The 144179-nt window shown below is 36.8% G+C and overlaps 9 protein-coding genes, 1 long non-coding RNA gene and 6 pseudogenes across 14 annotated transcripts; 7 read left to right on the top strand and 9 right to left on the bottom strand.

Annotated features, from left to right (window-relative positions):
• Positions 1-15218: 15218 nt before the first annotated feature.
• LOC143541175 (uncharacterized) lies at positions 15219-15677 on the bottom strand. Its single transcript, XM_077034064.1, has one exon. It carries the CDS (start codon positions 15675-15677, stop codon positions 15219-15221), a length of 459 nt encoding a protein of 152 aa, XP_076890179.1.
• Positions 15678-17205: 1528 nt separating this feature from the next.
• LOC143541136 (membrin-11-like) lies at positions 17206-19143 on the bottom strand. The gene is made up of 4 exons (XM_077034034.1): positions 18861-19143; positions 17861-17981; positions 17616-17765; positions 17206-17529 (listed from the first exon to the last, which is right to left on the bottom strand). Exons 1-4 carry the CDS (start codon positions 19094-19096, stop codon positions 17368-17370), a joined length of 669 nt encoding a protein of 222 aa, XP_076890149.1. The 5' UTR covers positions 19097-19143; the 3' UTR covers positions 17206-17367.
• Positions 19144-19905: 762 nt separating this feature from the next.
• LOC143541135 (gibberellin 2-beta-dioxygenase 1-like) lies at positions 19906-25452 on the bottom strand (annotated as a pseudogene).
• A 1641-nt stretch (positions 25453-27093) lies between these two features.
• On the bottom strand, positions 27094-29445 carry LOC143541138 (uncharacterized). The gene is made up of 3 exons (XR_013136705.1): positions 29427-29445; positions 29264-29325; positions 27094-28553 (listed from the first exon to the last, which is right to left on the bottom strand). It is a non-coding gene; the product is annotated as an uncharacterized LOC143541138 (long non-coding RNA).
• A 2992-nt stretch (positions 29446-32437) lies between these two features.
• Positions 32438-37514, bottom strand: LOC143541161 (protein RRP6-like 2; annotated as a pseudogene). The gene is made up of 14 exons (XR_013136712.1): positions 36638-37514; positions 36348-36503; positions 36014-36172; positions 35839-35922; positions 35663-35742; positions 35447-35497; positions 35238-35346; positions 35071-35153; positions 34105-34150; positions 33937-34024; positions 33682-33851; positions 33409-33555; positions 33219-33320; positions 32438-33153 (listed from the first exon to the last, which is right to left on the bottom strand). The product of XR_013136712.1 is annotated as a protein RRP6-like 2 (transcript).
• Positions 37515-42917: 5403 nt separating this feature from the next.
• LOC143541139 (protein VAPYRIN pseudogene) lies at positions 42918-44786 on the top strand (annotated as a pseudogene).
• A 4478-nt stretch (positions 44787-49264) lies between these two features.
• On the bottom strand, positions 49265-50074 carry LOC143541177 (transcription factor DICHOTOMA-like). Its single transcript, XM_077034065.1, has one exon. It carries the CDS (start codon positions 50072-50074, stop codon positions 49265-49267), a length of 810 nt encoding a protein of 269 aa, XP_076890180.1.
• A 3986-nt stretch (positions 50075-54060) lies between these two features.
• Positions 54061-57443, top strand: LOC143541140 (binding partner of ACD11 1-like). The gene is made up of 7 exons (XM_077034035.1): positions 54061-54208; positions 54295-54388; positions 56217-56288; positions 56372-56434; positions 56519-56859; positions 56930-57053; positions 57163-57443. The coding sequence occupies exons 1-7, from the start codon at positions 54099-54101 to the stop codon at positions 57181-57183; spliced, it is 825 nt and encodes a 274-aa protein (XP_076890150.1). The 5' UTR covers positions 54061-54098; the 3' UTR covers positions 57184-57443.
• A 1574-nt stretch (positions 57444-59017) lies between these two features.
• Positions 59018-62235, top strand: LOC143541178 (LRR receptor-like serine/threonine-protein kinase EFR; annotated as a pseudogene). Its single transcript, XR_013136717.1, has 2 exons — positions 59018-61676; positions 61757-62235. The product of XR_013136717.1 is annotated as an LRR receptor-like serine/threonine-protein kinase EFR (transcript).
• A 1875-nt stretch (positions 62236-64110) lies between these two features.
• Positions 64111-67242, top strand: LOC143541162 (receptor kinase-like protein Xa21). Its single transcript, XM_077034055.1, has 2 exons — positions 64111-66781; positions 66866-67242. The coding sequence occupies exons 1-2, from the start codon at positions 64138-64140 to the stop codon at positions 67240-67242; spliced, it is 3021 nt and encodes a 1006-aa protein (XP_076890170.1). The 5' UTR covers positions 64111-64137.
• Positions 67243-71496: 4254 nt separating this feature from the next.
• On the top strand, positions 71497-75534 carry LOC143541164 (uncharacterized). Its single transcript, XM_077034056.1, has 8 exons — positions 71497-71725; positions 71804-72008; positions 72793-72883; positions 72972-73117; positions 73222-73570; positions 73652-73834; positions 73897-74098; positions 74704-75534. The coding sequence occupies exons 1-8, from the start codon at positions 71497-71499 to the stop codon at positions 75189-75191; spliced, it is 1893 nt and encodes a 630-aa protein (XP_076890171.1). The 3' UTR covers positions 75192-75534.
• A 6583-nt stretch (positions 75535-82117) lies between these two features.
• On the top strand, positions 82118-86164 carry LOC143541163 (uncharacterized; annotated as a pseudogene). The gene is made up of 8 exons (XR_013136713.1): positions 82118-82413; positions 82509-82870; positions 82946-83091; positions 84018-84261; positions 84363-84467; positions 84551-84733; positions 84811-85012; positions 85590-86164. The product of XR_013136713.1 is annotated as an uncharacterized LOC143541163 (transcript).
• A 63-nt stretch (positions 86165-86227) lies between these two features.
• LOC143541141 (universal stress protein A-like protein) lies at positions 86228-88913 on the bottom strand. The gene is made up of 4 exons (XM_077034036.1): positions 88624-88913; positions 87588-87691; positions 86547-86665; positions 86228-86457 (listed from the first exon to the last, which is right to left on the bottom strand). The coding sequence occupies exons 1-4, from the start codon at positions 88805-88807 to the stop codon at positions 86367-86369; spliced, it is 498 nt and encodes a 165-aa protein (XP_076890151.1). The 5' UTR covers positions 88808-88913; the 3' UTR covers positions 86228-86366.
• Positions 88914-90318: 1405 nt separating this feature from the next.
• Positions 90319-99307, top strand: LOC143541165 (ubiquitin C-terminal hydrolase 12-like). 2 transcript variants are annotated; one of them, XM_077034057.1, is made up of 32 exons: positions 90319-90549; positions 90769-90886; positions 91342-91474; positions 91579-91736; positions 92647-92912; positions 92987-93205; positions 93321-93429; positions 94122-94237; positions 94318-94416; positions 94524-94633; positions 95299-95373; positions 95458-95536; positions 95622-95768; positions 95875-95955; positions 96054-96173; positions 96252-96374; positions 96478-96555; positions 96640-96728; positions 96805-96913; positions 97002-97070; positions 97160-97264; positions 97348-97403; positions 97495-97672; positions 97768-97869; positions 97992-98063; positions 98149-98214; positions 98284-98349; positions 98429-98515; positions 98605-98721; positions 98803-98877; positions 98959-99045; positions 99124-99307. In XM_077034057.1, exons 1-32 carry the CDS (start codon positions 90520-90522, stop codon positions 99163-99165), a joined length of 3381 nt encoding a protein of 1126 aa, XP_076890172.1. In that variant the 5' UTR covers positions 90319-90519; the 3' UTR covers positions 99166-99307. The 2 variants fall into 2 exon arrangements, 1 of the variants encoding a protein (XP_076890172.1); XR_013136714.1 differs by lacking the exons at positions 98959-99045; positions 99124-99307 and having other exon boundaries at positions 90320-90549; positions 98284-98353; positions 98803-98875.
• A 978-nt stretch (positions 99308-100285) lies between these two features.
• On the bottom strand, positions 100286-103472 carry LOC143541166 (putative glutamate carboxypeptidase AMP1). The gene is made up of 10 exons (XM_077034058.1): positions 102389-103472; positions 102007-102249; positions 101776-101928; positions 101635-101706; positions 101466-101553; positions 101298-101381; positions 101125-101213; positions 100931-101044; positions 100710-100844; positions 100286-100634 (listed from the first exon to the last, which is right to left on the bottom strand). The coding sequence occupies exons 1-10, from the start codon at positions 103424-103426 to the stop codon at positions 100476-100478; spliced, it is 2175 nt and encodes a 724-aa protein (XP_076890173.1). The 5' UTR covers positions 103427-103472; the 3' UTR covers positions 100286-100475.
• A 15899-nt stretch (positions 103473-119371) lies between these two features.
• On the bottom strand, positions 119372-129789 carry LOC143541179 (receptor kinase-like protein Xa21; annotated as a pseudogene).
• Between the last annotated feature and the right edge of the window lie 14390 nt (positions 129790-144179).

Raw genomic sequence — 144179 nt, forward strand, 5'->3', positions numbered from 1 at the left:
TCCTGGGTAGGGGAACGATTGCCCAATTTAATGCTGTACCGTCGCCAGCGCACGGCGCATTGGGGTTCCCTACACCAACAGGTGCAACATTTGTTTATCGCGATCATTTGTGCGCAGTGACAAGTACGCCGCGGGAAGGGAGAATGAAACTTCCAATGGCGGATAATGCGCCAGAGAAGTGGATTTTAAACCCAAAATTCCCAGAGCAAACGGTCACAATTGGCGCTACCATTTCAGACGAAACGAGATTGAGAATGAAAAGGTTGCTCGCAAAATACACGTCGGTCTTCGCGTGGCAACACTCCGATATGACTGGGGTCCCGCGAGACTTGGTGCAACATTCTCTTAACACGTTCAAGTCGGTGGAGCCAATTGCTCAGAAAAAGAGAATCATGGGGGATGAAAAGGCGACGGCCATGAATGAGCAAGTTGAGGACCTGTTGCGCGCAAACATCATCCGCCCGATTCGATACCAGACGTGGGTAGCCAATCCTGTGATGGTAAAGAAAAGCAACGGGTCATGGAGGATGTGTATTGACTTCAAGGACCTCAACAAAGCATGTCCGAAGACTGTTACCCCCTCCCAAACATCGACGCAAAGGTGGACTCCGTGGCGCCATTCAAGCTCAAATGTTTCCTGGATGCCTACAAAGGCTATCACCAGATTCAAATGGCACCACAAGACGAAGACAAGACGGCCTTCAGAACCGACAAGGGTGTTTTTTGTTACACAAAAATGCCCTTTGGTTTAAAGAATGCGGGCGCCACTTATCAGAGACTTATGGATTCGGTTTTCAGTGACCAAATCGGAAGAAATCTAGAAGTCTACGTTGATGATTTGGTTATCAAGAGCAGGGAGGAGAGACAAATGCTCAAAGACATCGAGGAAACTCTTCAGCGCTTAACGGAAGTTAACATGAAGCTCAACCCGAACAAATGTACTTTCGGCGCGGAAGAGGGGAAATTTCTTGGTGTAATGGTCACTAAGGATGGTTTCAAGGTGAACCCTGAAAAGGTGGAAGCCATCCTTGACATGCCTTCACCATCCACCATGAAAGAGGTTCAGAACCTGAATGGTAGGTTGGTGTCAATCAACAGGTTCCTAGCGAACCACGCCAGCAAATCTACACCATTCGTTAACACTTTGAGGAACTGCTTGAAGAAGAGCCAATTCAAGTGGACACCTGAGGCTGAGCAAGCTTTCAGTGAGATAAAAGAATGTCTCATAAAGCTGCCCGCGCTCACAGCTCCACTTCCTGGCGAAACCCTTACATTGTACTTGTCAGCTGGAGACCGCGCCATCGGCGCAGTATTATTGGTGGATCGCAAGGGGATCCAAACGCCAATATACTATGTGAGTCGGGTGCTGACAGACCCTGAGACGCGCTATTCCATCATGGAAAAGTTAGTTTTGTCACTAACACACGCGTCGCGCAAGCTTCATAGATACTTCAATGGTCATCCTATTGAAGTTCTGACAGGTTACAACATCCAGCAAGTCTTGCGACGCCCCGCGCTCTCCGGAAGGCTGACAAAGTGGGCGCTGGAATTAGGTGAACACACGATCACCTATAAGCCCCGTCCAGCAATAAATGGTCAAGTTTTAGCGGATTTCATCACGGAAATCCCAGAGGGAAAGATTGAAGAAGCTCAGCGCGAGGTAGACCCTCCGCGAGCAAATGATGAAGAAGATGTTTGGAGGCTATTCACTGATGGAGCCTCCAACAGCGAAGGGTCAGGCGCAGGCCTCAAACTGGTGGACCCTGATAATCATGAATATACTTATGCTATTAGGTTGGACTTCAAGAGTACCAACAATGAGGCTGAGTATGAAGCCCTGCTGGCTGGTCTGCGCATTGCGCGCAAGTTTGGAGTTAAAAGGCTAGAGGCCCATGTTGATTCTTACTTGGTAGCTGCACAGGTCAATGGCCTTTATGATGCCAAGGAGAACACCATGCCTCTATATCTAGAGCAGGCAAAAAAGCTCGTTGAGCAGTTTGACTTCTTCAAAATCATACATATCTCGCGCAGCGAAAACAAGTCCGCTGACGCGTTGAGTAAGATGGCATCAACTAATTTTGATCACTTTGGCAAAGATGTCAGGGTGGAAGTGATGAGCAACCCGTCAGTGCAAACGCAATCTGTCCTTGTAATTCATACAACCCCTTCATCCTGGATAACTCCAATAATGGAATTCCTGAAGGAGGGGAAGTTACCGGACGATCGCGCACAGGCGAGAAAGATAAGACACAAGGCGCAGAACTATGAACTACTTGATGGTACATTATATCGACGCTCTTATCTTGGACCGCTCATGAAATGCCTGGATGCTGAAGAAGCAAGCTACGTGATTAGGGAGATTCACGAAGGAATCTGCGGAATACACGCTGGCCCGCGCATGGTGGTTGCCAAGGCAATGAGCTCAGGCTACTATTGGCCAAGCATGTACTTGGATGCGCTAAAAGAAATACAAAAATGCAAGGCATGTCAGAGCTACGCGCCAAACACCATGCGGCCAAAGAACAACTTGATTCCAGTAACCTCCGCATGGCCTTTCCACAAATGGGCCATTGATATTGTGGGGCCCCTGCCGCAAGCGCAAGGGCGAGTGAAATTTTTGGTAGTGGCAATAGACTATTTCACAAAATGGGTTGAGGCCAAGCCACTAGCAAAAATCACAGCAGATGCGATGAAGCAATTTATCTGGAGCCACATCATTTGCCGTTTTGGCCTTCCTATGGAAATTGTGAGCGACAATGGCAAACAATTCACTGACAGGAAGATATCCAGCTGGCTAAAAGAATTGCACATCAACCAAATCTTCACTTCGGTCTACCACCCTCAGGGGAATGGCCAAGTGGAGCGCGCGAATCAAAGTTTGTTAAATGGGCTGAAGAAAAGGTTGGAGGGAGAATCCCATTCTTGGGTCGAAGAGTTACCTAATGTCCTGTGGGCGCACAGGACATTAAGCAAAACTAGCAATGGCGAATCCCCGTTCAGCCTAACCTATGGGACAGAGGCTATGATCCCAGCAGAAATTGGATGCCCATCCCATAGGGTACTCATGATGAGCAAGACTGATAACGAGCGCGAAAGAAGATTGGACCTTAACTTGCTTGAAGGGCGCAGAGAAGCGGCTATCATCAATGAAGCCAAATACAAGAAAAAGCTGGAAAAATATTATAATCAGCGCGTTAAAGAGTGCCACTTCAAGAAAAATGATTTTGTCCTTCGAAATAATGAAGCTAGCCGCGCAATACCCCCAGGAAAAATGTCCCCCAATTGGGAAGGACCTTATCAAATCTCAGAAGAATTGGGGAAAGGCGCGTACACTTTAAAAGATTTGAATGGAAAAAAGATACCGCGCGCGTGGAACGCAGCACAGCTTAGAAAATGCTTCATGTAAAAATTCAAATATGTAATCAAGGCTTTTAAGCCATCATGAATGATGATTCGCGCTATCTTTCAATATTTGTTCTATTACCTTTGCATACATGTTTCACACTTTCTTTATTAATTTGGAGCAATATGACAACACTATATTGACTTCAAAAACAAAATAAAACGAAGTAAAACATACATGCGCGAGCCTTAGCTCAAACGCGTTAACGAGTCTTAACTCTAAAACGTCAGGGCCTTAGCCCAAACCTACGAGCCTTAGCTCAAACACGTTAACGAGTCTTAACTCTAAAAACGTCAGGGCCTTAGCCCAAAACAAAGAGCCTTAGCTCAAAACACTCACAAACATCCATCTTACATCCCGCGCAGCCTGATCATAAAAATCCCTAAACACAACTAAGGCAAAGTACATGCCAAATCATAGTTGTTAAGGTCTCAGGTCGAGGTCGCGCGCGGAATAAAAGTGGATATCTGAGCCACACATGCTGACATGTAAAGGCTAAAACTCATATAAAAAACGCGCGACAACGACGCGCAAAAAAGGAGTAGTTAAAAGTCATCGCGCATGTCAGCATAAACAAGATACTGCGAAACCACTTACAAAATAGGACTATGGTTAAGTAAATAATTTCCTTACAACCTTGTTCTTATTTTAACGTGCAAGCATATCTTATATCTATACAAGCAAACATGAAGAGATGAATGGAAATGCGCAAGATGTGAAAAAGGGAAAACAAATTTCATTCCATAGCATTGAAATTTACAAGTGTGATGAGTTACAAATTACAAGTATAACAAAAAGCAAAAAAAAAAATTAGAAAGATGAAGGGCTTCTCAAGTCTCCACGTCGACGTCAGCCACTTCATCACCCTCATCATCTCCCGCAGCATCTGGCGCGGCCCGCTCCTCATCTCCGAACTGACCATAGTCAAGTTCTTCCTCCTCAATGGAGTCTTCTATCACGACGGTGTCAGGAGCAGATTCCTTCGCCGCGCCAGAGCCACTGGCAGGGGCAACATCCCCCGCGCCACCATCATCGCCACCAGCCCCCTCGCATTCATCGAGCAACTTCTTTAGCGCGCCGAGGTCGGGCTGGTCAGCAAGCGCAGCTATCTGCAAATCATTAGAAAAGGATTGAGTACAAAAAACTTGGAAAATTAATCAAGAAAAATTCATTAAGGTCAAGGTACCTGCACAAGGATGGGGATGGGAGTATTCATATACTTCTCCCCCACCGCGGCCATGTCCGCGCAGGCCGCGTCGCTCTTGTAAGGGTACTCGGATGGGTTCTTCTTCAACATCCCATATTCATACCCATCCGTAAACCCTTCAGCTCGACCCACAAGGCGCGTGGCAGCATTGCAGTCCATCACAAGGGCCTGAAACTCGGCAGAATATTTCATCGCCAAAGCGCAACGAGTCATGCCCTGTGACACCAGCCATTGGCGATCCTGCGCGAGGCCAGCAACAGACGTCTCGAGGGCAGGAACCTGGGAGTTTAATAACTCAACAGTTTCCTTGGTCTTTTTTAGCTCCTCTTTATCAGACGCTGCTGCCGCCAAAATTTTTTCTTTCTCCGCCTGCGCAGCATCAAGTGCTTCCTGGCTAGACGCTGCCGTCGCCAAGGCCTCATCTCTATCGGCCTGCGCGGCCGCCAACTCCTTCTTCAGGCGCGCAACCTCACTCTCCAGTGATGATTTCTCAGTGATACTCTGGACGATAGCTTGGTCACGCGCCTCAGCCTGCTGTTCCAAGACACGCACTCTCCGCGCGTACTTGGCAACTTCGGCCTCCGCCACCTGCTGCTTCTCCCGCGCAGCTTGGAGCTCATGCCCGCGCTTAATAAAGGCGGTGTTGGCACTTGCTCGGTTTTCGCTGAGCTCCGCCTGGAGTTTCTCAGCTCGTGCGCGAGCATCAGAAAGGTTCCAGGCAGCCACCTTAGCCTCTTGCTGGGCTGCCACAAGAGCATCGCGTACTTTAATATAATCACGATGAAGCTCTTGGGAGGCAGCAAAGAAAGCTGACCCAGCGAAAATGTGATCGTTGAGCAAGTCAGCGCGGGTGCGCTCCTCCTGATACCTCCTTTCAGTAGGAGGCACGGCATGAGCCCAGAAGTCCTCGCATACGCCCATGGATTGGAAGGAACTGTCTTCATTAATATTCCATCTCGGGCGGTAAACGTGGTCACCTTCCTGCAAAACACAAGAAATGTTCTAAGTCATAAAACATACTTATATGGAGGTACGCGCAGCGGAGCAACAAATTAAAACATACCTGCGGGGATGAAGCAGAAAAGTCAGCGCCAGCCCCACCAGAAGTCTGCGCTGCGAAGTCTTGTGGCATCGCAGGGCTGGCGCGGTCTCCCAAGGAGTCTTCAGCTTGAGCCCCCTCATCCTCCTCATCTTCTTCAATAGGCCTCTTCTCCTGCGACCTGGAGGGCTCCAAACCAGCCTCGCGGAGAGGGCTGCGCGTAGGAGGAGGCGAGGGAGGTCTCGACGCCGCCAATTCGGCGCGCAATACGGCTTCCTGCTCCTTTGTAATCCCAATAAGGGGAGACTCAGCACTAGCAGGAGCAGGACCAGAACCAGCGGCGCCGGCAACGGCGCCAGGAGTGTCACCAGCAGCTTGTACGCCAGCTACAACTCCTATGAACAAATCAACAACAAAAAAGGGTTTATGATTTGATCAAAACAAAAAATTCAGAAGACAATGGCGCAAAACATACCTTCGCGCAATTCTGTTCGCGCGTTGAACATCGCCATAAAGTTCATTCTACCCTTTTCTGAGGGTAGAACAGGGGACTTAGAAGCAGCCCCCGGCGCAGCCTCAGCACCTTGTTGCGCCTGAAGCTGATCTGCTACCGTCGCCGGTCCTGCAAACATTCAAATGCGAAAAGATGTAATAAAAGTTCAATCAGAATTATGGGTAAGCAAAGTATACCTTTCGCAGGCGCGACACTGCTTCTCTCTTCAGCCGCGCGAAGGGAGGAGGTCACGCCACCATACCTCAAATGGACAGGAGGTCTGCCCACTTTCACAGGCAGGGAAGCTAAAGAAACCTTGGTGGTAAACACCTGGGTTTCCTCAGGTCCCTTCGTTTGAGCATGGGGATGAGCGACAGGGGTGTCGTCTTTCTTCTGTTTCTTACTGCCCCCTGCGCCAGATTTCCCCTTAGCTTTGCGCTTTAGTAGGGGCGCCTCCTCTTCCTCCTCCTCCTCTTCCGCGAGCTCCAGCTCGTAGTTTTCGAGCGCATCTGCAAATACAAGCAACAGAACTGTTAATAAACTTTGGTATTCTAAAGGAATAAGCATAAGTGCGAAGGCTTACCAGGCGCGTCGCTATCAAAGTCAAATTCCAGATCCACAGGGATGAACATGTCATCAAAGCGATCTGGGAAGCCCACCTCCCCAGCGCCAAGCGCGACGGAGCCACCCTCCACTTGATCATCATAAGCGGCGTGGATATAATCCTTGGTGACTGCGCAAAAACAAGTCAAGTGATATCAGCAAAAAGAATTATGTTCGCGCAGAAAAAGAAATAAAGCAATGAAATAAACTTACACAACCCGTCGACTTGGATAACGGGCTCAAGCGCGCTGTCGGCCCACAGCTTACTCATGCCGACCCCCACCAGCGCCTCCTCGTGAATTTTCTTGGCGGGGGATGGTTCGGCGGTCAGTTTCTTAACCCAGGCGCCGGTTGGGTTCTTAATAACATCCGCATCCGCGGGCGCAGAATCGATCGCGCGCATCGTCATGCGGATGGGGATTACACCAGCCCTGATGTAGAAGAACCTCTCAGACCAGTCATGAAGGCTCTTGAATGACACGGTGCTGCACTTAACCTTCTGACTGCGAGGAATAAAGGAGATCCAAGAATCTTGGATCTTGGGCTTGTAAAAAAATTGAAAGCGCCGAGGGGTGGGCTCCTCGCGCTGTGATTTGCACATGAACTCGAAATGAGTCATGCGCACAAGTCCAAACGGATGGACTTGGGATATATGAATCCCGAAAAACCGTAACACCGCGCCTACAAACCTTGTCATCGGAAGACGAAGGTTGCAGTGGGTGAAAAAATGGGTGTACAATGAAATATAGCCGGGAGGCGGGTCCGCCGCCGTTTGCCCGGCCACAGGCAACATGCAGCCAAACACAGGGAGAAAACCCTGTGACGAGATGAGGCTGTCGAGATCGGCCTGCCTCAATTTGCAGGGGATTTCATTCCACCTTTTCGTGGCCTTGGTCCTCCCTACTTCCTCCGATGTGGTCTCAACAACCCTCTTCCCCTTGCCCTTTTGCTTCAATGTCGACATCACCACAGATTTCACACGGCGTCTTCGAGAGGCAATAGAGGTGATTGAGGGGTTAGAGGAGTCTGAACTATCAGACATACAACTGCAGCAACAGATAATCGAAGATTCGAAACGATGAATACACTCAAATCAGAATATGAAAGGCAGAAATTCGAAAATTAGCAACAATGAAGATGAAGATAAAATTTTTTTCCTAAGGGCCTGCTTTTATAAGCCCAGGAGAGAGAAAAGTGGCAACTGATCGGATTTCACGCGCCCCCACTCGCAGGTGTAAGCCAACGAGGGCGCGGCACGTGTCCTTAACACTGTTGAGGGGACATAAAAACGTAACGGACCTGCCACGGAGCAAAGACGCGCCCCCACTCGCAGGTGCAAACCAATGAGAGCGCGACACGTGTTCCAGACAGCTGTGCGAGGGGACATGAAAGGCAACTGTAGCACCTCGAGCACACGAAACGTCTGACACGTTTACGGCGCACGACACGACCAACCAACCACGTGTTTGGACCCTTCGTTTCAACCAAATGGATAGAACTTCGCGCAACGATGGAAACAACCAAGAAAACGACAAAACCCCATTAAAAAGACCAAATCAGTAAGTCTAATATCTATCTTACCGCGCTAGCGCGAGATAAGACACACATTAGACTGGGGGGGCTTGAAGAGGTATGTACCCGCCTCAACACCGACCAAGGCGGGTCAACCCACAAGATAAAGACATTATGAAGGCACAAAGCCAAAACCTATGCGCATGGCGCATACAAAACATGCTCAGGCATCATATGCTCAGGCACACATATGCTCGCGCATCACATATGCGCGCGGCGCATCGGCGCGCGGCGCATATCACATGCTCGTGCATATCACATCTGCCCAGGCACACATATGCTCGCGCATCACATATGCGCGCGGCGCATCAGCGCGCGGCGCATATCACATGCTCTTGCATATCACATCTGCGCATGAAATATCTGCGCGTGAGAATAAAGAGAAGACCTCGCGCATCCTCAGGATTGGCGCATATCACACATGCACATAATCGACCTCGTCCTTATCCAAATCAGGATTAGGGCAACCTTGATTGTGCACGTCAGACAACCTTCCAGAAGGCATCTTTTTAAGGAGTGAGAATATGCTGATGTTGACAGCTGCCAAATGAAAGGTCGACAACTCAGCATGACACATGTGCTACCACGTGATTACAACCAACGAGAAAGCGCCAGGTGTCCCAGAGGACACGTGGCGCAGTGCGATTGGAGGAGGCCAACGAGGTTGAGCCTAATCAGTGGAAACCCTAGCACTATAAATACAGCATCAACTCCACTTTGATGGACACATTCATACTCAATCATTGACAGTTACAGGCAGTGATATCACATTCAATCATATTGAATTACATTCACTCACAGTCAGTTACATACAAAAACACAATCACATAATCATACAGAGTAACATACAGTATTCAGCTATTAAGCAATACCCTCCAAATTCCTTTACTCACACATTATTGTCTTCTCCTACACATACTTATTCTCACGCCGGAGGGTTACCCCAAAGAGGACCCCTCTGTCCCTTTCTGAGGGGTAAGTTAACGGCGTTGTTCATTTTGTAGGTGGAAGAACACAGATCCAGAAGAACCATCAGTGAAATAGTACAATCAAAACCCGAGGAAAGTAGATCTGCTGCCAGCGAGTAGATCCACGTTTCTTCAGTATATATAAAGTTTGATATTCCAGTTATACTCATCGATAGTTATGCAGTTGGTGGCATAGTGGCAAAAATAAAGTCTCTTAATCACTTAAAGGTCTTGGTTCGAGTTTCATGAAGTTAAAGAAGTTTAATGTAAAAATAATAATAACTGTTAATAATCTAAACAATGTGCGTATGAATTTAAAGAGAAAAGATAAAATAAGAGGTTTGATTTTCCTAAGAAGGCTAAAAAGGAGGGTATTTTTGTCTAATACATTAATATTGAAAATCCACTTGATTTAATTTTAAAAATCCACTTAATTAAAACCCACTTAAATTTTCACTATCTCCTACAACCACCACCGCCCACCTTGCTTTAAAAGTCTTCGAAAATTTCGCCAGAAAATAAAACACTATGAAAAACACAATGAAAAAGACACAATGTAAAAAACACAATGAAAAAAACACTAAGAAAATAAAAACACAATGAAAACACAATTAAATAACACAATGTAAATAACACAATACAAAAACACACTATGAAAAAATAAAACACAATTGTATAACACAATTTTGTAAAACACAATTATGGTAAAACACACTTTGTAAAAACCCATGAATTTTATTTTATTTTTATAAAACTATATGATACTCATATAAAAGATAAAAAACACTCGTTTTTATGGTGAAATTGTTTTGAAAAAAAATGTCATATAAAAAAGTTATGGACGTTTTAAAATGATGGGGGAATTTGACATATGCCTTGCATGTGGAGAGAGAAAGTCAACAAATGTGTTATCCCTATTATGCCATTACCCTTGTTTTACACTTGATGATCTAATCTCAACCATTCAATTCTCAAATGAATGAACAATATTATTTCCTATCCTTCATAGAAAAACTAATCTTCTTATTATAACTCAACCCTGAATTTAAATACACATAAATTTCTCAATAATCATCCATGGGTGTCCCAAATTCTTTCAGATATATTAGATTATCTTTAACTTTCCATCCAATTTTATTTGCCGATACTTCTATTGTAAACTTACCTATTGAGAATCACCAAATTTTCTATTTTACTCTTATTGTTATTTTTAGATTACAAGTTTCATAAGTCCGTTTAAACCGTATAATGAAAAATAAAATCAAAACAGTTCACTAAATAAAATTTGTAAAAAAATGTATATGTTGGAACAGTTGGATTGCCAGTATTATTTATAGCAAGAGATAAGCACATTAGATGTTTATCACACAACTAAGGTATTTTGTTTTTTAACTTGATATATTATTTTATTTTAGAAAAGATGAAGCACTCAACAAGCATTTTAAGTATTGATTTAATATCATTGAGTTACTTACAACTTGGGGAAAGAATGTTTTGAAAATTTAAGCTGCTATTAAAAACAGTTTATTAACTAAAATTTGTACTACATACAAAATGTACAATCACAATGTTATTGGATTTACAATATTATTTATAGCAAGAGAAAAACAAGACATCAATGCTTACCATACAAGTCATGCGTCTTTTGTTTTTAATTATAACTAGATTTTTTTCCGCGCGCGTTGCGCAGCGAATTCTGTTTTGTGTTGCATGTTAAGCGATATCGGTTTAGCTTGCAACAATACTGTTATGAAACCAACATATCGTATAGCAACCAAACATACATTTGAATTGGAAATATAAAAACGAATGTTGTTATTGATTAAAATAACACCAATACTAATAATGCCAGTTTTTTTAACGGTGGTTTCCCATGCATGAACTTTATGAAGGATGTAACTAAATTATCAAGAATATGCAAAATAACCTAAGTTGTAAAAAACCTTAAAAAAATAAAATCCGAAGTTTCGAACAAAACTAAGCCAAAAATGTGTGGTTTCTAATTTAACCAACCCTCGTCAATCCATTCAACCGATTCACTTCATTGGTTTAACTAATAATCTTTTAGAATATATATATACCAAAAATAAAAACTTAAAACATTTCAATAAGTACCTCCAGCACCACATAACAAATTCAAAACATTGTAGGAGCCTCGAACTTGAGTCCAACCCAGCAGCACAAACTTTAACCATCTTTGTTCTGCCACTCCACCAAAAAGTCAACTTGCTTCTATTTACTTCCTTAGAAAATATATACAGACATGGTAGTTAAAATATTCCAAAAAAAATAGCTGTGGCGCCAACAGTCATATTTACTCTATAAAATAATATAGATTAGATAATTTAACTTTAATATATTTTCTTTTTGTTTAAAGGCACTCAATTAGTATTGAAATACGTTAATTAATTAACTATCTGGCAACTAAGAATAAGAAGTATTATATATCATTTAAGTTGCTTACAACTTGGGTAAAGAATGTTCTGAAATTAAAGCTACTACATAAGTATTAATATTATTGATTTCAAATCTTAAATTCTTTCTAAAGCTATTTATTTATTAGGAGTTCAACTACTTTTAACAATTTAAAAATGTGTTTGGGATTCCTTATTTTACTTTCTTATGACTTATATAAGTTAAAATTGTAACTTATAACTAATATACTCACAAAATCTAACTTTCTCAAACACCTTATAACTTATAACCTGTAACTTTTAAACTATAAGGAATCCCAAACCCCCTAAGTATCTTAATAAGAGATAAAGTAAGAACATAAACGAACTTTGTGAGTGTTCACCCCATAATCATTTTGGATATTTTGTAATATAATCTAGTTTAATGCAATCAAAAGAAATGATAATTACATTGAATGATAACCTACTACAAACGGCATCCACATCTTTTTTTTTTCATCATTCTAAGTGTATCGAAATTCACTTTTGGTTGTGACGGTAATGAATTTGAAAACATTAAAAAAGGAGAAAAAATGTACGATAAAAACAAAGCCCAATTAGTTATCGAGCCTGAGCGCGAGCCTCGTATAGTCGTATGGGAAACTCATTTAGACTTGTCAAGCCTTAACGAGCATAGTATATTTTTAAATTTTACCTCTTTTAGACTTCTAAGTATTAAGTTGCACCGCACAGCTGAGCTAGAGCGGCGTTGAGCCATGCTTTGGCTTGTTTAAGGTTTTTCTCAAAATAAATAAAAGTAACTAAAACCGTATATAAATTAAATAATAAATAATAAACGATCCAAGCCCGAGCTTGAAAAAAAAACTCACGATCTGAGCTTGAGCGGCGTTGAGCCAAGCTTTGACCTCCTTTTGTAAAGCTCAATCGAGCCGAGCACAACCCTCATAAGTTAAAACGAGCCGAGAGCGAGCCTAGTTGAGTTCGGGCTCAGCTCGTTTACACTTCTAGTTCTATCTATTAATTTCACGTTGTACAACTGAGCATGAGCACCACACGAGCTTGAGCTCGAGCTTTAGAAGCTTGAGCTCTTAAAAGTCATATACATTCCTAATGAAATTACCAGATCAAACTTCACTCTCTTAATAGTCTAAGGACATGCATCTAAATGTAAAAAATTACAACTAGATTTCAAGTAAATGAAACCCTAATTTGAGTATGATACAGTTATATTGAATTCTGATATCAAATTATGATCGATTACTAACTATGATCCACATATACTTCAATTTAGTAATGAATATCAAATTAATCGATGATAAGATGAAATGTGAAGTGCATACATACCAAGTGCAACTAGAGCAAAGTGAGATCCAAAGGAAACCGTAAACAACGCATCAAAATCATTCCTTCACACCCTTAGTTTTTTTTCCATTCTATTACCTCTTTCATCCAATTTTCTCAACACCACCACCACCTACCCTCCACAACCGGTACATGACCACCACCATCACCGTCACCACCTGACCATCACAGACGTTGCCACCACCACTATCACCACCACTACTATTGATCACAACCACCGCTGTCAATGTCATTACCATCTTTTTTTTTGGTAAATTTTGATTAATTTGAGGTATGGTATTTTTGTCATTTGTATTTCAATCTCGCATATTTTCGTGTCTACCAAACAAAAAAAAAGTAATGATTTATTCAATCCCATAAATTAACCAAGCGAAACAATGAAATAGTAATTATCAATTTCATTCCTTCACCACCCCCTCCCCCCTGCCCCGGTTCTATTTAGTTCTCACACTTATTCTATTAACCCATATTAAACAAACCCTTAAGATTTTGGTTTCATAGAATCATAGGGTATAAGACAAACCGATTATATGATTTTGTAACGCTGTTATATGTCCTTAAGTTTTTAGTGTGTTGTAATGATTTGAATTATTTTTATGATTATTATTATTATTTTTTTGCAATAGTTTGTTCAGAGACAAAAATCGTAACAAGAATCAAAATCAAACCTTAGCAAACTTTTCATAAACAATATTCCGAGAACTTGAGAAATTCTTTTGTTTATTAAACGAACCAATTAACACAAACAAGCTCTCATTTATTCATTTATATTCATGAACGTTGGATAAATTATTTATGATAGCTTTACCAATATATTTGTATCTAAATGTTACCTCAAATGAGACATCTAAACATTACCAAAACTCAAAAGATACATGAATGAACGTGAAAATAGAAAACCTTCATTACATGTAAATATAATGGTTTTGGACCGCAAATTAATGACCCGACATTATGATAAATTTTCAAGCTTACCAACGTTTTCAAAACGTCTTAAAGAGTTCTATAAACTGAGTTGATCCGAGACAGATTGTTAGAATATTGTAACATCTGATACCCAAAATGTATTTAGAGAACTTGAGTAACTTCAACTACTGTATGTGCACAAATGATGATATTGTACTCTCTTTGCCTTGAAAGGTCCTTGAATGTGACATTATTAGAAATTAACATAATTCGTATGATGTGTTACAATATAATCTTTGATACAATTTTTCACTCCAATTGTAAAAGTTTTATAATTATTATTTAGTGATTTTATCATATTCGTGATCATTGAATAGAAGAAGCACTTAACCTTTGGATGACATAACGATTATAAGCCACGTAAAATACAATTATTTTTCACACACAAAAGGAGGAAGTACATAGGAATAAGAAGTCAAGTGAAACTGAACAAACAGACATCGACCACTTTTTTTTACAACCTCACTCGTTTTATCTTCATGCATCGGTAATCAATCGCAAACTTACACTCAAAACACTTATATATCATACTGTGCTGCAATTCCCAAAAACACATAACACATTGACCATCACTCTCGGTCCCTTGAACAAATGAGAGAGGATGTGGGTGACCACGAATCTTATGAATGCTCCCGAACTTGACATTTAAATACCAATAAATGCTATTATTATATCGGGAATAGGTTTCTGTTTCACAACAAAGTATCAAAGGAGCACAATTAGAATGCACCGATTGAGTACATTCATCACAATGATAGAAAGCAGAATGAGGGTTCAATTCATTCTCACAAATTTCACAAAAGTATTCACTCTTATGATTTTCAATTGGGAGGTAACTCAGCTTCATGGGATGTTTGTCATAAGCATGTCTAATTGTCTCTGGCAACAACAAAGCGCATTCCGGATGTATATATACATCACAAATGCAGCAACTAAAACTCAACGGAGGTAAACGTGGAAGATATTCAAAAGGTTTGAGACACATAATACACTTATATTTCGGTAAACCCCCCTTAACTATTGAAAGAAGATGACCAGGGTGAGATTCATGCGTGATTTTGTTGGGTATAAGCCCACAAGTGACATCAACGTAGTAAAGACATTCATCACAACCATACGCATATCCATTGCAAGGTAAGTGACAAACAAAACAATTAAATATGCTGCCAAATACACCTGGGATATTTGACATTAGAATGAGGGTATGTTGTGAGTGACCTGGGTGGTGTGCACTTCTGTTGGAAGTAGAGTACACCATTCATGAGGAGCAAAGTTGCAACTCTCATTTTCATTGGCCCCACACTTGTAAAATGGCATCTCCGTGATAAGTAAACAATTATAGCATGTCCAACCGGATCTATTCGGTATGAGGGTGAGAAGATGAGAATGTGATCTGTGTTTTAATATTTTAGGGAGCTCTGCACAAAACTTATGAAGAGAATAATCACATGAATCATCTATACATTTATAGTAGTACCTATAATACTCATTGATTGGTTGGTTGCACCGCTTACATGGACATACAAACTCATTTTGTGCAACCGCAACCTTCTCCTCTTCCTCCACCTCCTCATCAGATTCTTCAGCGTCTTCATTCTTTACCTGCAAATCAATGAGCTTTAGCGGATGCTGGTGTTCAATTACCTTCATCGTGTTTGTTTATATTTCTCTTGCATGTGGAATGTTGGACTCGTGTGTTATTTATAACAAAGAAAAACATCTACTTTATTCTTTGTACCTATTAGTTATTCAAATCATAAATTAAGCACAAAAATCTCCACCGAAAAAATGATAAATAAATATCTATACACTGTAGTCTACTTTGTCCTTGGTTTTCTTCATAAATTTCCTTGCTTGTAATAATTTAGAAATCATGTTTTTCCATTTCAAGATCTGAACTGTTCTTGTATATGCAAAATTTCACATTCAATTTCTCAATAATCATCCATGGGAGTCCTGAATTCTTTCAGATATTATCTTTAACTTTCTATATTGTTACTTATTATCAATTGAAGATCACCGATTTTTCTATTTAACTGTTACATGGAAAAAACAGTTCACTAAATAAAATTTGTATGAAATGTATTTTGTTGGATTCCCAATATTATTGATAGCAAGAGATATACAACTAACGTGTTTTTTTTCTAACTTGGTATATTCTTTTATTTTAAAATAGATGAAGCACTCAACAAGCATTGTAATTTAATATCATTGAGTTACTTACAATTTAAGGAAAGAATGTTATAAATATTAAAGCTACTACTGAAAACAGTTTATTATCTAAGTTGTACTAAATACACCTGGTACAAAATGTACTTTATTGGATTCACAATCCTATAGCAAGTGAAAAACAAGTCATTAGATGTTTATCATACAAGGCATGTCTCTTTTGTTTGTTTTTAAGTGTTTAAAATATGTTGATTAGTTAAATATATGCCAATCCCTTAACTTGTAAACAAGTCATTTATGCGCCTAAGAATAAGAAGTATTAAATATTAGTGAGTTAATTACTTACAACTGGGGGAAAGAATGTTATGAAAATTAAAGCTACTGTTAATTGGTTTCAAATCTTACATTCTTTCTAAAGCTATTTATTTATTAAGAGATCAACAACTCAACAATTTAAAATTTACATTTATAAGTATCTTATTATGTTATTATATGATGTGACTTGTTAATCAGAGATAAAGTAAGAACATAAACCAACCTTGTATATATCTATTAGGAGTTATGGGCTACATGCTGGGCTACGTAACCAAACAATGTGCATACCGAGCGTTGGCTGGTTCAGGTATGGGTTAGAACAGGTTTTAAGCAATATGAGTTCGCAATGAAACGGATTCAAAGTAAAATGAATTCGGGTCAAAACATATTCTAAGCAAAATGACTTCGGGTCACTAGGGGCCTTTTTAAAGAAGCATCTTAGCCGTACCAAAAACCAGTGATCTTATAAACAAAAATGTAGTGTAACCGGTCCGACCAATCCAACCGATTTGATTCATCATTTCTATAAATTATAGTCGGCTGTTTGACCCTGACCTTTTCATTATAACTAGTCGATTTAGCAAGTAGCAATACAAAATGATTTAGCAAGCAAGATGGTTTTCCTAAGTTTTCTTAAAAAATCAAATTAAAAGGTATTAAAAACTCATCTATTAGCTTTTTACTTGAAACCAAAGCATCAAAAGTCTAAACCCTCTAAATCATCCAATCACCCTCATCCAGTGATGATTTACCAAGCCATGTCAGCAAGGACAACAAAATCCCCATCATAACGAATTCACGACTTCAATATTAACCCGAAGTACAACAAAAGACTGTTTCAACAATTAGAAAGATATCATCGAACCCACCTCAAGAAAACAATTACTACGATTAATGTAAGAATCATGCCTGCATATTTGATCCACTGATCAACTCGATTGCGCCTCTCAATGATCCTTAATACTGAATTCGATAGCCCGAGTGTGTTGAGTACATCCAACGCTTTCCTTTGAGCTCCCTGCACAAATGTAAATTAGAATGAAGAAACACAGACTCAACATCTATAACTATGCTACAACTATTTGAATATTGAACTAGAAAAACCTTTAAGTGTTCTCTTTGTTCAGAATACTTAGCAAGAATTGTGGTTCCAGTTGCAGTTGCTTCTTCCAACATTCTTGAAGAGTTACGTGCAGACTCCATTGCTTGTGCTTCCTCATCAAAAATCCTCAAGATATGAGATGATTCACCGTTCTAAACCAAAGTTTTTTCATAATTGTAATTAGTAATTCTGTATATAAGAAACTAAATTAGTCTGACACAACAATGAATTTAATTTATTTACATACAGTTCTTCCGAGCAATTCTGCCCTCTCTTGTGCTTCTTGCATCCTTCTTTGCTGCCTCTGCATATACCGATCTAAACTTTCTCTCAACGAATCAGCTTCTTCCTCTACTTGCTCCACTTTTCTGACAAATTTCTTCATCTTATCAATATGTTGTCAAAGCTTAAATTGCAATAAAAAACTTTGATAGCTCATACCCGGTGTGCACGGTTCGCTGTGTCGGTTTTGGGCTAAAACCAAAACTTCGGTTTTTGAGTTATTGAACACCGTTCGGTTTGGGTTCGGTTTCAGTTTTTTTGGTTTTGCCATTTTAGTTTGAAAATTTTGGGCAAAAAAAATGTCCCAAAATAATGAATTTGGGCCTAGATGATTTTGTTACTTAATACCAGATAAATATACATTTGGGCTAAAAATGTTTGAATTACATATTTATTTAATTCTAATTTATAAGTAAAAATTGAAAATCTATAAATTCGGTTTGGTTTGGTTTTTTTTATTACATAAAAAAACAAAACCAAACCGTAAGTTCGGTTTTAAAAAGTATGAAACCAAATCATCGGCTTTGGTTTCGGTTTCTCCTGTTTCGGACACGTGTTTTCGGCTTCACGCACACCCCTAGATTTCATAGTTGTCATTAATTTGTGTTTCAATCATATTCTTCCCTAGAGTGTAAATTTTAATTCCAAAGCCCTAATTCACAGTTCCTGTTCGTTCCGAGTACGAATTCCCGATCACCACAACTGATTATGGAAGTTGAATTTTGGCACAGATATCTAATTCACAGTTTCAAAGCCCTAACTTACACTTCCTCTACGTTCTAAGCACAAATTTTATGCAATTAGGGTTACAGATCACCACAATTAAGTAATTAACCAAACAAGCTTAAATTCTAACTCAAACATCTTATCCTATACAAATCATACTAACCTAACAGTCCTAACACAACGAATTCACGCTAATTTCGGCTAATTGTGCATTAAATTCAAACTCAATCAAAACGAACCTCTTCCACAGATCACGCTGAGGTTTTAACGCGACGGATCGCCAGATCGCGTCCATCTCGGAACATAGGGTTTGGATTTGACCGATGTCTCGCCGGACGGAAACTGAGATCTCCGGCGAGTCCACGGCGGCGGCCAGACGCTCCAGCCGTTCCAGATCATCTCTGGTTTTCAATAGCAGCCGCCGTGATCGTTGATACAGGTCCGATAGCGTTGTTCCTCCGCCTTCAACCGCCATTGATGACGTACAAGAAGCTTAAAACTGATTAAGAGAGATGAGAATATTATTATTGTTTGACTTTGTTCTTTTTAATAAAGACAGTTTAGATCCTTATATTTTGGCCTTTGTCATACTTTCGAGACTTATTATTGTAGGATTCAAATCCGTTGCTCCCAGGTTTGACATATTTGTTGATCAGTATCCTTTATGGTCAGTTACATTGTATGCTCGATATTTCGAGCTGTCGAATTTACGCTACCTCTTTTTTGTTTTTGTTTTGAATGTCCTCAAGTACCATTGCGCGCTTGTCTTTTAGTTAGATTGTTCCTCAATGTTTTAGCTAGGGTTTTTCATTTTAAACTGCTTTGTCGGTCTTTTGGTCATGATCCGTCATTGATTATATTCTGACACTTTTTTGGTTAGCTAAGAATGGCAATTGGTTTACGTTTTAGAAATCCCAACTTGATACCTCATTGATTTCCTTAACTGTAATCATTGTTGGTGTATGGAAAGACTCTTTTCTTATGGGTATCCAACTCTATCACTCTTGCTTCTAGAATGTTGTTGAAACTTCGTTCGTCGACTTCTAGGGTTCATCGATCCCCTTTCACGAGCAGTTTCTTGTGTTTTCAGCATAATCCATAGCACCATCTTGCCCGATGATTCCTCAGGTGCGTGAGCAATATCCAACAGTACATATGGCTTGGTTGTTGTACCTGGGAGACAGACGAGTTCTGTAAGGGGAGTCTCGAAATCTATTTTAAGAGACCCGTGTTAACCATGGTATCTTAGCCGCAATCATCGACATGTATCTTGCTTGTTTTCTAGGCAAGAACGAAGTCGAAGAAACTGTTAAAGTTTTACATGCTTCAAATATTCTTGTTGATAAGCTTATAAGTTTATATTACTTATTATTTGTTTTGTATATGCTTTTATAGTAGTCTATTTCTCAAAGAATAACGAGATTATCGTTATTACTAATTTTCTATTATGTACTTTAATAAAAGGTGAACCAACTTCATGCATTACGTTTCTCGAACGAGTCAAAAGAAATAATAAATAACCGAAGACTAAGACCTTAAGACACAATTATTTTTTTCAAACAAAACAAGTCTATCATCAGATAATCTTGAGTTGAATGCAGATTTCTTGTACTCAAACCACGTGAACTCCTTATACAAACTGTCTTCCTCTCCTTGCATAAGTGATGGCATTGGTGCTATCTTCTCACTCATTGGTGGTCCGCCAAAATATATCACTGACACCCTACTCTTTCTACCGTTTGCCATCACCCTATGCTTCACACTCTTAAATCTTCCATTGGTCATCACCTACATGTTCAAAACAATCATTTTCTTATAATTGACTTAATAATATAACCATTTATCATATAACCCACATGAAAAAAAAAATCAATTTGTGAAATCTCTTGTACATGAGAGGTAATTTATATTTAAACAATTAATGGATATTAATGCATAGTAAGCATTTGAATCCCTAATCCAACATCTTGTGTAACTGGTTAATGTGTTGCTAAACAAACATGAAACGTACGCCGGCCAACCTATTTAGGTACACCAATGCATATCACTTATGATGGTAGCGGGCTAGCGGATGAACCGTATTACCAATCTCGTTTTGCTTTAGCACTAGTGATTATAACGGTGTACCTAATTGATATTATTGAATCTAAGCGGTAATGGTGTAGCAAATGACGGATCTAAAAATTTTACTAATTGGGACAAAAGGTTGGTAAAAAAGATTGTGTTTTTCGTCTTTATTTAAAGTCCCATTTTGTTTAATAAGTACGGTAATTTGTTATTGCAAGTCATGATCATCTGGTAAGATTAATTGAATCAACAAAACTAAATTTGAAAGATGGTTTTTTCATTTTACAAACCTTTCCATTAGCACGTAGAATAAAAGCAAATGTTGTGTGTTGAATAAAACACGAATAATAAATGATTTTGACACTTAAATGCATTATAAAAATCGACATGAAATTCATGTCGCTAGTGCAAAAAATTGGATTGTAAAATTTGAGTTGAGCCCAAGTGATCGATGAACAATACCATCTTTTGTTGAATTTAAAGTTAGCGACTTGAGGATAAAATTAGGAACCCTAGTTTTGAATATAAATAAAAACAAATTATCTATTAATATTCTATATTTTCATCATTTATTTCATTATATAATTTTAATTAGTTGCAAGTCATTTTACTATTTATACCATGTTTCAATTAAATTGAACTAAATTATATAATTTTCATGTTTATAATTTTCATCATTTTTTATCACCTTATATAAAGTGTCAATATAGATCGTTATCGGTCACTAGGTGATAGTTTTCATTATTAAACTATCACCTAGTGATCGATAACAATCTATATTTACATTTTAACCAATAATAATCCTAACATTCATATTGTTGTCAAGATCAATCCCAGTAGCATAATGATCGTAGATTTGACACTTAGTTACATTTAATTTGTTGTCAATTTCACTAGCACATTTCTCCATTTCGTTCATAATCATTATTTGAGAGATTGAGTGAAAATCAAGTATAATTCTATGAAAATGATGCTACTGGGATTGTTTTTGTCAACAAAAATGAAAATGGCTATCATTAATCAAAGTGTAAGTATGAATTATCATCAACTAATGTGATAGCTTGGATTACTAAAAACTAATTAATTTCCTTGTTATTGTTATTATTAGGAAAATTGGATTTTAATAATCCCAACTTAATGCAGTTGGCTGATAATAATCCCAACTTTGAAAATAGCTGTCACTGGTCCCAACTTTCACACTATTTATTTTCATTGGACCTCCGTTAAAAAAAACTTAACGACATTATGTTTTTTTTCCAAATTTCAAACTGATATTTTAGGGCTTTTAATCGGAATGAGAATACGAGTCGATTGATGTAAAACTTACTTCCAAACGGTGGTCCAAACGACTAAAGGAAGCTTCAATTTCGGTGTTTAAACTTTAATTAACAAAAATCAAGTTGTTTGAAGCGTCGTTTCGAGTTAAGTTTTACATCAATCGACTCGTATTCTCATTCCGATCAAAAGCCCTAAAATATCAGTTTGAAATTTGGAAAAAAACATAACGTCGTTAAGTTTTTTTTAACGGAGGTCCAATGAAAATAAATAGTGTGAAAGTTGGGACCAGTGACAGCTACTTTCAAAGTTGAGATTATTATCAGTCAACTGCATTAAGTTGGGATTATTAAAATCCAATTTTCCTTATTATTAAGACTTTGATCATCGTTCAGAAAAAGTTTTCGTTACGATCAAAATTTGGAAGTTGAAAAGCTATTATTAAAATGGCAAAAACAAATATATCAAATCAAATTATTAAGTTGTGTCCTTGCCCTTTATGAGTGATTGTTAAATATACTTTTTTTTAAATATTAAAACAAAAGGTATAAAAAGTGTCAATGTTGATTGATGTAAGTTTTAACCATATTGCTAGTGTCCATTTATTTATTAGGCTGAGGGGTGTGGAGCGTGACAGGGGGCGCGTGAGCTCATCCGGGGCGCGAGCACCACACCACCGAGGCGCGAGAGGGGCGCGAGCGCTGAAAAAGAGGCAGGCGCAAGAGGGGTAGCGGCTGGGAATACGCGTGAAGGAGTCTTGGGTTGCGTAAATAGAGCCGTTGGGCTCATAATGTTTATTAAAAAAAAAATTTTTTTTCTCTATATAAACAACTATATCACATAACACACCCAAAACCAATATCACATACCAATATCACATACCACACCCAAAACCCAAAATCACGCCATCTTCGAAACCTTTTTTTAAAAACATGGCTGGAAATTGGTACCCAAACCTAGATTCAGATTACAGTTACGACGATTTATGGTCGGCACCGGACCAACCGATGTTTTATTCGGGGTCGCAACAATCATCCGGCTTTCAACCATCCAACATACAACCGTCTCCTAACTTTGTTGTTCCGGATACACAAGAACCAAAAGGTGAAGCTGCGGGACAAAGAAGACGCGTCCACCGGAAAAAACAAGTTGCAACGGACGGGTCGGGTTCGGCTTCGACTGGAAGGACGAAACGGAAAACCACTCCGTGGTCATCGGATGAGAAGGAAGCCCTGTGTCGGGCTTGGATAGTCATTTCTGAGGATCGGCGTTGCGGTAATTGTTTTAACGTTTTTAAAAATGATTTTTAATAAAAAAGTTAAATAAAAAAGTTAAATGACTTACAAATTTATTTATGCATTTTGCAGCGGACTACCAAAAGAGCAAGGTCTTTTGGACAAAGGTTAGGGAGACGTTCTATTCGCTCGTTGGGAGTACAGAGCGGAACGCCGATATGATTTCGGGTCGGTGGACCGAAATCAGAAAATTTGTCGGCTTGTTTACTAATCTGTTCAACAGGAACGCCGGTCGTATGAGACCAAGTGGCAGTGACGATTTGGTGGTTTATAATTTCACTGTCGAAGAGTGGAAGCAGGAGTGCCTGCGGAGGTATGGGACGGTGAAGACGTGGGACGATGTAAAGGTGTGGGAGAGGTTGAGAAGGTGTTCTAAGTGGGTTGAGCTGGTGGCGCCGGACCTTGATGCGGAAGTAGGGCCGAAACGGACTAAAACTAGTTCGTCTGGAGCGTATAGCACTTCCGCCGGGTCGGATTGCCGGGTTGGATTCGACCTAAACGTTGCGGGGGAGGAAACGTCTTCACCGCCGAGGAGGCGGCCATTGGGAAGGGACGCCAGGGGGAAAAAACCGGCTGAGGGGGAAGCCGTAAACATCACCGATCTTGTTGAATCCCTCAATAAATTCAACAAAACCATGGAGATGGTCTCTAATGACAAAAAGGAAAAAAAAAAGAATGAGAGATTTGGACTTCCTTACAAGAGACTTCAGTAACCTAAATCCGGTCGACCAAATGCTGATGGAAAAACAAAAGGAACGTATCCGGAAGAGGTTGATCGAAGAAGACCAAGCCGAAGAATAAGAATAATGTTTTTTTTAGTACTTTAATTTTTTTTTTAGATATTAATGTGTTTTTTTAATTAATGTGTGTTTTTTTAAATAATTTATGAGTTTTTTTAATAATACGTTTTCTTAATACATTTATAAAAAAATAAAAAAACAACCGCTCGCGCCGCCTCTCGCGCCCCTCCACACCATGTCCCGGGGCGCGAGCACCACAACCAACACCCATCTTATCAAGTTTCTCTCTCTGCCACACGTCACAATATTATTGGCTGGAGCCCCCACTCGCGCCCCCCACACCCCTCAGCCTTACCTATGACTATAGTATATGCCAACCAACAAATTCTATATACCAACACATCTATATCAATATATCATGCAATAAACTTGTACGTTTTTAATTACCCAATTAATACCTGCAAACAATTGCCCACAATGAAGAACAAAGATTTAGAATCAGGTGGAACCGACACCCAGCTTCCATCTCTCAACGAGATCTCAAGCCCGGAATCCGGATATGTTGTTTGATCGCAAAACGGATACAATTTGCGGGTCTGTGTGCTCTCCAAACCCGACCACTTTTTTGGCCATTTGTTTCATTTTGAAGCTCTAGGCACGGAGGGTAGTGGTTTATCCGGAAAAAAGAGTCGCTCTGTTCATCCTTTAATAGTTTACTAAACACGTTTCTTGGTTGTAGTTTCATTTCATCTGCCAATAATTCAAGAATTTCGCACGTCATTGCCTTCACTGATGTTACATAATCATTCACAGCGTCCCTGTAAGGCTGTAATATAACATAACATAACATAACATAACATGTATAGACAACCAGCTAACAAAATGTAATAAATAACACATCAATACTCTATGCATGTGTAGATGGCCTTCAAAAGATTATGGTATTAATGCAAAACAAAACTCGAAGGTTATAATCATTGAATGACTATAGTAAAAACGGTATCAAGGTGTGTATGTAAATATTTATAATGTTGTAGACGTAAAAGTAGGTTTACAAGATGCATGCGTTTTATAACATAATAAAAACTACGTTAAATACTACGTATATAATTATAATTAATCTAGAGTAAGTTCTTACTGGATGTTTGGGTACGTGTATGGATTCGGGTTTCGCGTTGAGAAGAAGGTATTCGACGCAACCCACGTCCCCATTTCTACCAATGTTTTTGTTTCCGTAACCAAGCGGGTTGGGTGGCCCGAACTTTTCCTTAACGGAAGCAGAAGAACTGAAGAACTTAACAGCTTCTGATTCGAGTTTGTTTATAAACTTTAACGAAATCTTGACATGCCTTAACAATGTGGTGTTGTGATTCAGGTTTTGATAGGTCAATGAGAGGGATATGATCTGATTTCACAAGAAACTGTTGGATCAGAGGTTCTGATGCAGCCACCATAGTTGAATCTTGATAAAGAGTGAACTTTTGAAAGCAAATTAAATATTTGTTTTTTTTTTCTTTTTTTTTCCAAATTCAAGAATTGGGTTGAAGAATGAAGGGAGAAGATGGGTTCATTTATAAAGCCATATATACAAACTTGATACCTGCCCCAATGATGAGGCTTGGGTTTTTCCAATAGAGACTCAAGTTCGATCTTTACATGTGATACTTTGGATTATAGGTGCATAAATCTGATTTATCTAATACTCGGTTTCGGGTATATAACCGGGTCCCGGTATGACCAGGTAATGAACAATTAGGTATTGGCCATACCCGTGTCTGGTTCGGGTCCTGGTATAGTCTCTAAACACCATATCCTATGCACCGGGTTCGTTTCGGGCATCTAACCAGGTATTCAAAAACCGGATATTTGAATACTTTATCCGGGGCATGAACAAAAAACCCTATTTTTGGGTTTTTTTCGAGTATAAATTGGGTTTTATAAAAGAGCTGACTTTTTTTTTTGGGTAGTTTTCATGTATTTTTCGGGTAATTTCGGGTATAAATTGGGTATTTCAAACCCCAGTTTTGGGTATTGGAAAACCCAGTTCCGGGTATGGAACCAGTTCCAGGTTTCGGGTATTACCGTGTACAAATCGGGTCCGATTTTAGGTACAGGTTTTGCAACTAAAATGTATACTCTATTCGTAGCCTACGAGTATAAAAAAACCGGTTCCGTGTTTTTTTTTCTTCCAGTTTTTGGTTTGGGCTTTTTGCTCCTCTACTTTGGGTGGATATTGGCAATGAAAGATTTGAGTTAGGTCTTGTGAGATTGTTAGTTTGAATCCCGAGCTCACCTGGGTTTTAGTTCCACCATGTGTTACGTCAGAGAGCTCTACACTTGTGGTGGCATGACGACTGTCACGTGGCAGCCAATTGTATGGTTTCTTAGAGAAACACTCAAGCCAAACTCTGAATCCAGTGTAGATTTGATTAAGACGTACAATATAGTCTGATTATGACACAAATACTCTCAAAATTAAAGTATGACACAAGAATCTTATGAAAAGAATTATACAAACTTGAAATGGCAATTGTGGTTGTCTGTTTAGGAGAGAGAAAGATGGTCAGATTTAGTGAAAGAGATTTGATGCCAAAAGTTACCCAAAATAGGAAACCAACGAGGAGCTAAAAAAGTAAAAAGAGAAGATAGTCAAATTTGGCTTTATCATTTAGGGCACAAATAGTTAAAACGAATAATAAATAATACTAATAGTGAGCATGGTTAAAAGTCAAAACCTATGGTGTGACAAAGCACCATGAAAGGTGTAGATTTTGTTTTGTTTATCAAATTGTGTTCATTTTCAAACTGTATGCATAAAAAGGTATACGAGGTAGGAAAAACGAGTATATCACAAAATCTTATACTTGTCTTATAGTCGTGAAATAATTTTAAGAGTTATTGCTAATTATCCTATACACAGGGTTCACTTCCATTATCATTCATAGGTGTACAAATTAAAGTCTATGTTGAAGTTATTAAAATATTTCATTCACTACACTGTTGAAATTGGTAAGTGGGCCGTGCTTTTAAAATTACTTGTTGATATTAAATATTAAAGTCAGTGTGTATGATTCCACTAGTAGGTAACCCGCGCGATGCGGCGGTAATGACATTTTCCCTGGTCGGCAATTCTTCTATCGGTATGAGCGGTAATTGTTCAATGTTGACCTCGTATTAATATATCAAATAACGGTTTTGTTAGACGGTTTGATTCTCCCATGTGCAAAAGATTTGTTAAAATCATTATCGGCCTTCTGCGAGCCATAAGCAGTCATGAAGAATTGCCTCGAACTTTTTTATGAAAGTTTTTACTTCAATGTAACATCCAAAATCGCTTATAACCATGAGACATCACCCTTCCCTTTTTGGGACGAATGAAGGGTGGATGCACCCTTTGATATCACTATGTGATTGAGAAAACAAGTCAAACTGTGTGTTTTAAAGATGAAGTCAAACGTGCTTTTAAAAATAATGTCAAACAACATTTCATAAAGGTAAAGTCAAACCAGTATGCTTTAATGGTGATATCCAAAACATGCCATTCTCAATTTACCCCTGAATAAAAAAATTTGAACAGTGATACAAAACAGACTGTAATATCAATTCTTGCTGGTGCAATTTAAAATTTACCAAAATACCAATTATGCCCCTGAATTCAAAATGCATGTCAGTATTGCTTATAACCATAAAATGTATTCAAAAAATTTGTTGTTTACAACCATATAGCATTCAAAAAACCACCACTATAACAATTAAACAAAAGAGAACAAAAATAGAAACTTTGAAGCACTCTAACCATTCCATGGCATTCAATGTGAGTTGTGACCTTTCCCCTTGAATATACCACAACTGGCATTGCTTCCAACTCTAACATTTTGCCATCATTTTGCCACAACCGATTGCCACAATAAGGCAACCGGTGGTTGCCTAATTCTTCGACTAACCAGCCACTATCACGATTTGCAAGCATCCACAGCCCCATAACAGCCCTTGATCGCACCTTGATCATCCCCAATGGTGTCTTACGAACCCATGGTTTACCTCGATTCTGCCCCAAAACTAAAATCATTAAACCTGCCGTCCCGGTCTGTTTGGCAGCCCAAAACCACATTTATTAGGTATCAATGATCATCAAGTTGAGCCCCAAAGTGCCTCCTACGCAACTACCAAACATCTTGAATCACTGTTGTCCGTACGCCATGTAGTTGATCTACAAATTGCTGAGAATGCATGTCGATGCTGCATCGTTTGTTGTCTATATCAGCACCGCATGATCCTTGACTTATCACTTCAATCCTTCTATGTTTTAGTCCCGATCAAATGCTCTTATTATCGCCGCCTTGCTACCAAGTACAGCCGTTGTAAACAGTTTTCTGTTCGGACTCCATCCGTTGCTTTCATTGCTCTGCACTTCAACGGGTTTGTAAATGGCTTTGTTTCAAAAATTGCCTCATAAGGGTATCTCTGAATCGATCTTAATCTTAATCCATTTTGGAAGCAAATATGCCACCAAAAAACATACAACGTCTGGATCTATGTCGTCCTGCCAAACAACCTGCAATGTCAAACCAAGATAAAAAAAAATAACAATAGAAAATTCAGTTTTTGTGTCGGTTGTTGTCTCAAACTGAGCCAAAACAAAAAATTCTGTTTATGAGTTTTTGGAAACCTTTTGGTTTCGTTTTTCGGTTTGTGTTCGATTAGTTTCGGTTCTGATTTACCATTTGGGCCATACAAAATAGCCTTGGATAATGAGTTTGGGTTGGAATCCCTTTATTAACTAACTATTTAAATAACTGATAAAAGAATCCCAAACAAAAAATAGAGCTAAACCAAACCGAAATAGCCTAACCCAAACAAATATATTTATTTCATGACGCTAGATAAAAACGCTTTTAGTTTGGCTTCCTCTTTAGCTGCTGAATAGGCCAAAATCACACAAAGGTAATAGAACGAAATTAACTCAAATTGTATTTTAATGCACAACATAAACAAATTGTGTGAGATTAACTTAACTTATATGAAGTTCTAAGGATTTATGTAGCAAGCATGAGACAATCTGATCACTGAAGAGTAAAATAAGATCAATTACTAACCACAAAATCAACACTATTGTTTTATCGCAGTGACATAGCTTGTTATTATAACAATTTGGAATAGAAGTTAAAATATCACGAAAATTACCAAGTAGTATGAAAATGAAAACTTAATTTACCCTAACTGAACATACATAATGAACGATTAATAACCATAGAAATTACATACCGTTGGTAAACTCTCCTTTCTTGAGATGGGCAGCTTTAACTCTCCTAGTTAATTCCAAGTGTCTGTTGATACGAAATTACAGCAAATAACGATGAATTGATCCAGTAGCAAACAACTTAACAGTTGTAATAAATCAATCAGGAACAGGCCCTAAAAGTCAAACCTTGAGAGACAAATGCCGAATTTGATTCTAACTAAATTCAACTACAAAATCATTAATTTCACAATTCAACAACAAAGTCAGATAGAATTAGTTTACATATGAGTGAAGAAATCTTAGAGATGAACATAATCCATCTCTGTAGTGGTGAGGATAGGAGCGTCAGAAGAAAGAACCACCAGAACACGATGACGGTGGGAGAGATTAATAAGGAATTGGTTATGGGAGGAGTTTCATAACTTACTTAATTATTATTATTATTATCTAACTGTTATTCATTTATTATTATTATTATAGACTTAAACCTTTGATTATTATTACTGTTGAACTTGGATTTCCTCTGTATTGTTTTATATATATGTACTTTAGAGCTGAGGGTCTTTCTGAAAGTCACCTCTTTATCCCTTTGGATAGAGGTACGGTGTGCCTACATCCCACCCTTCCCAGACCCTACCTATAGCTTTGCTGTTGATGGTACTTTACTGGGTATGATTGATTGATTGATGTTATTCATTTATTATGTTTTTTAAAAAATTGTATTTTTTCTGCTTTAAAGACTTGTAAATAGATGCAGCTTCGACTTGTACTTTACAAACAGTATCTAAGTTTTGAATGAAATTTATATCAAAACGTAGATAAAAATAAGAACGTTGCAACGGCATGTTTGAATTTTTTTAAAAACACAATGTACTCAAAGATATAAAAGAAATAGTAAAAAATATAGATTTGAGGAATATATTGAGAAAGATGAAGGGTGGAAAAGTAAACATTGCTCAAATATACAAAAAAGAAATCAAAGATGAAGGGCATAAAATGTAATTATATATTACCAAAATCATGTTACTTATAATGGTTTTGTTTAAAAGACCTTTTTAACCCTTGAAATTCAAAATTTCATGCAAAAGGAGTTTCACTTTTAGCAACAAGTTAGGTATCTCTTAAAATTTAAAAGATCCTTTAGTTGTGCTTTATATATATAGTAGAGATATGGGGTGTTCTTAGCACACACGTTGCATTCTCTATTTCATTTTCTAACTTTAAATTGTGTACAGTAAATCATATTTTTCCTTACCATTTGAATCTGTATCTAACTTTTAAGATTTTTCTATGGTGAATCATTACATAATAATATGCTATTAACATCTCTAAAGTTAATTGATTGTATCTTAAACATTTTAGTTTGTACCTTAAAACATAGAACAAAAAGAAATAATAATAATAATAATAATAATAATGAAAAATGGATTTTAGATAATTTAAACTATTGATAAATAACAGTGTCATTGTCAACTAACGAAATGTTTGCTACGGCCACATCTTTTAGAATATTTGTTCCCAATGATTCGCGACTAACAGAATTCTAACGTTGTTAGTCGCCAATAGTTGGAAAAACGTTTTTTGGCCGAAAAACTCTTTTTTTGTTGGAAAACTCAAACTTTTCGTCATAGCCCTCTTTGTAACCTTCGATCGAACATTTAGTAACTTTCTTTTATTAAAAGCCACAATTATTGAGGTCATCTAAACTCTGGAACCACCGTCGGAGTCAGTCGGTGGGGTTCAAGTGGTGGTGGTTGGCTAGTGGTGAGTCAGTCGGTGGTGGTTGTTGGATGGTGGTGAGTAAGTAGGTGGTTGTTGGTGGTGGTAGTGTTCAAGTGGTGGTCAGCGGTGGTGTTCAGATTAAGTTTTCTGGCAAAAAAAGAGTTTTCTGACGAAAATTGATTTTTCCATGGCCAATTGCGACTAACGACGTTAGGAAATCGTTAGTCGAGGATCGTTGGGTGCAAATATATTAAAAAATGAGACCATCAGCAAACATTTCGTTAGTTAGGGTGTTATTTTTCAATACTCAATAGTCGAGATTATTTAAATTCAATTTTCTTAATAATAATAATCATAATAATGAAGTATATAAATAAATTATAGATGGATATAACGTGAAAGGTTAAAAAGACTTTAATGGTAAGAAATATCCGAGCTTCACTAAGAAGAAAGCTAAGATGCTTCACGTTATTACCTTGGTGACTATCTGGTGCTTATAAATAGCAAGAAATGCTTTAGTATTTGACAGAAAATCGGTTATAAGATTTGATGGAGAAGATTAAAATGCCTGGCTTCTTGAGTGTAATTTTTTTTTGGTTTTGGTTCTGGGTATATGGTTTAGCAACTTGCTAGGTGTTCTTTATATAAATAAATAAATAAAATGTTTGTTGTTAGTTTAAAAAGAAATAATTAATGATGATGTAATGCTTTAGCAACCTTCTAGGTTTTATTTTATAAGTAAAATGTTTGTTGGTCTTTTAAAAAAAATAATTAATAGTGTGCTCTAGAGAAAAGGTCTCACTACTTGAAAGACAGTGGAGAATCAATAACATATACAAATCAACCAGTCTTTAAAAGGTATCGGTGTGTTGAAAGAATATATCGACATTTTTAATGAGGATATGCATTGAATGAATACATGAAAATTGATTCCATAAACAATAAAGTCGATTGAATATTTTTCAGTGGGCACTATTTTTTGGTGTTTAGATACCTATCACTCAATTATAAAGTTTTGGACCGTGTTGGGTTAGTTTATTGATTTTTTTGAATTGGACTGGGAAAATTTAATGTATTTAAATGGTTATTAAACAACATAATTAAAGAGAAAAAAAATTAACCTTTAAAGAGAACTCGAAAGTCATATACTCGGTCTATAGCAGACCTCAAATCACGTTCAGTTAAAAGACGGTTAACCGTGCATTTGTAGGGGATTCTTTCCATACTAATACATTAAAAAGCCGTCAAGAATAAAAGCATACATGGTGTCTGGTAAAATTATATATTATGTAAGGTCGATATAAGTTGGTTAAAGATGGGTCAATTTTATTTAGGTGTTTGTTGCCTCAATAATAAAAAACAAACTTTTAAAAGTATACGATTTCTTAAAAAGAATAATATTATCTTTAAACATTTGTATCAATGGATTAAATTGAAGTCATGAAAATTATTGGTTCCTGATTCAAGATAAAATTCCATTGAAACATATTTAAGACAATTTTGATTTTTTTTCCTGATATTAAAGTTCTTAAACAGCTAGTTCCTACACATAAACATGGCGCCACCCCTTCACCGGAAAGTTGAACTCCGGTTACCTGTCGCTGGAAAAGCCTGCCGCCGCTTACCCAACTGAAAATCACCACTCCTTTCACCACCAACCGATTCCTTCCGACCACCACCACCGCCCTTTTCCCCATCCGACCCGTCTTCCCCGAACCGCACTTCATTCGTAGCCGCTGCATAGTCAAAACGGTTTCACCTCCACGAGCCCGCCTGACCCACCATCCTCTGCCCCCGGGTTTGACACTTTCGTCTCGTTAGCAGTTTCTACACACTTCTGGGAGCTTGATGAAAGACCCGACGGCAGAACGGCCCCCTCGTTTCCATCCATTTCTTCATCGGAACAATCGGAATCGGAATCCAACAATATCACATTGTTTTCACCTTCCGTTTTCCGCTCACTACCCTCATCATTTCCCGGTTTTTCCTCTTCCTCCTCGATATCAGAATCAGAATCCAGCTTAATAACATCGGTTACCGGTTCAGAAGCCAGGGGCAAAACCGGAATTTCTCGAGGTGCAGAGGGTCTTTCTTTCACAACAGGATGTGAAACCTCGGTTTTATCAGCGAAAGAACGGAATGGGAGTGACACAGAAGATTTGATCTGTTCAACCTTAGTCTCCTCGGTTGCCTATTAACAAACGTAGATTTAGCAAAATGACTAAAATACCCTTCAGGCAAAAACAAAGTTCCCACCTTTGATTCAAAATCGAACTTTCTCTTTCCTGCTGTGTTTCCAAACATGGCTCCAAATGCACGACTCGGTTTCTTTTGCACCTCGATGCTTACTCTCGAACCCTGCATATGAAAATAAAATCATTTTACTTGAAAGAATCTTTAGTTTTGTATAAATTGAAAGAACACAAGCTAATAAGTAATAACATACAGAAGATCCATCTAATTTATGGCTTTGATTCGCACCAACGATAAAGTTTCCGACTTCCTTCTCAAACGAGTCATCTTCTACAGCATTACTATTACTTTCACCTGCAACTTCTTCACCGTTATTAAGTTTAGCATTTCTTGCAGCCATCTGCACAGTTTACATGATATTTAAACTAAAGTTCACATCTTTATCTCGGGTTTTGCTTCTTTGTCTTTATCTCGGGTTTTAAAAGATTAAAACCTCGTAACAAAATTATAATTTAAGAAACTTCACCATTTCAATGTGTTCTTCCTTCAATTTCTTGGAAACGGGTTCAAATGCAACCGCGTTCTGCATTGAATGCCTAATTATACTAACAACCGCGCCAAGGTTTCGCTCGATGTACGAGAGCCTCGACTTCAATACGTGGCGTAACTTTCCGGGTGTTACTGGCATTTGCTTTGCTTATAAAATTGACAGATTAATAAACTAGTTAATATTAAAATTTTAACAAAAGAAAGAAACAGATAAAAAGAATGGCCGAATTACCAATTTCGATAAGAACTTTGTTTGGCAATATATAACCAGTACTTTCGTCTTCTGAACGAACAATACCGTCTCTCCACTCACAAAGTCCCTGCATTTGTCAGAAATAAATCCTTAAAAATAATATTTTTAGTATCTTTACAAAGAAAGAAAAAAAAAGAAATAGCTTACTGCAACAATTGCAAGTTGCTGGCCACTGAGATCAGCAGCATGCAACCTAAAACAGCAACAATAACAAAAATTATATATATAATTATAGGAGGTTAAACGTACCCCCCTCCCGTGCTAACCATACCCCCCCCAAAAAAAAAAAAAAAGAACTTTCATTTCCCCTTAACATTTGTAATTGACATGTTAGTCCATCTTATTTTATAATTCTCTCAAATATCAAATAAAAAACTATTAAGTTTTTTTTTTTTGTTTTACAGTTTTTTATATATTTTGTTATTGATTTTATTATTTTATTTCTTTAAGATCTTATTAAAAGTTTGTTTACATGTATTAAAAAGTTTTGTATGTTTTCTCTAGCTAGTTTTTTCTTTTTTTTTATAAAATGTATTCAAAACAATTTGATTTTTTTTGTTAGGTTTGGATACATGAGATTAATGTTACTTAGAGAAAAGAGTCAAATTTATGTTATTTAACCTTTTTATTTATAAAATAATATGATTTTTTATAAAAGAATGTAAACTATCTCTTAATTTAAAAAAAAACGCTCTCCAAAAAGATTAAAACGAGTATAGAAAAAAAAGTATTTTTTTAAAACAAGAGTTGTTTTTTTAGATAGAAAAAAACGTTTTTCTAAGTAAGAAAAAATATATTTTTATTAAAGGCTTTTTACATATACATAAAATGATAAATAGAAAAAAAAATTGTTACATAAAAATAGAAAAAAAAATGCTTTTATAAAAATAATAAAAGATAACAAAATGACAAAAGAAACAACAAAAAGGTCTAAATCGTATTAATGTAAAACTTGAGAGAGGGGGTATGTTCAGTAAAAATGGATGGGAGGGGGTACGTTTAGCAGCACCCATAATTATAATGAGTGTCATTTATAAAATACTTTCAAATTTGGAATCTATAAATGTATCACAAATCAAGTTGTAAAATTTGAAAATCATAAAAACAATCTACCTGTAAATGCTTAGATATGAGTTCTTGGTCATAAGTTCTTTCTGATAGAGTTGCATGCATAGATTGTAACTGCGCTGGTATACCTGAAACCAACAATTTAAAATAAAATAACGAGCCGAGAATTTCAATTGTTTTTATTAAATTATACAAAAATGAAGTTTAATTACCTCAACAAGTGGTTCTTCAGTGCAGTCGGGGTCTTTTGGTAATGAAAGCAACCTTCTTTTCATAACATCATATATATACAAAAGATAATGTGTGTCTTCTCTGGCATATCTATTAAAATATAAAAAAGACGCACACATAAATAATTTTTTTATAAAAAAGAATATGTAATAAAAGGAAAAAGGATAACTTTGTAACAAACAAGTGCTACCTCAGCATTTCTTTAGTCAACGGCCGCAGTCGCCAATCGGCATTTTGGTATCTGCGAAAAACAAAAAAAAATCAATAAGAAAACATAAATTACAGAGTATCTTATCACGTCCTTTTCACTAATGACAATTAATATTTTTCCGTTAAGTCCAGTCATGTGTGTGGCGCATGAGGGCATTTTGGTCAGTTTATTCGCAACTGGACCAGAAAGACGTACTCCTTATTTGCAGCGACATCACAAAAGTGTCTCAATAGATACTCTAGCGAATTCCTCTCCAGCTTTAACACCCTTGACGCCTGTAAAATATCAAAATCACTCACATAAAATTAAATCCAAAAAATAAATAAACAAATAAACGAATGAAGCATACTGAAAATGAGATGAAAGATAACCTGTCCGGTATCAAACATGTTGCAAACATATATACCAAAGTCACGTTGCAGCCATATAATATCCCGATCAGCTCCATGCAAAACCTGATTAATAATAATATTACAGTGTTATTAATTTATAAAAGAGTTGAAAATTGTATACAATATTTGCTTCAACCAAGAAGCGAATAATAACCTTTCTTTTGGTAGGATCCTTGAAAACCTCTCGTAGATGCGGGCCGATTTGAGCTCGTAGTTTCAATGTGTCCACAATAAAATCTTCTGTTCTCGTAGATATTTGCATCAAGCACGTTAACCCTTGAAACGATCTATATTGATTGTGCTCCAAATCAACCTAAACAGCCCAGATACTAGTATAAACCATATGTACAATAATCATAAGACGAAGACATTAATCAAGAAAACCGATATCAAGAAAATTACGTAACTACCCTTCTATTAATCTAACTCTAAAGGTTTTTAGTATATTGTTTATTCACAAGAACATAAAACTTAATATAAAAGAATACCGCAAATTCATTCGCATCACGCAATTTAGCAGCTAACTCCTTCAAGTCCTTTACATCTTGTACAAGCTTGAAAGACGTACTTTCAACCGGAGACGGTTTTTCCGGCTCTACATCACTAACCGTCCTATCAATAAAATCCATAACCGAAAGTTTCTCCTACATAAACACAAGACGTCAATCCTGTTATTAAATTTCCACTAATAATCATACATAAAGTAAAAAATGTGCTTCTATAACCGAACCAAAACTAGAAACAAATCAATAACACAATAAACCGAACTCGAACTCACCAACGGATGAATAAACCTGGACCCATCCTCACTCCGCTGCAACGAAACATGTTCAAACGGCTGATTATCATTATTCACCAGTATCTTATACACATCCTGCGGCCTCCGTATCGACGCTACATGAAACGGAACCTTCGCCTTCGGCGTCCCCACCACATTCCCATCTCACAAAACAACTTTAACCGACGACGAATCACCCAACTTATTATCATTAACTAACCCTTTCTGAAACCCATCATCACTACCTACATTCTTAACCACAACCCCTTTCACCTCTTCCTTATTCCTTAATTTCATTAACTCGTCAACCGAAGCATCAAATCTTTCAAACAACTCATCATTAAAGTTAACCAACCAATCAAAAACTCCATCATTATCACCAAAATTAAGTAAATTCACCTGATTTTTGCCGCAAACTTGCTCGGCGGACGATGCGATCGATTCGAGTAACGATTCGGAGGATTTAGCTAATTCCTGAACTGGGTTTTTGAATTCGTCGAAATTGAAGTAGAAGTGAAAGTCTTTATTGCATGGGATGGTGTTTGAAGGGTTTGATAGGTTTGAAATTGAATTGGCGAAATTAGGGGTTTTGGTGGGTGATGTGAATTGCTTCAAGGCGTTTGATTTGCGAGATGGGTTTTGTAATTGGGGGTCTCGGGTGACCCGTGGATCCATTATTGGAGAGTTGATTGTGGGAATTTGATTATGGCATTGAAACAGGGGTTTTAGGGTTTAGGAGGTGTTTGGAATAATTGGGTGTTTTTACATATAGCAGGTTTTTAGTTAATTAGGGTAGGTGAGGAAGAACGGTGAGTGAATGAAAGAAAGATCTTTGTTTTTACACTTGGTAATTTAATATTAGTGAGTTAATGTACATTAATTACAGTAATAATTAATGGTTATTACCTATCTTAATCTTTATAATTACTTTAAAAATCATTATATTTCTATCTCATATTCAATTAAATAATATTTTATTACTTTTAGTATTAGAGTTAACCAATTCAACAATATTAAAAATAATATGGGCAAACTTTGTTTTCCCAAAATTACAAAAAATCAATACATTTTCTCCCTTAACTCTGTAATTTACAGTCACAATCACTCAAAACTTCATCCTATAACTTGCAAACTTTTCTCACATACTTTTAGAGGATAGGATGAGAATGCTCTTTTAAGACATAATTACATAAATTATAATTACATAAATTCTTCTTTATGTTTGCTCATAATTTCACTCATGGCCTTTTATCTTTAAAATTGATATGTTTTATCTCTTACGTTCGCAAATTCAACAACATTCAACATTTTTATCCCTTACGTTTACAAATTCAACAACATTTAACATTTAGCCATAACCCATATAGTTTTTCTCATTAAGTCAAGTCATATGAATTGCACATGAGGGCACATTAGTCATTTTATATATTTTAAAATAATAATTTAAACTAACCCATATAGTTTTTCTCATTAAGTCAAGTCTCTCTCTCTCTCTTGTTGGCAAGATGCCTTCAAGTCACCAGAGAACAATCATGAACTCGATCTCACAGTCTGATGCTGTATGATTGAGCATGACAAGAATAACAATAGTAAAATGGTTTCGTCGGAAAATCCATTCATTGTCGGACCAACAGCTCGGGATTTGTAACTACGTTGGTTGGTCATCCTTTTATGCTCACCCACTGTTCCACATAGAGTCTATCGCCGCCGCTATAGTTGTAGCGGTGAAACCCTAAATCGTTCCCTCCGTTGCCGCTATCTCTATCGTAAGTTGGTCGACTTGGCACTCAACCCTAGCCAGAGAAGCCATCTGTTGTGTCTGGTAAACCCACAAGCAAGATTGAACTCAGATCCTACATCACCTTGATTTGGGATTGTTGGTTTGAATGAAATCTCTATCATAAGTGATGTATTTACTAATAAAAAAATAAAAAAATGTTGATTTTATTGTCGTTTTAGTTATTTATGAACATATAATATAAATGTTAAAAGGATATTATTAGAATATTTATTGAAAGTTGAATGACGTAATTAAGCTAAAATTGAAAGTTGAGTGACCTATGTGAGACACATTGAAAGTTGAGTGACCTAATTGATAAAAAAATATAAAGCTGAGTAACCTGATTGAGACAAAATAAAATACGAGTGACTTAATTGGAAAAACTTAAAACTTTATTACTATTCTATATAGTTGTCCCAAAGAAGAATGATAAAATAAAGGTAAAATTTCCAAAATAGGTATTTTCAAAAAAACAAGTTTCAAGTTTTAGGTATAATTTGTAAAAAATTATAGAAATAGATATTTTAAACTAGTCATGACGATTAGATTCTCGGTGTCAACTGGTCTGGACGACCGATAATTTACAAAACTCCGTGACGACTAGTAGTTTACAAAACTGGTCGTGACGACTATTTTAGGCTAAGAAAATATCATGGACAAGTATTTTGAAGCACTAAACTTGTCGGGACGACTATTTTAGGTAAAAAAAATAGTCTGGCGAGTTTTTATGAATTCTTTTTGTATTTTTTATAATATTATAGTAATTTTATTCATAATTAATTTTTCTTTTATAATTTTTAAATTATAAAGTTTTACTAAAATCCAAATACACCATTAAGACGTGTTTTTTTATCTACGTGCCGACATAAATTTTATTCAAAACCGAGCAGGTAAAAAGACCTTGATATAAATTTGACATGTTCAGTTTTGAATAAATTTTATGTCCGCACATAGATAAAAAAAAAAAGCATGTCCCAATACTCTAGTATATAAACTTTTTCATTTTGTAATATACGTGTTTCCTATGGCATCAGAACGAAACTTGTAGTTCTTTAAAGGAATCTTAACTTTTAACGCATTAAATGCTAGTTAGAGGTCAGTGAAATGACAGATTCGGTACTCATATTTATAATAATGCACATATCTATCATTGATGCGCATATCTTCCAGGCATGGTAAATCTTTTGGTTATACGTAGGCTTCTTTTGTGTAATTAAACCTAGTAATGTTATAAATAATCTTTTTTCTGGTTTTGTAACATACATGTTTTCCGTGAAATTGGAGGAAAACTTGTAGTTCTTTAAAGGAATCTTAACTTGCAATATATTAAAAATTAGTTAAAATCTTGTTTCGCATTGGTGCCGTCTATATCCTAAGGAATAAGAGTTTGATGTTCATCATGAGGCATTATGTGGATTTAACATGCGTAGTTACGAGCTATTTTGTCATTCTAGTCTTGGCTATGTGGGTGGTAAAGACTTTTGTCTTTTGTGAAGAATATCAGAGTTCAAATTCTGATATTAAAGTATAACCATAGGAAGTAGATGAACGCGTGAGTTCTTAATAAGAGAAGCAAGGAGTCCTTTTAAAACTTTGTTTGATATTATTTAACTATTTATTTGTTGGTTCCAACCCAACAAATCTTAATATTCTTTTATTCCTCTTGTGTTGCTTGTTGAAGCGGGAGAAAGGAAAAAATCAATGTTAGTTTATTAGCACAATAACGATATTTTAACAACTTCAACTAAAATATTAATAATTAAGTCAGTTCTATTAAATACATTCCGAAACCCTTTTTAGCAGGCTAATGACAACATAACAAATTGTATAAACAAGTTCAACCAGCTGCTTAGCTCGTTTATGACACACAAAACATGTTTAATTATAATGCTAAATAGGTTGATATGTTAACATGGCACACTTATGATCCATTTATAATCATGTTAATTATGTCTAACAATTACTAATCGTGTTTAGTGAATTACATAAAATAATCGTGTTTAAAGCATCGTTAATTCATCTTATTGAACTGACTATATAATCATGTTAAACGTATTGTGAGTTGTTATTTGGGTCATTGAACTGGTTACCTTTAATTGTGTCAATCTTTGTTTAAGGCACCTATTAAAATGTCCGAGTTACTGTTTAAAATAATGGCACGTTTAGTTAAGCGTGACGTGTTTGGGTGTTCACTAGTCGTTTTAAGCTCGCCGTATATGATCCACACGACGCGTTTTGTCAGTTCTACCAAGTTACTAGGTGTTTATTCATTAATATTGACTACCAAGTTACCATGATCCAACACCCACAAGAACAACATGACAGCCGGAATTTATATCTGACTCTTTAACTGATTAAACTAATTAGTAGATGACATCTTGATCCAGCTAATATGCTTACTCCACACATATAATAAAAAAATGTATCATGGAATATATGGAACACAACAAGGTATAATGGAATATACGTCTTTTATAAGACTAGTAATATATATGTATATGGTTTCAACAGATCTATGCTTATATCTTATGTAACAAGATTTTATTTTTTACATTGTTTCAAACTTATTTGAGTAAACATTTACAAGGATATGTGAAAATTTTCTACTTTTTTATTTCATTTTAAATTATATAAAATGTTTAAACAACTTCAACTACACCTTTCAAAATCAAATTACAAAATAAATTACTGGCTACCCTCTAATTTGCATATGCTTATAAATAAGTTTCAAATATACCTTAGACTGATGTATTTGGCTGTTAATGAAATAATGTCACACCATTACAATTGTCTCACTATTATACCATACTAACTCCTTTTTTTTTTTATAAAACAAATCATAAATTATTTTTTAGATGGTGTTGTTGAATCATATTATAAGTGTGAGGTAGAACCAATAAATAAACTAATCCTTTCTTTTGTGTACCCTATTATCAAATACCTAGATGGTTCCTTTGGGTACTAATACTTTAATGGAAAAGCATCAATATAGACATGTTTTTATTTCTTGAACAATTTTTGTTCAAATAAGCATTAGGGTATGTTTGGTTGAAATGAATGGAATGAAGGGGAATTGGAATGAGAGAAGAATGGAATGGACAAAGGAATGAAATGAATCTTATCATTTATTTGTCTTGTTTGGTTAATATATGAGAATGAAATGAATAATTAATTTATGTTGTTTGGTATCCGAAAATTTTTTTAGGAATGAAATAGAAATAATAAAAATATTCCTATCCCAATGTATATATATTTTTACAAAAAAAAAAATGAAATGGTGACGGTGGTGGTAGCTCTGGAGATGAAAATGGCGGTGGCGGTGGCGGTGGCGACGGTGGTGGTGGCGGTCAGGCCACGGGGGTGGTGGTTGTGGTGGTGGTGGTCAAGCGATGATAGCATTAGTAGTGATGGCGGTGGTAGGGTGGTGGTGACAGTGTGGCCAGGCAGTGATAATGGTGGTGGTGGTTATGGTCGGGTGGCGACGGTGACAATGGTTGCCGTGGTTATGGCGACGATGGTGGCGGTGGTAGATTTGGTGGTAAGGTCGTGATGGCGACGGTGGCGGTCAGGTGGTGGTGGCGGCGACGGTGGTGGCGACGGAGGTGGTGGTGGTGACGGTGGCGGTGGTGGTCAGATGATGGTGGTGGCTATGGTAGTGGTGGTGGTGGTGGCGGTGGCGGTGGTGGTTAGATGATGGCGTTGTTGAGAAAGTTGGTTGAATGAGGAATGGAATGAAAAAAAAAGAAGGGGTGGGAAGGAATGGTTTTGACGGAATGAGATTTCATGTGTAATGGATGATTTCATTCCATTGTGCAACCAGACACCTCTTATTTCATTCCCACGTAATAAATCATTCCATTACGCCTGTCATTACTGCATAACAAACGCTACCTTAGTTTTTACATTTACTTAAATCGGTAATTTAAAACAACCATTCAGACGATGACAAATAAGCAGAGACGGCTTCTTCACAACCCACATTTCAATAAGACACCCATAATTTAGCTAGCCCCTTTATATCCCACAAGGCACAAGCTGGTAATCCTACTCCTCACAGCCAATTGAACAAATGTAAAAGTCGATGTTACTTGTCTCCTTCACATCCCACACTCCAGTAATCCAGCTCCAGCCCACACGCCAAAAACCCGGTTCCTCTACAACCCGCTTAAAAATCAATGCCTATTTAAGCAAAAATTGTTAACACAACAAAAAATGATTTACCCTCTCTTTAAACATTAACTTAACTATGAGGATGAAGTGGGAACTATTTAGTTTAATAGTCAAATCCAAAAGAATTACACTTTTAACCTTTAAATCACATTTAATTAAGTTTAATACTCAAACACATATCTTTTTGTCATCCATAATTTTTATCCTCACCATGAACAAAGGTTATATCATCTTATACTAGAAACTAATAAAAGAATTACCACTTTTTATAAAGTAAGGTTTAAAGTGACATAAAAAGCATCTTCAGTTGAAAAACGGTTGGTGAGTACAACAAATAACAAACACAATGATGCCAAATGTGGTTTTTAAATCCTATGTAGACTTTTGTATAGTTTTAAGACTCAAAACACTCCATGATAATGACATAGAAGAACAAGTACAAACTACCAGCTTTGTTGTCTTTGAAGTTATACAAGTTGAAATTATTTAAATAGACTTAGTCCCATAGTTATTCACTCCACCAATTGGCAAATCTTTGTAATCGCCGGCGGTCGTTTAAACGTTCTTCTATAAATACCACAATCCAACTTAGTTAATGGTTCACTAGATCATGGACAGGTTGATCAGTTTAGAGCCGTCAAATGTAGTCGTTATACGGATCGAACATGGTCAGAAGTGTTATGGTGAGTTGACTTTGAAGAATGTTATATACACTATGCCTGTGGCTTTTCGGTTGCAGCCTGTGAACAAAGATCGTTACACGGTTAAACCGCAGTCGGGGATTATATCTCCTTTGACTGCTTTGACTGTTGAGATTGTTTATACCTTCAAAGTTCAGGTGTTCCAAGGTCAGTTCCTTATTGTGATGACTCTTTCTTGTTGCATAGTGTTGTGGTCCCCGGTGCGGCGGTTAAGAACCCGTCGTCGACCCATGATTCGGTCCCGAATGATTGGTTTGCTGCTAGGAAGAAGCAAGTGTTTGTTGATAGTGGTATTAAGGTTATGTATGTTGGCTAAGTGGTGATGGCTAGTCTTATAAAGAATGGATCCATGGATGAAATAAGAGATGTGCTAGAGAAAAGTGATCCTAGTTGGCGAGCGGTTGACTCCGTTGACGACGAAGGTCAAACGTTACTCCACTTGGCGATTAGTCAAAGTCGAGCCGACCAGGTTCAGTTACTACTTGAATTTGAACCCGATATAGAGGCTCGTAACCGGTTAGGTATGAGCCCACTCGAGGCTGCATCAGCCTTGGGTGAAGGTTTGATTGTGGAGCTTTTACTGGCTCATCGAGCCAGTACAGATAGGTCAGAGTCATCCACATGGGCCCCAGTTCATTTAGCAGCTCATGGGGGCCATGTGGATGTTCTGAGGCTCCTTTTACTTAAAGGAGCTGACGTGAACATGCTTAGTAAAGACGGGAATACCGCTTTACACCTGGCGGTGGAGGAGCAGAGACGCGACTGCTGCCGCCTGCTATTAGCTAGTGGCGCACGGACGGATATCCGTAACGCCCACGATTATGATACTCCGTTGCATATAGCCACGACTCTCGGAGACGATTACATGGTCAAACTTTTACTCCAAAAGGGGGCTTACAAAGAAATCCGAAACCAATCGGGTAAAACCGCGTATGATATCGCGGTTGACCGGGGACACACGAAGCTTCTCGACACACTCGGGCTCGGTGACAAGTTATGCCTAGCTGCAAGAAAAGGTGAAGTTAAAACCATTAGAAGGATTCTGGAAAGCGGAGCTGCGGTCAAATGGCTTGACCAACACGGATGGACCGTATTGCATCGGGCCTCGTTCAAGGGCCGGGCCGATGCGGTCCGGTTTTTAATAGAAAAAGGAGTTGACATTAATGCAAGAGATGAAGATGGTTATACACCCTTGCATTGTGCTGTGGAATCTGGACATTTGGAAGTACTTGAACTATTGGTTAAAAAGGGTGCTGACGTGGAAGCGAGAACCAATAAGGGCACGACACCTATGCAGATCACGGAGTCGTTGAATTACTCGGGCATCAAAAGAGTTCTTGTTCAAGGTGGTGCCAGCAAAGATGAGTTCACTCAGATTAAGTATAAAGCACCAGCGTTTGCGCGTAAAAGTGGTGGTAAATCGGATAAGAAGAAGACTCGAGCGAAAGCGCTTCGCAGTAGCTTTGATCAGTCTTCTAACCAGTTGGTTGCATTATGAAAACTATAAAATTACTTTTATGTTTTTGATGATTGATGGATTTGTTTTTTTGAATAGAAGAAACTCATTTAATGTGTTAGTTTTAATATGAGCATAAAGAATGATTATTATATGTTAATATTCTTGATCTTTGTTTGTAATATGGGGAACTGATCTCTCCATTAAGGGTATTGTTTGCAGCATGTATACATGTTATGTGCCTTCGGAAGTTTAAAGGGTTTGTTTTGCATACGCTAAATGCAACAATGTTTGCTATGAAAGTGTGTTAGGTCTTTTAATAGGTTTGACTCATTTAACAAAAACAATTATGAAATTAACTGACTTTGGCTTGGCAATGGTGTTTTAAAGTTTTAAATAATGAAATTGCAAAATCCTTAAAATTATCTTAAGTTAATCGAATCGAAGCACACGCTTCTAAAGTTTTAAGATTTGGAGGCATATTAATTGTCTTTGGAGAAGACAGACTATTCCAAGCCATCACTAAAAGAAGCGAAATATTATCTATTCGGTGATTTTATTTCCATAATATTAATTGTCATTTTAGTTTACATGTTAAAAGTGTAATTGTAGATTTTTTTTTCACGTGAAGATGGGATCGTGATAATAAATCACAAGTTACTTTCTGGAAGCATTTGTAAAATGGCCCAAACGAGGTTTAAAGGCCCACTAAATCTTGGAGTTTTCAACTTTAAAGAGTGTATTCAGTTGATGTGTTTATCTCGTTAATTATTTGGTTTGAACTTTTTAATTCGTTTATTTTTTGTTTTCTAGTCAATTTAACTGAACTGAATTTGTTAATTTTGTTTTGTTCTTTAGTATAAGTCGCTAAACTCGTTCAACTAGTTGAAATGATTATTGATTTTGTTTGACTGTTTATTCATTTTTATTAATTACATGACTTGAATACTATTGAAAAGCTATACTTAATATGATATTCGATGTGTTAAACTATTGTTTTTATATAATTACTAGGTTATAAACCCGTGTATTACACGGGCTTGAAAAATTAAATCTCATTCATTACCTTATTATATAATTACGGTTATTCAAGTTGCATAATCATGTACAAAAAACACATAAACTCTTGAAAAGTCATAAGAGCTTAAATATGTAAAAAAAATTGCTTCTAATTATATTGTTGTGTTAGTTTCAACATATGTTTCTGCAGAACTAACAGTTACAAGAGTTTTTTACCAAAGAATTCAAATTGAGAATTTAATGATATTAAATTATTAACCTTCCATAACCAACAAAAAATAAACTTGTGTAGCTTACTTCATGTTTTTTTTCTAATTCATGCCTTAGGTTATAAAATTAGAGGCAAAAACAACTGTATATTTGATAATATTGGCGAAGAAAGTGTAACACTAATAAAGTTATAGACATTTTATCACAGTTTTTTTCGGTTTCAGGCTTGCATTCTATTAACATATATTACTCAATTTTAACAATATACAAGAAATTAAACAGTTATAGCGAGTTTTATATTTGTGTGTAACTGTAAAAAAGTGTAAAGAAAACATGTTCGAAACCAAAAGTAATACTTTTCTTAAAATTAACCAATCTGAACCTAACTTGTACCGATCAAACCAATTCTTATGTGTTGCACCAACTGATACGACCCGTCATTTTTACCAGTTATAAGAGAACACAAGTAGCAAATTTGACTCATTCACTTAGGTCAAATACAAGTTGAACTTGCCCGAAGTGTTCCAAGTCATATTAAAAGTGGATCTGTTTCAAATGAAACTTGTTGTGACCCATTACGTAAATCAGGGTAAAAAAACTGTTGCAAATATTTTATTCACAACAAATAAGTATCTCACTGAAAACTAAACCATCATTTTCTCCCACATATCAAACAATTTTGAGATTCTTTTATAAAATATAGAACGCATAAAAATCATAATAATAAACAACCAACTTAAAACAAAACAGATTAGTATTTTGAACACCCTACTCATGATTTACTCCTTATAATGATTTTATATAAAATCGGTTTGCAACAACCATAATTATAGCCATGTTCCTATAATTTATATTAGTTAAGTATACTTTATGACCTTAACTTGTATGATTATTTTTTTTAAATGAGTGTTGTGCTTATAACAAACAACACGATTTCATCACCATCAGGATACTCTTCCGAGAAGATATGAATTTTTCTTTATAAATATAAATGGATATCATCAAGGAAATAAAATTCATCATGACATCAGTGTATTTTAGGGATCAAAACAACTTATCTTCTATATCAGTTTGGCTCGAAACTCCAGTTGATGCAAGTTTATGACAATGAATAAGCACAATAAATTTCACTATTAGTTAACATATAATCGTTAATGTGACAATAAACCCATCAGCTCACCTTCGCCGGAAACCGCCGCTACAGTCGCCGGAACAACTGAACAGTCGCCGGAATCTTCACTTTTGAGCTGATGTGGTTTACTGATAAAAATCGGACTTCCCGACCTGTGATCTAAGATCTTTTCGGTGAAAAACTTCATTTATATGTCAGGAATACTTGGTTAAAATTTGAGACCGATCCGACGGCTAGATATCCAGGAATCTTTGTGTCTTTGTGGGTGTTTTACTCAAAAACGGGAATTGGGTTAAGTGTGTGTTTTGATGGTGGAGGCTATGGTGTGGAGATGTATGAAAATGGAAAGGATTAAGGTTTTAAGGGTATTTATACTCCCTTAAGCCCATGGACCTTAGGCACATCTTTTCTTTTTGGTCCATAATTAATTCCATCTAATTAGCCTACTTATCCTTCCATCTTTATTAATTTATTTCTCTACTAACTTAAGTAACTTTTACATCTTAGATAAATAATGGATTAATTATTTATTATTAGAAATTTCGGAATGTTACAACTAGACTGTGCTACTACACGACTGACACACTTATTGTTGTGTGAAACTTGTTTGGTATTTCTCGTTTTAAAATTTTTGTTTTTTTAATTATTTAGGGAAAAATTAAAATATAAAGGGAGACAAAAATTAGAAGTGTGATAAGAATTTGTGACAAAAAAAACCTCTAAAAATTTAAAAAAAAAGTCATAACTCAAAATATAAATAATAAAAAAAAAAACTAAAATGTTCCCCCGTCGTTATCGTTTAAGAAAAACGATGAAATGACACAATGCCAAGAAAAAAGACACAACAACGAAAATAAACAAAAAAACACGATGATAAATAAAAAAAGTTGCAATATATCGCAAAATATAACACAATTCCGAACAAAATATAACACAGTGTTTAGTAATATAAAACGATATCAAGAAAAAAAGACACAATATTAAGAAAAAAAAAGACACAGTGGCATAAATAAACTCAAAACACAATAATAAATAAAATGACAATGATTTTTTTCCTCAACATTGTTTTTTTTAGAACTAGGAATACGGTAGAAATTTTTTTGTATTTTTACAGTTTTCGCTGTTTTATTAAATTTTTAGTCACAGTTTTTTTTAATTAATTTTCCATTATATTTTTTGAGGGTTTTTTTTTTCTAAAAAGTCATTCTCATTCTTATTTTTTTTCTCCCTGGCCGGCCCTAGGGGGCTCGGTGGTCGACATCCCCCGACCCGACACCCCGCCATGCTTGATTTTTTTTATAAGTTTATGTATTTTTATGAAAAACGATATATATATTTAATGCTCAAACTGAATTATACAGTAGCTTGGTCTAGTGGCAAAGGGGTATAACTACTAAAAGGTTATGAGTTCTAATATCATTTAAGACATGTTTATTTGTTTAAGCCTATTTTTATACAAATGTTTTTACGCAACTCAAATCATAACCAGGTAAACCCAATTTAAATTAAAGTGTATAAATCTAACAAAATATTTTTTTTACTTAAGGCTCAAAACATTTTTCGTATTCTAGCCAAAAAAAATTTCAAATCTCGAAGACGGCCCTGCTCCCTTTATAAAATAACCTAACTCAACTATTTAATGTATATAGCTTCACACATCGATGAAGTGCCTTTGAAGTTTGAAAAGTCGTTTTCATTAAACCTTTTAGCCTTATGTGATTAATTATTGTTTCTGTATGCATGTATACTTTAATTTGAAAGTCATTTAATACACGAGCCAAATGGGAGAGAAGACAAGTTTGCATCGTAAACACGTGTTTTTAAGATCCAACAATTTTTTACTACGTTGGGCTAAATAACCATTTTTTAAATCATTACAAACGTACAAGTTACAACAAAGTTGGTTAATATATATATATTTCACACATTATAGCTAGGCTTACATATTTTAACTCCCATAAAATTAATATTCTTTGTGAAGATCACAGTCTCCGGTGCATGCAGGATGATAATCAGAACCACCTAATGATTTTGTCACTCAACGTACATTCTGTTATCCAAAACAAATATATATAACAAAGATCACTGTGAACAATAGATATCTGTATAATTTAATATTTAAAGTAATTAATATAACTACGTACCTTTTGCTTGTAAACTAATGCAAATTTAGTAAACTTGTGTACTTGATTTGGGAGCTCAAAGACTGATCACTAGTCCCAAGTCCATTGTAATTACCACAAAAGCTTGATGGTGTTTCTAGGTTTTGACTTACCGAAGAGTTGATAACTTGCTTTTTAGTTAGCAGTTTTTCTTTTGTCCGGTCTCTAGCTCTTTGTCTAGCCTCAGCCCTTGAGCTTTTGACAGACTTGTGTTTTTGTTTCTTGTTTTGTCTTTCTTCTTCATCTGATGATCTTGTCATGAGAATCTCTTCAAACACTTGACAATCATCACCAAGAGATGAGCAGTGTTTGATTTCTTGAAGCAACTCTTTAATTGCGGCACCGGACTTGGTAAAGAGCCAATCTAGGGTTTTGCTTGCTTTGTCAAAACCTAGCAAATCTTGAAGACAAAAGAACTTTCTTCCAACATCCATGGACATTCTCACCCTCCCATCTCTAGGCCCTTGAGCCGTCTCGATCTTTCTACGGCTATATTTCTTCGTGTTTGTCACTTTGTTGACATACGGATGAATTACTGACTCTAAGAGTCCACTCTGGTCATCGTTCAAACTTTGTAACCCTAATCCTTGACCAATAATATCGTCTCTGACGGCCGGAGGAATTAGATCAGGAGTGTTGGTTTTCTGAAAAAAACAATCTCCGTTGACAAACTGGTTGTTAATATTACTATGGTGGTGATGGTTCAAGTGAATAATACCATCGTTATCGAGTTCAAAGAAATAGCTAGAAGGAGAAAATGCATGGGTGGATGAAGGAAGTTGTTGAAAAATGTTTGCAGAAAACATGGAATATTTATTTGGACAAATTAAATTGGAAAGAAAAAAAAATACGTTTGGCAATAGGTTCATTAATTCATGTAAAGAAAGTTCGAATATGAAGAATGCATATGAATTCCCTTTTATGGAATTGGTATAAACTTTGTATTTCCCAAAAAAATGATGTAAAAATGTACCGTGTACTATGGTATCATAGGTCATTGTACAAATAAAGCACGTACTTCATAATTGTCTCATTTCGTACGTTGTTAACAGTGAAAAATTAACCTTCTCTGACGATGAAGACATACAAGAAGATCTGAGTTTCATTTGCTGATCGACTTAATCAATATCTACATTGGGCAGTGAATGAATGTCCTTATGTCAATGTCCCCCATACCACCTTATCCAACCTTCAACCAAAACCTCTATGGCACCATCCTCTTTCAATCCCCCCTCTCTCGCCAAGCAGCTAACAACGTCCAACCACCACCACCAACGCTATACCCTTGCAACCCAATCAAGCCGGTGTCGAGGGTGAGGGACGCCAATGCCCTCACCAAAACATTTAGTCTAAGAGAATATATACTACGATGACTATGATTTCAAATTCTTTTAGCGTAGCTTGTGTGAGGCCTTGTTAAATGTTAGATAGAATCTTTCATTTTATCGTAGGGTGTGAGTTAAATGAATGTGAAAATCTTTAATCGTAGGAAGAATATTCTCACAAATTTTTTTTTCATACACGTATTAGTATAATAGGTTAGAAACATGCGTAAGTCTATACTATATATAATGTGGCAGTGAAGGGTAAATTAAGACGGTAGTTTTAAGAGATTTACAAATTTTAAAGCAAATGGTACAAGAATAAAGAAGAACAAAGTATTCTTTCTAACATAAAACCACGTGCATTCCATTTTTTTTCAAAATATTTACAACATTTATCCCTTAACTTTAATTAATTTTTGTAAAATTAAAGAATAGTTACAATTTTAATCCTTCATCTTTTATGCATATATTCTTTATATTTTCACTTTTAACCCAAATTCACCCGTGATTTTTAAACGGTCATAACTTTTTCGTACGTTAATAATTTTTTTTAGAAATTACACCATAAAAACGAGCATTTAATTATCTATAATTTGAGTATGATATTGTTATAGTTTTTTTTTCAGTTAAAAATAACATTTTACGTATATGTATTTGTGGTTCGGTTTTGATGGTTTTAAATTAAACTGTGAGTCAAACTGTTATTAAGGCTTTTGTCATCGAAAATTAAAACCGGACCGTTGAAAATTTAACTCAGCAAAACCAAACCATTAGCAATGGTTAGGTTCCGGTTTCGTTTGTACTTCGATACTAAATTGAGTTTAAAATAAGAATTATTAATCTACCTATACCAATAAACGGTTTAAAACGGAACACTGAACACCCATAACTCTATTACGTGATTATCAATGTTTGTGTTCCCCGCTGCATCGCGCGGGCATTCGTCTAGTTATATATATATATATATATATAGTGTGTAATAATTATCTCATAAATTACTAAAAAGTTTCAAAACTCTCATGCAATAATTATATTATTTCTTTCTTTCAAAACTAATATTGTGTAGAAAACTCTCCGACCCAAAACTTAGTGGGAGGGAAGGGCGGTGTAGGTGTAGCAGACGTTTTACACCCAAAACATAGCCACAACGTTGCCACGACGGATGTCAGCATAATTATGTGTCCAATTATCAACAGAACCTTTCAAAACAAGAAAAACAGAACTTTTGTTCCAACAAATGTCAAAAGATCAATATATTTATTTACCATGATAATGACCTTTCATATCAAAAGATCAATATATTTATTTACCATGATAATGACCTTTCATATCAAAAGATCAATATATTTATTTACCATAATAATGACCTTTGATAACTAAGTAGTGCATGCACATTTATTTACTTTAATAATACTTAATCCCAGTAATCATTTTACAAAACTATTGTAAAAAGCTGAAACCCCAATAAAATTTCTAGTGACTTTTATAATTTACAGAAGTGTTTCTTGTTTTGTACTATTCTCATTAAAATTTTCAAAAACTTTTATTTTAATTTATTTAAAAAATACTTTATTAATTTCTTTTAAAACGATTCTTTTGGACCTTTCAAAAAATTGTTTTAAGTAATCTTAACTATTAAATATTGGCAAATAAAAGTTTACACTGACAGTATGGCTGATGACGGTCTCAATTTTTAACATATTTATTCTTAACGGTGTGCGACTAACAGAATCCGAACGCTGCTAGTTGTAAATCGCCGGAAAATGTTTTTGGTTGGAAAACTCATTTTTTTTTTGCCAAAAAACTCAATCTAAACACCACTACCACTAACTGACTCACCGCCAATGACACCAAGTAACCCGCCACCACTTGACCCTCACCAATTGACATTGATGGTGGTTCTAGGGTTTCAAAGACCTCAATAATTGAGGTTTTTTACTAGAAAAATATCTATATAGGCTCGGTCTAAGGTTAAAAAAAGGTCTGAGAAGAAAATGTTGAGTTTATGGCAAAAATTGTGATTTTTCGGGGGAAAAGCGTTTTTTTTGTCAGCATGTAACTAACGCCATTAAGAGTCTGTTAGTCACAGACCGTTAAGAACAAATATATTAGAAAATAGGAACGTCGTTAGTGTTGCCGTTTGTTGGGACTGTCATGAGATTAAACTCAAGTAGGTTAAAAATATGACTATTTAATAAATGTGTATGTGATTTTATTTTAACAAAATAATAGTAAAGTAGTCATTTCAAATAAAAAAACAAAAAAATAATACTTTAGTTAAATAAAGGTACAATGGTCATGCATTAAGTTAATTTTAATGAAATGGGTAAATATGTAATATATATAGTTTAAGTCAGGAAAATATGTAACTGTTTTAAGGAGTTAGTTAAATATATAATAATTACTAGCTTTTGAACTTGTGTGTTACACGATATTTGTCAATTGATAAAAAATAAGGTCCGTTATTTCAATTATGATTCTCAAAATACTTATGAATTAATTTAATGTAGTCTTGATGGAAAAAACACACAAGGTAAAGTACCATGTTTTTGGAAACTTCAAATGTTGATTTGCAAGAAATTTAAAAACTTGGTCAAACTCTAGGTATGAAAATGACCATTAATTCAATAATGAATTAAATTTGGGATGTGATTCTCATACACCACCCCCGTATGTCTATACGGCTCGTATAGGCCTTATAGGGCACGAATGACTGACAAGTGGACAAAAAAAAACCAGCTTTTTGCAGCATATACGACCGTATAGACCTATACGAGTCGTATATGTATTAAATGACTCGTATTGCTCCCTGGCAAACCATAAAACCTATACGGTCGTATAGGACTATACGACCGTATATAAATTCATTTGCAGAAACATTCATTGCCTTTTGACCACTATTAATCCCTGCCGAAAAACGACTATACGAGCATATACGAGCCGTATAGTGCTATACGACCCGTATAGACAAATTTTCAGTGGTGCTATACAACACATGAAAGGGTCGAAAAGAAGAACGTTTATAATTGCTAAAAAAATATGATGCAAGTCAGATAATATATCAAAATTTTTTTTTTAAAAATTTATATACGATCCGTATAGGGCTATACTAGGCACTATAAACATCAGACACAAACTGACACGATTCAAGTGCTATAAGACCGTATAGCCCTATACGAGCCGTATATGACAAAAAATGGTGTGTGAGGATCATAGGTGGTGTGGAAGGATCCTAAGCCTTAAATTTACTTTATGTTATAACCCACTTTAGAATGAAGGGGCATATTGTAAGATAGAGAAAAGGACAGGGACTAAATAGATAAATTCTGAAAGCAACGTATGAACAAGAATCATGGTGGTGCCTTGAAAGTTTTACAAACCCTAAATTATTATTACAATAATAATAATAATAATAATTGGGGAAAAGTTGAAATATAATAATGCAATTCATCAATTCTTCATCATCATCATCATCATCATCTTGACAATTCATCTATTGATTACAATGCAGACGAGAACAGTACACGTGGCGCATCTATCAGATCTAGCTACCGAAGGAGAAATTCACGAGTTCTTCTCGTTTTCCGGCGATATCGAGCACGTTGAGATTTGCAGGTTCGTAACGTTTAATTAACAACGGTTTAAATTGATTTTAGTTATTATACTCTTATTATAATACAGGTTGTTAATTGTTGTTGCAGTAGTGATTCAGGAAGACATAATAATATTAATAATAAGACTGCATTTGTGACGTTTAAAGATCCTAGGGCTCTTGAAATTGCGTTATTGCTATCGGTAATCCTTTCATTCGGTTACTATTTCCGGAATAATAGATATTAAATTAGTGTGGTATCGATTTCATAGGGGTGTAAACGACCAGAGGTTGAACTCAACTTGTTTTAGCTACATAGAGCTCGTCTCATTTCGAGCTCTAGTTCTAAAGCTTGAGCTTGGCTTGTGAGTAGTGTTTCAAGCTCGTGCTCGGCTCGTTTATAGTTTATGAATTAGGGATTGATTTCTTTTTAGAACCACTTTGAGTTTTATAAACTTGAAAGAAGTCAACGTAACAATTCTTTTTTTTTATACATATGTAATATGTAAGTTTAAGTAACGTAAAAAACATTACAGTATTTTTTACACACCGAATCGACTTTTTACACATGTGTAATTAACATTTAAACTTGTGTAATAATCAGAAATCTTTATTCTCTCATCTGATTCATTTTTTAATTAAATTTAATCCCAGCCACATATTCTACACTTATTTAATTAAATGTGTGGTCCATATTGAATTCTTGAAATTCTTGCAACTCATCATGTTCTCAAAATATCCTTCCCCTATGAATTAGATTATATATATATGTGTGTGTGTGTGTGTATTAATAATTTAATATATTAAATAATATATATTCTGGTGTATTTTTCATAATTTGTTATATACTAATTAACAAATAAATATGCATTAAAACCTTAAATAAATATAATATAAACAATTGGCTCGTTTAGGCCTGTGAGTCGGCTTGAGCTCGATAAGTGAAGCTCCGGCTCGGGCTTGTTTATTAAACAAGCTTATGTGTTGGCTTGATTTCAGGTACGAGCTCGTTTAAGCTCAGCTCGATCCGAGTAGCTTTTTTACACCCTTACAATTTTGAAAATTAAAATGTTCTTTTGATTGTGAAATTTAAAGGAGAGATCTTTACTGAAATTGTTTTCCTCGTTTATTTTAGAAAGTTGCTTTGAAGTTTTATGATCGGGTTATATTCGTTTTATGCATGATTTTAAACTTACTAAAAAATACATATTGTTATTTCTTCGAAATCTTGAATTTCCAACAGTTCCATGCCAGTTTTGTAACTAGTCAACTACTCAAGTCAACAAACTACGATTACAGAGTTGTGGCTGCGTAATTATGCCACTTTACCAAGTGGAGACTCTAAACTCTTGGCTCCTACTTTGGAAGACATGAGTACAAGTCCAAAATTACAATAAAAGAATTAACAGAACTCGCGCTGTGTTTTTAACTTTTTGTTTATCATCCTTTTGTTTGTCTTTATGCTGGATGATACCACACGTTTTGTTTGGTTATTAATTGTAATTTGTTTATCCATATTACCACTAATAAGCTGGCTTGGTATTTATTTAAACACCTTTTGGTCATGCACTCCTGCTTTTACATGTCTAGCCAACTTCAAGCAGTTGAATTTTAGTTGAATTGTATTTGATATTTTTCTGTCATCCATACACTATTATTTGTCTTATAATATTATTTCCTCAATTTTGTCAATTTCTTTGCTCTTTCTTCATTAATATTTTTAGTTTTTAACTAAGATAATCGGTTGAATTCTTTGTTTAAATGTGACATTTCTACCAACACGATTCTATTGCGATAAGCACTAAAAAAGATAAGACGACTTATTTTGTCCCCCTCTTCTTTTGCTGATAGGACACATGCGTTATTATTTTGATTATTTAGTATCTTGACTTTAAAAGAAAGCGAGCATATATTGTAGAGGTTAACTTGCGCATAAAGTGGTAGCTATAATTATTGTCATTTATATAAACAGACGTATAGCATTCTCTTTCATGAGTATTGGAACTTATATATTTTATACATATTTTGCAGGGAGCAACCATAGTGGATCAGATTGTTACTATCACTCCCGCTGAAAATTACGTGCCAAAGCCTGAGTTTTGTGTACGGTTATCTGTTTTTTAACGGGATGTATAAATCTATTTTCTTGTATGCTATTGTAACTTATGTTATAATGCCACTTGCAGGAAGTTCATGAAGTAGATAATGCTGTAAGCGTGACTCCCGATAACTCTCCATCGTCTACAGAGGTAATACCTATATGCTACAATGCCTTCATGTTATAGAGTTTAATGTCACGAAGATATAGTTTATTAATTATATACGTTAAGCAGGCCTATAATACTTCACCTCGTACCGGAAGAGTGTACATAACTAAAGCACAAGACGTTGTTTCAAATGTTCTTGCAAAAGGTTCAGCAATTAAGCAAGATGCAATGAATAAAGCTAAAGCATTTGATGAGAAGCATCAATTAAGAGCCAATGCATCTGCCAGAGTAAATTCTTTTGACAAAAGAGTAAGGCTTTCAGAGAAGTTTAATGTCGGGGTCTCGGTTGTAAATCAAAAGGTTAAATCCATGGATCAAAAGCTTCAAGTTTCAGATAAAACAATGGCTGCATTAATGGCAGCCGAGAGGAAACTAAACGATACCGGATCAGCTGTCAAATCAAGCAGGTGTGTTTTCTTCACTCTCTAAAAACTTTCTAAGTTACATGTTCAATCTGCTCATCGTGGACGTGTTTAGGTATGTGACAGCTGGCACAGCTTGGTTGAATGGAGCTTTTGGTAAAGTGGCAAAGGCTGGGCAAGTTGCGGGAACAAAAACTAGACAAAAGTGGAACATGGCGGTTTCGAATTTATCTGCAAAGGTGTGTATATTCCTCTAAATAAGTAAAGCATAATAACATATAATAAGTTTTGTATTTAATAACCTGGGTGATGCATACATTGAATTTGCAAATATTATTTGGTTTGCAGGATTCACCGATTGCTGCGTAAGCAGAGTTTATAGACAGCTGCATTCTTATTGATTTTATGGGGTCTCAATTATCAGAATGATAATTGAGATATACAATTAGATATTTTGAAAGCATGGTGTGTGACATTCTCTTGTGTAGTATATGTTTCTAGTGTGTTTATAATTCATTTATTAGTTAATTGTTGCTGTAAATTTTCAAGTAATGATGTGATGTCTGTTTTAAAATCTAGGATGTGTGCGTGTGTGTACGTTTTTTTAACAGATTGTCTAATAATCATATTTATTATTATTTTTAAAATTTGATGTTTGATTTGATTCAGTATTGGATTGGGGTTACTTCCAGTAATTGTGAAAATGGAGCAAATTGTAACTTCTGTTTCCATTTTGTTTGCAAATGTTTAATCTTTTTGTTTACTTTTGAGCTTTAATATCATGTTTCTACTTTGTTTTGTTTATATTTGTATATAAACAACTAGCTCACAAGCAATGAACCGGAATAAAACTAGGCTTGGAATTTGGCTTGTAACATATATTCATATTGAGTTACTTAATCCTTAATGAAAATTTTTCACGGTAACTTTTCTGATATCATAACCTTTCACTATTATAATTTGTTTCATACATTTTGTGTATATTTCTAGGAAACTGTTGTGAAATTTCTCATGTGTATTATGCATGATTTTAATTATATATTTATCATTATATCAACCACTCATAACTATACCGTATAATTTACAAAACTCAATCACATAATTGTGGGGCATGAGCTGAGAAGCACGTACATTCCCTATCCACATCTATATAATTACATTAAAAGTCACTTCATTTTCTCTATAATTTTCAATTAAATAATATTTTTTATACATATATCATTACTTTTTATATCTCCTCTACTCACAGCTACTTTCATATACTATTAAAAAAAAATTATATGGTGTGAACAGTGTATCCGCAAATTTACCAATGAACAGTAACATTTTATCTCTTATCCACTCACAACCATACCGTATACTTTGCAAAACCCACTCACAAACTTTTAGGAAACAAGTTGTGAATGCTCTAGATAGAGTTAATTAGAGGGTTATAGATAATCATCAAATTTGGTTTAATTACCTAATTGTTTTATTATTTTTATTTGAGTCCTAGTTATAGTTTAAACGAGTTCATGTTTATCATATATATATAGAGTCATAATAAGAACTATGATCAAGTTTTAAGTTAATTTATTGATTAATAGAATTGGAGTGTTTATTTCAAAATAAATGTATTTACTCAAATACGTTTACATTAATTCAATTAACACCGTAAATTAATTAATAGAACCACTAGTTTGGTATAACAGCAAGATTGTATTATTACCTTCAATCAATGATTGTAGGTTTTAGTCTCACTTTAAACATATGGCAAAATAGGTGATAAAAGAAATATTTGACGTTAAAAAAAGACAGTGATCAACTGCAGCGCATTGGTTAAACCTATCTCGGTGAAGGCTTGGCCCGGGGTTTATCCCGGGTTCGAGTCCAAGGGGGGGCGCGGTTTTACCCATTCCACGGGGTTTTCACGCATCTGGGGTGGACCGGCAATGGCGTATCCCAATTACGGGAATTTGACCAGTACTGGGTTTGGAGGGTCTCTGTTGGTCGTTCAAAAAAAAAAATTAATTAATTAATTCCGCACGTGACTGAACCGAAGAAATGGCCGAAGACTTGTGGTTGACTTAAAGAGAGAAGGTCATTAAATGCACCCTCTCATGCTTTAAATTGTACTATTTGCCCGTGTCATATACGCTAGCATGCAAAAACTTAGGATATAAGGCCAACTAACATCCTTTGTGTTGCTCAGTTTATTCTTGTGAATATTCAATCAAAACAATCAATGAATTGCTTATCATCTTACTCACCTATTCCTTTCCTTCATGCTCTTGTATTAGTTCTAATTTTCCCCACCATTTCAGCTTCACATGGTGATGGAAATAAGACTGATCATCAGGCTTTGCTACATATCAAGTCACATATCACTCAAGATCCATATGGAGCTCTAACCTCTTGGAACAATTCCCTTCACTTATGTGATTGGACCGGTGTCACATGTGGGAAGCGGCACAAAAGAGTGATTTATTTACGATTGCCGTTGAAAGGTCTAGAAAGCTCTTTGTCTCCTCATGTTGGGAACCTTAGCTTCCTCCGTGAGCTTTCTCTTGCAAAGAACAACTTTCAAGGAGCCATCCCTCATGAACTAGGTCGTCTTTCCAGACTACGCTTCCTTGATCTTGGACGAAACAACTTCAACGGGGTCATTCCAGCCAGCATATCTGGTTGTTCTAACCTTGAATTTATTAGTCTTTCCTTTAACGAGCTAGTTGGAAGCATACCTAAGGAGATCAGTTTCCTCTCCAAAGTTAGGTTTCTTTCGCTTTCTAATAATAATTTAACAAGTGGTATCCCGTCTTTCTTGGGGAATATCACATCCATGGAAATGTTCTCGATTTCTAGAAATCCGTTGGTGGGGCATTCCAGATACCTTAGGCCATTGGAAAAATTTAGAAGAAATTTCTTGTGACGCTTGTAATCTATATGGAAACATCCCTAAATCCCTCTACAACCTTTCATTCCTAACTAATATTAGTTTGGCGGATAATCGATTGAGTGGAAGTTTACCTCCAGCCATAGGTGAAATGCTCCCTCATCTTGTCATTTTCCAATTACAGGGTAACCAATTAACCGGTCCTCTTCCACCATCCACCTCTAATTGTTCGAGTTTAAGGTATCTTGATATTAGTCAGAACATGTTAAGTGGGAAGTTGACAATCGACTTAGCAAAACTGACAGATATTCGGGCAATATCCTTAAGTAGTAACAATATTGGAAGCAAAGAATCTGATGAAATGAAGTTCATTGATTCTTTAAAAAACTGCACCAGATTAGAGACGTTGGATCTTGGAAACTGCAAGTTTCAAGGAGTACTCCCTACATCAATAGGTAACATTTCTAATCAGCTTCTTTCTCTATATTTAGATGAGAACCAGTTACATGGAAACCTCCCTAGGTCAATCGGTAATCTAGTTGGCTTGGAATTGTTATCAGTAGGAGGTAACCAACTCACAGGAAACATCCCTTCAACCATTGGTAACCTTCAAAGGCTACAACTCATTTCTTTAAACGCAAACCAACTTTCAGGACCAGTTCCTAATGCCATAGGGAACTTATCATTAGTAATCGAACTTGATTTATCTTCAAACAAGTTGCAAGGAGTTATTCCATCAAGACTGGGAAATTGTCATAATCTATTAGCGTTGGACCTTAGTAAGAACAAACTTAATGGAAAAATACCTATACAAGTTGTTCAACTTTCATCTCTATCCATATATTTGGATCTTTCTCACAACAACTTGTTTGGTACACTTCCAACCGAGGTTGGAGAACTAAAGATGTTGAGTGTACTAGATTTATCTGATAATAATTTGTCGGATAGCATTCCTAGTACCCTTGGTGATTGTGTAAGCCTTACGAGGTTATCCCTAAAGGAAACTTATTTAAAGGTATCATACCACCATCATTAAGTAACTTGAGAGGATTGGAGGAACTTGATTTTTCTTATAATAATTTATCGAGCCAAATTCCTAAATTTTTAGAGCATTTTCCATCAGAATATATAAATCTGTCCTACAATGATTTTGAGGGTGAAGTAGAATTTCCAATTGCAACTGTATTCAATATTATGGGGAATCGTAGACTTTGTAGTCGCGTTTTTGAACTTCGGTTACCCGAATGCAGATTCAAGAAGATAAAGAAACACTCAAAGAAGTTTCCTGTATTTGTAGTAGTTATTATTGTGATTGCATCCATAATTTTCACTGCAATATGTTTAGAAAATGCTTTGTGTAAGAAGAGAAGTATGGTTGAACCATCTCAATCATCAATGAGCAATCGATTCTTGAAAGTTTCATACAAACAACTTTTCAAGGCTACAAACGGGTTCTCTGAAGCCAATTTAATCGGAAATGGTGGGTCTAGTTCCGTTTATATAGGAATCCGGAATGAATATGATGATAGATATGTTGCAGTCAAAGTTCTACATCTTCAAAATCGAGGAGCTCAAAGAAGCTATACGAGGGAGTGTGAAGCGTGGCAGAACATTCGACAGCGGAATTTGTTGAAGATAATAACTATATGCTCAAGTATTGACTTTCAAGGTAATGAGTTTAAAGCTTTGGTATACGAGTTCATGCCTAAAGGGAGTTTGCATGATTGGTTGCATTCAAATGAAAGTACATCAAGAATCAACCTTCTACAGATAGTTAATATTCTTATCGATATTGCATATGCACTTGAGTATCTTCACAATCAATGTGTACCAACTGTTGTTCACGGTGACTTGAAGCCTAGAAACATTCTACTTGATGAGGATATGGTAGCTCACATTGGAGACTTCGGCTTAGCTCAGCTTATTGGAACAACTTCATACCAAAACATCTCAACCGGGATTACAGGAACAATCGGTTATGTTGCTCCAGGTAAAATTCATGTATTCATAAAATTCATATGTATTTGCTTATAGTAGTACCTTTATGAGTTTATTGTTTATGTATTACAGAGTATGGTCTAGGGAATGAGTTGACAAGTAGTGGGGATGTCTACAATTTTGGAATATTATTACTTGAGGTGCTGACAGGGAAAAAACCGACTGAAGACACCTTTAATGATGGTCTTAGTCTTCATAGATTTGCTTCCACGGCCTTTCCAGAGCATGTAACTGACGTTATTGATGTTAAGATACTAGATGTTTTTAGAAAGGATGAGATGTTTATGCAAAATATGGAAGCAAATGTTAAGGAAATAGAGGAATGTCTGGTGTCGATGGTCAAAATTGGAGTATCATGCTCTATGGATTCCCCGGCACAGCGGATGGATATGAAAATGGTCATACATGCATTGCAGCAAATTCTCGACCGACTTCAAAATATTTGTTACTTTCAGATAACGTGCACGTTCTTTCAAGAAAGAAACCAGGAAATGGTGCATGTCACCGTTACATCTTTGCTACTAAGTCATTGTAAAAGTTACAAGTTATAGGAATAATAAATCTTTGTTACTTTGTCCCTATGTAAAAGTTCAAAGGAATTTTACATCTTTGCTATATTTGTCACGGCCTCACGGGTCAAAAATACTTAGTTTTAAACCATCTACCCTAACCAAATAGAGACATAAAAAAGTTAAAAGAAAAAAACGCCCAAATTAATTGGAGTTCCAGTTACCATACCGCCCGAAAGCTCAAAAAGTAGGTATCGAATTGTTACGGACACTACTTGGTTTGTTACCAGTTCCGAGTAGCATTTGCTCATCCCCATCCTGGGTGAGTTAGGTCTGAAACGTCAGAATTAGTATGCGTCAAAATTAGCATGAACGGTTGACATCCCGTCTCGTAAAGGGTTAACTTTTGGGCTTAGGTCAAAAGCACCAAAGGTGTTAAATATTAAACTTGGATTATTGTTGTAAAAACTTGAGGGATCGGCCAGTATGTCTTTTATATATATATATGCTAATGGTGGTAAAAGAAATAGAGGTGTAAACGAGCTGAACAACTTTGTGATCTACTTAAGATTAACTCGTTTATAAAAACTTAAATCGAGTTGAGCCTGTACAAAACTTGAGCTCTTTCATTAAAGCTCATTTAATAAAGGCACAATGGATTTTAAATATACACATTAAACATGCCAATAATACTTCGTCCCATACGAGGAAACCACAATACGTTGTTTCAAGTGTTCTAGCAAAAGCTAAAGCATTTGCTGAGAAGCGTCAGTTAAGAGCCAATGCATCTGCTAGAGTGAATTCTTTTGTCAAAAGGGTAACGGCTTTCGGAGAAGTTTAATGTCGGGGTCTTGGCTGTAAATCAAAAGGTTAAATTTGTGGGTCATAAGCTTCAAGTTTCAGACAAAACAATGGCTGCATTAATTAAACGACACCGAATCGTCTGTCAAATCAAGCAGGTTTGTTTTCTTCACTCTCTAGTAGTTTCTAACTTGCCTGTTCAATCTGGTCAACTTGGATGTGTTTAGGTATGTGACAAATTGTATAGCATGATTGAATGCAGCTTTTGTTAAAGTCGAACTTGGCGGTTTTAAATTTAACTGCAAAGGTGAGCATTTTTCTTTAAAAACAAAAACATTCACCTTTTAGTTTTCCTCTTAACTAAATTAGTAAATGAAATTCGGTTTTGCAGGATTCACCAATTGATGCATAGGCAGAGTTTATAGACAGCTGCATTCTTATTAATCTCATGGGGTCTCAATTACCAGAATGATTATTGAGATACATTATTTTGTGTACTATATGTTTCTAGTGTGTTTATAATTCATTTATTAGTTAATTGTTGCTGTAAATTTCTAGTAATGTTGTGAAGCCCATTTATAAGATGTGTTAATCTAGCAATATTGTAATTCGATCAAGTGTGTAACTATAAAGACATAATTTTATGGGGGTATTAGGATGTGTGTTTTTCTTAAACTAAGGTGGCTTGAAACATGTTTGTCATGTCCCTTACCCAGTGCCAGTTACATGATGTTTCAAAGTTCCAATATTTTATAGCTCTTAAAACTTATTTTAACGGATAGCACTGAGATCCTAATTGACCTGGAATTGGTGGTCAAGTGACAGGGAAAAAGTCTCTTAAAACACCCAAAGGTGTTGAGTCCTGGGACGCAAAATTATTTTTTTTTTTGCTTATCAAACACAAATGGTAAGACAAATAGAACCCAACAACATTATTAATTAACGCGAAAGTAATCTACTATTTATTTTTATTATTAGAGAATGTTCATTTTAGTAGAAAATATTCAACCACTTGTCTTGTTGAAAAGGAATATGTGGATGGAATTAGCTTCACTATTTGCATGCCACGTTACTTAAGATAACGTACAAAACATAGGATAAAAAGCTAACAATTATTCTTGTGATCTTAAGTTTGTTTCTAAAATGAAGTTAAGGCAACCAATAATCCTCTTATCATCTTCCTCTCATATTTGTTTCATCTTTAATGCTCTTATAATTTTAACTTTCATCGTCATCTCAGCCTCCTATGGTGAAAATGAGACCGATCTTCATGCTTTGTTGAAGATCAAGTCAATGATCACTCGTGGAGATCTAAAGTCATGGAACGATTCCCTTAAATTCTGTTTTTGGAGTGGCGTTTATTGTGGGAAGCAGCATAGAAGAGTGACCATGCTAATACTTGATTCGCAAGGTATCGAAGGCTCTTTGTCTCCTCATGTAGGGAACCTTAGCTTTCTCCAAAAGCTTTCATTTCGGAACAATAGTTTTCATGGAACTATCCCACATGAACTCGGTCGTCTACCAAGGCTACGCGTGCTTAATCTTGGACTTAACAAGTTCAATGGGGTAATTCCAGCTAACCTGTCAGGTTGTTCTAACCTAGAAGAGCTCGATCTTTCAGTTAACGAGCTAGTTGGAAGCATACCCAAGGAGATGAGTTCCCTCTCAAAACTTTCTTTTCTTTCACTTAGTTATAACAACTTAACCGGTGGAATTCAACCCTTTTTAGGGAATATTACATCAATGGAAATGTTCTTTGTTGTTGAAAATCCGTTGGGTGGGAGCATTCCGGATACCATACGCCATTGGAGAAAAGTAAAATCAATTTATGGCGGGTTTTGTAATTTATACGGAACCATTCCTCATTCTCTTTACAACCTTTCACTCCTAACAAATATTAGCTTGCAAGGGAATCAACTAACCGGTAGGCTTCCTATGGCGATAGGTGCAATGCTCCCTCATCTTGTCTTGTTTCAATTAAGGGCAAATCAATTGAGCGGACCTCTTCCATCCTCAATATCTAATTGTTCAAGGTTAAGACGTATTGAATTAACAAGAAATAAATTTAGTGGGAAGTTAAAAATTGACTTTGCGAAACTAGGAGACCTTATTTATATAAACCTAAGTAATAACAACTTTGGAAGCAACGAATCCGATGAAATGAAGTTTATTGATTCTTTGGAAAACTGCACCAAATTAGAGAATTTGATTCTTTATAAGTGCGAGTTTCAAGGAGTGCTCCCTAGATCAATTGTCAATCTTTCTGATAAACTGAATTTTATGTCTTTTGAAAAAAACCATTTACAGGGAAACCTCCCTAGATTAATTGGTAATCTAGTTGGCTTGGGTAGTTTATATTTAGGAACTAACCGTTTCACAGGAAACATCCCCTCAACCATTGGTAATCTTAGAAACCTACAAGTTGTTGATTTATCTGGAAACAAACTTTCAGGACAAATTCCTGATGCCTTTGGAAATTTATCATTGTTAACCAAACTCTTTTTAAGTTTGAACAATCTAGAAGGGGTTATACCATCAAGCCTCGGAAAACTTCCTCGTCTACTAAACTTACTCCTTAATGAAAATGAACTTACCGGGACAATACCTTCACAACTTTTTCAACTTTCATCTTTATCCATACGTTTGGATCTTTCTCAAAACAATTTGTTTGGCTCACTTCCAACAGAGATAGGAGATCTCAATATGTTGAGTGAAATGGATTTGTCTGATAACAATTTATCCGGTAACATTCCAAGTAGTCTTGGTGGTTGTGTTAGCCTTTCAAGGTTGTCACTTAAAGGAAACTTGTTTCAAGGTGTGGTACCACAATCATTAAGTTCCTTAAAAGGATTAGTCGAACTTGATATATCTCATAATAATTTGTCGGGTCAAATTCCTCAATTCTTAGAATGGTTTTTGTTAGAATATTTGAACCTTTCTTATAATAATCTTGAGGGTGAGGTGCCAATGCAAGGAGTATTTTCCAATGGAAGCCGGTTCTCAGTGTGGGAGAATAATAGGCTTTGTGGTGGCATTGTTGAACTTGGGTTACCTAAATGCAAGGAGATAAGGAAACATACAAAAAAGTTTATTCTGTTTGTAATAATTATGTTGATTGCATCCACACTTTTCATCACAATATGTTTATCATATGTTTGGTGTAAGAAGAACAAGAGCCAAGGGTCTGAAACATCAATGTCTCAACGATTCTTGGAAGTTTCATACAATCAACTTCTCAAAGCTACCAATGGCTTCTCGGAATCGAATTTGATTGGAAATGGTGCTTTTAGTTCTGTATATAAAGGGCTCCTTGATGAAGACGGTATATTTGTTGCAGTCAAAGTTATACATATTAAGAATAGAGGAGCTCAAAGAAGCTTTATGAGGGAGTGTGAAGTATGGAGAAACATTCGACATCGGCATATATTAAAGATAATAACTTCATGTTCAAGCGTTGACTTTCAAGGAAATGATTTCAAAGCTTTGGTATATGAGTTCATGCCTAATGGGAGTTTACATGATTGGTTGCATTCAAGTAAAAGAACTTCTAGACTAAACCTTCTTCAAAGAATAAATATTCTCACTGATGTCGCATATGCACTTGATTACATTCACAATCAGTGTGTACCAACCATTGTTCATTGTGACTTGAAGCCTAGCAACATTCTACTTGATGATGATATGGTCGCCCATGTTGGAGACTTCGGTTTAGCTAGATTTCTTGGAAAAACTTCGAAACAAAACAACTCAACCGGGATTAGAGGAACAATTGGTTATACTCCTCCAGGTACATCCATTTTGTTCATAGACCCAAATTCCTTTACTTATAGCATTACCTATTTTCTCTAAAGTATTTACGTATAAATTACAGAGTATGGACTAGGAAATGAGATGACAAGTAGTGGGGACGTCTATAGTTTTGGGATATTATTACTCGAGGTGATGACCGGGAAAAGGCCGACTCATGACATGTTTAATGAAGGCCTTAGCCTTCATAAATATGCATCCATGGCATTGCCAGGCCATGTAACCAATATTATTGATGTTAACATTATAAAAGCTTATGAGGATAAAATTGCTAAGCAAAATTGTGAAGCAAATGCAAAGAGAAAAGAGGAACATGAATGTTTCACTTCGATAATCAATATTGGAGTATCATGCTCCATGGATTCCCCACAACAACGGATGGATATTCAAACGGTTTTATATGAATTGCAACATATTTTGTCTACACTTCAAAATATTTGAGGTAAAGTGTTTTCTCTTACATCTTTATACTTATGCCAATGCATGTTTGCCACAATTTCGTTTTGACATATACATATGAATTCCTTGTTAATTCTAATAGTTAAAAGAATATTATATTGTTTTGATGGAAAATCTTGAAGTGATCTTGGATGCCTCTAAAGTGGTGCATCAGGTTCAGTATGAACAAACAATTACATAAGAAATATCAAAATTCAAATATTATTTTATCAATAAATTATAATATGTTCATGAGCTTTCACGCTAGATCAACAAGTAGTTTTATTAACTTTTTACTTTTAATTAAGTTCAACTAATTTGATAAATATGTAAATTCCTCAAAGCATATAAGATTTGCAAATGATTGAAACTATTGATGATTACATATCTATAAGATTTTTTTATTGAAGCTGAAACTTCCGTATAATAGTTACTTAAACATAGAGGTGCAAAAAAAAACTGCTTCCGGACCCGACCTACCGCGGATACGGACCGGGCCAGGGGCAGATCTACGGCAGTAACGGGTGGTTCCGTGGAACCACCCGAGTTTCGAAATTATAGTGTATTTATATATAGAAAATAATAAAGGAACCACCCTATAAATTATACAGGAACCATCTTAAAAACATATAAAGTGCTTGTCCGGATGGTAGTTTATAGGGTTTTATAACCCGGAGGTCGCAGGTTCTATTCTCGTTTTTTATAGTTTTTTTTTTGTTTCTTACTAAGTTACCCTAACTGATGTTAGGGTTTTTTATAACAAACATAAGCAAAGCAGCGCCTCTTCGCAAACATAAGCAAAGCAGCGCCTCTTCGCAAACATAAGCAAAGCAGCGCCTCTTCGCAAACAGGCAACAGCAGTCGTCCGCCGCCGTATATGACCACCGTAAGCCACTGACCATCGTCCACCGCCGTCCGCCGGCGCCAGCAGCCTCCCTCAGCCACTCCCGCTGCCCACCTGCCCCGCACAACCCCTGACCAACCAGTCTATCAGTCTATCAGCCACTCACTCTATCAGTCTATCACTCTATCAGCCACTCAGCCCGTCTTTGATCCCCGTCCTCCTGCCACTGCCTACTCTTACTCGGAGTCTCGAATCCTCCCACTTTGAAGGTAATAATTCATTGTTAAATGTTAATTGTTCATAATTGATAAGTGTTAACTACTTAATTGTTAAGCTATTTGTTAAATTTAGTTTTAGTTTGTTAGATTATTGGTTTTAATTTGTTAGTTTGTTAGTTTTTGTTAGTTTCTTAGTTTTAAATTTGTTAGTTTGTTACTTTTCCCGAACCATCGAACCGACCCGAACCTCAAACCGACCCGGAATTTTATATACCCGACTCGGTGAAATTGAAACATATAAAAGTAGTACACCACCCAAAAAAAATTCCTGGATCCGCCACTGGACCGGGCTTTGGGTTTCTCCCAGGAACTGAAACCGACCACCGGTTCCACCAATACCCGGTCAAAACCCGACCCAACCTAACCCTACCCGAAACCCGAAATAAACCCGGAAAACTCGGTCTAACGCCCGACTATAGAGGTGCCATACCAGGAACCGGTTTTAATTTTTGTTAACCATACCAGGAACCGGTTCCTGAAATTACCTGGTTTATACACCTCTACTTAAACCCCAATTGTCAATTTTTAGTTAGACTCCAGTTTATTTTTGTTATCAACAATCTTTTCTTGCCTTAAATTTCTCCAGAAACGTATATGATTAAGTTGCTATATTATATAGGGTGCAGTTACTGTATGCTAATGCCTTGACGTACGGTAGGTACGCGAGACGATCAAAGGCAAAAAACAAAGGCAATAACCTAAAACGCTCATTAAACGCTCAAAAAACTTAAACGCTCATTAAACGCTCAAAACGGTCTTTGTGAAAAGAAGTGAAAAATTGATCGATTAAAAATCCAAAACTGTTTTTTTCGGTGAACCAACAATTGATTGGATATGTATTGACGATTATGAGATTTTTGGATGTGATTTCTTGGATCGATTCGTGAAAAATGGATTCACATACGTATTGTACGTTAAGTCATTATTGTATTAATGATCTTTTCCCATATTATATATCCAGCAAAAATATAAAGGAATTTTAATTTATTGCTAGTAGAAACATCATTATTATTATTGTCCTTTGCAATGTAGTGTAGTGGTAGGAAACATGGATTTCTCAAGGGAGACGCAAGTTTAAACCTCATTTACAACACCTTAGGGGGACATGAGAGGCTCAACAAAGAAAGATTGAATCTTTGAAATCTTTAGTTCGATCTTGAAAGCGTCCGGATTTTACCACCAGTAAGCCTCCGGGCGGGTGGGTTTTTCCTGAACTGTAGATAACTTGGAGGTGTTTAAGGGCTCTGTACGGTTGGGTTGGGCCAGCTGGCGATGGCCTTTTAATATATAGTTTCCTAAACAAAAAAGGAAAAAAATAAATATTATTTTTCTCTTATATATAATAGAATGAGTAAAATAATATAATAACCTGCAGATATATATTAAACCCTAAACATTCATCATCATCATCTCTCTCTGGCATGGCCACCGAAGTCAAGAATAAGCGTGGCGTTCTGCAATCCGTAGCCAAAAAACTGAAACAAGCAATCAAAGCTTCGAAACAGGCAATGATCAAAGCTTCGAAAAGACTAAAACCCAAGTCAAAGATTTCCCCTGGGACGCCAAAAAAACTCATATCTTCCATAAGTAATAAAGCAATGAAGCTGTGCCACCTCAAGAATAATGATACCCGAGAAGACAGCGTGTGGCGGAGGGATATTCTGATGGGGGGTAAATGTCAGCCGTTGGATTTCTCCGGTGTAATTTATTATGATAAAGACGGAAACATTCTCTCTGAGTGTCCTGTGCGATCGCCCCTTGCAAGTCCCTTGCACGGATATGCTTGTTGATGGCGCGTTCAGAATCACTGGTGGTTAAGTAATTTTAGTTATGTTTTGTGTAAATGTTAATTTTCTTAGCATGGAATACATGTTTTGTTTTTTACTTAATTTCTAGGGTATTGTTGGATGTTAATTCATACTTTTTCTTATATAGTTTTATTTAGAAAAGAAATGAATCGAATTGAATATAATAAGTTTGTATTTCATTCGAATTAATTTTTGAAAATCGAACTCAAATCGAATCAGTCAATTTTCTTGATTCTGAATCAAATTCTGAACATCCCTAATATTTGCACCCTTCAGATGCTTTAAACTGTTAATCATGGACCATGGATCCAGGAGCATCTATTCACCTATTAGTTAATTGTTTAAGTAAATTTTCAAGTGATGATGTGAAGTCAATTTTTAATTCTGTTAATCTAGCATTGTAACTCAAACTTGCAACTGCAAAGACGACTTTTGGTCAGAGTGTTAGAATATGTGTTTTCCTTAATAAACTAATTGTCAAACAACTGTTGGTTTTTTATTTCTTAAATTTGATGTTTTGAGTAGTTTTTCTGTTTTTAAATACTAAAGCACACTTTATCATCTAGCCAGACTAGCCTGATTGATTTTAAGGTAATTAAGCTATTTGCCATTTTCTTTCTTTCTTTCTTTAACTACACCACTGATCGATTCCAATATTACCGACAGAAAGAGAGAGTGATCGACAAAATAGAGAACTAGAGGAGTGAAAAAGAAGGAAGAGGAAACATCCAATAGGGGAAGGAGGGGAAATTTGGTTTAAAATTTTTTAAGCAAAAGGATATAAAGGCGAAAATATCATCGTTTGTCGTGGGCATGGCCGATTTTTACTTTCAAATGTCCTCCTTATAACTAAAAGATGAAATCCATGACAAAATCTAAAGGTAAAGACTTATTCGTGTAACTAATGAAAATTAAGGACAGAATGTTCAAGTTTTTATACATCTAAAGGACATAAAGTGTAATCTTGTCATTATTTTATAATGATTCAAAAGTTATTAGGCATTGAAGCATGCACTTTGGGTGAGTTTCAATTGACATATTGGTGACCCATTTGATATATTTTGACATATTTAACTCTCTAAATAGTGTATTTTTACTTGATAAGATTGCCTAGTGTTCAAATTGACCTTTAGAAACAAGCTTATTTGAATCTTGAAGTAAAACACGGAACACAATCTTGAGACAATTATTACACTTTCTTTGAATTTTAGTTATTGTATGATATCTTCACCTAATTACTGTCTGCCTTTTAACCAATAAATATTATCTTTATACAATAGAAAATTGTCACTGGAAATACATTAAGGTAGAACATAATCCACATGCAATGGGTAGCAAGAACATGAAGAAATATACAATTTTGTTGAATATAGTAATATGTTGCTGGGCTTGCATGACTGAAGCAATATACTTAAAATACAAAGATCCAAAACAACCAATTGGCGATCGGATCAAAGATTTAATCAACCGGATGACATTAGAGGAAAAGATTGGCCAAATGACACAAATTGATAGATCGGTTGCATCCAATGAGGTCATCCAGAAGTACAAGATTGGTACAAGATTCAATCTAACTGTTAATATCACACAGTCTTTATTATGTTTGGATCTTTATTAAACTTGTGTTTTTACAGGGGGTGTTTTGAGTGGTGGAGGGAGTGTTCCTGGCAAACAAGCATCTCCGTTTACATGGATTGACATGGTGAACGATTTTCAAAAGGGTGCGTTAGCCACCCAGTTGGGGATACCGATGATTTATGGGATTGATGCTATTCATGGTCATAATAGTGTTTATAAAGCTACAATCTTTCCACATAATGTTGGTCTTGGAGTTACCAGGCAAGTTATAGTATCAAGTCTTGATCAACATACAAGTTGCATTCTTTAATACAAGTCTCTATATTGTTAGAATGAATTACTAGTAATTAATGCACACATTGAAATGATGGTGCACACATAGAAATGATGCAGGGCCGTCTTAGATTCCATACAGGGCTTGGCTGCGGTCTCGATAAGGGCATGGATTTTTTTTTTCTAAAGAAATTATACATATTATTTTTTTAACCGTTATTAGCAAATCGGGCTGAAAATGACTAATAGTACAACCAATAAGGGCCCAAAAGTCTTAAGGAGTCCATTAAACATTAAACAATTTAATAAAATGTTGTTGGGTCTGAGCCTAGTAATGACAATCAGTTTTGAGGAAAAAAACAATTATACAAAGTCATTTATTAGTATGTGTCTTGGGCACTTAAAATTTCAGAGACGGCCCTGAATACAGTTATATGAAAACTTGTTGCTATGGGTGACACAATTTTTTTTTTGTTATGTAAAGCACCTTTATAAAAATGGGCTCAAGATCCTCATTTCTCCTGGCTAGAGACGAAGACAGCGGTGGTGTGCTGGCAGCATAGGTGGTGGTGGCGGTTGCAGTGGATGCTGCCGACCCATTTTGATCCAATGATCTAAATCGACTCGTTTAGCTAAACAAAATTACCCAAATCAACCCATTTGTCTAAAAATTTGTCACGATCAAAGTATTTATAAAAGAACGGTTTCAAATGTGTGCCAGCATAGTTTTTAACTGTATTATGTATTTATAAATATGCGAAAATCTAAACAGGGACCCTGTGCTGGTTAAAAAGATTGGAGCTGCAACCGCACTTGAAGTTAGAGCCACTGGAATACAATATGGTTTTACACCTTGTATTGCAGTAAGTTAAATAAAAATTACTTGAAAATTTTACTACTGTTACAAAAAAAGATGCAATCTTTTTAGCAGTTACAGTTTTTCCTAAACAGGTATGTAGAGATCCGAGATGGGGTCGTTGCTACGAGAGTTATAGTGAAGATCCCAAGATTGTTAAGTTAATGACCGAGATTATACCAGGTTTACAAGGAGACATCCCTGCTGGTTCAAGAAAGGGTATTCCTTACGTCGGTGGACAGTAAGTTAGTTGACCTTTTTAGTCAACATGTCTACTTTGACAAATCTTGAATCTTTACTGAATATGCGCTTAGCTAACGACGTGTTGATTCCATTTTTTAACAGAGATAAGATAGCAGCATGTGCTAAACATTATGTAGGAGATGGCGGGACCCACTTGGGCACAAACGAGGGTGACACGATCATAGACTCCAAAGGTTTTTTTGACATACATATGACAGCATACTATGATGCGGTCGTCAAGGGTGTTGCTACAGTTATGACCTCATATTCCAGCTGGAACGGGGTCAAAATGCACGCCAGCCGTTATCTTGTCACTGACTTTCTCAAAAACAGGCTCAAATTCAAAGGCTTTGTTATATCAGACTGGCAAGGGATTGACAAGATCACTACTCCAGAACATGCTAACTATACGTACTCGATCATAGCTGGAATGAATACTGGCATTGACATGGTATGTTTGTTGTCTCTTGTTCTTGAAATTTGTTCTTCATTTTATAAAAATTCAAGAACCTAAGGTGTCGGTTGTACGCAGTTCATGATTCCACACAATTACACCGAGTTCATAGATGGTCTAACTTACTTAGTCAAGAACAAGTACATACCCATGAGCCGTGTAGACGATGCGGTTAAGAGGATTATAAGGGTCAAGTTCACCATGGGTTTGTTTGAAAACCCGTTGGCTGATTACAGCATGGCTAAGTACCTCGGAAGCAAGGTAAACTAACTTTTATCTTTTTGTATAATCTTTATTTGATTTGTGAACTCAAATGTGAACAGGAGCACCGAGAATTAGCTAGGGAAGCTGTGAGGAAAACACTTGTTTTATTGAAAAAGGGTAAATTTCCAGATAAGCCATTGATACCGCTTTCTAAAAAGGCGTCGAAGATATTAGTTGCAGGGTCTCATGCTGATAATCTTGGTTATCAGTGTGGCGGATGGACTATTGAGTGGCAAGGACTTTCAGGAGATATTACTGATGGTATAATCGCGATCTAGAAATATTCAAATCACCGGAACCTTTAATCTTTTTAAAATCTTGAAATATCAATCTAAACTTTTTGTAATCTTAATAGCGCCTAGGCGCCGAGTACTAGACAAGTAATCCCCAATTACTCCTCGCCTAGGCTGAGTACTCGGCGAGTAAATCCAGAGAACTTCCCAACTAGGCCGAGTACTCATAACTCCCCAATCGGCCGACCTATCATATATATAAGTAATTAACACAAAAGCTTTTATCTTTTTAAATCTTGAACTATTCCTGCTAATGTTTTTAAAAAATTGAACTCCACCCTTTGATCTTTATAAGATCTTAATCTATAAGCTTTGATCTTTGTAAAATCTTGAACAAAACCTATAAATATTTTATAATCTTAACTTAAGCCCTTTTGATCTTTATAATATCTTAATCTAAAAGCTCTAGTCTTTTCAAAATCTTGAACTTTACCCGTTAATCTTTCTAAAATCTTGAACAAAACCTCTAAACCTTTTGTAATCTTGAATAAACCCTTTTGATCTTTTATAAGATCTTGATCTAAAAGCCTTGATCTTTTTAAAATATTGAACCATACCCTTTGATCTTTGCAGGTACCACAATCTTATCTGCGGTGAAAAAGGCCGTTGACCCGAATACTCAAGTGATATACAATGAGAACCCAAGCGAGAACTTTGTCAAGTCGTACACATTCGACTATGCCATCATCGTTGTAGGAGAGCTCCCATATGCCGAGACAGCTGGAGATGACATGAACCTAACACTCCCAGAGCCCGGACCAAGCACCATCAATAATGTATGCAGTTTAGTGAAATGTGTGGTGGTCTTAATCAGCGGTCGGCCCATGGTCATGCAACCGTATGTCAAAAACATAGACGCGTTTGTGGCTGCTTGGCTTCCTGGAACCGAAGGTGAAGGCGTCACAGATGTTTTGTTTGGTGACTATGGTTTTACAGGCAAGCTTGCACATACTTGGTTCAAGTCTGTCGACCAACTCCCTATGAACGTTGGGGACCCGCATTATGACCCGTTGTACCCGTTTGGATTCGGGCTCACTACTGAGCCTAGGAAGAATTTTTGAACATAATGAGTTATTGGATTGTTAGTAATTATTTTTGTATTTGATCTTAATTAGTGTTACATGAATAAATCAATTGAATCGGATTTATTTGTTAACTTTGTCTTCTACCAAACTTAAATCCTAAAGACTGATAAACTAGAGGTGTGCAATAACCAAATCGGTAACTGAACCGAAATTAACTGAAAAGCTAGCGGTTATTAGTTATTTTATGCACCCTTGGTTAACCGAAGTTAACCAACCTGAACCATTCATATTTTCATATATTTCTAGCTTATATACTTCTATTTCATCTATTTATGCATCTATTTCATGTATTTCAAAGTAAAAAAAAATAGCCCAAATTAACTAAGTAACTGAGTAAACGTAACCAATTAACCGAAAACTAATTGGTTAATTTGATTGAGGCTACTAACTGAACTGTGCACACCCCTAATAAACAACTAACTATACTCTTGAAATCTTAAGCATATATATTAATTTTAAGAGTGAACTGCGGTTTTCGTCCCTGTGGTTTGTCCAAATCTGCGGTTTTAGTCAAATAATTTCAGATTTACGATTTTCGTCCTTGTGGTTTCATTTCACTTGCAATTAAACCCAAATTCATTAACCCCGTTAAGTCTGGTCGTTAAATCCATAAGCATGCCCCTCACGTGAGGAGCATTTTTGTCATTTTTCTCCCCAAATAAACCCCAATCGTAATTCGTAAGCTCCCTCACGTGAGGGGTTGGGGTGTATTTGGTGAAAGAAAGAACAAAAATGTCCATCACGTGAAGGGTACGCTAATGAATCTAACGAACAGACTTAACGGGGTTAATGGATTCGGGTTTAATTGCAGGTGAAATGAAACCAGATGGACGAAAATCGCAAATTTAAAACTATTAAACTAAAACCACATATTTGTACAAAAGAAAATTTTCTCATATTCTAAAATGTTTAGTGATTATTGCTTATTAATATTTAAGTAAAAAAAATACAAGATTGAAATATTGTGAGTCTGTTTGGGGCTTCCGTCCGATCAGGGTTGGATAACTGGAAATCAAAGGGGTCAACGGTTGTCACTAAACATATTAAGATCAGAGAATCTGGGGTCAACGGTTGTCACTAAACATATTAAGATCAGAGAATCTGGGGTCAACTGTTGTGTTGAGTGGACCGTGACCGATGCTTCCGGCTGCAATATGGGGTCAATTGATTGATGATTTATTATATATCCTAATCTTAAATATAAGAAAGGTTCAAATAAAAGTTTGATATTCCTAAGAAGGTTAGGAATGAGAGTATTTTAGTCTTCTACCTTAATATTGAAAACTCACTTAATTTAATTTTAAAATCCATTTAATTAATCTTAAAATAACTCACTTAATTTTCACTCATCTTCTACAACCACCACCGCCCACCGCCGCCACCTTACCGGAAAAGTCTCTGGAAATTTTGCCGGAAAGTCTCCGATAAAACACAATGGAAAACACAATGAAAAAACACAATGGAAAAAACACTATAAAATAAAAAACACAATGACAAAAACGCAATGAAAAAATACAATTAAATAACACAATGTAAAAACACAATACAAAAAACACTATTAAAAAATAAAACACAATTGTATAACACCATTTTGGTAAAACACAATTTGTAAAAAACCCACGATTTTTTTTTATTTTTATATAACAATATGGTACTCATATAAAAGATAAAAAAACACTCGTTATTAAGGTGAATTTTTTAAAAAAAATGCCGTATAAAAAGTTATGAACGTTTTAAAATGACGGGAGAATTTGACATGTGCCTTGCATGTGAAGAAAAAAAGTTAATAAATGTGTTATCCCTATTATGCACTTATCCTTGTTTTACACTTGATGATCTCTCTAATCTAATCTCAGCCATTTAAGTCTAAAATGAATGTGCAAGGTTATTTCTTATCCTTCATATAAAAACTAATTTTCTTATTATAACTCAACCCTCTAAAATATATATAAACGAAATCTTTAAAAACTCTCAGATTACTTTATACATTCTCTCAAACCATCAGATTGTTTTATTTGTAAATGGAGGTTTCTCATGCATTTGAATAGAATTCACGGGTATGGGTCTCACCAAACGCATATAGCCCTTAAACGGTTTATAACATCTTATTAAATTAAAGTTAATCTCACAAGCTATTTGATATGAAAATCCTATAATATAATAATATACTAAAAATTAATATTCGATTTTTTTTAAAAAAATATTATTTAAAAGCAAGAAACAATTTTATAGTAAAAAAAATTAAGCGGGTAATGGATCTTACTAAACTCAACTAAACACATATAACTTTTAAATTGGGTATAATATCACATTTATTTGTGAAACTCTTTCATCATGAAACCATAAGTATATTATTAACTTTCTTACAATAAATAAAACTAAAATCCAAAAAAATATATAAATATTAGAATCGAAAAATGTAAAACAACCCCCGTAATACGAAGGATAAAACCTAGTATTATTATATAATAAATAAATAGGGTGGCGGCGGTTAAGAAAGATGGTGACCTCGATTTTGGATAACTTCGGTATATCAATATAATAAGTTTACTAATCAAGTGGTGGTGGAGGCATTGTTGCAAAAATCGTGACTAGCGTTGATTAGTCGTTAGTCTCCACTTTACTTCATTGGTTAATTTTGGGCTAATCAGTCAATGATCAAATCAGGATTAATTGGACTTAATTGGATTTTTCTAATGAGGTTCTAGCCAAAATTAGCGGTTCCGGTGAGATTCCGACCAAAATCAGTGGTTTCTGACAAGCTTCCAACAAAAATCAACGGTTTTCCGCGAGATTCCAACCAATTTCCAGCCAAAATGCGTTTGTGTATGTATAAAACTGAAAATTACGTATAATTTGTGTGTGTGTAAAAGTGAAAATTATACATTAAACTATGATCTGATTAATCCCGATTAATCATTAGTCGCCACCTCACCGCCTGACTAACGACTAATGATTTTTACAACACCGGGTGGAGGTAGATGTTAGTGTAATTTTACGTAAGTACGGGACCTAGGTTTCGTACTTACAAGCCTAGAGTTTTTTGAGTTAGTTTTTCTCTTATTATTGTCTAGCAAGGAATTGTATGGTTATAAATAGAGATTATTTGTAATCAAGTTTTCATAACAATTAATAATATAATAAATGGATAGACTTTAAGTCTGGTTACCTTTAGTATAAATAAAAGCCAAACGGAATAGAGAGACTAGCAAAGAAAGAGAAGCATTTGGGTCACCTGCGAGATAGATGGCCGAAGGTATGGCGATGATGGTAGTTTCATGTTGGTGTAGGTAACCAAAGCTAGGAGACACGACACGACGAACTAAAAGTATAAACGTCTTTTAATTTATTTGCTATATAATAAATGAATTGTGGTGAGCTTGCCTGTTTATTTTTGAGAAAATTCCCAAAACAGCCCTTTTAATGAGAGAGAAAACACCAAATAGCCCGTGAGATTTGAATATCCCAAAATAGCCCTTCAAATCTCACGTCCACGTTAGTTTGTGATATTTCCAGTGAGTTTTCGTGGTCGAATCAAATTCTGCCATGTGTTTTCCATTCCCACCTACCACGCTATTTTCCATCCCAAATCTGTCGGAAACGTAACTTTTGACATCAAATATAACATGAAACAAACCAATTGTAACGTGATGTTTCAAGCTGTTTTTATCGGCAACGTGAGTTTTCAAATAAGATGGATTTTGAGTTATTTTGAAATTCATCTCCTTAGATGAATTTCAACCTCGAAGACGATTTTAGTTTCCCAAAAATATGTTGCATGTCAATTATTGGTGGGCCCGATAAAATAAGAACCAAATTAATGTTATACGTTAAAAGATGGCCCATAAATATGTTCAACGTTAAAATGTATCCGGATTATATGTTGTATGTTAAAGTTTCCCAAAAATATGTTCCGTGTCAATTATTGGTGGGCCCGATAAAATAAGAAACAAATTAATGTTATACATTAAAAGATGGCCTATAAATATGTTCAACGTTAAAATGTATCCGGATTATATGTTGTACGTTAAGGTTTCCCAAAAATATGTTCCATGTCAATTATTGGTGGGCCCGATAAAATAAGAACCAAATTAATGTTATACGTTAAAAGATGGCCCATAAATATGTTCAAAGTTAAAATGTATCCGGATTATATGTTGTACGTTAAAGTTTCCCAAAAATAAATTTCATTCGCCGTATGACGTCGGAAGTTAATAGACATTAGTTCAACACTTATTGGAAGATAAACTTGAAATTTATTAAAAGAACAACTAATTACTAACAAAATTATTGTAAACCGCAAAAATAAAAAAATAATTAAACTTACCACATCAACCATCCATAACGGAGGAAATCGCAGATCCTCGCCGTTAACAAGATTTGGATCTATGGAGTCTCGTGCTTCTGTAAAACATGGAGGAAGGATAGACCAATGTAAAACTATTAAAACCTTCCAATCGATTATGCATGAGATACTAACCCAGCCATCTAAAAACAAATATAAAGAAATAAACACATCATTGAAAGTATGTGACTCATTGACAACTAATTGAAAATAATAACAAACTAATTTTTAATTATCAAATCAGATTTAGATTTACCCAAGGTTGAGAAGGCCACCTAATTCACGACCAAGAAGTAGATGAACAACCCAACCCGAACAGCTTCATACGAGAGTGGGAGAAGAAGAACATGGTTGTGAGGATATGAAAAACATGCAAAAGGTTTGAAAGAGGTTTACAAGAGAAGAAGATAATGAACTTTAATTGAAAATCGTCTCCTAAGTTAAAATTCATTTGAAATTCATCTAAGGAGATGAATTTCAAAATACCTTTAAAATCCATCTTATTTGAAAATTCACGTTGCCGATAAAAACAGCTTGAAACATCACGTTACAGTTGGTTTTTTTCAGGTTATATTTGATGTCAAAAGTTACGTTTTCGACAGATTTGGGATGAAAAATAGCGTGGTAGGTGGGAATGGAAGACACTTGGCAAAATTTGATTCGTCCATGAAAATTCACGGGAAATCTCACAAACTAACGTGGACGTGGGATTTGAAGCGCTATTTTGGGAATTTCAAATCTCATGGGCTATTTCTTGTTTTCTCTCTCATTAAAAGGGCTGTTTTGAGAATTTTCTCTTATTTTTTTCATTTATTATATAATAATAATTCAAGTCACATCAACAATAAAGAAGCATGTGGAGTGCCCTCGAGAGGTCTCAAGACCACCTAGAAAACCACCCCGTGTCTCACCAAACCAATTCGGGAAAGATACAAAGAAGAAAACGGGCAGAAAATTGAGCAAATCGGGGCTTGGGGTCGGCAGGAACACCACCCTGCCTCATTTAGTGCTAAAGCATTATGATCGAGGTGGGATGAGCAATCCGTTCACCCTTACAGGTCATCTCATAGTTATCTTAAAAATGTCCAGGTATAAGGACTCTAATATGAAAAAAAATAAAGAAAGAATGAAAAAAAAGAGGTAATGGGACTTGTATGAGAAAAACAAATATATATATATATTTTTTTTCTTTATGATATTTTGCCTTGTTTTATACTTTGAAAAGATTGTTGAAATCTTATTACATAGATTATATATAAAGTAGGTATTAGGATGAGTAAATTAAATAACCTTTTTTAACGCCGAACTCATACACACGTATCTATACCATTTGTTCATAATAGGTTATTAATGAGACTTAAATTCGCACAATTTGCAAAAGACGGCTTTTTTTAACACCTCGATACTATTGTGCAACAAAGCCCTTGAAGTAGACTCTCTATCCCAATAGATAGAGGTAAGGTATGCATAATTTATTTTTATTTGTGGGACTTGCTGGGTACGATTGTGATTGTTATATTAAAATTTTACTACGTTAATAACATGATCAAATTTTTTACTCGCAAGTAAAAAAACGATAAGGAAAATGTAATTTTTTAGCGATATAAATTAAAACAAAAATATGGCCACATATACTATCTTGTAGTTTTTCTAATATCTTTCATATTGATACACAAAACACATAAAAAGAACTATAATCTGCTTCGTTCTTAATTCAAATTTTAAGCATACCAGCCAAACAAAAAACATTAACGCATTGAATATGTTCAAGTGGTCCATGCAACGATGATTAAGAACACCTTCTAGTCCACAAAAAACTATATTAAAGTCAGTCAAGTTCTCTTAAAATATCCATCAAACCTCATAACAACAGTCACTCTTTCTATCTTTCTATCCCTCTGGTAAGTACACTTCTTCTAGTTAACCTTTAAGGCTTTAACATATGTTTGATCCTGTTTTGTTTCTTGATCCACATTTAGTCTACAAATAAGTTCAAAATCTTCATAAAGTTTTTAAATTCTCAAGTTTCACACAAAATCTTATATTATTTAAAATCATCATCATCATCATCATCATCATCATCGTACTCAGTATATCCCACCAATAGCAAAGCTATGGTAGGGTCTGAGGAGGGTAAGATGTAGGCAGCCTTACCTCTACCCCATAGGGATAGAGAGGCTGCTTCCGGATATATATTATTTAAAATGTGCAACAGATATATACTCAGTTGAATATTTGGTAGATCACATAGGATGATCCTCTAATTAATGCCGATTTTCGTATCTTGATAATTCAGATTCGACGTTTTCAAACTCGCCATTATTTATTGTTTTTGCTTTAATCATGTCACATTATTAAACATGTTCTACAGATTAGTGAGGAATTAAATTCTTAATATAATAAGACAGTCTGGTGTTCAATTTGGATTTTTAAACTTGCTTGGTTGACTCTTGAAAGTAGAAAATAGGACCCCATATTGAGACAATTATTGCACGCTCTTTAAATTTTATTTATTGTATATTTGAAATCTCTTCATCTAATATAGTAATATCTATCTTCTTTATATACTGTAGAAAACTATCACTAGAACACCATAAAAGAAGAAGACACTCCCATTTGCAATGGGAGTCAAGAACATGAAGAAACTTTCAGTTTTGTTGGTTATGATGATCATGTGTTGTTGGGCTTCCATGACTGAAGCTGAGTACTTCAAATACAAAGATCCGAAACAACCGATTGGTGTTCGGATCAAAGATTTAATGAAAAGGATGACATTAGAGGAAAAGATTGGCCAAATGACACAAATTGATAGATCAGTTGCATCCAATAAAGTCATCAACAAGTACATGATTGGTATGTACAAGATTTAATATTCTAACTCAAATCAATGAATCATATGCATAGTCTTTTTTGTGTTTACATGTTTCTTGAATTATGCATATTTGTAGGGAGTGTTTTGAGTGGAGGAGGGAGTGTTCCAGCCAAAAAAGCATCCCCGCAAACATGGGTTGACATGGTCAACGACTTCCAAAAAGGCGCGTTGTCGACTCGTTTGGGGATACCGTTGATATATGGGATTGATGCGGTTCATGGTCATAATAATGTTTACAAAGCTACAATCTTTCCTCATAATGTTGGTCTTGGTGTTACTAGGCAAGTTTTAATATAACATTATATATTAATAGGATTATATATATTAATATGCCAAAATCTGGACAGGGACCCTGAACTAGTTAAGAAGATTGGAGCGGCAACCGCACTTGAAGTTAGAGCAACTGGCATACAATATGCTTTTGCACCTTGTATTGCAGTAAGTTAAACAAAGTTTAGTGATTTTATCAAAAAGGTGCAATCTTTTTGGATAACTTTAGTTTTTCCTAAACAGGTATGTAGAGATCCGAGATGGGGTCGTTGTTTCGAGAGTTATAGTGAAGATCCCAAGATTGTTAAGTTAATGACCGAGATTATACCGGGTTTACAAGGAGACATCCCTGCTGGATCAAGAAAGGGTGTTCCTTTCGTCGGTGGGCAGTAAGTTAATTAACCTTTTTAATTAAATTGTTTACCAAACATGTTTGTTCTGACAAATCTTGAATCTTTAATGTGAGGTTTTTAGATCTATCTAGTGAATGATGCTTTAACTTAAGGTCTTACCTGTTTCAAATAATTCAAAATTTCATTTTTCAATCTGTGGGTATTATTTGGTCAATAAAATAAGAACTAAAGAGGGGTTCCACAAGATGGAATATGATATAAACATCATAATATTTTTTATAAAAGATGTGAACCTCATAAGTGAGAGATGGTCCACAAAGTGTGAAAGATATTATTTTATACCATCAAGGATTGAGTACAATTTTTTCTTGAAATAAAAGATTAATAGAAACAAAGATATTACATCAACATAGCAGGTAGGCGGGCAACAAGCTGCGCCGCCATCCCCTTTCTGAATTGCAAACCCTAACCTGCTAAAGACATACCCCTGCCCCTTTGGAGTCGACACATTGCTATGCACAACCCGTTGGACCCTGGTTGTGAAAGATTACACAAAAAATATCATATACTTTTCATATGGTCCTTCAAAGAATATATATCTTCTTGTTTTCCTCTCTTTTAAAGCAGATATTGCTAATCATATTATGACAAACTTGACTTTTCATGGTCAACAGTCTATATTTTACAAAAAAAAAAAAAAAAAGGTACATCTTTCTAATCATAGCATGATAGATGATAACGGCTTTCTATGGACAACATGCTAGACTTTACATCAAAAGATATCTCTAAATCTTAACTTATGTGAACCATGTGTTGCACTAACTCAGAAATTGACAAAAAGAAACTAAAAAAAAAAATATAGAAAAGAAGAACATGTCATGCTTACATGTTCCTGATCTATGAATGATTTTGAGTATCCAAAATAGTATATCATAATATGTGTTGATTTCATTTTTGAACAGAGATAAGATAGCATCATGTGCTAAGCATTATCTGGGAGACGGTGGGACTCACTTGGGCACAAACGAGGGCAACACGATCATAGATGCCAAAGGGTTCTTCAGCATACACATGCCAGCATACTATGATGCTGTCATCAAGGGCGTTTCCACGATTATGACCTCGTATTCCAGCTGGAACGGGGTCAAAATGCACGCCAACCATTTTCTTGTCACCGATTTCCTCAAAAACAGACTCAAATTCAGGGTAGATATATATATACACACACTTCTCTAGGTGCTTTGAGTTATTTCTTACACATATCAAGCAACTCGTGTAGTTTTGTTTGACTTTGACTTTGACTTCAGGGGTTCGTTATATCAGACTGGCAAGGTATTGACAGGATCACTACTCCGGAACATGCTAACTATACGTACTCGATCATAGCTGGAATGAATACTGGCATTGATATGGTATGTTTGTTTTCTCTTATTCTTGATTTTGTAAAATATACAAGAGCTAAACTCCTAATTTCTAAAGAGTTGGTTGTATGCAGTTCATGGTTCCATATAATTACACCGAGTTCATCGATGGTCTAACGCACCTTGTCAAGAACAAGTTCATATCCATGAGTCGTGTAGATGATGCGGTTTACAGGATTCTAAGAGTCAAGTTCACCATGGGTCTGTTTGAAAACCCGTTGGCTGATTACAGCATGACTAAGTACCTCGGAAGCCAGGTAAACCAACGCTTACTTTCTCTTTTTTTCTTTTTAATATAATCTTTATTTGATTTTGCGAATTCAAACGTGAGCAGGAACACAGAGAGCTGGCTAGGGAAGCTGTGAGGAAAACACTTGTGTTATTGAAAAATGGTAAATTTTTAAAGACGCCGTTGTTACCGCTTCCTAAAAAGGCCTCGAAGATATTAGTCGCAGGGTCTCATGCGGATAACCTTGGTTACCAATGTGGCGGATGGACAATTGAGTGGCAAGGACTTTCAGGAGATATTACTGATGGTATATATAATCACAATCTAGTAACATTTAGGGGTGCAAATGAGCCAAGCTGCTCACGAGCTACTCAAGATCAACTCGTTAAAATGCTCGTTCGAGCCGAGCTTTATCGAGCCTGAGCCCGAGCTCAAGCCTAAAAATAAGCTCATTTAATAAGCGAGCCCAAGCTTTACTTATCGAGCTCGTTCCGGCTCGCGAGCCTGCCATTTATATAATTTTTTTAAAATATATATTTAATAATTATTAATTAATAAATATAATGTTATGAAAAAATAAATAAAATTAACTAAATAATATATATTCTTTTATACATAAAATTATAATAAAAAAATATATAAAAAATTATAATTATATAAAAAAATAATTAATAAATACTAAACGAGTCGAGCTCGAGCTTCAAAATCCATTCACAAGACGAGCTCGAGCTTTGAAAATAGAGCTCGACATGAGCTCGAGCTCTGTGTAAGTTAAACGACTCGAGCTTGGCTCGTTTGCACCCCTAGATAACATTCATATCACCTAATTTTTTTTTTATTTTTTAATATTGAACTGATGGTATAATCACCCTTTGTTCTTGCAGGAACCACAATCTTATCAGCTGTGAAAAAGACCGTTGACCCGAAAACTAAAGTGGTCTATAACGAGAAACCGAGTGAGAATTTCGTAAAATCCAACAAATTCGACTATGCGATTGTCGTTGTGGGAGAGCGCCCATACGCTGAGACATTTGGAGATAGTAAGAATCTAACAATCCCAGAGCCTGGACCAAGCACCATCAAGAATGTCTGCGGTGCTGTGAAATGTGTGGTGGTGTTGATCAGTGGTCGGCCTGTGGTCGTGCAGCCGTATGTTGAAACCATAGACGCTCTTGTGGCTGCTTGGCTTCCGGGAACCGAGGGTCAAGGTGTTACGGATGTATTGTTTGGTGACTATGGTTTTACGGGCAAGCTTGCACGTACTTGGTTCAAGTCTGTTGATCAGCTCCCAATGAACGTTGGTGACAAGCATTATGACCCGTTGTACCCGTTTGGGTTCGGGCTTACTACTGAGCCAAAGAAGAATTTGTGAGGTGATGAGCTTGTTGGGTTGTGAGTGATTTTTTGTGGGATTTTGATCTTAATTTAAAGTTATATGAATAAAGCAACTGAATTAATATCTTTCCATGGCTGCATAGTTACAAAAATGTAACAGCACTTCAACTCTCCAACTTATAAAATCATTTGGTATACAAACAAAAAACAAACTGTCAACCTAACAATCAACTTATTGTTGACATAATAAACAAATGTGGAAAGCATAGATTTACCTTTTTTATTGTATCCACACACTACACAACCGAAACGCATGATATACGAGCTCACTTGCCGGATGATTTTGGCGGGCGTACTATAAGAACCGGACATTTAGCATGATGCACACAATAGTCGCTAACACTTCCCAAAAACGCCCTGTAACATAAATAAATACATGGCAATACAATTGTTTAAATTAATATGTATATCTACATAATCATATCTTGTTTATGATTTAGGTTTACCTTTTGATTTGTCCAAGGCCTCTGCTTCCAACAACCAGGATATCGGCATTCATGTCCTCTACAGCTTCAACTATCATTTCCTTCGGGTTCCCTCTAATCACCATCATTTCTGGTTTGATCTGTCATTAGTGCAAATAAATAACTACCAAAATGCGTAACTACTACGAAAAGGGGAATTAGCGACCAAACGTTGACCAAAGTGAGGTTGTGACCCAAGTCAAAATGATTGGATGATAGCAACGATACCACCCAAGTCAAAATGGTCTAAGGATCGGATGATAGCAACGATACCATCAATTTATTCGTAAAATGATTAATACAAAACGAAATCAATCTGGTTGTTTATTAGTCGCTAATTTTGCAACCACCACTTCGATTGATTATGAGATCTTGGTTTGTTGGTAAACTAGAGAAAGAAATGCATTCCCAACGCGAATGGGATGGCTCGCTAGAAACTATAATTGAACTAAACAAGTCAACTAACACAAGCTTGTGTTGGATAAATGAGCTTAAAACTGAGCATGATCACTTATTGATAGTGAGCCTTAAAAGCCTATTGTTTTAGGTACTCGCTTTTCATGTTATATATATACTTAATAGAATATGATAAACACATTCAACTAATGTATAGCATGTTTTGGAAAGAAATTCTAACATTTAAAAAGAGAGTTTGTAAACGTATATAAATAAATAATAAACAAATCTATCCCGAGCAGTGCTATGGCTTTATAAATATAGTTCAAAACAAAATAAGCGATCAAGATCTCCTAAGTTTAATGCCGAGATCTAGGATAGGCTCGGACCCTCTTGTTGTTACCATATCTATAATAGCTAAAATCGGCAGCAAGTTGGCGATATGATGCCGTTTGGCCACTAAAATTGGCTAAAAGTGGTCATAAATTAGTCCCAAAATGGTTGCATATTGGGTTAGCGACAATATTATTTGCCACAGCAAAAGTCTTACCATTTTTAAGGGTCGCAAATACTTGCTATACTAGTGATTACAAAAGTTGGCTTCTATGATAACTAAACCAGACTAACCATGTGTTGTTCGCATAGTTTTGTTGCACGAGAAACAACTTCAGAAGCGCTTTCTTCTTGTGCCTTCTTTACAGAATCCATCACTGCGGGTGTCGCAAATATAACTGTATGTCGCACATCAACAACAAAATAAAATCGACATATAACTGTATGTCGCACATCAACAACAAAATAAAATCGACGTGAAACATGAACAAATCAGTTATACTAAACAAAAGGTGTTTAAAACTACTGTGAAACAAAACGTTTTAAAAATAGTGAAATTGACCGAACATCCATTTGATGGGTCAACATAAAACGTTTATCCATTTGAACGGTTTCCAAATGTTCACCATAATCCAGTTGACCCGTCTACTTAATAATCATCAAGTAACTAAAATTTTTTACTAGGTCATGCCCCATGTTAATATCCCGTGATTTTTTTTCACGGGTTCGCCATATGTCAATATATATTCCGTGAAAACTCCTAGGTTTTCTAGGTGTTCTAACGGGATTTCTCTGTCTTCCGACATGATTTTTTTGTCATCCAACGCGATTTTAGATTTCCAAGACTTCTTAGATTTCCGCCGAGATTTTTTGGCTTCCACCGAGATTCCTTTTGAATCGTGACAAAATGTTGTTGGTTGAAAATCTCATCGGCGACGATTACTAGCTAGGTGGGTCGACTGGATTTGGGATAGACATTTAGGAGAAATAGCTAGGAGTGGCAAATGGGTTGGGTCGAAACGGGTCAACGGTCGGAACAGGTTAAGGTCGAAACGGGTTAGGGTTGGAAGTCAATTAACAAGGGTTGTTTTGGTTCGGGTTGGAACGAGTTAGGGTCAATATCAGAATGGAATGGGTCAATGGGTCGAGATCGGAACGGGTCAAAACGAGTTTCGGGTTAGATTTTTTTTAAAGAAAAATGAATAAAACATTTTAGTTATTTTACTTTTCTATTTTTTTATTTATATTTTAAATAGCTGATGAAATTGATATTTTGTTTACTGTAACGGTAAAATGGACATTTTGATCATTTTCTTTAATAATAAGTTACCAGGACCGACAGGGATGGCGGTATGAGGCGGTTGGAAATGAGGCTGGACATGAACAACCGTGATCACCGGTGATCCCTCCGCCCCCGGAGTTGCGGTCTCATGGTTGAAAAATAAATTTTCAAGGGCCCACTTAAGAGCATATAGACCCCCTTCACTCTCATCTATGGCTACCAATACTTTCATTATTGTTTCTTGTTTTTGAACTTGCACTTGCACTTGCACTAGCGGTGGCACCACCGTCTCTTTTGCCGGACTTGATGTCTCCAGTTTGTCTATCTAAATTCACAAAGGTTTTAAAAGGTTTCCTTGTTTAGTAATTTAGTAATGTTGTTTGGTCATAATAAATATAAAACACGTGGCAAGGATGCGTGATATAAATTTGACACGTCATATGTCATCGTTCCACGTGTTATTTTTTAATCTATATGGCACTGGACACCGGTTCATTTAAAACCGAAATCTGTATTCTATTTTTTGGGTAAGGCTTTAAATTATTATAAACTTTCCGGTTATAACTTTTCTCTTATGAGAAACAATGATAAAAATATTAAGTAATAATAAGAAAAGATTTAATGGTAATAAATATTTTTGGTTAAGGTCAACACTTGTAGTAAACAGCGGTAATTATCATTGGTAATAACGTGTATGATGTTCCCATCGAAATAGTATGTCTTTTAATTTACGGAGTCCAATCTTTTATTTAGAATAAAAACTTAAAACCTTTTTTCGGTAGAAACTCTGTGAATAGATCAGCCAGATTTTTACTTAACTTTATTTGGAAAACATTAATTTCTGCTTCATTTTTTTCTGCAGGTCATATGAAGAAAAACTTTGACAGTATGTGCTTTATTCTGTCACCTTTGATGTAGCTTTCTCTTATCTAAGCTATGCAATTTGCATTCCTTCTTGATATGTGCTAAACTGCATGCTTGTTGTATATGAGTATATGACTTATCTTTCATCTTAACCAAACACATTCTTGACAAGTATTATATAATGCTTTTAGTTCAACACATTTTGCTTATGTTGTTGTTAGAATTTGCTTTGTTGACCTCCAATAAACCCGTCGTGCCCCCATATGTGAAGATATAACATGCATGAGAGCGTGTTTTTATATGGATCCGATAGATATCCAACATGAACATTCATGTATGTTGAGACTTTTTATTTTTATGGTATAAAGAACCTAAGTATTGTGTCCCATAAATATACTGTGTTTTATGTCATTCCAATGTCTACGTGTTGGTTTGAGTTGTATCTTGCCAATACATGTACAATGGATACAACCAAGTTATTTATATCAAAAATCGTGTTGTCCAACCTAAATCTTGTTTCCACCAACTCTACTATACCATAACTAAACCAAACAACTATAACATACGGTACCAACTCAATTCCCTTCCGGTTAACACCACTGAAGCCTACCACCGACCCATCAGCCAGCAACACTGACACCTCAACACATCCCACCCCGCCATAAAAATAAGATGGTCGTGATTTAAGCGTCGACAAAGAAGAAATCGACACCGTTCATCAGGGCAACTTGTCAACGCATCTAATTTCGTTAGGAGGTCGAATGACGACACCCACGGTACTTCTTACCGTCCTTAATCAACTAAACTAACATCTAACATCCAAATATGCAGACGTCCGTCAACGGTCAATAGTCAATACCTTGAATTTGGACATCGCTCTCTTCCCCTGTGAAATTACCAAACTACCCCCACATATTTCCAAAAATACCAAACCTACCCTTACTCCTTCAACACACCCAATTCATCTCTTCTAGGGCGTACGTACGTATCAGTCGCCATTGTCATCATCATCATAATAATAATCAGTTCAATTCATTTCATTTCTGAATCCACAAACCCACCATTGATCCAACGGCCACCATGACTCTCATCACTCCACAGCCACTAGATGTAACGTCTCGTCACAAATCTCACATTTAAACAAACCCAAATCATTTCTATATCTTTAATCGTACTGGGTTTTGCTTATTATTGATTTTACTCGGTCTTAATCGATCTCAATTGCCAATTGGGTTATAAAGTTTGGGTCTTTATTGGATTCTGGATTAGGGTTTTTGTTGAATTGAATTTGTGTTGATTTAATTTGATTTGATTTGATTGATTAAACAGCAGGAAGATGAGGAGATGCTCGTGCCGAACACCGAGATGCTGGACGGGTCTTTACCGGTGCAAGGTCCGGTTGCGTTCGATGGTACTCCGCCCGTTGAAGCTCCTCAGCCTATGGAAGGTCTTTTTTTTTTGTGAATATGTTTTGTAATTTGGATTTTGAGGTGTTACGAGTATGGTTCGGGTTGGTTTTGGGGTTAAACCGAACAAAAATGAAACTTCGGGTTTTGAAGTTTGGAGAATTGAGAATTTTGGGCCGAGAAAAATTTTGATACAAAATAATGAATTTTTGCCTAAATTGTTTTGTTAGTTAATACGCAATTGATTAGTATACATTTGGGCTAAAGTATATGAGTTACGTATTTATTAAATTCTTATAAATTACTTAACATAAAAGTAAAAAGTGACATCTATGCGTTTGGTTCGGTTTTTAAAAATACTTAAACCAAACTGTCGGTTTTTGTTTCGGTTCGGTTTTTTCAGTTTTTTTAGTTTCGGATCGATTTTTTCGGTTTCATTCGCACCCCTGTTTTATTGTTATATTAACTTTTGATTTTATAATTTTGGATCCGTTAGTTGTTAGCACAGCAGAGAATCAAGCAACTGAGGAGCCTCAGGCATCTAGGTTTACATGGACTATAGAGAATTTCTCGCGTCAGACTAACAAAAAGCTCTATTCTGATGTCTTTGTAGTCGGTGGTCATAAATGGTAACGAGCAGTTGTGTTATGTGGTTTTGGTTTTGTTTTGTTTATGCATGTCTGTTATATGATTGGTTTTTAACGGGAAAGAAACAATGTGGACTCTTTGTCAGGCGGGTGCTTATATTTCCAAAGGGAAACAATGTGGACCATTTGTCCATGTACTTAGATGTAGCTGATTCCTCGACATTGCCATATGGTTGGAGTAGATATGCTCAGTTCAGCCTGGCTGTTGTTAATCAAATTCACAGCAAGTTCACTGTAAAGAAAGGTATGTTTTATGCATGTGTTGTTATTCGTGGCAATTCATAGTTGTGCTTCTAGTTTTCTGCATTAATGATTTAAAACACTCTCCTATATGAGGAACGATAGGTTGACTAGTATCTATGTATTAATAAAGAAAAAATGTTAATGTTCACATTTTTTTTTATTTAGAGCTTGCATTCTATTTATTGATATTATACTATATATTAATATGGTAAATTAAGGACTCCACTAAATTTGTAATGACTTAACTTATTCTTTATTCCAATGGAATTTGCTTTGACGTATAGTGTTTAACTGTTTATATTGGAGTGAGAGAATAAGATATTGTTATGTTCTCTCTTGACATTCTTGATAGTTGACCCATTTCTAAAGATGATGGAAAGTGTTTTCTTTCTTTAATTTATAAACTTTTATGAATATCAAGTGGTTCTTGTAAGTGAGGCTAGCTCTTCCGCCTCGGTTTCCAGGACTTTGAGCACCTTACCTCTTTTAAAACCAAGATTTTTTTAGTGTGATCATGCAAAGTTACAAACATTATATCATAAGGTACAAGCAGGAAGTAGCTTACAAGCTGCAACTTTCTAATTTACAAAGGTCAAAGAACTAATTTCTAAGTCTTATTTGTATGGAAGCATGATGGAGTGTTACCTGGATCAACACTCGCATTGTAAAAAAAATTGATATATTGTTGCTTTATCAATCCGCTTCTCAAACTAGTTTCTGCCGTCTTTTAGAGTGCCTATAGAGCCCACAAAGTAGAATTCAAGATACTTTTAGTTCACCTCTCTATCTATTGTCTGCTGTCTTATAGAGTGTCTATGGTATGCAGACTTGAAGCATTGCAACATTTTTTTTGGCTATGTGTTTTGTTGTAAACATTTATCACTTAATACTGTTATCAATGTAATTTTCAGACACACAGCACCAGTTCCATGCAAGGGAGAGTGACTGGGGGTTCACATCTTTCATGGCTCTTAGTGATTTATATGACCCGAGTAGAGGGTATCTCGTAAACGACACATGCATTATCGAAGCTGATGTGGCTGTAAGAAAAGTGATCGACTATTGGTCATACGACTCAAAGAAGGAAACCGGTTATGTTGGTCTTAAGAACCAAGGAGCAACGTGTTACATGAACTCTCTTCTTCAAACCTTGTATCACATCCCTTACTTTAGAAAGGTATAACTTTTCATTTCTGTTATCATGACTTGTATCATAACTGTTAGTTCTCTTATTTTAACTGTTAATATCAGGCTGTCTACCATATGCCAACAACAGAAAATGATATGCCTTCAGGAAGTATTCCTTTAGCTCTTCAGAGCTTATTCTATAAGCTCCAGTACAATGAAACCAGTGTTGCCACAAAAGAACTGACAAAATCTTTTGGATGGGACACGTATGACTCGTTCATGCAGCATGATGTGCAAGAACTTAATAGGGTTTTGTGTGAGAAGCTTGAAGACAAGATGAAGGTGACAAAAAACAAAAAATTAATTTTTTTTTTAAATTATTATTATTATTTTTAAATAAGCCTCAGACTTTTTTGTTCATGTGTGTTTTTCTGACTTTTAATTATTGATGGCTCAGGGGACGGTTGTGGAAGGGACAATACAGAAGTTATTTGAAGGACACCATATGAACTACATCGAGTGCATCAATGTGGATTTCAAATCAACAAGAAAAGAATCATTTTATGGTATTATATACCAGTTTTAGAAAACCCGTGTATTACACGGGATAAGTTAATGTATAAATTACAATGAATAATTTAATACAAATTAAAAAAAACGATAAGTAAGTCTCTTTATATTATGTAAAAAAATGTATTATAAATATAGTCGCTTTATATCATCAAATGTATTTGAATTTTAAATCGAGAATGGGTAATGAAAAATTTGTCTATGATTTTTAGGACTGAATATTTGTAAAAAAGAAATTTAAAAAAATTATTATAGTTTTTTTCAATACAAAGATGTCTCAAAAATTGAATGTTATTGTATTCTCTAAACATAAACTCTTTTATATACATTTTAATTTTAAAGAAAATACTTTTTGACACATAATTATTATATTAATATTTTTTTATATTAAGTTTGTTACAATATAATTTTTGGGATTAATAATTCAATCAATGGAGATTGACCAATTAATACGGTATGTTGAATTTATAATCAATACTATTATTAGAACCGTGATTTTTTATTTCTTTTCCATCAATAGAATAGAAGTGATTTGGGCGGGAATTTAATAGTGAGAATTAACCTCAGAATGCCATGTGTCCAGAATTATTTTCTTTTATTAGTATAGGTAGATGTGTGAAGTAGCTTGAGTGTGTTGGTTGGTAATTAACCAATGATTATGTTAATAATGTTATTATCTTTATATCAGATCTTCAACTTGATGTGAAAGGCTGTCGGGATGTTTATGCTTCTTTTGACAAATATGTTGAAGTGGAACGACTTGAGGGTGACAATAAGTACCATGCTGAAGCACATGGGTTACAGGTTAAATCAATATTGGTTAATTATATTCCTCCATTTATTATTTTGGGTACTGGTGAAGTAAATAGTTTGTTTCGGTTCAGGATGCTAAGAAGGGTGTGCTGTTTATTGATTTCCCACCTGTTCTTCAACTCCAGCTAAAACGTTTCGAATATGATTTCACAAGGGATACAATGGTAAAGGTAGGTCTTGAATAACTTTTTCCATATTTTGGATCGCCTTTAGCTTATTTATGTTCTTACCTCCTAAATTATCAATTTTTATTAACCTGGCTTGATTCGTTATGCAGATAAATGATCGGTATGAATTTCCACTAGAGCTTGACCTTGACAGAGAGAATGGCAAATATTTATCTCCTGATGCCGATAAGAGTGTCCGGAATCTCTATACACTTCACAGGTATTATTCGTGTTCGTAGTTACATTGTAGGGGTGTTCAAGAAACCAAAAAATCCAATCTGGAACCAAAAAAACCGAAAGATCCAAACCGAAAAAACCGAACCGAAACAACAACCAACGGTTTGGTTTTATGTTTTTGTAAAGACCAAACTAACGGTTCGTTTTGGTTTTGGTTTTGCATATAATAAAAACCGAAAAAACCGAACCGAATACCTAAATTTTTGTTTTTTTATATTTTATAATAAGTAATGTATAAGATTTTAATAAAAATGTAACTCAAATATTTTTGGTAAAATGTTTAATAGTCTATTATTTTACAATTAGCAAAATTTTTTATACCTAAAGTAATTATCTTTTGAAAACTTTCTTTTTTATCTAAAATTTTCAAGATCAAATGGCAAAAACCGAAAAAACCGAAAACCAAACCGAAACCAAAATGAAAACCAAAAAAACCAAAACCGAACGGTTTCAAATACTCCAAAAACCGAAGTTTTGGTTTTTGGTTCGGTTTTAACCAAAATCTCACCGCGCACACCCCTATTACATTGGTTCACAATCAACTCACTGCAAATTGGTAGATCTTCTAAAAGATTTTAACTTAATATTATTAGCTCTATCATTATTGTGTTAGCGCGTTCTTTTTATTTACACTTTGCTTTTTGACAGTGTATTGGTTCATAGTGGCGGTGTGCATGGTGGACATTATTATGCATTTATCAGGCCAACTCTGTCAGACCAGTGGTGAGCTTGATATATATTGCAGTGCTGTTTATTCTTTATATATATATTTATAGCTCTCATCAATGTTATGATCATGGCAATTAGGTTCAAGTTTGATGATGAAAGAGTTACAAAAGAAGATACGAAGAGGGCGTTAGAAGAGCAGTATGGTGGTGAGGAAGAGGTAACACTTTCCTTTTTATTCTTTTAGTAAATCCATGCATTTCTTTTTCTTTGACTTCAGTTTTATCTTGTCCTAATCTCAACAGCTACCCCAAACAAATCCTGGCTACAATAACGCTCTGTTTAAATTTACAAAATACTCAAATGCCTACATGCTTGTCTACATACGGGAAAGCGATAAAGATAAGATCATTTGTGACGTTGATGAGAAGGACATTGCAGAACATCTTAGGGTAAAGTAAACACTTAATTTTTAATCAATTCTGAACCTTTTTTTACTGCTTTTTGGCACATAAAGTCCAAAGCTTGAGCTTGTAGTTATAATCATTTCTTTATCAGATAAGGTTGAAGAAAGAACAAGAAGAGAAGGAAAACAAGAGAAGATATAAAGCACAGGCTCATCTTTATACTATTATTAAGGTGGTAGATATATCATCTTAAATTTCTGAATAGATCTTTTTTCTTTTTACAAGAAACTCATTTTACTAACATCATTATTCGTTACTTAACATGTCTAGGTTGCTCGTGATGCAAACCTTTTAGAACAGATAGGAAAGGATATATATTTTGATCTTGTTGACCATGACAAAGTTCATAGCTTTCGTATACAAAAACAAACGCCATTTAACCAATTCAAGGTAATATGTTATTAATATACTTTCAGGTGTTGAAAACTTAACACACGAGTATATTAATGTATTATTTATGGTGTGTAGGAAGAAGTTGCTAGAGAATTTGGTGTGCCTGTTCAATTTCAACGGTTCTGGATATGGGCAAAGAGGCAGAACCACACATACCGTCCCAATCAGCCTTTAACAGCTCTGGAGGAATCCCAGTCGGTATAATTTTAATTTAATTGTTGATATCTTTTGTAAGTATTATTGTTTTTTTTTATCTGAAGATATGAGATCAATCTTTATGATCCTGTTATTTGGACCGCAGGTTGGGCAATTGAGGGAAGTTTCTAGTAAGAATCACAATGCTGAACTCAAATTATTCTTGGAGATCGAGACTGGACCGGTAACATTGTTTTCTTATTTTTCTTCTACTGCCTTTTATGTTTTTTATATCTTGTAGTTTTACTAAAGTTTTCTACTTTTTCAGGATTTGCATCCTATTCCACCACCTGACAAAAGCAAAGATGATATACTTCTCTTCTTCAAACTTTATGATCCCGAGAAGGAAGAACTCAGGTATTTTCAAAAAAAAATTCTATTTTTTTATTTTTCAGAGCTTACATAACTTTATATGTCTTTATTCTTTATCTAGATACGTTGGTAGATTCTTTGTGAAGAGTTCTGGTAAACCAAGTGAAATTATATTAAAACTAAACGAGAGAGCTGGATTTAGTCCAGACGAAGAAATTGAACTCTATGAGGTATATTTTGTCATATTATTTATATGGTACAATATTGTGTTAACCTACACTATTGGTTTTCTGTTTCTAACTCTGTGTAACTTGTTAGGAAATCAAATTTGAACCATGTGTCATGTGTGAACGCCTCGACAAAAGAGCCTCATTTAGAACTAGCCAGGTACCAGTCTCAACTTTTTTTCATTTAAAAGTTTACTTTTTCTACATTTGAAGTGGCGTTTACATCTGAAAAAAAATATTCTTTTTTAGATCGAAGACGGGGACGTTATTTGCTTCCAGAAACTTCCTAAAGCTGATGACAAATACCGATACCCTGACGTCCCTTCATTTCTAGAGTATGTGAAAAACCGTCAGGTGAGTTATGTTTCACCAATTTTGTATATATGAAGTATCTCGAGTAAGCAACAAACGATCTTGAAATCTCATGTCATTTGCAGATAGTTCATTTTCGGTCTCTGGATAGACCCAAGGAAGATGACTTCTGTCTCGAACTGTGAGTTGGGCTTTTTTACTTGTGTATAAACTCATAAACCTTGTAATCGCTATATGAAAATGTTTTTGTTAATGTTGACCAAAATCGGCAGGTCAAAGTTGCATACATACGATGATGTAGTGGAGAGAGTTGCTCAATATCTTAATCTGGATGACCCGTCAAAAATTAGACTCACCCCGCACAACTGTTATTCTCAACAACCCAAACCTCACCCCATCAAGTACCGCGTTGCAGAACACCTGTTAGATATGCTGGTTCACTACAACCAGGTTTCTGTACTTGTAACTTCGTTTAAATCATGTATTTATTTTTGTATTGATGAAAATCTAAAATATTAATCCTTTTCTTTTCTTCTCGGGTTCAGGTTTCTGATATTCTATATTATGAAGTGTTGGACATCCCTCTGCCTGAATTACAATGTTTGAAAACTTTGAAAGTTGCGTTTCACCATGCAAACAAGGAAGAGGTATGTTCAGAATCGGAATCTCTTTTGTGACAAAAATATTGATTTTTTTTTTTTGGTGATAATTTTTTTTTTTTGTGATAATATTGATTGGATTCTAATTTCTTAAGTTTGTTAATTTGCAGCCTGTAATACACAATATAAGGTTGCCTAAACAGAGCACTGTTGGAGATGTTCTTAATGAAATAAAGTCAAAGGTACTTTGGATTTTAAGTTTTTAACGACACCGAACTTGCTTATTATGTTGGCATTGATGATTCGCACGATTGTATTTTTAAACAGGTCACATTATCTCATCCAGATGCTGAACTTAGACTTCTTGAAGTGTTTTACCATAAGATTTACAAGGTAACATAATGTTTTGTTTATCTATGCTCGGTTTCAGTTTTTAGTAGAATGGCTTTTTGTTTTCTGCAGATCTTTCCGCTTACTGAGAAGATTGAGAATATAAATGATCAATACTGGACATTGCGTGCTGAAGAAGTAGGTTCACTTCATAAAATAGTTTTTTTAAACCATTTTTCAATTTAAAAAAATAACATTTTTTATATTTTTTTCTTAGATTCCAGAGGAGGAGAAGAACCTTGGGCCGCAGGATCGTTTAATTCATGTTTATCATTTTACTAAAGAGGCTGCACAGAACCAGATGGTACATCATGAGCAGTTTTCTATCTTAATACTTACAGCTTGGAGTGTTTACTGTGAATTTATAGTTTTTTTTTTTAATTTTATTTACAGCAAGTTCAGAACTTTGGGGAGCCGTTCTTTCTGATAATTCATGAAAACGAAACTTTAGCAGACGTTAAAGTCCGAATTCAAAAGAAGTTACAAGTTCCAGACGAGGAGTTTTCTAAGGTATTTATTTTCATTTTTGAAATCACTTTTAATGCCATGTTCACATCTGAATCGTTTATGCTTGTATTTATTATTTATCAGTGGAAGTTTGCATTTTTATCTTTGGGACGTCCCGACTATCTACAAGATTCAGATGTTGTATCTAACCGTTTTCAGGTAGTTGAATACATTTGTTCTTTCTTTTGTTCATTGCATATCATTTATCTGTTTTGACGCCTGTTTGAATTCGGTTTGTAGAGAAGGGACGTGTATGGTGCGTGGGAGCAATATCTTGGATTGGAACATTCGGACACCACTCCTAAAAGATCCTTTACAGCTAATCAGGTACAAGTTAGGTTTTTGTGAAACGCAAAGATGTTGCCGTTTAATGCGGTTTTGAAGTTTATTTTTTTAAATGTGCAGAACCGTCACACGTATGAGAAGCCGGTGAAAATATACAACTAGAACAGCAGTGAGTGTAAAGCATTTGATAATCGATGCGACAATGTTTTTTGTTTGTCCGAACATTTTATGTTGACCGGGGATGGGTTTAGTGTTGATAGAGAAGTGTGGTTGGTTATCTAATGTGTAAGTTAGAAGAAGTAAACAGTACATAGAAAGATTTCGTTGAATGGGAACAAGCAGCAGCAGTTATTGTTATAAAGTTGGTGTTTAAATTAGTCATTCCTTTTTGATTTATTTTTTGATTAATCACAAGAAAATGACATTGGTTTCACAATAAAATAGATGGTAGTAACAAAAAAAAGGGTATTGAGTTGTGATCATAGTTATTAAAAACGCATTGCCTAGGCGATATTTTAGGGTGAGGCGCAGTAATAGTGATTTTGTGAACTTAAAGTCGAAATTGTAGGAGAAAGTCGGCAAGTGTATATATTTTTTTATTATTTTTATTTACCTTGATTTTATTTGATTAATTCTTTGTACAACTCACCTAAAATTTATGGGATTAACATAATTAACTCTAAATCTCTCTCTCTTTATAATGAACGGCATTTTGGTTATTCTTATCACATAGCAAGAATTGCAGAGCCTACTAGAAGGAAAGAGGTTAGCAATGCATATATATTTTTTAATTTTTGTTTTCAATTATCAGGTTAGTAATATATAGTTTTGTTAGTTAATGGTTTTTTGGTTTGTTTTTTTTTAACTGACGAACAGTACAATCGTTTTTTATATTTATTACTTTATAATTTCTATTTTTGCTTGAGTATGAACAATTTGGTTATTTTAGATTTTCATGCGTTTAGAAACTATGGTTGAGGATTATGCTTGATATTGGAATAAAGTGTTATTTGCCATTACAAATTTTGTTTGTGAATTTTTTTTATTTAAGTGCGTTTTTTTCTCTCAGGCCACGCTTTTTTTACGCCTAGCGTCCGAGGGAGGCATGCTCGCCTTAAGTGCGCCTATCGCATTTAATAACTATGGTTGTGATTATGCAATACAAGTTTAGTTCTTTGAACACGTGCACACTGATACTGAGTATACCTAAACATCAGCCGCCCGTATGACATTTAGTAAAAATCATTGCACTAGTATGAGCGCGCGTTTGTCACAAACCATTTCTCAAACAATGGTAAAAAACACAACTTGGAATATTTCTATCTTCGTCGCAAACGATTACTCAAAACACGTGGCAAGATAGCATTCCCAATACATGATCAAGACTTGGGATGATATATAGAACACCTAAATCCATGTTAGACACATCTATATACAACTACTCCAACCACCCATTATACATACATATATAATCAGGTTAGTTCACCTTTTAAAGCACTTGCAGCCCTTTGTATGGCCCTACTAACCCTCCATATTTCATGTTGGATCACTGCCTGACTCTTTAACTCGTAAATAGCATCCGCAACTCCCGGGAAAAACCCAAGCTTACCCTCATTAGCCGGTCCATATACCTACACCACAAGGGTAATTTAGACATTTTGCTTAACAATATTAAACTTTCGTGTGTGGAAAGATAGATCACTTACGAGATGCTTGAACCATTGTCTTCCTTGAATTCCGTCTGAATCCAAAAAGCCTCGTTCAGCAAACATCAACCGATCATTCAACATGCGTCTTTTCAATACCGAAACATGACCTTTGGCTTCTTCCTCTTTCATTATCTATAAAAATGAATTAGACGCCTTTCGGTCAACTTAAAAGTCAAATTAATAAATTAAACAAGTTGGAAAGAAAATAAAAGAAATACCTTGATTTCATCGTTAACTTGTTTAGCTGCGTCTTCGAGTTCTTCAATGGCAGATGTTATAGGATGCAACGATACGTCCTCTTTTATTAATTTGTATAATGACTTTGTATGGTTCTGCAAAATTGTTTAAGATAACAAAATAAGTAACATTTTAATTTTACCGAGTGAAAGATTAATATTAATATTTATAGTACCTGCAATTGAGCTGCATACGGAAGATAGTTGAACGGTAAGATAGGATCATCGGTTAAGTGAAGTGCAAGCAGTCCCCATACACCAGCAACTAAGATGACAAATTATAATAATATCACTTTAGTCATATCAAGATAACAAGTTTACGACTTTTTAACAAGTATAAAAAGCTAACCAGCAACGTGACGATGGAAGAGCGGGTCACCGTGTTTAACCATCCAGTCATACGAGTCAAAAGCCGTGTGGTAAACCGGGAAATCTGAAATATATTATGTTACACGAGTTGATTGTTTTCGCATTATTCAAAGTAGAATTACCAATTTACCCCTTGTCAGAGACATACCTTTCCCATAGTAAAGATCAACCGAAGGAACACCAGCGTGATGCAAAAACGAAGAATAGTCGGAGAAAACGTCACTAAGCCTCTCAATCTACACAAAGAATCTCATTATATTATTTAAAGTCAACGTTTGACTTTGTGAAAGCGCAAAACAATGTTGCATTAAGCATACCAAAGGAGGGCCTTCGGCATTTGCTATCCACTTATCAAAAAGTGTTAAACCTGAGAAATCAGGATCGGCAACCTGAAAAAAATTTTAATAAAAAATTTGTATCAAATGTCATCCTCGAAACATAAAAGACACTTTGTGTACCTTCTTAGTAACCTCGACTAAAATGTCATCTAATTGAGGCGTTGCAGCAGCGAAAAATCCCGGCCCTTGGACCGCACAATCCACATTAATATACGCCACAGCTTTCGACCCCAAATTTAAAAGATTTTGCTCAACCCATTCAGTAGATCCAATCTGAAACCACAAAATCATTAACATCGTTCAACTAAAAACCACTTTCTTTTACGTTTTCTACGACGGAATATTACCTACCATCCCAAACTCCTCCGCATCCCAACTGCATAGATAAATCGTTCGTTTAGGAATCCACCCCATTCGCATCATTAACGAGTATCTACGCGCAATGTCAATAAGAGCAGCGGTCCCACTATTCGGGTCAACGGCTCCATAAGTCCACGCGTCCCTATGGTTACCGAGCACCACGAACCGGTCAGACTCTTCCGACCCCTTTATCACACCGAACACGTTTTGTATTGTTGCAACTTTATTCTCCCCCTAAATTTACCAAACATTTAATCACATTAATCACATGTTTTATATCCTAAATTGGGTAAGTAATATGTTCATACAACACTAGATATATAAGGAACAAACAAGTACTGTTATAATTAAGTGGTCCAAATAATAATCAAACCTGATATGTAAAATTCAAATAAGTTGGTCCAGGTCCAACCCTATCAAACTTCCTCAATACATCACCATCCTTCCACAACCGGCCCACCCGGGGCCCACCAAGCGACCCGAGAATCCACCCCGCCGTCTCCTCCGACACCGGCAACGACGGCACACCCGGAAACCTACCCGAAACCTCACTATCTTCCACCCTCAACCTCTCCTCATCTCCATTCCCACTCGCCCACCCGGGCGTCAACGGATCCCCAACCCCGTCCAAAACCGTCCCGCGTTCCACCCCGACACCCGTCCCGCCCGTATACATAACCATCGCCACCACCCCTTTCTCCCCCGCCTTCACCGCCACCGCATTCCTCGACATCCCTCCGCCTCTCCTCACCACCGCCACACACCCGTGTATGTTAACCCCGGCCGCGGCCAACGCAACGTAGTCTTCCTCCCGGCCGTGGTTAACGTACACAGCCTTACCGTACGCTGTACCCGATGGGGAGTAAGCGTGGTAAGGCTTCACCACTTCAGAGCCCGGGTTCGGGTTGCCGTGTAGGGTATACCCGAACCCGGGCTCTGTAAGTGTAACGGCAGCCGAGGAGGTAGAGGAGATATCGGTACGGGGATCAGTACCTCCTTTACCTCCTCGGCTGTCGTTAAAGTGGGCGGTGAGGGATGAGAAGACAGGGTAAGATAATAAGACTGAATAGTTTGTGACATGGGTTTGGATATTGAGGGAATTGAATAGGGAGGTGACGTAAGCGGCGGTGGTGGTGGAGGGTGGAGTGCCGGCGAGGTGGGGGTGGAGGGTGAGGTGACGGAGGTAGGTGGAGATGGTGTAGTTGGAAGCGGAGTTAAGGAAAGTGGAAGTGAATGGTGGGTGGTGGTTGAGAGGTGGTGGTGGTGGTGGTGAGTGGTGGTGGTGGAGGGTGTAGATGGAGATAATGCAGAGGGTGAAGGTGAAGATGAAGATGAGAGTGCATGCAGGGGATGTTGAGGTGGTGAAAATGGTGGTGGATTTTGGGAGAGATGTGTGGAAGGATTGGGCCATTAGAACGGTGGATTTGTCAACGGCGGTGGCGGCGGCGGCGATGGTGGTGGTGTGAAGTGGTTTGAGAAAGCATTGAGTATGTCAAAGTTTTCTTGTCGGGGTGATGTGTCTTCTTGTGGGTCCCACTCAAATGAAATTTACTTTACTTCTTCGGGTTTGATCGGTTTCAGTTCAGGTTATGACTGGTTTTTGTTTGATTTTAGTCGATTTTGATTCGGTTAATCGGTTAAGGTTTTGATTGTTTTTTTTCGGTTTTGGTCGATTTCGATTCGGTTAACCGGTTTTGATGAAAAAACTACAAGCGGGTTCTGAACATACGGTTTCAATCGGTTCTAAACTGGTTTCTACATAATCGGTTTCAAGCCGGTTCGGTTTCGGTTTGATTTTTTAGGTCGGTTCGGTTAATCGGTTTATTTGCCTACCTCTACTCCAAATTGTATTGTTAGTAATAAATGTAGCAAACAATGAATTGGTGGTCTGTTGACAAAGATAATGTTAAACACTCTAGTCTAGGTTTGTCTTTTGTCTCCTTAACAAATGGTACATCTATTGATAGGCGAATGACGTGGTATGACCAAACAAAAATTGACTTAACTATTGACCCGATTTCCTTCTCCTCATTCAAAACTACTTATATCTAACTCCTCTTTTCACCATCTTTTGGTAAAAAAGAGTAAAGAGTGTTCAATCCCAAAAGTCCCATTTGCAAGTCCATTCTTTTATTTCAGAATTAATGAGAGGTGGGATTATGAGAACTTAGGTTTAAGTGCTACAGACAATAAAAGAAATTCATCGTTCAAAATAAATAAAGAAAGTTCGTAAACATAGACATAAGTAGGCAAGTTACTTTTAACCGAAACTTAAAACTGTTCTAAAAAACCTGAACTAGATCTAACACAAATCATAATAATTCGAGTCAGTTTTTGGTTCTTGTTTTTGGGTTATATATGACAATTCAAATAGCTTTTTTTAACACCACATTAGAAATGGAGGAACAGAAAAGGATTACATGTGATGATTGAATACGCTTATGTTAGACTTTTTATTGTTGGATTTTTAATGTTTTACTTATATACTGATATTTTTGGATTATGTTAATATATTATTTGGTTATTTACAATTACAAATGAAGATAATTTTACTTGTTCTAGTTTTTAGCATTCTACTTTTTCTTTGTTTATTCTAACTTTTCTCAATACATACACAAAATCGATTAACCCATCGATAAAACTCAAACCTAAAAAAACCATGACATATTTGGATCAAGGTTTGGGTTTAAATTAAAAAAAAAAACTAAAACCCTGAAAAAACAGATCTAAGAAACCCGAAATTTCAACCTAAAGAACACCATTAGATGTTGGTTTATGAAACTATATCTTATCGCATAACTATTTTATAGTTCAAAAGAATAATAGTTATCTATACTATATATAATACACCAAGCAAGGATAAATTAAGACACTCATTTTTAAGTAATTTACAACAATTAAAGCATGGGGTACATGTGTTCGTAAGGGTAAATTTGTCTTTTAAACACAATCTATTCAACTTAGAAGTTTGGTCCATCATCTTTAACCATATTATGTTTTTAATTTAAGTTGTAAACTAACTTCCCACCCGTGCTTTTTAAACGACTATAGCCTTTTCAAACGTTAATATTTTTATAAAAAAATTACACCATAAAAACGAGCATTTTATTCTCTTTAATTTGGATATGATATTGTTATAATTTTTTTTATTTTAAATAATTTAATATGTTACGTAGGGGCGTTCAGTGTCGGTTTTGATGGTTTTTAAGTTAAACTTGTGAGTCAAACAGTTAATACTGATTTTTTTGTCGTCCAAAACCAAACTCAACCATTGAAAGTTGAAACCGAATCGTTACTAACGGCCTGGTTCCACTTTGGTTTCACAGTTTAAACTTTAATAATAAATTTAGTTTAAAATAATTCTTAATTTAAATGTACCATCAATTTTAACTAAACACCAACATAATATGATACTTGAGAGGATTATAAATAATGATAATTTTAGCCACATAAATGGTAAATATTAATGGAAGATCTAGGACGTGAAATAATAATAACAAAGATCACAAAATGAATCATACTGCAGTTATATTAATTTGAAGTTGTATAGCCAAGTTATTTGTAATAAAAAGATTATGTTCAAATAAATTTTAACTATATCTAATACATATTACAAAACATATCTAATAATTAATAATAAAAAACATTAAAATACATTCAACATTTACAGTCTGGTCTGGTTTTATATGGCCGGTTGCCAGTATAAACCACGAACCAACCATTCACTACGTTTTGAAAATTTTGAAACCGACCAACAAACCGAAAGTAAAAAAAGAAAAAGAAAAAAGAAGTCAAACCAATGACCGGTTTAAACGATTTCAACGTTTTAACCGAACCATAAACACTTATATTTGTTACGTGATTAACAGGTTTAAACACCTGCAGCATCGCGCAGGCACCTATCTAGTAGTTCATATAAGAGTCTCAAAATAATTTATTCATACTACCTATTATCAATATATTATCAAAAAAAAAAAACAACTAGCACATATACTATTACTAGAAAAGTGCCCGCGCGATGCAGCGGGAACCTGGAAACACATACTTTGATAATCATGTAACAAATGTTTGAGTGTTCATTATTTCGTTTAAAACTGTGAGATCATTCACCAGTTTGGTTTCATGGTTGAAACCGGAGGTGGCCGTACATATTGAAATGTTAATTATTTACTTATTTAGTATTAGTATAATATATTAGACATAGTTAAAATATAGTTAACCACGGTTTTATTTAATACGAGCAAACTCGTCTATTACAGCTTTAATTTATCCAAATTTCCAGTGTTTTTTTTATAATTTTTGTTCTTGTTATTATTTCGCCTTTTATTTATTCTAATAATGTTTATTATTTATATGACCAAAGTTATATTTGTTCATAGTATGATTCTCTTAATAATGTATTAGTTGATGATTAGTTTGAAGTGAAGGTATATGCAAATTAATAATTCTTGTTTTAAATTTTTAAACTCAATTTTGTTTATCAAAGTATAAATTAAATCAGAACCTAATCGTTGGTAATGGTTCGGTTTAGTTGGGTTTTATTTAGAAACAGTTTAATTTTGGTTTTTGACGACAAAAAAAACGTGTAAAGTGGACTCATTGTTTAATTAAAAAACCATCAAAAGCAAACCGGGCACACTTTTGCATAATTTTTTTTACTTTGAAAACTATAGCAATATGATAATCAAATTAAAGATAATAAAATGCTCGTTTTTACGATGTCATTTATTTTAAAAAAATATTAACGGTTAAAAATGAAAATAAAATAATATGTATGTAAAAGACCATGGACCAATTGTGTGATTTTAAGGGATGAAACTTGTAATTATTTTGAAGACATTGCAAATACACGTGAGATTTGATGTTACAATGAAATTTATGCCCCTTATTAATGTTGTACCTCATGCATATTTGGTTGTAAATTACTTAAACAAAGCATCTTAATTTGCCCATCAATGGTATATTATATATAGCATAGATATTTACGTGTATAGAAACAACTTACTACCAATATTAATGTATACGCTATAATAACTTAATCATACCGTAATTATCTGAATATTATATCATGTATGGCCTATGATGTCGTGATAATGTACGTAAGTCCAAGATGGTATCTTCACTGTCTTGTGGAGTTTTGGTTACGTGCCAAATGTCGCTAATTGGGTGCTTACGAAAGAAGTAGACTAAAAGAGACAACAAAAGTCGATAACTTAAATAGTTAGTAAACACAAAAATATAAAAAACACTTGTCTATTTAGTATATTTTTCTACGAAAACTACAAAGATACGGTCAAAGTAATGTCATTTGAGACCTCTTCATGAAAATGATATATTGTTATCGTATGTGTACGAAATTATTATATTGTTGTTATAAAAGAAGTAAAATACTAAATATTTGAATAATCATAATAATTTGGTAAGAAGTAAAAGACATGATAGTGATGTGAGGGGTGGGGTGGGGTGGGGTGGGGCGGTGGGGTGATGGATGCTGATTCTTGTCTTTTTGTGACTAGGGAGAAGAATATAAACAATAATACGACAAAGGAATTATGTATTTGTGTGTATGGATTAGCTTTTTTTTCTAGATACTCGGCCCGTATCTGTTCAGTACCCGTATTTATACTCGTATATGTCTATTGGGTATGTGTATGCAAATTTACTGATTATAGGTACTGGTACTTTCGGGTACAGGTACAGGTACAGGTACAAGTACGGATATTATACCGGTACCCGTTTAGAATATGTAGGGATTTTTATTAGGTTTCCAACACTTATGACTTAATTTTCAAACGGGATTTTCAAAACATAATATATATTAGTTGAATAAGTTCATTCTCAATTTATATGTGTATATTTATATATTGTGTATTCGTATATTTTTATTTCATTAAAACGTGTGTGTGTAATTGTGTATATAATTAAATAACATCTATTAACTTTCACTCTTGTTTTTTTATAGAAATTGAGGAAACAATAAACTAATAAAAGGAAAAGATAATGAATTTTATATTATGATTGATTTATTTCATTTTTAGTTTTGGTTGCTGTATTACGATTTTGGTATTATAGATAATTGATTGTCGATACCGTACCGTTACCGATACCTAGTTTAGTGGAGTTTTTTTTTTAAAAAAAAAGAGCAAAGAGGTACCAAAACGAGTATCATACTCAAAGTACTTGTACTCGTACCTGTACCGGTACCCTATAATTCGGTTACGAGTATGGGTACTAAGATTTACTGTTTTGAGGTACGGGTACTATCGGGTACATGTACGGATATAGGTACAGGTACGGTCCCGATCTCATCCTATTTGTGTGTCATATATTATAATATATTGATATAATAAAAAAATCATCACATATTTCACTCATAAGAAATCTTTTAATTAAGTTTTAATAAAAAATACATATATTAATTAACTTTTTATATTTTTGGAACTGTAAACTTATTAAAAAAAACTAGTAAAAAAGTGGAAATTGAATGAAAGAAAACAAGACTTACATTATAAAACTACTTTTAGAGCCCGTGTAACACACTGGATGATCTATATAATAAAGTTACAAGTAAAACAATACATAATATATATAGAAAAATTTATTGCATCTTTGCATGTATCACTATACATAAATTGATTTTATTTATATCACAAAATGATTTTTTTTAAAAAATAAAATGAACTTAATAAAAAAAATTATGCACGTGCAAAACATACCAAAAAACACTCCATATATTGAAAATTTATTCTCAGTATCATATATGTATAATTGAAAGAAAGTTGGTTATAAACCAATTTCTGAGAGTATTTCTCATATAATAATAGTTTTGAGCTCTACCATGAAATTTTTTTTGATAAGTTTGAGGGGCTTCCTGACTTTGCCAATTAGCAAAAAAAATAACAGGTTAACCCGTTCAAATTTTGTGAATGTTTTGCTTCACATGAACATAGTTTTGTACAACGTGCTTCACATACAACATTCTGATCACTATTCAAGTAAAGTCAATGCTGACACAAATGTTTCTAATTTGATAAAAGTTAGAAGCATTAATAGGGCTGGAGGTGGCATGTCTGAAATGTCATTTTTTCCTAAATTTTAATAGTCATGGAAAAAATAATCAATGTGCAAAATCCCGAATTTTTTGACTATTTCCAAAATGTCTTTTAAAATAAATTTGAAACCCAATCACATTTAAAATTTTAACTTTAATTTGTTTTACATTTTTAAGTCAAAACTTTGAACCCCTAACAAGTTTGACGATGAATCTATTTACATTCTCAAAATTTAAAAATATTCAGTTTACCCATTTTTTACCCGTAACAAATTTGAGCTAAATGTAGTTAATTTGTACCAAACGATCTATTTACCAACTTTTAACTAGTAACAATCAAAATTTAAATTCCACAAAAACCCGAAGCAATCCTTGATAAAAAAAACCCAAGAAACTAAATATAATAAACTTTATTATATTTGAAAGTAATTGGTATATATTATCCTTACAATTTAACGCATATACGTATAGTTTACTAAATTAAGCGAAAAAATAAATAGATAGATTTAAATCATATATTTATAATTTATAAATTTATATGACAAATGTACAAAAATCAATAGATAAATGGATTATTTTGAAAAAATGGATCAACTTTTAAGCAAATATTTATAATTTAATGAGTAAAAAATTAATTCGTAATTTGAAAGCATATTAGAGTTTTTTTTTGTTTTTTTTATTTACAATATTCAATAATATACATAGTATAATATTTTAATGATAACATTTAAAATTATATTCTTTCAATAAATATGGTTTGTTGTTAATTTTTAGATTTCACCAAGTACGTTGTGAAATATACTCTAACAATGTGTAGTAGTATAATATGTAAATATTAATTTTTATAAAAGTGTATAGGTATAATATAAATAGAGGTTAAAAAAAAGTGAATAAATAATATTAATGAAGTGTTAAAGGAAAGTAAATAATTATTGATTTATGACATATATTAGTTTTGGAGGGAAAAAAATGGCGAGGATTAACCACAAACTGACACGTGTCTATAATTATTTTACTTTATTAGAATAGGTAGATGAGAAAATTCCCAAAATAGTCCATTTATAGAATGTGGTTCCAAGTTTGTCCCTCCAAATTCAAGTTTCCAACTTTGTCCCTTTGGTATCTCGTCGCCGGCGATATGTTAGCGAACACCGACGATGTGTTAACATAACATAGGGTTGACAATGCGTTATGTTGCTAACATAGGGTAGCAGCGATACATTAATGTTTGAAGCATGGGTTCCACGATGCGTTAGCTGATAACGCATCGCTGCTACCCTATGTTAGCAACATAAACGTATCTCGTCGCCGGCGACATGTTAGCGAACACCGACGATGTGTTAACATAACATGGGGTTGACGATGCGTTTATGTTGCTAACATAGGGTAACATCGATGCGTTATTATCAACTAACGCATCGATGCTACCCTATGTTAGCAACATAACGTGTCACACCCCGACCAAAGGCGGAACATGTCGGGGTACAACGTGATTGGACAAATACACAAGACACTATTTAAAGTGACAATATTCATTTAACTCATTTTATTTCAACAAATCGATAAACAACACTTCTCGTATACACAAACAAACTGAATACAAGTAATAATTATATTGTTCGTTTTGCTAATATCCTAAAGGTCTTGGTAACGTTTTCCGTCAAGCACTCGAGTCAACAAAAGTCAAACCTGTAACATTTCATAAAATAAAGTTTGTCAACACAAAGGTTGGTGAGCAATTCATAAGTTTGAGCACATAAGTGTATAGTATGAAAATCCACAAAACTTGTATACAAAACAATAAATAAGAGCTATAAACTAGAATAAATAGTTATCGCTAAACAAGTTAGCGACACCTAGCTATTGGCAATTAGTCTAGGATTTTATGACAGTTGCTAATAAGCTTACATTAGCACCACCTAACTACAAGGGGAAGCCGAGTAGTCTAGGATTTATAGTTATCGTTAATAGCATACGTTAACGACACCTTGCCATTGCCAAATGGTATAGGATTTATAGTTTCACCATCCAAAAGCTGTAAACACATAGTCAAATAAGCATACAACACCAAATCGAGCAATTATTCAAGTAAGGTATACAATCACGTGTGTGGGTTGAAGATGCAAGTAATTAAAGCATTTAGTTTGATAAGTATGAAATGTCACCCCAAAACGAAAGATGGAAAAAGGGGTATGAAAGTACTCACCTCGATTGATGAACCGATAAATAAATAGATAAATAAATGAAGCTCGAACGGTAAACGAACAGATCCGACTTGAAACGATAAACACCTTAGCTAAAATAAATAATGTAATATATATTAATGAACTTGAAGCCATAATGAAACTATATTGGAAACATTGAATGAGACGGTTCGGTTGTTAATCGGGTTACCGGTTAATTTGTTAACGATTAAGGACTCACACTTAATTGATAATTAAAATAAAAATAATATTATTTTATTGAGGCTTTTAATTAGCTAAACTAATATTAAAAAGGACAAGACGGGTTTTTAATCAATGGTTCGGTTTTATAAAAAAATGAATTGATAATCAAGTTTATAATAATATTATTAATGATAATGATAGTAATGATAATAATAGTTTTAGAACATGTTATGAATATATATATATATAGATATATAAGATAATAATGATAATAAAAATGATAATAATAATAATAACAATAATTATTATTAATAATGCTAATAATATTAGTTTAAGAATAACGATCTTAGTATTAGTTAAAATGTTGTTGATAAAAATAATAATAATAATAAATAATATTGATAGTAAATAATGATATTATACTCGATATCGGTTTGATTTATAAACGAATTCATAAAATAGCTATAATGATATTATTGCTAATAATTGATGATAATAATATGAAGATAATAATAAGATGATCTTTAATAATATTAATAACTTTAATATTTATAATAATAATGATAATAATAATAATAGTTTTGTTAAAAGATAATAGTAATAATAATAATATTAATAATCTTGTTAATAATAATAATAATGATAATACTATATCTAGTTAATAATAATAATAATAATCTTTACATATTTATTATGTTAATACTAATAGTAATAATAAATTTATTAAGTATAACAAGAAACAATACCAAAAACCGATCTAGGATAACCCGAACCCGAGACCTCTAATTTAACAAACGTACCAACCAAACCGAACCAAAATAACTAAACCCAAAAACTTATTATATCCATTTCCCGGGTATTCATCTTTTACCCAATTCATACCAACAACGCAAACCCGATTCGTTTCAAAGTATTTGACCAAAAACATAACCGATACTACCAAGCCAATTATTAACAATCTAATTCTGACAAATCGATATATGAAAGATTAACAATACCAAACCCCAAATTATATACCTTTTTCGTGTTCACGAGTTGTGGTTCGATATCGGGAAGCAAACGAACAGAACCCGCTGGAGACGAAGCAACAACAGCCGCCGGAAAACGAAGGCTGAGAGAGAGAGAGAGAGCTGCGAGAGAGAGATAACACAGAGAGAGAGAGAGAGAGATAGAGTGAGCCGAGAGAGATAGAGAGAAAGCCGAGAGAGATAGAGAGAGAGAAAGCCGAGAGAGACAGAGAGGTAGAGAAAGAGAGAGGGAGCGACTGAGAGAGAGAGTTGCGGGACAAAGTGACCACGGCGGCCGGTTTTCCAGTCGCCGGAAAAGCGAAGGAGGGGAGGCTCGCCGGAAAACGAAGGGAGAAAGGGGAGGGTGGTGGCTGCGGTGAACAGGGGAGAGTGAGGTGGTGGTGCGGTGGAGAGGTGGTGGCCGACAGCTTCTTTGCCGGAAATCGGCTTCGCCGGAAATCGGTTGGGGGGGGGGGGGGTGTGGCGGCTGGTGGTTATAATAAAAATAGGGTTAGGGTTTTTAATATATATATATGGTATATAAATGTTACATTTTAGCCCCTCAAGTTCTAATTGTTTTACAAAAATGGTATAAAACTTAATAAAAGTTAATATAGGTTCAAAAATGGCAAAGATTACCCCTTACAACTTATAAACTAATTTTTATGTTAAATGAACAACGATTTGTACACGCCTACATGATGGGTTTGAAGTATAACTTATTAAAATAAAGCGTGAAAGAAAATCGAAATCCGAATTTGACGAATGTCACATAACGCATCACCGCTACCCTATGTTAGCAACATAACGCATCGCCAACACAGATTCCAGCCACGTGTCGTTATCCTATTTGTTTCAGTAACGCATTGTCGGTGTTCGCTATCATGTCGTCGGCGACGAGATACCAAAGAGACAAAGTTGGAAACTTGAATTAGTGGGGATAATCTTGGAAACACATTCTCTAAATGGGCTATTATGGGAATTTTCCCTTATAAAATTACATCAATGTTTTTACTGATATTTTTTGAATAAGCAACGAATTTATCCAAAAAAAACCCAATGATTTGGATTTGATATCTGTCACAGTTTTGGAGAAGCAAACTGTCTTGTTTGAGAAGATGACTTCGTTTCTAGTCTTTCACATATACCGACACATCGTGAAAATAATCCCTACAAAACCTTGCTTTTGTGAGTCCCCAAATTGTTAGTTTCATCGTATTAAAGCAAGTCAGGCACCAATAAGACAAAGATGCGAGGAAAGTGACACCAATTATTAACAAATTGGCAGACTAACGTGGCAAATTAAATAATAAGACGCGAGAAGATAACCACTCATTTATTTGTATTCACCATATAATCTACAAGCCACTGAACCCACCTCAATAATGTATCTTTTGGATAAAGCCATGATAATCGATAGTATATCCAATTCCGCATTCCATGCATAAATATTAACTTTTTTAGGCACTCAACTAGTTCCCTTAGAAATAAATGAAGCACCCAAATTTGAATTATTGAACAAGATCTTTTTCTTGGAGGACACCGAGAAAATTCATGAAAGCTCATTAGGTCAAACCCTCCGGTTGTTGCTTAAAGAGACTTGTTGCAACAAATTTAAACAACCCAAGAGTTCACGTGATTCACATTCGTTCAAGTTCTTTCGCTTCCACCGCCATTTCCAAATCGTGGTGTTGACGGTCCTCTCATACCACGAAATCATCAAACACGCCTTAACCTTTTCACTAAAGAACAGATTAGGAAAATATAACTCTTTCTGGATCTTGAGAAATGAGGATCAATTCAAAACATGTTTTATATCCTACTCTCATCTTCCCTTTGATAAGACTCCCCATGTTAAGATTGGAAAAAAAGCAAGTTGGGCTTCCAATTTAGCTATGGTGATTTTTAGACTGCGAGAGAGTAGGCCACGATCTATTGAAAGAATGAAGAATGTAACGTTAAAATCACCTTTCTTCAAAGAGCACTCGGTTCATTCTTGAATCTCCATCATCACTTAGTAAGGAGAGTTACGTTAGCATTCCTAAGAGGGATCAGACCCAAACCACTCGCCTCTTTAGAAGTCACCCGGTTCCAGTTCACCCAATACGTATATTACTTGAGGGTCGATGCTAGTAACAAATTAAATTAAGTAACAAATTAAATCATTTATTTCTGTCATAACTATGCGATCATTAATTATTTGAGGTTCGATGTCAGTAATAATATTTATAACAATGTCCATATTCGGTCTACAAGACATTAGACAAAATGCATGGTAGGCCCAAATCTTGTCAACTTTTGAGAGAATGTATTCAAAATTATATTTGTATCCTCCCCTTAAGACATTTTTGCTATGTATAATTTTTTAAGGTAAATTGGATTGGTTAATTCCATATTTTTTTATTGCAATGATAATTTCAAATTAGAATGTCTTTGTTGGTGGTCTCACATTTTAATAAATATTTTGTTTTCTGGATCTCTGTTAAAAAAATTACCTTGATATATGAAAGAATGTAATGGAGTTAAACGGGTCGACCCGCTGGCTCTAAACATGTTTTATAGCCTCTTTTTTTCCCTGCTTTTAGGTAAGCGTGTTTTAGTTTTCGAAGCTATGATGATTGATTGTCTCTCGATCACCAAAATCTGAGCTTCAGTAATGATTTCACAACACGGGGATTAAAATATAATGAGTCTTAATCATTAGATTATAACTTTATTATAAAATAATATCATATCATATATATGCGAAGTTGATGCAAAATATAACTTTATGACCAAAAGCATATCTCAAACTAAAGTATGATTAGTTATCACCAACTAGTGTCATGTTTGAGAGCATTTATTCTAATGACCATGACATCCATGCAATGCACTTTTTTGAGTGTTGGTTAAAATTTAAAAATCTCTCATATAATTGTAGCCATGGGTGGATCTACTACCAAGTGATCATCATATATGTATGTTATATATTATTCCATATTCATTTTATTTGTTATATATGCATTTGACACTCAGGTGATAGCAATCATTTACCATACATTATCAGAACAATATCAGTAAAAATAATAAATTTAATTTGGTGTGGTATTTGTAAGTTGTAACATTTACTAAAATATATTTATATCTAACACCATATATATATATATATATATATATATATATATATATATATAATATGAGTGCAAACTTATGCAATTGACACCAATATATCAAGTACAAAATTACATGCAATTTGATTTAAATGAAGGTATGGTGAGTTGGAAAAGCATACATATGTTAACTCCTGAAAAATATTGAAACCACACAAATGATATCAATCTTGAAAGATGCCCTTAATAATTAAGCAAAAGTGGTGTAGGCATTGAATGTTCACTCATAGTGCTCCACCATATTCACCTTCATTTCAACTTTCTTCTCTTACTCTTTCTACTTATATTTGTTTATTTGATGAAATGGAATCTTGTTGTAGCCATTCTTCCAACTTTTACTTTGTCATATTGCTTATTAGAATACCCACTCTAATTGGCATCTCATTAGACCAATGGTTTCATCATCTTTTTGTGTCTCTTTACATCTTTTTAATTCCATACAATGGTGAGGCCTTTTATGTCTTTTTATGTTACCATTTCAATTCCATGATCAAAGTTCATACCAAAAGTTGAGCTTGATTCTTTATGGCATGGAGAGAGGAACATGTCATAGTGTCACCATTCACTTTCTAGCATCTTCTATGTGGGATGGTGTGGGCTAATCTCCACTAGGTTTGGTTATATTTGCTATACATATCATCTAATTAGATCTTCCCAATTAAATAGTGGTCAAGACGTGTCACAAGACAATTCACTTGTGTGTGCGTGTGTGTGTTTGTTTGGGCACGAGGGGTAATCATAAAACCTCAAGTAAAATTCTTATACAACTGATAACCATACATTGTTGACATGTGATAACTCATAATTACAACTCTTGTAAAACGGTTTTTGAAATATTGAATAAGTTTTGAGGTTATGAGCAGACATAGGTGAATAGACCCTTACAAAACCGGTTAAAAACACATTACGATCAGAAGTCATTTCAGTGACTGATGTATTGAAGATTTGAACACAACTCGTGTAAGACTTTGTTAATATAAATCTTGATTGTTTCAAACAAAGTATCGACACTAGTTATAGTTCATATGGCAACATAGTTAGCAATATGTGTTCTTACTCAATAGTTTTGGACAATTAATTAAGTTAATTATACACAAGTGATAGTAAAGGTGTGCATGGGTCGGTTTTGGATTCAAGGATAATTTGAACCAAAACCGCAATTTTAGTTTTACGGTCTCAGTAATCCGGTCGGTTTTGGTTTTCAGTTTTATGTATGCGTTCAGTTCTATTATGAGTTGGCTTCAGCTTTACACTTGGGTAGAAAAAATGGCTCAAAATAACATATTTGGGCTATAAACTTTTGGCTTAAAAACTTCGTCACCTATTTATGAATTTGATATTGAAATTTTGACCCAAAATAATGAATTTGAGACATAGATCCAACAACAAATATTCAAACAAGTTCAGTGCGGTCAAGTTTGGTTTTGGAATGAGGTAATAACCAAAATCGAACTGTAATTTTTTATTAGAATAATCCTAGAAACCTTGGATTATTAGTTTGGGCTGATTATTTTGAAGTACTTTTATCAGTTAATTGGTTTCTTTTTCTTTTTTTTTTTGAAATGCAATATCATAGTGTAAGCATATTCCTATAACCGGTTTTTTTTGCTAACCGGTTTTTCGGTTAGGGTAGTAACCGGTTTTGACCGGCTGGAGAAGCGGTTTTGACCGGTTAGGCCGGACCGGTTAACCGGTTAATAACCGGTTTTTTATAAAATAATAACTAAAAAAATCGGTTAACCGGTTCTAACGGTTTTGAAATCAAATATACAAACCGGTTACTAACCGGCGGTTAGGATCGGTTAGTAACCAGTTAGAACTGGACCGGTTACTAACCGGTTATAAAATCGGTTAGAAACCGGTTATGATGTGCACCTCTATATAGGAATATAGGTCCCATCACAAAGATATTGGCATTGAATCTCGAGAGAGAGGAAGCTCAAAAGAGTAGGTGGGCTGAAGCCTGAACATGTGGTTGGTGTCATTTGGGTTGGCCAGGCCCAACTGGTGAATTTGATAAGGAAGATGCTAAAAGATATCCTGGATATCTTTTAGCATCTTCCTTATCAAATTCACCAGTTGGGCCTGGCCAACCCAAATGACACCAACCACATGTTAATATAGGATATCTTTTAGCATCTTCCTTATCAAATTCACCAGTTGGGCCTGGCCAACCCAAATGACACCAACCACATGTTCAGGCTTCAGCCCACCTACTCTTTTGAGCTTCCTCTCTCTCGATATTCAATGCCAATATCTTTGTGATGGGTTTGGTGGCCAATGGCCGATGATATTATTATGTGATGGGCTTAATTTTAGTAAATAACAGATATTATTATTATTATTATTATTATTATTAATTGTTTTACCCACTACTATACAATAGTTGTTTTCTTAACAATATATGATAAATTTATTGTTTTTATATTTTGCTTAATTATTAAATATTATTTTTTCATTAATTACTTATATAGTACACTGGTTTTAAGTTAGCATGATTTAAAACTAAATAAATTTGAATTTTTATATACTTTTTTTGGGTGATAAAAATGATCTACATTTTTATAAACTAGGTTCTAATGGTTTCACGGTTACACAACCCACTTTTCTTAAAATAGGAGTTTATTTAGAGGTAGATATATATGTTTTCTTAAGTAGTGATACGGTCCGTTTAAGCAAAACGTTGGATGTAAACTAAGAAGAAACAAACTGAATTAGTGGCTAGGGATTTTTTTAACGGCTAACATATAGAGAATTGTCTAGGTACTCTGTACATGGTGACTTAATGGCAAAAGACTACTGTCAGCTGGCCCAACCCAGCTGTACTGAGTCCTTAAGCGCCTCCAAGTTATCTCCATTTTCGGGGAAAATCCACCCGCCCGAAGGCCCACTGGTGTTAAACCCGGACGCCCTCAGGATCGAGCCGGAGATCATAAAAATCTCATTCTTACTCATTGAGCTACCATGCCATATCCAACCAAAGTGTTGTATGTGAGGATTGAACATGTGTCTCTATTAAGATAGTGGCTAGGGATATATTGTATTATTAATTCATTTATTTGATAATCTATCACATTTTACTTGGTAAATCATTTGGAACAAAGAACAACAGTTGAGTTAGAAAACCAGTGAAAAATTTTCATTGCCTCATGTTATCTTTTCGTCTGAACCTCCTCCACGACCTATGACTAAAAATGTTCAAGAACACTTCATATAATATAATATATATTGCACCAGAAAATTCATATACTTATGTCAACAAGAACTTAACCAAAATAACAATCATGTCTTGGCAAAGAAACAAAGATGTAATAAAGGCAAACGCCATCTATTAGATGCAATTTCTGTCAACTCCCAAATGATGGTAGCTTGGTTCCAAATCTGAAACAACATGTACATTATCCCACAATGGTTAAATTTTCTAATGTCATAAGTACAAAAGAAAACGCGTACCGTGCCATAAATATTTGAAGTGCATCTTGAATATGGTGCAATTCGTGAACAACCTTTTTAATATCCATCCGTGTGGGGAAACCACAGAACACGACACTCCAATGTTGATCGTTGAAGCCAGAAGTTCCTCTATTTTCTTTTCATTTACTTCCTTATTTTGCATAAAAGTCTCATCCTCTAGATAAACGTTAAGAATGTTAGCATCAACAACATCCGTTACATGGTCTAGCAAGGCCATGGAAGCAAATTTATGAAGGCTAAGGTCTTCATCAAAGTTGTCGTCTGTTGGTTTTTTGCCAGTCATTACCTCTAGTATAATATTCCAAAGCTGTAGACGTCTCCACTATTTGTCATCTTACTCTCAAGACCATACTCTACAAACATATAAATAATTACTTTAGAAAAAAGTTATATTTTAGGTAAATATGAACATCTATATAAGTATATGAATTTACCTGGAGGAGCATAACCAATTGTTCCCATAATCCTAGTTGAGCTATTTTGGTGTGAAGTCTTTTCAAGAAATCGAGATAAACCAAAGTCTCCTACATGAGCCACCATATCATCATCAAGTAGAATGTTGCTAGGCTTCAAGTCACCATGAACAAGGGTTGGTATGCAGTGATTATGAATGTAATCAAGTGCGGATGCCACATCCATGAGAATGCTTATTCTTTGTAGAAGGTTTAGTTTGAATGCCCTTTCATATGAATGCAACCAATCATGTAAACTTCCATTGGGCATAAACTCGTATACCAAAGCTTTGAAATCATTATTTTGAAAGTCAATACTTGAGCATGAAGTTATTAGCTTGAGCAAGTTTCGATGTCTAATATTACGCCATGCTTCACACTCCCTCATAAAGCTTCTTTGAGCTCCTTGGCTTTGAAGATGTAAAACTTTGACTGCAACAAATATGCCTTTATCTTCATCAAGTACCCCTTTATAAACAGAACTGAATCCACCGGTTCCAATCAAATTGCTTGAGAGAACCCATTGGTAGCCTTGAGAAGTTGTTTGTATGAAACTTGCATGTGTCGTTCGCTTGTTGAAGAATGAGACTGCTGGTTTTTACTTTTCTTCTTCCACCAAACATACGCCAAACATGTTATGGCAAAAAATGAGCATGCAATCAAAATGAATATTGCAAATAGAGGAAACCTTTTCTTTTGTTTTTCTACCTTCTTCCACCAAGTTCAGCAAAGCCGCCACAAAGCCTATTATTCCCCGAAACAAAAAACGCACTTGCATTGGTGAACACTCCCGACATTGGTACTTCCCCCTCAAAATCATTATATGACACGTCTAGATATTCTAGCAAAAAACTTTCAAAGAATCGAGGAATTTGACCAGATAAATTATTATGAGAAATATCGAGTTTTTCCAATGCCTTTAAGGAAACTAATGATGGTGGTATCATACCATGAAGTAAGTTGCCTTTGAGAGACAGACTCACAAGGCTAATACAACCACTGAGGCTACTCGGAATAGTATCGGATAGACTATTTTCGGATAAGTCCAAAAAACTCAACATCTTGAGGTCTCCCACCTCGGACGGAATTGAACCAGACAAGTTGTTTTGAGAAAGATTCAGTGCTATAGATAAAGATGAAAGTTGAAGAATTGTTGTGGGTATTTCTCCGTTAAGTTTATTGTCATTTAGATACAACTCTAATAAACTGTGGCAATTTCCCAGATTTGATGGAATAACCCCTTCCAACTTGTTTGAATATAAAGAAAGTGTAATCAATAATGATAAATTTCCCATGACATTAGGAATCTGCCCTGAAAGTTGGTTGTTATTTAAATAAATGACTTTTATCTTTTGAAGGTTTCCAATGGTTGAAGGGATGTTTCCTGTGAATCGGTTACCTTCTAATGATAACATTTCCATGCCAACTAGATTACCGATTGATTTTGGTAGGTTTCCATGTAAATGATTTCCAACTAAATACAGAGTATCGAGTTGAACAGAAAGATTACCTATTGATCTAGGGAGTACACCTTGAAAGTTGCAAAAGGCAAGATCCGATTTCTCTAGTCTGGTGCAATTTTTGAAAGACTCAATAAATTGCATTTCATCAACTTCTTTTCCTCCTAACACGCTATCACTAAACTGTAATATCCGAATGTCTCTTAGTTTTGCAAAGTCGATTGTTAACTTCCCACTAAACTTGTTAAAACCCATTTGAAGAGATGCTAATCTCGAACAATTTGAAATGGAGGATGGAATTGATCCAGTTAGTTGGTTTAAACGGTAAATGAAAGCCAAATAGATTAGGGAACATGACACCTAAAGCTGGAGGAAGACTACCGATCAATTGATTATCAGCAATGGCAACTATAGTTAGGAGGGAATGGTTGTAAAAGGAATGAGGGATGACCCCAGTTAGATTACACTGACTACAATAAAATTCTCTTAAAATTTTCCAACGGCCTAAGGTTTCAGGAATGCTCTTACCCAAGGCATTACCCGAAAAAGAGAATAATTCCATTAATGTAAGATTACCCAAGAAAGGTGACATTGTTAAAAATAAAGAATATTACTCTAGAGAGAATTATGGGTTAGTTAGCATCATATCCATATTTATCAAAGGTCTATATTCATTGCCAGCTCACAACTCCTAGAAATCAGTCATTGAGATTATTTGTTTCTTTTTATAGCTCTCTTGTAATAGCCTATTTATGAAGGCTTCTTCTTGCTTTGTAATTATTCAGAAAATAACAAACCAATACAATTATCAATTCCCTCTGATTATCATTGTGAAATATGGTATCAGAGCGGTGAGAGATCCTCACAACCTGCTCATCTTTTACCCTTCTGATCACCATGTCTAACGACGGTGATGTGGTCATAAAAGATGACCTCTCAACCCAAATAGCCAACCTTCTCAAAAATAGCCTCAACACCCAAACCTCAACCCATAAACAGTCTACAGATCAGTGTTAAACTGAACAGCCAGAATTATGCCCTCTAGGCAAGGATGATCCGTGTTGCCATTGGCGGAGAATCACCTTTCTAAAAACCCACCAAACCAAACAGATGAAAAATATGAACAATGGGAACAAGATGACCTGGTAGTGTTCTCTTGGCTCATTCAAAACATTGAACCCTCGCTTTCTAGCAACCTTACCGAGTTCCCGACAGCGAAAACGCTATGGGATGCTTTGGTGGTCACTTACAGCAGTGGAAAAGATAAGTTGCAGACCTTTGATCTACATGTCAAAGCTAATAATTTTAAACAAAACAGCCTACCTCTTGAAGGTTTCTGGATAGTGATGCAAGGAACCTGGGGTGAAATCGAAAGACGAGATCCGAATCCAATGACCTGTGCCGCCGATATTACCGCCTATAACACCATTCGGGTCCGAACAAAAGTTGTTCCAATTTTTGAATTCCCTTGATCAGAAGTTCGATCCGATAAAAAGGGAAATTCTTGTCACACCCCGACCAAAGGCGGCGGAACATGCCGGGGTGCAACGATTGCTCATAAGCGCATGACACTATTTAAAGCGACAATATTTAACAAACTCATTTCATTTCACAACATCGAAAATGTCACATAACCAAATATTCATAAGTCAAATACAACAAAATATAACAAAATATAGCAAATCAAATATTGTTCATTTTTGCTAATATCATAACGGTATTTGTGACGTTTTCTTCACCGAACTCCAAAATCAACCTAGATGCAAACCTGTAACATTTCATAAAATAAAGTTTATCAACACAAAGGTTGGTGAGCAATTCATAAGTTTGAACAATAGATATATAGTATGAAAAGCCACAAAACTAGTTTACAAAACCATAAATAATAGCTATAAACTTGGATAAATAGTTATCGCTAACAAGTTAGCGACACCCAACTATAAGGGGTTGCCAAACAGTTTAGGATTTTATAGTTATCGTTAATTGCATTACGTTAACGAAACCTTGCCACGAGGGGTTGCCAAATGGTCTAAGATTTATAGTTCCACCATCCAAAAGCGATAAACACATAGGCAAATAAGCATAGAACACCAAATCGAGCAATTATTCAAGTAAAGTATACAACAACGTTTGTGGTTTAAGACCCAAGTATAAAACATTTAGTTTAGATAAGATGAAATGTCACCCCCAAAATAAAAGATAGAAAACGGAGTATGAAGTTACTCACGTTCAAGTATAAAACTTGATCGGTAAAAGATGAATAACCGGATGGATAAAGTTTAACGAGCAAGGCCTAAATGACAATAAAATCTTGGATTTAGAATGGTTGTCTTGAAGATCTTTAAATAAAATAATTGTTGCAAAAAGTAAACAATTAAAGTTCAAGGTTTAAAATGTAACTATTTAAGAATTTATAATAACAATCCTTTAAAAATGTAAGTTTGCTCGAAACCGGGTTAAAGTATCTAACCTTAATATTTACTTAACCAATGTTAAGTAATAAGGTGGGAAAAATGCTAAAATGCAAGTTCCTTTGGGACAAAGATACTAAAGCGGGTTTTTAACGAGTGTTCGGGTTGTCGATTCGGGTCTTGACAAATGGTCAAACCCAAAGTCAACTTTCCAACATATTAATTGTTATGAGATAACTCATTAAAATATACTAACACTTAACCAAGTATGTAGATCTATTGTTTAGAACTAACAACGCACGTTAAGCGAGTGTTCGGTTTTGTCGGTCCAAACTATGTGATGAGATCAAGTTGGATCCAACAATTCCATGTACTTAAGAAAATAATTAAAATTAGTTTGTAAACTATTTTTAAAGAAATATACAAGTCTTGATAGCTAAAAACACACTTGTGTGTGTTAAGCGAGTAAAATTCGGTATAGTTCGGTTTGGTTCGGTCTCCATCTCACAAATAGTTCATAGATGGTTTCTACATGCCCAAATATCATAGAACTTGTATATTGGTTTATAAATGAAGAAAACTTAAATTTTACAACTAAAAGGTTAACTACAAGTCTTTTAAGCAAAAGTTTCGGTTTAGTTCGGTTTCCATCTCCCAACGAGTTCATAGATGGATTCCATATGCTTAATATCAAAGAACTTGTAAAAATGATTTTTGAAACTCAAATCTAGCAATAAACATGTTTAAACAACTATTTTAACAAAACTAGTAAACAAAAGTTTGGTTTCCGGTTTTGACTAGTTTTCGGTTAAACCGAGGTTATTCTTATACAAACCCACACCATGGAACTTGTAAATAAGATGAACAAACTAAAAGGGTTATAATTTAGTCATAAGTGATATGTATAATAAGTTATGTGTGTGTATATATATATCAAGAACACGAAGTCCTCCATGAAGCCTTGCCTTATGACATTCGAAACTTAACCAACCGGAGTTGGTGAAGTAACAAATAAAGGAAACAAGAGGTGTGTATTATATATATGTTGTACTACCATATTCAAGTGTTAGTAATATTAGATGAACAAGTTAAAATGAAAGACTATAGTTAGTTGACCTTAAGAAATCAAAATAACAAAATGTTGAAGATGAATACTTGGATTTGAGAGAGATTTTGGAGAAGATGAACAACCAAAATGGTGTATGGAGCCTTGCTTTTATAATGGTAAGAGTATGGTTCATACAAATAGGGTAAAGATGCATGTGATGGTTGAAATGGTCAAACAAGTTTTTGGTAAATGGCAATAATAGTCCCCAAAGTTTGGTTTAAATCATTTTAAGGAGTTTTAAGGACCAAAAAGAATGTTTTCAAGACCCAACAAGTGTAAAACAATATTGTAACATAAAATCCATCATTTTGATTATATCATAAGCTTTGGTTTACAAAATGGGTCGGTTTACATGATAAACGAATACAAAAACGAATACAAACGAGACCCGAAATTGACTAATGTCACAATTCTCAGATGGGATCCCTTACCAACAGCCGAGGCAGCCTACGCTGCTGTGCGGAAAGAGACGGCTCACCAAAACATCCTCGGGGCCATCTCTACACCGACACAGGGGGTCGCCGCCGGTCTCGTTACTACTGAGGCAGAAGGGGTCGGGTTCATCGCGCGACGCAGGCCGAATCCAAGCATCAATACTTTTGTAATTCCAACAAAGGTTGACAAATCAAAGCTAAAGTGCACTCACTGCAACATGACGAAACATACCAAGGAGAAATGTTTTCGGTTAGTGGGTTATCCAGATTGGTGGAGTGACGGTCACAAGAAATGAAAGAAAGAAGAAGGGGAGGCAGCGGCTGTCGTGGGCAACTAGAAGGCCACCAGCAGCAGCGGAGACAACCTCACCGGAGCTTTGTGGGCAGCGGCGGCTGAACCAGTGGAGATGAATGGTATAAGTGGTGGAGACAAGGGAGTTTCTTTTAACTATTGTTCAATTCCATCCTTACATCCTTATATTTCTTGTGATATTACAAAAAACACCCCTCAAGTTGTTAATATTGATACTTCCATTAAAAATAACACAAATGTTGGGATGGCCAATATGGCAGTAAAGAATGGGAAATCGGGGGCGTGGATCTTCGACTGTGGTGCCACCGACATCATGACGTATGACCCTTCCGACATTTGTGCTACAATGAAACCCCACAGAAAACACATACAAATTGCAGATGGCGAAATTGTGCCTGTAAAAGGAGGGGGTACAATAGAATTGTCACCAACAATGAGATTGTCAAATTGCCTTTATATACCATCCTTGTCTCATAAACATTTGTCTATAAGTCATGTGACTAAGGAATTAAATTGCACGCTTCTAATGCATCCCACTTTCTGTATATTACAGGACATCAGGACGGGAACGATTATTGGACGTGGCACTGAGCGGCAAGGATTGTATTATGTAGATGAAGTGACTCAGCAAGGAACTGCAATGTTGGCTCATGGAACTACAAATAGAGAGGCATGGTTATGGCATAGAAGACTTGGACACCCGTCTTCTGGGTATTTACATCATTTGTTTCCTAAACTTTTTCGTTCAAATGAACCTCTAAACTGTGAAACTTGTGTTTTGGCGAAAAGTCATAGACACACCTTCAAACCAAGTAATACTAGAGTTGATTACCCATTTGATTTAATTCATTCTGATGTGTGGGGTCCTGCACCAATTAATGGGGGGGGGGGGGAGAAAATTTTCGATATTTTCTTTTATTTTTTGATGATTGTACTCGTACATCTTGGGTTTATTTCTTAAAAAATAAATTCGAGGTTTTTGATAAATTCGTTAACTTTCATACCATGATTAAAACTCAATTTCAAAGAGAGATCAAAATTCTTCGTTCCGATAATGGGGGAGAATTTGTTAACACCTCCATGAAACAATTTTTTGAAACAAAAGGGATGGTGCATCAAACCTCTTGTTCACATACCCCAGAACAAAATGGTGTAGCCGAACGAAAAAATCGCATCCTTCTAGAAATTACCCGTGCTCTCATAATCGAATCACAAGTGCCAAAAACCTTTTGGCCTGAAGCTCTTGCCACGGCTACTTATCTCATCAATCGTCTACCTACAATGATTCTAAAATTTAAAACTCCGTTACAAACCCTATCCGAATTCACTAACATCCCCCCTACCCTCACACTTGAGCCTCGCGTTTTTGGAAGTACTGTCTTTGTTCACATACCAAAAACAGAACGTACAAAAATCGACCCTTGTGCTGAGAAGTGCGTATTTGTGGGATATGGTGTTGATAAGAAAGGGTGCCGATGTTACAGTCCAAAAAAACGCCATGTGTACACTACTACAAACTGTGATTTTCTTGAAACCGAGTATTTTTACCTCACCCAACACACGGGTCAGGGGGAGAGAGAGAATCATGACACATTAAGTTGGCTAAGGTGGGTACCATCGTCAGAAGAAGTCAGTCATAATACCCAAGCTGAGCCATCGTCAGTCAGCCATAATACCCAAGCTGAGTCACCTACATCTACGATACTTACAATCAGTGTCACGGAACATGATCTTCCCAACCAGATGTCTGAGGTAAGTACCTCTCAACCTGGTGTTTAAAACAATATTGATAATTTCAATAATAATGATGCTAGTAATGTAGAAAACATTGCTACTCATGGTGATCGTGAAGAAGCAACTGATTCACTGCAAGAGGAGTGACTTCTATATGAAAATGAAGAAGCACCACAGAGGTATGTTCTTCCACAGAGAGCGAACAGAGGTGTTCCTCCAAAGAGGTACTCACCTGAAAAAGAAAGTAGGAGTTCCAGATATCCCGTGGCAAATATTGCCAAAGGAAACCTGTCAGAAGAAGCCAAATCTTTCTTGTCTGCTATTTCTTTTGAAGAAACCCCGAACACTATCAAGGAAGCATTGGAATCAAAAAATTGGAGAGATGCAATGCAAACAGAAATGGAGGCTCTAAAGAAAAATGAGACATGGGAAAAGTGTGTCCTTCCCCTGGAAAAAAACCTGTGGGATGTCGATGGGTGTTTACCACGAAATACAAACCTGATGGAACTATTGAGCGGTACAAAGCCGGTTAGTGGCTAAGGGGTACACTCAGACATACGGGATCGATTATTCTGAAACCTTTTCTCCTGTCGCCAAGATTGACACAATCAGAGTCCTTTTTTCAATAGCAGCTAATGAAGATTGGCCTCTCCATCAACTAGATGTCAAGAATGCTTTCTTGCATGGGGAACTAAAAGAATAAGTATATATGGAGCCCCCTCCAGGATTTGCTGAAGATTTTGAGAATAATGAAGTTTGCCACCTTAAGAAGTCTCTATATAGGCTAAAACAGTCTCCTAGAGCTTGGTTTGGGAGATTTACTGTAGCCATGAAAAAGTATGGTTTCAAACAAAGTAATCCCAACCATACTTTGTTCTTGAAACGAAGGGGTAAGTCCATAACATGTCTAATTATTTACGTTGATTATATGATTATCACTGGGAATGACAAAGAAGAGATAAAGAAGTTAAAGGAAATTTATTCACTGAATTTGAGATGAAAGACTTGGGAAGACTTAAGTATTTCTTAGGAATCGAAGTCCTCAGGTCAGGGAATCTTTATTTGCCAAAAAAAAAAATACATTCTTGACTTATTGGCAGAAACAGGGATGATCGATTGTAAACCTGTGGATACCCCAATGGTAGCAAATCTGAAACTGCACATGGAAGAAGAAGCTTAATTGGTCGAAAAAGGAAAATACCAGCGATTAGTGGGAAAATTGATATACCTTTCCCACACTCGCCCCGACATCGCGTACGCAGTGGGAGTAGTGAGCCAATTCATGCATCAACCACAAGCAGCCCATATGGAAGCAGTCTGGAGAATCATTAGGTACCTTAAGGGGACAGTTGGCCATGGGGTCCTATTCAAACCAAATGGGCACCTAAAGATTCAGGCATACACTGATGCAGACTGGGTAGGAGATAAAGAAACTCGAAGGTCAACTGCAGGATACTTTACTCAAGTCGGAGGGAATCTCGTCACATGGAGGAGTAAGAAACAAAAGGTGCTTGCACTTTCAAGTACCGAGGCTAAATTTAGAGGGATTGCACGAGGTCTAGCTGAGGTACTATGGATACGTAAACTCTTAAAAGAAATAGGTTTCTTACCAAGTGAAGCAACCAAGATCATGTGCGATAATGAAGCAGCTATACAGATCTCTGAGAACCCAGTACAACACGATAGAACCAAGCATGTGGAGGTTGACAGACATTTTATCAAAGAAAAATAGAAGCCCACATCATAGAACTTCCATATGTTCAGTCTGAAGAGCAACTCGCTGACATTTTAACAAAGGCCACAAATGGAAGAATATTTTCACATTGTTTGGACAAGTTGAATTTTGGTAATCCCACTATTCAACTTGAGGGGGAGTGTTAAAAATAAAGAATATTACTCTAGAGAGAATTATGGATTAGTTAGCATCATATTCATATTTATCAAAGGTCTACATTCATTGCCAGCTCACAACTCCTAGAAATCAGTCATTGAGATTATTTGTTTCTTTTTATAGCTCTCTTGTAATAGCCTATTTATGAAGGCTTCTTCTTGCTTTGTAATTATTCAGAAAATAACAAACCAATACAATTATCAATTCCCTCTGATTATCATTGTGAAATAGACATTCCACCCGTTAACTTGTTATAACCGAGTGAAAGATAGGCAAGTTTCGAGAGGGAACTGATTTCCTTGGGTATGCTTCCAACTAGCTCGTTATTGGATAGATCAAGTGCGTCTAGGTTAGAACAACTGGATATGTTAATTGGAATGACCGAGCTGAATTTATTATTGCAAAGAGAAAAGAAGCGTAACCTAGAAAGATGAGTGACTTCATGAGGGATTTCTCCATGAAGGCTGTTGTTAAAGAGAGAAAGAGTACGAAGGAAGCTGAGGTTCCCTACATGAGGAGACAAAGAGCTTTCTAGACCTTGCGAGATCAGTCGCAAAAAAGCCACCCTTCTAAGCCGCTTCCCACATGTAACACCGGTCCAGTCACAGAAATGAAGCGAACTGTTCCATGAGGCTAGAGCTCCATATGGATCTTTAGTGATCATCGACTTAATCTTCAACAAAGTGTGAAGATCTGTCTCATTTCCGCCATAGGAAGATGAGATAGTGGTGAGAACTAGAAATATAAGAACATAAAAGAGGAAATGAGTAGTAGAGAGAAACGATAAGCACTTAATGTTCATTTTTTGAAATAAACTTAAAGATCACAAGAATAATCGCCACCCTTTTATAATATGTTTTTGAACAGTGATAACATGCCAGTCATTCTGATATTTTTCGGTCGCCATCAAAGGGATAATAACTTTAAAATTGTCAGCCAGTCCAACCTTGACTGAGCAGTAAAGGATCTTGCCTTTAGGAGTGAATACTATGATTCAAAACCTAGCATGAGAGTAAATTGTCTCTTAGAGTAGATTAGGAGTAGGAGTAGGGATTAAACGAGTGTGTATGGCTGTTCAAAAAAAAAAGAACTTAAAAATTGTCAATGACCCCTAGTTCAAATGGTTGAAGTGAGGTACCGAAGGACTTTATTTAAAGAAAGAAATGTCTTGGGTTCAAGTTCCATCTATGAAAATGTTGAGCCATTGCCTATGAGGTTTTCTTACCTATGACGGGTTTCCTCCGTAGAGTGTTTTCCGAGTCAAGACTGATGGGGCGAACTAATGTGCGGGCTTCCATTCAGAGGCATGCCGATATAACTCCCGATGGTTCCACGCTCAGAGAATGAAGATGGTTGGGTGAGCTAGTGACCGCCAGTAATCCAAATGACCGTTAAAAAACATTAAAATTAGAGACAATGCATTTAATGATCAAAACCTATAAAACAGTCGTGAATGAGTCAAAATATAATAACGTTTTCTTATAACTTCAAAAGACTGAATAAACAAAAATAAGAAGTCCATACACCCACACCTTGAGTTGTTTAGATAATCACTAGAAAGTAGAAACAATACTTATTGGATTTTCTTGACGATATGGAAACCAAGGAATGAAAGGATCTTCGATGGTAGAGTTTTCTCGTTGGCAAAGGTGATAAATGAAATAAAATCATGTGGGCTTCGTTGGATTGGAAGAAGTGACGCAAATTTAACTTTGTTAATTTTCCTTTGTAAGGTGCAGTACTCTTATCTCTTGTTCGTTTGTTTCCTTCGTTTTGTTTTGTACTTATTGAGGCTCTTGTTATTTGTGAGATGCCTCTTTTGTTCTTTTAATAATATTGATCATATAAAAAGTACATTAGAAAATAAAATTTGAAGTCAATAACTGTCCTTGGGTTCAATGGCATGTTTTTAGTCGTCTAACAAATCATTAAAAAGTGATAGGTGGATGATTTGGATTTCCAACCAAGCACTTAATTTAGTGAAGTCACTATGTCCTTTCTGAGTAGAGTTTTTAGATAATTTCTTTTTACTGTAACACTTGTACTAACTAAATCCATTAACGTTGGTTGATGATTCCTACTCAGCACAAGTCACTTAAAAGATATATCAAAATTATTTGCAGAAAGGAAAATAGAAAAATGGTTAATAGTTCTGGGAAAAAGAAGTTACTGTAATAGTTTTGGAAGTGGAGACAACAGTTTGAGGGCATTTAGTGACCAAACTACATTAAGTAAGCATAGAGGAACAAATAGCGACCCTAAACGGTCACGGCTATCACATGTTGGATGATATGGAAATCAAGGAATGAAAGGATCTTCAACAGTAGAGTTTTCTCGTTGGCAAAGGTGATAATAAAATAACATCTTTCTTATGGGTTAAATATATGAACAAAAAGGCTTCATTGGATTGGGAACTGACACAAATTTAACTTTGTTAGTTTCCTCTTATAAAGTGTAATACTCCTATATATCTCGTGTTCGTTTGTTTTCTTCATTTTGTTTTCTACTTATTGAGGCTCTTGTTATTTGTGAGATGCCTCCTTTGTTCTTTTAATAATATTGATCATCATCATCATCATCATCATCATCATCATCGTACTCAGTATATCCCACCAATAGCAATGCTATGGTAGGGTCTGAGGAGGGTAAGATGTAGACAGCCTTACCTCTATCCCATAGGGATAGAGAGGCTGCTTCCGGTGAGACCTCCGGCTCGATAGTAGTTTTGAATCAAGCCTTGGACATAAGACACATAACACTCAATCATCGGGACACCGGCTGATTGGTGCATGTGCCCTTGTCTTTCGGCTATCAACGCCACCACATGATGCCTGATTAACCTTCCGCCACTTTTAACGTTATTTTCACGTGATTAGGAAAATAACGTCAAAATTAGTGCAATTTTACTTTTGCCCACCCAAGGGTTCACACATATATACATTATATGTGCGCATCGCAAGCAGGGCGTATCTTTTAATAATATTGATCTTTAAAGAAAAACTACATTTATAAAATAAAATCTAAAGTCAGTTAGTGTTTGACCCCTCCTTGGGTTCTGAAGAGGCAGGTCCCAGCAGAGCCCAGTTGGACCCGCAAGACTCACCTCAAAGAGACGTCTGCGCAGTTGGACCCGCAAGACTCACCTACAAAAGGGACGTCTGCGCAAAGACCAAACTCGTAACTCACCTTGAAGAGAGACGTCTGCGCAGAAACCAACTGGATCCGCAGGACCCACCATGCTCAGAGACGTGACGTCCTTACGCGCAGAACGCCAGCTGTTCCCGCAGGAAAAGCCTCCCAATGGTGTAGCCCGCCTGTTCCCGCAGCTGCGGATACAAGCCATCAGGGAAGGCTACCCGCACTAACAGCAAGGCTACACGCACAAGGCACTAACTCTTAAATAATTCAGTAGTCACCTGAAGAAGGAATGAGCAAAGCCGGGAAGACTCCCTCCCAAATGAGCCAGTCCGTACGATATTGGAGGACCTTTTGTACTGTACCTGACGAGGTATGGACAAAAGATCTGACCAAAGCAGCGACAGCTCACTGACAAACAGTACGAGGAGCACGCTCTAGTACCTAATGTCACTATCAGCCGCTGCCTACTCACCAACCCTCACTGTGGCACGTGCGTAGCCTGCAGTTGGTGGAACAGGAACAGTGCACAGCCGGCAGAAAAGGAACAGTACACAGCCGGCCTTGTCACTATTAGCCGCTGCCTACCCACCAACCAGCATGGCACGTGCGTAGCCCACTGTTGGTAGAACAGGAATACTATACAGCCGGCTGTACCTGCTTGGAAACCTACCTTCGGCTATAAATACTCCTACAACACCTTGGAACGGTATATTATTATCATCTTATCATATCACATTTATACCTGATATCTGCTCTAGTCATTCTCTTAATATACATTTATATTCAAGAGCAATCTAGTCTGATTCTCACGCCGGAGGGTGGTCACAAGGAGGTACCCCCCCTTCTCAGTGACGAGCTCACGGTGTCTGTTTTGCAGGTCATCAGAAGAACCATCTTTGCCGGACTTAACCCTCGTGGGAAACATCTATTTAACCCCCAGATTATCCGAAATCTGCCCGGGGTCGATTAGTGTTTCTTCTTTGGCGTCATTCGTGCATAAAAGCTAGAACTAATTTTCTCAGTTTTTTTTAAAACTTCTGGAAAGATGGTTAAGGTTACTCCGGTACCAAGGCCAGCGAGTGACCAAGAAACCCCGGTAACCACAACCCCAGCTACTGGGGGGAACACCGGTGAGTACACACATTTTACAAACACTACCCCGGTTACCCAAGCCGGGGCAAGTGCAGTAAACAATCATCCCCTGGGATTCATTGATACCCAGGCGGAAAGACAACGGACGAGGCTCCCCCGCCAAACACTTGATCAGGTTAAAGAGTGGGCGGAAGCACGTCAAAAGGAATTCCAAGCTGAGTTGGATGAACTCTTACGTTCACTCCAACAGGCTGACGAATTCGGAAGCACTCAACAGCTCAACATGAGCAATGAGTGCAAGTATGAGGAAGATTCGGAAGAATCCGACAGCGAGGCAAACCCTCGCCATAGGGCGAAAGGGAAGCGTAAGGAAACGGACTTCCAACCGAGAAGGAATTTTAGAGAAGCCTTCAAACCAAAAAACGCGGGTGGAAACCCACGTGACTTCTCTAAAACCTTCAGACCAACTGCTGCAAATGCGGGAACGTCCAAATTTGCAAGGGACATTGCGGAAGCAATTGCCCCGAGAAGTGCCAAACAAATGTCCAATATAGGCACATATGATGGTATATCTGACCCAGATGATCATTTGAACAGATTCATAGCGGGGGCAACCGTCAGCAACTGGACGGAACCCACGTGGTGTTATATGTTCCAGATGACGTTGGTTGGAGCGGCTAGAGCGTGGTTCAACCGTCTACCGGTCCACCACATCTACGATTGGGCAGACTTCCAGCAGAAGTTCAGCCAACACTTCAGCCAACAACGAAAGTATACCGATGAGCAATGGACAATCCTCAACTGCATCCGAGAGGAAGACGAGTCTCTGCTAGACTTCATCACGCGCTTCAACTCAAAGAAGCTAAGTCTGGGCACTATTAGCGAAGATCTTGTTCGCGCCGCCTTCATCCAGGGCGCAAAAGACCCAGAGCTCATCCGCACCTTGACGGGTAAAGATGGCATGCCATCTCCTGGTAGCTTGACATTGCTTCCCCCAGCGCCCCACTTGGGGCGGCGTGGCGCGCCCACTCGACGCATTCCACAGGCGTCCGAAGGGTTGTTCCTCGGCGGATGTTCCATCGTGGAACATACACTTCATTGGAATCCGACACTGCAAAAGCAAAAAGCAGTTAGGAAAAGATGATATATAAAAAAAATAATAAGAAAAGGCCAAAATAACCCTACGCACCTGTAGGGTCGACGACAGGCCTGTAGCCGCCAAACCCATCACCCGAACCTAACGGATATCCATCCAAGAGGTCAGGCAGATGGGAAGGAGGCAGAGATTGGCTAGACGCCCCAACCTCGGACATACCTGAAGGACCGGCTGTAGTCGCCGGCGCCGGAGGAGGCATGGCGGAGGCCGCCGTAGTAGAGACCAACGGAGGTGAACTCACAACCGCGGTCGTGGCTGCGGAAGAAACCACAGAAAAACTCACCGCCTGCTCAGTGAAAGAATCAGTGAATATGGCACTGACAGCCGGCGGAGACGTCGTCACAGTTGGAACAGTTGCCTCAACCGAGTGAGCAAATGAACCAACTGAAGCAGGCGCAGCCGCCTGGGTCATCGCCTCAGGTAGGTTGACCAAACCTACCATCATGGGTCCGGAGGTGCTCCTCCCCGCTCCACCCTGGAATGCGGTGGCATCCACGCCTACACGAAGACAAGATATATAAGTATAATGGCGGAAATATATGAAGTTAAAAGCAAAGGAAGTTTGTACTTACGAGTCCTCTTGAGCTTGAAGGTGCGAACAGGCGGGGACGAACCCGATGGAGCCGGCCTCTTTACGCCGGTCACCGTCGCTGTACTGGGCTGCCCGGAGGTGACAGCCGTCTCAACCTCCGGAGCAGTGGTCTCACCACCACCTGGGTTCCCCGCCGCCTCTTCACTCTCGGTCTCTGACTCAGACCGGTTCCCTTGATCGGCAGTGGAGGCAACCTTCGCCTTGCCCTTCCCGCCAACAGCCTTCTTCTTCCGCGTGAAGAAAGGACCATCTGCGGATTCCTCATCAGAAGATGACAAAATTAGAGGAATTCCAGCAGAGGTTTGAGCATTGAGAGGGCGAGGGTTAAATAACTCCTTACCTGGCCGCGTGGCGCTCAGAATCGGGTGGCCAGGCGGGTAGACCTCCACAAACCGATCTGCCGTTTGCTCGAGGATGGGCAACTCGTTCTCATCAAGAGCACGAGTACCCATCCGAGCGGGACCATCAGCCTCCCGCGGATACAGGAGCGATTGTAGGTCGTTTCCCTCTGAAAATAAAAAATAACAAACAGTTAGAAGAAAAACCTTAAAGCAGCAAAGAAGACGGAGCATACCGTAAGGGATAAAGTTCAAACCGTATTCAAGGACGATGGGAACATGCGGCGTCTCCGCCCCAGCATCCTTCCACACTCGGCTCATACCGAGCATCACCATCCCAGACTCCGCAAAGCGGTACACCGGAGTCTGGATCCGGGAGATCTTGGCAAACCATTCCGCCTCCTGATAGTTGGAGGCGTGAAGGGTGGGGAGTGCTCTCCCATTCTTAAACGTCATCGCAAGGGGGACGACGCGAGCGGAGATATAGAAAAACTCCCGCTTCCACGACCGAAGACTGCGCTCGGTAGCGCAGATCTTCAAACCCTTGATCCGATTGACCAAGGTGTACCACCCCTGGATGCACCTCCACGAGTAGAAGGTCATCAGGCGGTCGACATGGGGCTCCACGCCCAGAATGAGGCACACCCACTCAAAATGGCGGATCTTGGCGATCGCCATTGGGTGTACCTCCGTCAGATGTACACCGTGTCTCTCCAGAACACGGTAAACAAACTTCGTCAATGGGAACCTGAGATTCCCATAGACGAATAAGGCGGCAAATACCCCTATTTTGCCTTTGGGGGCATCGTACACCGTCTGATGAGGTGCAGGAAACTCAGGCTCGAAAGGCTCGAGCATGAACTTCCTTACGACGTACTGATAGAGGTCGACCGGAAGAGCACACTGGCACTCGCCAGCAGTACTCTTGTCATCCTTGTTCGACGTGGACGACGGATTCGCGAGGAATACATCGGACTCCTCGACAGTAGCCTCAAAATCATGGGTAGAAGACATAATTTGGATGTAAAGAAGAACGATTTAAGGAGAATGCTCGACAGAAAAGTTAGAGTATTCGCCGTAAATCGTTTAGAAGAAAAAGAAGTGAAACTGTGAAGTTGAGATGCATCCCCTCCTCCCTTTATATACTCATCGCAATGAATGCGATGAATTTAATGCGGAGGAGAGAGAAAAGCGCAGGTGCAATGAAACTATGACACGTGGACAAAGCAAGCTGGCAACAGCTGTTGACAGGACGCGTGCCGTAAAATTCGCGGCCACGCGCTCGAAAACTCGCGCCCACGCGCCTGAAAAAGCGTCTGGAATGACCATATACTGTCACGTCGCCATAACTTCCTGCACGTCCTGAAACTGTCAGAAACGACCGTCGGACTACACTAACTTCCCTTCAACAGTTTGGACTGTTCTTATCCTTTCACCAACTCTTCGAATTTCAAAAAAAAAAAAATTCAAAAAGATTCAAAAGTAAGCGGGACTATACCCCCTTACCTTGGTAACCAAGTAACCGTAAGACAGGTGCGGGTACAGTGTCAAGGCAAAACCCTTCACATATCTAGCACCCGCAGGGAATTGAAGCCAAGAATACCTCGGCAAACGAGTAACTATAAGACAGGTGCGGGTACAGTGTCAAGGCAAAACCCTTCACATACCTAGCACCTGCAGGGAATTGAAGCCAGGAATACCTGGGAAGTAAAGTAACTATAAAGCGAGTGCGGGTACAGTGTCAAGGCAAAACCCTTCACATACTTAGCCTCGCAGGGAATTGAAACCAAGAAGGATCTTCTGGACAATGCTTGCGGAAATGGAACTAACATCCCCGCATGGCAGGGAACGTTGAGAACTAGATTGTTTGAAGCTCCAAGATGGAATTGGTTGTTTAACATAATTGATCACTATGTTTAAAACTACCAAAACCTCATGGAGAATCTACACAAGTGGAACTCAACGCTCCTGACTTGCGAGGAGGTTACAGACCTACCCCGCATCATACCCAAAGATCAAGCAGAAAAGTCGGGAATTTCTGCACGTGACATTAGGACTTCCGCGGGAAGAATCCCCATGGAAAACCTTAAAACTAAACCCTTTTCAAAACCCTTTGTTGAAGTTCAAAAGTTCACCTCACTTATAAACAATTCATGAGAAGAACATTGGACTGGGGGGACTTGAAGAGGTAGGTCCCAGCAGAGCCCAGTTGGACCCGCAAGACTCACCTCAAAGAGACGTCTGCGCAGTTGGACCCGCAAGACTCACCTACAAAAGGGACGTCTGCGCAAAGACCAAACTCGTAACTCGCCTTGAAGAGAGACGTCTGCGCAGAAACCAACTGGATCCGCAGGACCCACCATGCTCAGAGACGTGACGTCCTTACGCGCAGAACGCCAGCTGTTCCCGCAGGAAAAGCCTCCCAATGGTGTAGCCCGCCTGTTCCCGCAGCTGCGGATACAAGCCATCAGGGAAGGCTACCCGCACTAACAGCAAGGCTACACGCACAAGGCACTAACTCTTAAATAATTCAGTAGTCACCTGAAGAAGGAATGAGCAAAGCCGGGAAGACTCCCTCCCAAATGAGCCAGTCCGTACGATATTGGAGGACCTTTTGTACTGTACCTGACGAGGTATGGACAAAAGATCTGACCAAAGCAGCGACAGCTCACTGACAAACAGTACGAGGAGCACGCTCTAGTACCTAATGTCACTATCAGCCGCTGCCTACTCACCAACCCTCACTGTGGCACGTGCGTAGCCTGCAGTTGGTGGAACAGGAACAGTGCACAGCCGGCAGAAAAGGAACAGTACACAGCCGGCCTTGTCACTATTAGCCGCTGCCTACCCACCAACCAGCATGGCACGTGCGTAGCCCACTGTTGGTAGAACAGGAATACTATACAGCCGGCTGTACCTGCTTGGAAACCTACCTTCGGCTATAAATACTCCTACAACACCTTGGAACGGTATATTATTATCATCTTATCATATCACATCTTATACCTGATATCTGCTCTAGTCATTCTCTTAATATACATTTATATTCAAGAGCAATCTAGTCTGATTCTCACGCCGGAGGGTGGTCACAAGGAGGTACCCCCCCTTCTCAGTGACGAGCTCACGGTGTCTGTTTTGCAGATCATCAGAAGAACCATCTTTGCCGGACTTAACCCTCGTGGGAAACATCTATTTAACCCCCAGATTATCCGAAATCTGCCCGGGGTCGATTAGTGTTTCTTCTTTGGCGTCATTCGTGCATAAAAGCTAGAACTAATTTTCTCAGTTTTTTTTAAAACTTCTGGAAAGATGGTTAAGGTTACTCCGGTACCAAGGCCAGCGAGTGACCAAGAAACCCCGGTAACCACAACCCCAGCTACTGGGGGGAACACCGGTGAGTACACACATTTTACAAACACTACCCCGGTTACCCAAGCCGGGGCAAGTGCAGTAAACAATCATCCCCTGGGATTCATTGATACCCAGGCGGAAAGACAACGGACGAGGCTCCCCCGCCAAACACTTGATCAGGTTAAAGAGTGGGCGGAAGCACGTCAAAAGGAATTCCAAGCTGAGTTGGATGAACTCTTACGTTCACTCCAACAGGCTGACGAATTCGGAAGCACTCAACAGCTCAACATGAGCAATGAGTGCGAGTATGAGGAAGATTCGGAAGAATCCGACAGCGAGGCAAACCCTCGCCATAGGGCGAAAGGGAAGCGTAAGGAAACGGACTTCCAACCGAGAAGGAATTTTAGAGAAGCCTTCAAACCAAAAAACGCGGGTGGAAACCCACGTGACTTCTCTAAAACCTTCAGACCAACTGCTGCAAATGCGGGAACGTCCAAATTTGCAAGGGACATTGCGGAAGCAATTGCCCCGAGAAGTGCCAAACAAATGTCCAATATAGGCACATATGATGGTATATCTGACCCAGATGATCATTTGAACAGATTCATAGCGGGGGCAACCGTCAGCAACTGGACGGAACCCACGTGGTGTTATATGTTCCAGATGACGTTGGTTGGAGCGGCTAGAGCGTGGTTCAACCGTCTACCGGTCCACCACATCTACGATTGGGCAGACTTCCAGCAGAAGTTCAGCCAACACTTCAGCCAACAACGAAAGTATACCGATGAGCAATGGACAATCCTCAACTGCATCCGAGAGGAAGACGAGTCTCTGCTAGACTTCATCACGCGCTTCAACTCAAAGAAGCTAAGTCTGGGCACTATTAGCGAAGATCTTGTTCGCGCCGCCTTCATCCAGGGCGCAAAAGACCCAGAGCTCATCCGCACCTTGACGGGTAAAGATGGCATGCCATCTACGTGGGATGCCATCATGACAGAAGCTAAACGCTTCGCGGAAACGGAAAAGCAACTGGGTAGAGATCTTCCCCAGAGCACAAACCTCTACACCCAGAAAACAAGAGAAAACAACGTCCTTACCGCCCGACTAAACAAAAAGAGGAAGCTAGGCATTTGGCAGTCAAGGGTAAACTTTGACACCTCATCCGGCTTGCACCATCGGTTAGGCGGAAAGGATAACGTGCAGTCGTCGAACCGGAACTCCAGATGGACGCCACACACCAAAAGCGTCACCGAGATATTCGACACCGAGAGGCTCCCATGGCCAAAGGCTCCAATTATCCGACAGCGTCCAAACGCTGATCAAAGCAAATTCTGTGACTACCACAGGACAAAGGGCCATACCACCGAGGAATGCATAGACTTGAAGGACATCGTCGAAGCATTTGTCAGAGATGGGACGCTCACGCACCTCGTGGCGTAACGAACGCGGAGCAGGCTAATGCGTGTAGAACCCCAGTTGGGGAAAACACGTATAAAACTGCAGCTTCAATGTTGGAGACTACATACTGCGTAAACAACGAGATTCCGAACCAAGTGCATATCGGCTCGAATGGCTCGATGACACTCCCAAGAACATGGAAGGGAGCTCAATTACACAGGCTGCATGTAGATCAATTCCAAACTTGTAAAGAAAAGGCCTAGAGCCACTTCTAATGGAAATGATTCCTCTTATCACATTGACGCTGATGGTCTTACATTTATACTTATGAACTTTCCACACTGATACGCCGGTATTCACCGCGTAAATAAGTGTGAAAAGTAAGTCGTTGTGGAAGGCGGCAAAACCCGCATAAACACACAACACGGCAAACCTTCACGCAGGTCAGTTATAGGTGAAGTTCGGTCATCCCACTAAATGAAAGTGCCGGTCCTACCCGCACAATCATGATAGAGGAAACTGAACATTAACCTATTGACAACCGCGCATCGACATTTTAACTTATTCAAGACACTGATATGCCGGTATAAAGTAAGTCGTTGCGTGTGGACGGTGGCAAAACCCTCATAAACACGAAAAACGGCAAAATTTCTAAGGAAAAGATGAGGAAAACCTTCACGCAGGTCAGTCATAGGTGAAGTTTGGTCATCCTACTAAATGAAAGTGACGGTCCTACCCGCACAATCATGATAGAGGAAACTGAACATTATCCTATTGACAACCGCGCGTCGTAAGGTTAACTTATTCAGAACACTTAGAAAATTTCTAAGGAAAGGATGAGGAAAACTTCCACGCAGGTCAGATATAGGTAAAGTTTAGCCATCCTACTAAGTGCAAGTGACGGTCTTACCCGCACAATCACGAAAGAGGAAGCAAAACTTTAACCTATTATCTACCACGTTGAAAGGTTAACTTATCCAAAGTACTTAAGAAATTGCCAAGTTAAACTAAATTATGCACAAGCGAATCATATATTGTTTATGCGGCAAAACAAGTGCCAAATTAAGCTATAATGTGCATGAGCAAGTCATATAACGTTTATAAAGCAAGTCATTAAGTAAAAGTGACGGTCCTACCCGCACAAAAGATTTATATTCCATAAAAACTCAAGTATTACAAGAATGGCCGGGTATCTACCCGCCTACAAGAATATAAACCTATACAAAGATGTAAATCTATTCTAACAGTGGAAAGGGATCTAAAAGATCAAGCTTCAGGGCCACTCCCTCCAAACCCACTTGTACCCGCACCATCAGTTGGCTGTGGCGGTTCAAGAAAAGTTTTGAGAATGGTCAGCCCATCATCAGCAGCAGCAACTTCGTTCACCTTCTCCACCACTGGATGCGGGAAGGCAGCATACTGGTTCACGACTTGGTCATAAGCAGCTTCAGTATCTACATCGTAAAGAGGGAAGTTGGAAGGCGGGATGCCTTGTTCAACAAACCCTAGACCAAGCAGGAAGCCAGCCTTTTCTCCATCCTCATGAGAAACGTTGAGGGCTGCGCTCATAGCATCGTCATATGATGTATCTGTGAAGACTCGATGCACAACCTACAAGAAAAAATACAAGTATCAAAACCTTTTCTAAGTACAAAGAAAAGCGTAAAAACATTATGAAGCTATGCGTACCTGCGACAACGCTTCTCGAAGAAGCCATTCCTTGGTAACCAGAGCCTCCTGGAGGGCAGCTTGAGCTTGGTTACGGGCGCGTTCGGCTTCACTTTTGTTAAGGTTGGCAAGCAACACTTCTTTAGCCGCAGCCTCTTCGACGCTCTTTAGCTTACGCTCAGTGTGGTCAAGCACCCCCCCTCTGGTCCAAGATCTCTTGGAGCTTCTTGGCATCTTCCATGGCCAAGGCATCATGAGCCTGCTGGAGCTTCTCTAATTTGGCTTTAAGTTCCTCATTCTCGATGCGTAGAGGCTCAGCAACAGCTTCAGCCTTGGTGGCCCTCTCGGTTGCGTTCCGTGCAGTTTCCTTGGCCAACCGAAGCTGTTCGTTAACTGCTTGGGCAGCCTTGGAACGGGCCTCGAGCCGGGCCTGAACTTCAACCTCGAGGGCCTTGAAGGCCTTCTCCTTCTCCGCAGCAACGGCGGAGAGCCTCCTGTTCTCCTCCCGGACAGCCCGCGCCTGAGCTACTTCTTGGATACGAGCTGCCTTTAACTTGTCGTTTTCACGACAAAGCAGCTCGACGCGCGGCTGCATCCGGGCTAGGAGAATCCGGAGCTCATTTGTCAGCCTACCCTCCTGGTAGCTTGACATTGCTTCCCCCAGCGCCCCACTTGGGGCGGCGTGGCGCGCCCACTCGACGCATTCCACAGGCGTCCGAAGGGTTGTTCCTCGGCGGATGTTCCATCGTGGAACATACACTTCATTGGAATCCGACACTGCAAAAGCAAAAAGCAGTTAGGAAAAGATGATATATAAAAAAAATAATAAGAAAAGGCCAAAATAACCCTACGCACCTGTAGGGTCGACGACAGGCCTGTAGCCGCCAAACCCATCACCCGAACCTAACGGATATCCATCCAAGAGGTCAGGCAGATGGGAAGGAGGCAGAGATTGGCTAGACGCCCCAACCTCGGACATACCTGAAGGACCGGCTGTAGTCGCCGGCGCCGGAGGAGGCATGGCGGAGGCCGCCGTAGTAGAGACCAACGGAGGTGAACTCACAACCGCGGTCGTGGCTGCGGAAGAAACCACAGAAAAACTCACCGCCTGCTCAGTGAAAGAATCAGTGAATATGGCACTGACAGCCGGCGGAGACGTCGTCACAGTTGGAACAGTTGCCTCAACCGAGTGAGCAAATGAACCAACTGAAGCAGGCGCAGCCGCCTGGGTCATCGCCTCAGGTAGGTTGACCAAACCTACCATCATGGGTCCGGAGGTGCTCCTCCCCGCTCCACCCTGGAATGCGGTGGCATCCACGCCTACACGAAGACAAGATATATAAGTATAATGGCGGAAATATATGAAGTTAAAAGCAAAGGAAGTTTGTACTTACGAGTCCTCTTGAGCTTGAAGGTGCGAACAGGCGGGGACGAACCCGATGGAGCCGGCCTCTTTACGCCGGTCACCGTCGCTGTACTGGGCTGCCCGGAGGTGACAGCCGTCTCAACCTCCGGAGCAGTGGTCTCACCACCACCTGGGTTCCCCGCCGCCTCTTCACTCTCGGTCTCTGACTCAGACCGGTTCCCTTGATCGGCAGTGGAGGCAACCTTCGCCTTGCCCTTCCCGCCAACAGCCTTCTTCTTCCGCGTGAAGAAAGGACCATCTGCGGATTCCTCATCAGAAGATGACAAAATTAGAGGAATTCCAGCAGAGGTTTGAGCATTGAGAGGGCGAGGGTTAAATAACTCCTTACCTGGCCGCGTGGCGCTCAGAATCGGGTGGCCAGGCGGGTAGACCTCCACAAACCGATCTGCCGTTTGCTCGAGGATGGGCAACTCGTTCTCATCAAGAGCACGAGTACCCATCCGAGCGGGACCATCAGCCTCCCGCGGATACAGGAGCGATTGTAGGTCGTTTCCCTCTGAAAATAAAAAATAACAAACAGTTAGAAGAAAAACCTTAAAGCAGCAAAGAAGACGGAGCATACCGTAAGGGATAAAGTTCAAACCGTATTCAAGGACGATGGGAACATGCGGCGTCTCCGCCCCAGCATCCTTCCACACTCGGCTCATACCGAGCATCACCATCCCAGACTCCGCAAAGCGGTACACCGGAGTCTGGATCCGGGAGATCTTGGCAAACCATTCCGCCTCCTGATAGTTGGAGGCGTGAAGGGTGGGGAGTGCTCTCCCATTCTTAAACGTCATCGCAAGGGGGACGACGCGAGCGGAGATATAGAAAAACTCCCGCTTCCACGACCGAAGACTGCGCTCGGTAGCGCAGATCTTCAAACCCTTGATCCGATTGACCAAGGTGTACCACCCCTGGATGCACCTCCACGAGTAGAAGGTCATCAGGCGGTCGACATGGGGCTCCACGCCCAGAATGAGGCACACCCACTCAAAATGGCGGATCTTGGCGATCGCCATTGGGTGTACCTCCGTCAGATGTACACCGTGTCTCTCCAGAACACGGTAAACAAACTTCGTCAATGGGAACCTGAGATTCCCATAGACGAATAAGGCGGCAAATACCCCTATTTTGCCTTTGGGGGCATCG

This window comes from Bidens hawaiensis, unplaced genomic scaffold, assembly GCF_021521415.1.
Source record: "Bidens hawaiensis isolate Kalapana, Puna unplaced genomic scaffold, B.hawaiensis_p1.1 tig00012472_1, whole genome shotgun sequence".
NCBI lineage: Eukaryota > Viridiplantae > Streptophyta > Magnoliopsida > Asterales > Asteraceae > Bidens > Bidens hawaiensis.

Excerpts from the sequence above, each read along its gene's own strand:
- LOC143541175 (XM_077034064.1), bottom strand. The coding sequence starts at position 15,677 with ATGAAGGTAATTGAACACCAGCATCCGCTAAAGCTCATTGATTTGCAG.
- LOC143541162 (XM_077034055.1), top strand. The coding sequence starts at position 64,138 with ATGAAGTTAAGGCAACCAATAATCCTCTTATCATCTTCCTCTCATATT. Across the intron at positions 66,782-66,865 it reads AATTGGTTATACTCCTCCAG|AGTATGGACTAGGAAATGAG; the intron begins GTACATCCATTT and ends TATAAATTACAG.
- LOC143541166 (XM_077034058.1), bottom strand. The coding sequence starts at position 103,426 with ATGGCCCAATCCTTCCACACATCTCTCCCAAAATCCACCACCATTTTC. Across the intron at positions 102,250-102,388 it reads ATTTGAATTTTACATATCAG|GGGGAGAATAAAGTTGCAAC; the intron begins GTTTGATTATTA and ends TGGTAAATTTAG. Across the intron at positions 100,635-100,709 it reads GACAATGGTTCAAGCATCTC|GTATATGGACCGGCTAATGA; the intron begins GTAAGTGATCTA and ends CTTGTGGTGTAG.
- LOC143541164 (XM_077034056.1), top strand. The coding sequence starts at position 71,497 with ATGGGTAGCAAGAACATGAAGAAATATACAATTTTGTTGAATATAGTA. Across the intron at positions 73,118-73,221 it reads ATTCCTTACGTCGGTGGACA|AGATAAGATAGCAGCATGTG; the intron begins GTAAGTTAGTTG and ends ATTTTTTAACAG. Across the intron at positions 73,571-73,651 it reads TGAATACTGGCATTGACATG|TTCATGATTCCACACAATTA; the intron begins GTATGTTTGTTG and ends GGTTGTACGCAG.
- LOC143541165 (XM_077034057.1), top strand. The coding sequence starts at position 90,520 with ATGACTCTCATCACTCCACAGCCACTAGAT. Across the intron at positions 91,475-91,578 it reads GTAGTCGGTGGTCATAAATG|GCGGGTGCTTATATTTCCAA; the intron begins GTAACGAGCAGT and ends ACTCTTTGTCAG. Across the intron at positions 97,673-97,767 it reads TGCTGGTTCACTACAACCAG|GTTTCTGATATTCTATATTA; the intron begins GTTTCTGTACTT and ends TCTCGGGTTCAG.
- LOC143541141 (XM_077034036.1), bottom strand. The coding sequence starts at position 88,807 with ATGAAAGTATTGGTAGCCATAGATGAGAGTGAAGGGGGTCTATATGCT. Across the intron at positions 87,692-88,623 it reads CGCCATCCCTGTCGGTCCTG|TTATATTTGCGACACCCGCA; the intron begins GTAACTTATTAT and ends TGCGACATACAG. Across the intron at positions 86,458-86,546 it reads GGCCTTGGACAAATCAAAAG|GGCGTTTTTGGGAAGTGTTA; the intron begins GTAAACCTAAAT and ends TTTATGTTACAG.
- LOC143541140 (XM_077034035.1), top strand. The coding sequence starts at position 54,099 with ATGCAGACGAGAACAGTACACGTGGCGCATCTATCAGATCTAGCTACC. Across the intron at positions 56,289-56,371 it reads TGCCAAAGCCTGAGTTTTGT|GAAGTTCATGAAGTAGATAA; the intron begins GTACGGTTATCT and ends TGCCACTTGCAG. Across the intron at positions 56,860-56,929 it reads TCAGCTGTCAAATCAAGCAG|GTATGTGACAGCTGGCACAG; the intron begins GTGTGTTTTCTT and ends GGACGTGTTTAG.
- LOC143541177 (XM_077034065.1), bottom strand. The coding sequence starts at position 50,074 with ATGTTTTCTGCAAACATTTTTCAACAACTTCCTTCATCCACCCATGCA.
- LOC143541136 (XM_077034034.1), bottom strand. The coding sequence starts at position 19,096 with ATGGCGGTTGAAGGCGGAGGAACAACGCTATCGGACCTGTATCAACGA. Across the intron at positions 17,982-18,860 it reads CAGCGTGATCTGTGGAAGAG|AAAAGTGGAGCAAGTAGAGG; the intron begins GTTCGTTTTGAT and ends GAAATTTGTCAG. Across the intron at positions 17,766-17,860 it reads CAGAATTGCTCGGAAGAACT|AACGGTGAATCATCTCATAT; the intron begins GTATGTAAATAA and ends ACTTTGGTTTAG.